The 126087-nt window shown below is 47.2% G+C and overlaps 3 protein-coding genes and 1 long non-coding RNA gene across 4 annotated transcripts; 3 read left to right on the plus strand and 1 right to left on the minus strand.

Annotated features, from left to right (window-relative positions):
* Positions 1-20964: 20964 nt before the first annotated feature.
* Positions 20965-70051, minus strand: LOC119387244 (papilin). The gene is made up of 15 exons (XM_037654577.2): positions 68816-70051; positions 50617-50683; positions 43296-43504; positions 40647-40725; positions 36688-36790; positions 34138-34271; positions 32536-32731; positions 31802-31968; positions 30988-31186; positions 29393-29540; positions 28062-28302; positions 26072-26230; positions 25023-25172; positions 22869-23048; positions 20965-22328 (listed from the first exon to the last, which is right to left on the minus strand). Exons 1-15 carry the CDS (start codon positions 68836-68838, stop codon positions 21834-21836), a joined length of 2550 nt encoding a protein of 849 aa, XP_037510505.1. The 5' UTR covers positions 68839-70051; the 3' UTR covers positions 20965-21833.
* A 10216-nt stretch (positions 70052-80267) lies between these two features.
* LOC119387247 (uncharacterized) lies at positions 80268-85633 on the plus strand. Its single transcript, XR_005182467.1, has 2 exons — positions 80268-80492; positions 85359-85633. It is a non-coding gene; the product is annotated as an uncharacterized LOC119387247 (long non-coding RNA).
* Positions 85634-96886: 11253 nt separating this feature from the next.
* LOC119385893 (acetylcholinesterase-1) lies at positions 96887-101605 on the plus strand. Its single transcript, XM_037653260.2, has 2 exons — positions 96887-98367; positions 101392-101605. Exons 1-2 carry the CDS (start codon positions 96887-96889, stop codon positions 101555-101557), a joined length of 1647 nt encoding a protein of 548 aa, XP_037509188.1. The 3' UTR covers positions 101558-101605.
* A 2432-nt stretch (positions 101606-104037) lies between these two features.
* LOC119387248 (UPF0764 protein C16orf89 homolog) lies at positions 104038-121121 on the plus strand. The gene is made up of 7 exons (XM_037654580.2): positions 104038-104244; positions 111314-111541; positions 115287-115472; positions 116952-117208; positions 118557-118716; positions 119657-119818; positions 120493-121121. Exons 2-7 carry the CDS (start codon positions 111322-111324, stop codon positions 120594-120596), a joined length of 1089 nt encoding a protein of 362 aa, XP_037510508.1. The 5' UTR covers positions 104038-104244; positions 111314-111321; the 3' UTR covers positions 120597-121121.
* Positions 121122-126087: the final 4966 nt, after the last annotated feature.

The raw sequence follows: 126087 nt of genomic DNA on the forward strand, positions 1-126087 counted from the left end.
GTAAGAATCAGATTATTACCAATGCAACCAGATACATGTATGAAGGTATGCATAATAAAGATATCTCTGCTGAAAATGACGTACGACATACTATGGGGGCACTAGCTATGTCTATATTGATTATGGGGACTTGATTGCGTGATAACCAAACAGGAGGAAGTGGACGACCGACATGAAGCTTGTAAAACCGCCAAATTCTCGGCCAAACCCCCCCAGAGTGAGTGCGGGCTACAGAGACTAGGCGAACAGCAACAACAAGTAGGCCACAAGCTGTTCATTTAGTGTGAGTTCATATGCGAGTCGATAAGAGATCGCGTTTCTATGCAAGCGCTCCGCTGAGGAACGTTTGGGGGCACCAATAGACTGCTGATAAGGAGCAGTACATTTGGACGTTTTCGCAACAGAGAACTTGAATGTAGTGTACATGTATACCGTCTTTACATTTTCGCACCACTCCTTGCAGCGTATTCTTAGACGCAATTGAAGTTCTGAATCAGTTTCAAAACATTTCTGTGAGCTGCATTTTTCATCGTGATGTAAGATGCGAGAGAAACGTAAAAAAAAAATGTTGCCACTTGTATCATCTGCGGTATAATTCGTCAAATCGAGAGAGACGTACATGATGGAACAATGATGATATGTCATGCGGCACAGCTGCCGGATGAAAATGAGGCGTGCAGATGGTTTGCATACAGCGGAGCTAGATTTTCGTATGAGGGCATCAGTCACGGGATATGTGGTCGTTTGGCGTGCTCACTCCATCAGTCAGCTACATCAAGCTTTCAAGAGCTATGCGCAACTGGTAAAAAAAAGTAAGAAAACAAGAAATCCGGTTAAACTCCCGAAAGGAAAAGAGTGTCAATCGAGGGACTTGTTTTTGTTAGACGCAATCATACGAAGCTAATAAATAATGAAGCAAGAAATGATGAAAGTATAGTTAGGGCACGCCAATTCAATGTTTAGCTAACGTCCAGTGACCTCTCTCTCCACAATAAGAATTGAAGCAGCTCTATGAAATTCTAGAACAGGCCGTGGGGCCTCTGGAACAGCTTGCTGCAGAACTGGTAATACAATTTCTATAACAAATATAAGTTTGAGCAGTATATGAACATTCCATAGAAGTTATATAAATTAGTTTGGTTCGCTGAAGATTGTCCGACGGTCTCCACTCAAACGCAACACTATTAGACCTTGTTGGGTCATTGACACACACACACACACACACACACACACACACACACACACACACACACACACACACACACACACCACACACACACCACACACACACCACACACACACACACACACACCACACACACACACACACACACACACACACACACACACACACACACACACACACACACACACACACACATACATACATACATACATACATACATACATACATACATCATGAAGAAGAAAGAAAGGACATTTTAGAACACGAGCACATTTGAGTTTTCAGGACAACCGACAGTCAGAACTCCTGTGAGTCAGCAACTACTAAAAGAGACAATTCTATGCCATTTTCGCTCTTTGTGGAATTCGCCACATCAGCCGAATGTCACAAGAGGATTCAGTTGCGCAGAGCCAATACTGTATAGAGTAAGACTGTATAGAGTAAGAACAACTGTATAGAGTAAGAACACGATCGATCGACCTGCACTCCTGCATGGTTATTTAAAGGGCACTCCTTCCCCATTGTGTCACATGAGTGCAATGAAGTTGGGAATACAGACAACTACACCTGGTCCTGTAAGCACTTTTGCTCCGAAAGGGAGAGACTACTTTGGACAGTATGAAGAGAAGAGGATTTCCCCATGGATGCTCTGAAGAGATTGCCTTTCCGGAAGGTGTGCGGATGATTCGCAAGGAAGTGGCTGCACTTATTTTACGCTTTCTACGAGAAACCGGTTGACGTGATATATGGTGCGACATACTGCATGGAAAGGATCAATACCACCACCACCACCACCACCACCACCACCACCACCACCACCACCACCATTAATAATAATAATAATAATAATAATAATAATAATAATAATAATAATAATAATAATAATAATAATAATAATAATAATAATAATAATAATAATAATAATAATAATAATAATTTAATATTGCAGTCTCCATTAATGGTTTAGGTAGATGCGAACAAGCTTTCTACAGAAATACAGCGTTCCTTAAAATTTTTCGTTATTACTAGTGACACAGATCGCGTGGTATCATGAAGCAAGGGCTCTCAACCTGTCCATTCGATGTACAGTCGCGCTCAATATGATTTACAACACGGGAGCGCGTGGCCCCACAAGTTCAAAGACTGCGCATAGCTTTCACTTGCCCTTATTTCTATGACTAAACACTGTTCCCTCACTTCGGGATGAAACTTAACAAGAAAATATCATTTAGTTGTGGAAATTAATACAAGTTGAAGCCACACGTAATCTTTGAACTCATGAGGCCACGCGCTCCCGCGTTGCAAGTCATATTGAGCGTGACTGTATACCTCGTAGCAAAACTTTTTGCACGGTGTACGGTGGGCGTCGTTGCGATGGCCAACCTGCGGTGGTCGATCGGCGACAAGGTTTGAGTGACGGATCGTTTCTTTCTCGCGCGCATCTTTTGGAAACTCGCACCAGCATTCGCTGCGCGGGGCCTGCTCTCGAGTCTCCACCACGCAACGGAGCTTTGATGAAACGTGACATATAAATACACGCCATCGAGAAGTTGTTGTTGTGGGGCGTAGTGTTGGCGCCGTTGTGTATCTGTGCTGCACATGTTGTCGTCGCCGCCGCCGTTGGAGAGTGGCTCACGGCGAAAGCACGGCGGCGGCAGTTTTCCTCTCTTGTTCGAGGCAAGCGTGATAAATGAGGGACAGCCAAGAAATCCAGCTGTGCGCGCAGCGGCATGTTGAAACGACGTGGGTATGCGTGTTGAGACGTGGTTGGTCTTGTTGTGCACAGCTTCTCGTATATTGAGGCTCCGTTCGGCTTTCGCGAAAACATCGACTCGCGTTGGAAGATTACAATAGGCAACGGTCCCCCATTCCTGTTTCGTATTTTTTTGCCACAGGCCTCACTCTGACGTTTACAAGTGCTGGATGCGCACGTTCGAGCCAGGAGTACAGGTGTACAGTGGCAAAACGATATACCAAAAAAAAATAAAAAACGTACTCATGCGTTCAAGTTATGTGCGAATGCAAGGAAGCCTGCATTTTTTTTTCCTTGTTCCTTTTTTTCTTACGATAGAAAGTAGGGGTGTGCGAATATTCGAAAATTTCGAATAACGAATCGAATAGCCTTGTATTCGATTCGATACTCGAATCGAATAGCGCATATTCGAATTACCGAATATTTTTCGAATACATTTCGAATAATCAGCCCCGACTGGAAAACACGTCGGAATAGCAAAGGATCGTTTTCTTTCTTTTTTTAATTAGTGAATTGCCGAGATGCATGCGTTTCAAGCTTTTACGGGTCTATCAAAGCTGTACTCATCACCGGATGAAGGAATTTTCGCTTTAAACTCCAGTTCGCCGAAGTGAATGAGTCTTCAATCCATTTTCATTATTATGATATTGATGCTCATTCATGAAACATTATGTAACCTTTAGGCCTAAGTGTTATTTAAAAGCTGGTGAGAAAGTACCATCTCGAATGCTAAAGTAACTGCTGTATTCATCCTACAGTTTAAAAATGCCACCAAGGCTGTAGTCGCTACTGTATACGATCTTACCTCAGTTTACATAATTGTGGTATCTTTTGACGGTTAAATGTAACGGTAATGTTACTTTGTTAAAGTTTGTGAATATTTGTTTGAAATAAAAAGGTGTAGAATACTAGGCCTGTCATGAAAATGGTTGCCTTGCTATTTCGAAAACTATTTTGAATAGCTATTCATTTCGTATTCGTATTCGATTCGGTATGATAGCTATTTGATTCGTATTCGGTTCTTAAATTTCCCTATTCGCACACTCCTAATAGAAAGCCCTGATGTTGATGCTAATGGTTAACGCATTTTACTAAGCATCTAATTTGGAAGTAGCGTGATTGCACTCCGAGGGCACAACGTGCAGTAGTGTGTATACTGTGTAGGCTCCCCTTCCCCCCACGTATAGGGTAGCAAACAACAAAGAATCTAGGGTTATTAAACTTCCAGCCTTTCCTTCTTTCCCGTCTTCCTCCTCGTTTTTTTTTCTCCTCAGTCGGCGTGGAGTAGCCTGCTGCTCTCTTCTGAAGCCAACAACAACAACAACAAAAACAACAACAACAACAACAACAACAACAACAACAACAACAACAACAACAACAAACAACAACAACAACAACAACAACGATGATGATGATGATGATGACGACGACGAAACGAGGCGGGAGCTACAAATGAACAATGGGCATTATTCAAGCTGGCGCATTCAACGCTCTTACCAGCGAATGCAGCTAATCGATAAAATATTGTTATGTGCCGCTTACCTAGAGGACGAAGAAGAGCAGGACGGGGTTCGTTGCTGTTCCGCCATCTTGGTTGTTACTCCGATCACTGCGGTTGTGTGAATATTGTAAATACAGCCTTCTTCTGTCGTCTCCCCGTAACAATATGGTACGCTTTCGATAAGGTCCTCGGCGTTGAGAAATTGCACACATAAAAGTATACATAAAGATGTATGATTTCGCCGACATGGCAGAATGAAGCGAACAATTTTGCCTCAAAGACAAGACCACTTGCATAATGAACGAATTTCATGCCATTTTTTGTACTTTCGGGACAACGGCGTGTCTTATCTACTACTGGATTTCATTTTGAGACGGCTGTTGGACGCCGTTGATGAAATAATATGCGTCATGCACAAGAGAAAATCGGGATTCTTTGAATGTATATATCTTTATTCGCTCAGTATAGTCAATAATGATTATATATAAGTTCACTATGGCAATATTCGCTATACCAGAACCACCATAATCACAGCTTCGCAGGTTTCCTTCTTCACAGTATAGTGTAAGGGCTCTGATTTTTTTTCTTTTTCTCTTCCTCATGTTCCTTGGGCAACAGCTGGCATCCTAAACCTCGCCCTGTCCTCGGAGAAACCTTCTGGCCGTAGAAGTCCTTCCAGAATTCTCGAAAGACATAAAAGAAGAGTCGCCAGAGATGTGTGCCTTTTTCTCCTTGCTCTTTTTTTTGTACTGTTCTTCATTTTCAGTCTCCCTGTCTTCCTTTTTTTCTTCAGCGAAGATAAAGCGTTCACTGGACGTCCGACGCTGTCACGCGAAGTTGCTTGTTGTGCCGATTCGCCGGCCTGCCTCACGCGTCCGGCGAGCAAATTCTATAGTCTTTCAGCAAAACCTATTCAATCCTCCTTCGAGTTTCGCGCGTCGTATTTCTCGCGCCCGCTTTTTAATGACGGCGTTTAAATTTGGCCTCCCCTTTTGACGAGTGAGCGCCGTCTGCGCCTTAAGCGAGGCTCCCTTTCAATCTCAGTCAATGACAGGCGCAGATGTTACCCTCTCGAAGCGAGCAGCGTATGCGCGTCCGGCACACTCTTCATTCACTGTCAGCCCGTCGCTTTCTCCCGATCCTTCCCGACTGTGAAACAGTGTGTGGCGACGCCACCAACCGCGTGCGCTCGCTCACATCGTTGATGAGAAGCATCTGTAAGCTTTATTCCTCAGAGGCCGGTTTTAGATGCCTCACGACTTCTTTCAGGCGTTGTTTTAGACTCGGGAGACGAGTATAGGCCCTCGTACGGCGCGTAATTGAATTCTATTTCGAACATATCGGTGGCTGCATTGGGGGGTGCGTGCCATTTATAGGCACAATTGAGCATCGTGCACGCTATAATGTAACAGCGAGGAAGAGTGCGCGAATTGTTAATTAAGGAATACGGATGCTGCTGCTAGCACTCGGGTGTGTACAAGGCGCTCGTCTTTCGTTGGATTTATTGATCGCTCGGTGCCACGATCCGAAAGACGTATCCAGCTGAAAGACGTTACATTTGGAACCTCTTCCTCCTTTCCCCCTTTCGTTGTTAATTTCGCGCGAAAGTGTTGCGCCAGAGTGACGCCACTGGCGCCTTTGAAACTTTGTCCAGAATTACGGCGGACGAGAACTTACGCGGGTTTGAATTTTTGCACCTTACATCTCTTACTTGTTTCAGTAACGTAGAACGTATGCGAAACACGCGTTCGTCTCTTTCGGAGGCAATCAGCGTGCGGAAGCTTGATTCTTCGGAAATGTTATCGGAGAATTGAGTGGATGCCGAGCTATTCACGTGCGTTTTCTTCGGAACTAGAACAAAGGGTGGTCTGATTGTTTCAAAGCCAGGTTTGCGTGATACAAATTTATCATTATTTCCCTTTTCATTTCGGTTCTTTGTCACAGCAGCACTCAGCGGAAAGAGAAAAGCGAAGACGAAATTCGCATCATGTGAGACTATACGTTCGCAATAAAGTCTAAGAACGAAGAACAAACAAACAAACAAACAAACAAACAAAAAAGAAAAGCAAGCGAGAAAACGAGGAATTCATGCTTAGAGTTTTCTTTTTACTTTGACCCTTAATTTTTGAGTGGATCTGATATGATTCGCGCTCTTTCAAAGCAACGATGAGATATTTCTCTATGTCAAGAGACAAGCTCACGCAAAGAGGGAGGTTTGAAGCGACGAAAAAGTCGTTTAACAGGGGATGTCGCTGGCGCCAACGTTTCGAGAAGATTACTTGTCTTCGTCAGACGAAACCTGGGCTCCGGTGTCATTACCTGTTCGAGGATTCCCATCAGAGGGTTCTCGTGTAGCTCAACAGTGTTGGCATTTTTCGTTCGCTGTGAACTTGCGAGAGCGAGTGCCATAAAATTGTAAATCCGCCGTTGGTGGCCAAGTGGTCGTGAATAGGTCTGCAGCTCAGGAGTTCGAGTTCACCAAACATTTTTACCTGGGGCGGAGACAGTACCCTCCACCACACAGAAAATCAAGCTGACCACAGGCTCTGACACTGAGGCTACTTCAGGTCGGGGCGTACCCTAACGCCTAACCCCCCGCTATTGCACAAGATTTTTCCAGAAATACAGCCATCTAATGCATGTTCATTATGCGCGGATATAGCTTATCTAGAACACATGCTCTGGCGGTGCCCCGCGTTACGTGGCAGCGCAGTCATCTCGCCGCCAAAATGGGAGGCTACTGTTACCAGCTCCGGGATCGAAGAGCAGCTATGGGCAGTCTAACGGGCCCGCGACGCAGCAGAGAGACTTGGTTTTTCTGTTCCGACGTGGGAGCGGCCCGCAACGTGCTAGGGCACGTTCCGAGGGACCAAAATAAAGTTTATTCATCCATCCACCAGGAGTACGAGGCCACGTGTTTTTCAACCCCCACCGGAATTGATACGCTGCCGCATTCCGTTGGAGGGTGTTTATGCAAAATCACTGTTGTTGCCTGTTCGTTGGGTGTACGCAAAAAAAAAAAAAAAGAAAGCTTAAGCGGTAAGAATCAATCATCTCAAGCACGATATTTGTGTAGCCTACAAGGTACTCAAAGAAAAAACATTAGTCCTTAAACTCATTTGCGAGTCTGACTTGCCACGTATAAGACTCTCTTTAGAGAGACACGTGAACTCTCTTTCGTGACCATTATACTCTCTTCGGAGAGTCGTGGGACCGAAAAGCGAGTTTAAGCTAGCCGTAATTTGTGCGACCTACCAGACAACTATCATCATCATGAACGGGCATGTACCACAGAAATTGGGCAAATCCCACTACTCACCACTGGTTCACTAAGAGAAAGGGAGAGAAATCTACAGAAGAACAGAGAGAGAAAAAAGAAAGACTAAGAGAAATAATGGGAATAAAGACATAGAAAGAGAGAAAGAAAGAGAAACACAGAAAGAGATAGAAAAAAATAGATCAAGAGAGAAATAAAGAGAAAGAAAGAGAAAAAAAACATAGAGAAAGGGTCGTTTATATGAGAGGTGCGAATGCTCGGTTTTTAAGTTCGGACATCCGCAGGGGCGTAGCCAGGGGGGAGGGGGGGCCGGGGGGTTGAAACACCCCCCCCCCCACGACATTTTTCGATTTTGCATGTATATATATACTCGCACACGTACAAACGCACGCACGAACATACAAAAAGGATGGTTGAACCCCCACCCCTCCCCCCGAAAAAAATGTCTGGCTAAGCCTATGGAAATCCGTGTCGTGACTAACCTAGCTAAAGCCTAGAAACAACCTAGAAGCAACCGGATTAGACTTCAGAATCGTCCAGTTTCGCTGTTTCAAACCTCGCGTGACTTAGTACAAGCTTCGCCAATTTTTTTCTTTTTCTTAAAGTGTGGAATATAAACCACGCACTAAGTGGTCACAATTAAATGGTTGGTATTTGTCCGTGTTAATCGACTCCATCGGCGTCACCTCGTGCAATACTTCTGAGAGATCACTGTCGTTGTGCTCAGTCGGCCATAGTTCAACGGAAAGCGCGGGAAAGCGCAGCTGCGCGGTGAATCGCTTCGGCGGCTCGCGCGCTCGGTTCCGGTTGCTCCGCACAATCATGCATGCACGTAGCATGCTGTTCGCGACACCTCGTGCTTCCGCGTCGCGCGAGGGTCTGACTCACGTTCTCGAGGCGCCTCCTGTCGCGTGAGAACAACTCGAGAGAACATCCCGCATGCCGTGCCTTGTGCACGAGAGAGAGAGAAAAAAAAAACGAATTTCAAGCGAATTGAAGATCTGTTCGTGTGTCGTTTGACTGCTACGTCATCGGCCGCGTTTCTGTTTACTGTTACGCGAGAAACATGTCACCGATGCGACGAAGGCCAGGGCAACGTAGTTTATATCCTCGTGCATAATGAGGGGCGAAGCTGAAAATGGTTCTATAGTTTTTTTTTTTTTATTGCAGTGTCCTCGTGGTCCTGCCAACTTTCTGTGTCGATATATATGTCGTGACGTCATGGCAATCAGAGGTTTATCCGGAATATCGTATTGGGGAAAAGGCTGGGGCGGAGGTTATGAGTGCCTCTGAATGTTGGGACGGGTGTCGGTTGGTCTGGAATGATTTTTTGAGGGTGTGTCGGAATCATCCTGAGGTAGGAGGGGGGGGGGGGAGATGCTAAGGGGACATGGGGGTGCGTATAGATAGATCCCTGATGGTGATTTCCAACCGAATTCAATGAGACTCGATATAAAGCCTTCCATCAAAGGCGCTTTGCACAGCCAAGTTGCATATTCACGGTAAAGCGGCTGCAGTTTGTGTAATTCTTATTCTTAGGAACATTCATTCTCTAGATGACTATTCGTGAAGTGGCTGTCAATATGTAAAAAGAAAATGCGCGACGCTGTCTTCAATCCATCTCTATCTAAGGACTGAGTTCTCTACTGCGCTTTTCTTTGTTTTCTTTCTTTTTGTGTGTATTCCGGTGTTTTACGATTCGAGCGGTAGTCTGGGTCCTTGAATTAATTATAACCACCTTGAGTGCATCTATAGATTGAACTGCATGGGTATTTCTACATTTCGCGAACGTCGAGATGCGTTCCTCAGGACCAAGAATCGAACCTACGACCTCAGGCTGAGCAGCGTATAGTGCTAAAGCCGACAAGCCACGAGTGCATTCGTGGTTATGAACGGCAGTACTCCTACGTTTTTTTTTCACCATCTAGAGTTGATTGTGAAATATTATTTGTGCAGTGAAGGTGTCCTTGAAGGTCCATGTTGAAGGAAGGCCCGCAACATCGTTCCAACATTGGGTATAAACCACAGATGAAACGCGAGACAGTGCAGTCGCGAATACTTGGGCCAAATAAAAAAGAGTTCAGCCATAATTCTTCATTGTCATCAGCCGCCGCGTCAACAAAGTGCACAGGTGTGTAGCCTTACAGATGTGTAGCGGATACCTGGCTTCTCCGCAGAATGACGAATAGTGGCGTAGTGGGTGCTTCCCAACTTCACAAAAGTTATGATTTATGATGTAGTGGATTGCAAGTGCACTTGAATTAGTAGCCCAAACAGACGTTACAACGGGATCTAGAAATGCCGCTCTTCCAGCTTTCGCTGCGACTGGGGTGCGGTTTCCGCGCAGGCCTGGTGTTTTCTTTTTCTTTTCGTTAACAACAACAACAACAACAACAACAACAACAACAACAACAACAACAACAACAACAACAACAACAACAACAACAACAACAACAACAACAACAACAACAACAACAACAACAACAGGAAAAGACTTTTGAATACACTCGTGATACGTAGCCCAATTAAGCTCTTAAGATGCATTTCCGTAAAAAGCGAAGATTACCTACATAAGAGGTCGAAATGCATATTGGAGGAATCAATAAAAAGGCGCCGAGTAACTTTTGAAGCAACTGCTTCACGGCGCATATTGAAATGAACAAATTGTAGCTGGTGAGTTCGAAGGTAATACCCACTTCGAATGAATTCTGCCGATGACATCAGTTTAGACTCGCGGTACAGATGTGAATCGGCTGTCTGGTACCGCAAGCGTGCTTTCGTGCACAGCGACACAGTCATGCCGTTAAGGCCCCCCCCCCCCCCCCAAAAAAAATCAATAAAAGAAAGAAAGAAAGAAGAAAGAAAGAAAGAAAGAAAGAAAGAAAGAAAGAAGGAAAGAAAGAAAGAAAAAATTAATTGCATGCCGCATTCTTCGAGATTTTTAAATATATATATACTGGTGTGGGTGGAGGTGTGACCGGTGGGGGCGTGGCTTCCTGCAGGTCAGTCATGATGCTCAAACACATAGGCAAATAAGAAAAAAAGTGATGAGAAGTAACGCTTTTGGCCATACGTAGAGCTCCATTGCGGGCAACCAAGCTTGAATAGCTCTGCGCCGCAAGTCTGGCATCCTCAGCAAGATTACCTTGTCAAGATAGGGCTAATCATTAAAAACAAGGCCATTTGGTTCATTTCAAAACCTTGCCCACTTTATTGAAGTTTATGAACAGCTAAGTATGTCCTTGAGTTTGTGTCCACAAGATATCAGCCCGAAAGCCACACGACTCAACCACGGTTTTGCTACTTACATAGGAAACTTATAACTTGCAATGCACAATGAAAAACATTCCCGAGTTTTGATACCCATATTTATATTTTAACGATTATTTCATGCATTCGTCTCATTCAATTTTCATTTATTCACTGGTAGCGAATAGTAAAATTACAGTCCAAGGCTAGCAATGCGACAGACACCTATGTTTTTTGTTACGCAAACAAATAAAAAGTTTCTTTCGGTTTTGTACAAAAAGAAAATAGGCGCTGATCCATTGAATTCTTTATCAAGCATGCTTAATGACATACCGGGGGATAATACATTGTATCTGAAAATCTGAAATATATATATATATATATATATATATATATATATATATATATATATATATATATATGTTTGTGTGTGTGTGTGTGTGTGTGTAAGTATGTATGTATAAAGGAAAGAGGACTTTTAAGGGCTTGTCTTTCTTTGTTAGACACGCTATTAATGTGAACTAACAGTCAATAATGTCAAGGATAGTATAGGGGAAGCTATTTGTAGTAATCAGGAAGCCGAAGCGTTAATATAAACTATGCCCATCGATTTTCATATATATATATATATATATATATATATATATATATATATATATTATATATATATATATATTATATATACATATATATATATATATATATATATATATATATATATATATATATACGTTAGTGTAACATGATTCTGCTCCATTTATCTACTTAAAAAAGAGAAAAAAGTTATCTAGTTTAATGATAGAGTTTTCAAAAAAAAATTACACGCGTTTTTCACAAGTACTAAAAGCCAATTACAGTTACATAACTTAGAATTAAGACGTCTTCTGTTTAACAGTTCTATTTCTTTTAAATCTTATCTGAAATATATATCATGGGATCCGAGTTTCTAGCACTGCTTGGCACGAAAATAAATGGTATTACTCCGGTTATTTCTCTCATAAAAGCTTTTAAATAGTATTAGCGCTTTATTTTGTTGCTGAACGTTCTTTCTGGCCACTCTTCCTCTGCAAATATAATAATATAAAAACGACGCAATGGCTCTCTGCCCTTGTGTTAAGTATTGTAGCAGCTAAGTATTAGAACATGAACGCTGGAACTGCGATAAAAATGTTCTCTTTCCTGTGGCACTCACCCGGCGACGCTTTCGCATATGCTGTGGGAGTGCCGGCACAGTACACACCCACTAACACCCACGACCCTTTCGTCGAGGCTGCGCGAGGCTCTGCGGAGCTCCGCTCTTGACGAACAAACCTGGGCGACCCAGCACGCCCGTGAGGCGGCGTTGAGGCAAGCCCTTGACGTCCCCTCATGGGAGGCGTAGGCCCGGCCACTTAAACCTGCTGGTTTCCCTTATAAAGTTTATTCCTCCTCCTCCAACACGTGCCCGTACAGTAAAAAAAAAAAGGTATGCCGAAACGTAGCGTTTCCCTGACGCTCAATAAACGAGTGCTGCCACCTGGTACTCTTTAATCTAACCTTTCGCGAGTTTTGTTCATTTCTTACCCGGAGAGATGTCGCTACTTGAAAATAATTTGTTTCCGCCCGCCGTCCAGCATGGCTCCCCCATTCCCACTCCCATGTATTATCAATAAAGTTAATTCCTCCTCCCCCTCCTTGCGTGCAGTTTTGAGGTTTCCACTTCGCGGTGAAATTTATCGAGCGACTGTCAAACCCGTGTGAATAACTGACATTAAACGCCGGTCCCCCTTGGCACTTTGCCCCCGATGACTACGTCGCTGAGGGCACAAACTTGGCCACTAGGGAGCCAGGGTTGCCGTTGGGTGCACTTAAAAAGTAGCCAGAACTCAAGCTAAGAGTAGCCAAAGTAGCCATGTCACTCAGTAAACAGTGGGCTAGTTGGTTCATGACGCTCATCAAAAGGTAAGGACGCAACCCAAGGTGAAGAAAAAGCAGGTCAGGAAAGAGCGTCACTTGCAAGTGGATTTATTTGAAGAAAGGCCCCTTTTAATATACGTGGCAGATAAGTGCGCAGTTACATTTGCGCTAATGTAACTGGCGCGCCTGTCCGTCATGTATATAAAGAGGAGCCTTTCTTCAAATAAATCCACTTGCAAGTGGTGCTCTTTCCTGTCCTGCACTTTCTTCACCTTGGGTTGCGTCCTTACCTTTTAATTAGCCACGTTATTTAATTTTATCGCCAACTTTGTAGATGAATTGAACAGAAGCGGTATTATGAGTAGAGTGTTTATTACTGAACAACAAATAATACCATTTTGAATAGGGAAGACCACAGAAATAAGACCTCAGTTTCTCCCTCTTGCTTAGTCTTCAAGCCAGAAATATGTAACAAATAAAAGAATAAATTATAATAAATTCAGTGCGCCATGCATCTGGTTTGGTTTATGAGGAACGAATGAAAAACTTTATTATTGCAAAGGAATTCTCCCGGCGAAGGTGGAGCCCTCAGTCCAGGGCCCCTGTGGCCTTTGCCATCTTGCGAGCTCTGTCGATCAGCTTGAGCTGCTCTTCAGGCTTCGAGCAGGACAGCGCTGCCTCCCACTGCTCCGGCGTTGGTGTGTTGCAACTTGCTTCTTGGCACGACCTTTGAGTGTTGGCAGGCCCATGTAACATGATAAGGAGTTGAGTGTTCCCCGCATAGCGGGCATTTGTTGTATGTAGCCGGATAGATTTTGTTAGGTAGACTGAGATTTGTGTATGTATTAGTCTGCAGCTGTCTCCAGGCAACCGACTGCTCTCTACTGAGGTCTTTGTGGGGAGGGGGGTAAATCCTCCTCAAGGCTCTTTGGTGTTGTAGACAGATTTCTTTCCAGATACAGAGGAATCTTGGAACATTCCAGCCAGAAAGTCAGTGCGAACATTAAACATTGACGCAGTTTTTCCTTGAAGCCGCGGATCGAATGTGATTAGTAGAGCTTACATATACCAGTCCAGCTTCAGTTAGTCAAATCTGGTTCAGATGAACAGACCAGCTTCATTTTGTCGCGGATCTCTGTTTTTGTCAAGTTCACGCGAGAACATGCGGTAGCGCGTCAGAATTAGAAACTTGCGCCTAGCATCAGCATAGATGGCGGGCAGCGTGCTAGTTACACGTTTGCCAACATGCATGTAGCTTCGCCACTTGGTATTTGCAGGCACGCCGTGCGTGTCGATGGGGTGCCTCAATGCGCACCAGCATCCTGGAGGGGGAGGGGGGGGGGGGGACGAGGGCGCGCATCGGTTAATACGACAGAAGTGTTATATAGTGTTATATATGCAAATTATATAGAAAATGGATACTGAATGCGCCAAAACAGAAGTTAAAAGTAGCCAGAAAGTAGCCATGGCGCCAACGTGAAATTAGCCAATTAGAAAAGTAGGTAATTTGGTGCAAAGTAGCCACCAACGGCAACCATGCAAAAGGGCCGTTGCTTGCAGTAAAAGCTCTGCCGGCTTTGGTTCAAGAGAACGTCATAAAATGTTACCAAAGGCGTTGCTGCTGACATACGCACGTTTCGGCATTTGCGGTATGTGCCTGGCGCAGTACGTTAGCGCTGTGGCTTACTACTGCGGCATAACGCTACTTTGAATCGTTATCTGATTTTTCGAGGTTGCGCTCGGAACAGCTATCTACTCTCCTGCAGAATGGTAACATCTTAAGGTACATGCGACTGGAAGTTTACAGACGCTTATAAATTCTACAGCCGTCGGATTGCGACCTCGGGTCAGGCAGATAAACGCCACGCCAATCAAGTTGCGCCGGTCGTTGCTTACCGCAAAGTATACTTTCATTTTCTCGAATTTTCGTTATATCCTTCGTATTCTCTTCTTCAGCTTTAGTTTCTAGTCTTTCTAGTTTTAATTTTGCTTTCTTCCTCACCATTTAAGTTTTACCTTCCGTCTCCTGGCTGCGATTGCAGAATGCAGTCAACCTTGCTTGGTCTCTGCATGTTTTTTTGCGTATTTTCCCTATATCTTGTTTCATTTTGCGTATTTTCACAGTAAACTACTCTAAGTTATCTCACTTTCCATTTATTATGTTAAATTTGCATAAACGTTTGACGTAGCTATGCTGGAGCGGGTCCCCTTTTTGTTATTAGGTTTAAGGATGTACACGATGTCGTAGATACATAGCGTAATCGACATTAGCACCACTCCTTTAGAAGACCTATATCTGGGAGAGCGAGACATAACTGTTCATGGTTTATTTGCAACGACGCTTACTGTTGTCACCATTGTTACCGTTGTTTAGCCGCACGCATTAGTACCTCACGTGTGCTATGACGTGAAGCGGGCTTCTCCGCGCAGGATGTCGCAGTTGCAGTGAAGCCGGATGTGACGCATGCCATTGCTCTGTTTACGGTAAGTAGTTCTTTATGAATATTAAAAAAAACGTGCACGTGTGTGGCATGACAAAGCGCCGTCGCGTACCGGGTAATTGAACGCGGACGCCTACCTTAAGATGAAGTCAGACAGCACATGCGCTCGATGCGTAATTTGATCGGTTGTCGTTGCCACCGATACAGAACAATGCCCCGTTCACTCGTTCAGTATGCTAGTGTTCATTCACGCTCACTGATATGCGCATGAATTGTGGGTGTAAGCACTATGTTTCGTAAAGTGTAGGCCGACGCGATGTATGAGGTGGTAGTGGTGCATACCACTAATCATTGCGTCGTCACGAAGCGAGGAAACTGCATTACCAGTTTCATTATACATTATACTATTGCCTTAATCCATCGGCCCGATGTTGTGAAAAAAAAAACAAAAACTTCGCAAATAGCCCCGCGGATCCGAATTCTAATGCGGCAGCAATGGCGTGATCAAAGTAATCAACTTTCTCATGAGGTACGTAGTCAGGCAATAATTATCTTGTGCTCCCTCGCTGTTTCATGGCAGGAAGGCCTGACGGAGAAAGCATATTGTGGAGTTACTAAACAGTAGAGCCCGGTATTCTATCCAAGTGCGTGTTCGTGAAAGCGAACGAAACAATAAGGAATTCCAACCATGCTCTAACTAATACTTACCGAGTGAGTCTTCAGTTATTGAGGATGTCGTGCGTAGTCTTGGTGGCTGCTCTTCGAAACAAAGCTGCCCTTCATGAGAGCCTCCACCGCCCTTCTTGTATAAACGGTGTACTTTGACCCTCGAAGGCCGTCTTGAAACCTTAGTATGGCGTCAGCTTCTTTGGAACAAGTAGTACTTTTTACCTTTCCTGGCTTCTTTGTCTGTAGATTTCACTGTGTTGTGTCTATACAGATTTTTAGGCATTGGAGAGACAAGATGCATACACAGACGTACGAATAAGTACGAGAGCTGGGAAGCTCATTTATTCTACGAAGCAACAAAAAAAAAAAGCATTTCACAGAAGTTCATCACCCTTGACTTACGTAGCTTTACGGTGAGCGATGCTGGCGAGGCGAGGCATTTGCCGCGGAACTTCGCAAGGCGCATTCAGAACGCGTGCTTCTCTCTTTGAGTAACGGAAAAGGTACCGGCGAATACATTTCCAAACACGAAGGCACGTGGTATTATACATTATTGCTTTGAGGCTTTGACGACGTCTAAATGCGAGACAGGGGAGTGCTGCAACGACCTGCCGCCGCATTAAGCATTGCTTTCGTTTAGTACAGCGTCTAATAAATATACACTGTGACAAGCAGACAAAGAAACGTCTCAAGTCAGCATTTGACGAGCAGTATGCCACAGTGTTAGACAGGGCGACTGATGAAACTGCACCTTATGACATCTATTACACTTACACATCTGCATAAACTTGCAAAAAAAAAGCTCTTCTGTGCACTTAAAAACTTCTCAGGCTTGCAGAAGATTTAGTGTGGAGCTAAATAACTGTTGCACAAGACTCGCGTTGAGTGGACAAGCAATCTATTTTCTTTGTCGAATCATTTGCACTTAGTAGTCAAGAACAAATTGTATAAAACGCGAGATGGCAAAGTTTGTTCGTGAAGCATAGAACCCCTTCATTAATAATTACTTCAATATAAAAAAAGGCGTGCGTACAGCATGAATGCCTTTTGCTATTCCCGTGCATAAGAGTGCAACGGCATCGGGATATTTGCAGGTTGTTGTGACACTTACAATGGTTAGAGATCTGAGAAATACCTGCTGACATTTGAAAACAAGCAATCACCTGCCTGCTTACCAGTTATCGTCTCGAAAACAAACAAATCTGAACGAACGTTACGTTTAAAAGACATCGAAGCTAAATCTCGTATATTGGTCGACAAACGGAAGTTGAACTTCGACCACCTGTGATGTATAAATACAGACCAGTAATGGAATCACGGCACTGAAGCTGCGTTCTTCGATCCTAAATACCGCCACATCCCTCGCGGGATTCGTTTTCGCTAGCATAGAGTCTCAACAGCAACAAATTTCTTACGCGAATTCTAGATTCCCACTTCGGAAATATTGCTTCTTTCTGTGGACGGGTATATGACGTAAGTTTGCGGCAACGAATCCCAGTGCATACATTAAAACTCCGCGAACCAGCGGCGCGTGGCTTGGTTAGATGCTACCGAATGACGTTACTCTTTTCCATTCACTGAATCACTCTGTCCTGCTAAGCTAGTTTTATGAGCGGCGTTATGGTGCTACCCTTAGCCTGCAGTATTTACGAAAACGCTCTTACGCTAGCACTGTTCGCAAGAGCGAAATGCAACTAATACTGATGCTGTATGCATATTATAGCGAAGGCTACCGGCCAGTGTTAACTGAGCTCATGCGAAATTAAAGCTTGGTATTTCGTTTCGAATGATTTATTGTAAACGAATAAGAGCGTGTGAAATAACAAGCACCGATACCTATGGTGATACTAAGCACCAAGAGCACTTGCCTTGGAAGCCACGTATAACCTAGCTAACCTTGTCGCAGAAGTGAAGGTTTACAATTTAGATCAGATTTCTAGCCACATTCTATCGTTTATTATATAAACGCAGAGCTTCGAGAAGAATGTTAATCAAATGTATTAAATGTGGAAATACGGCGAAAAATCTACGTCGTGCCCACAGTGCTTGCTATACCTAAAGTTAAAACAAAAAACAAAAAAACTTGGCACTCTACAATTGGCGCTTGTGAGTTGTACGCCAGGAAGAAAGGCGCGCACATTGAGTGACATCGCTTCTATGTCAAGGAGATAGCTCGTTACGACCGCTGCATGCATATACACACGCAGTAAGGATAACGGAAAAATGAGAAAACCGCGGTATTTCATGAACACTCCTAGGCCGCATTCTCGTGATCATGTGGAAACGCTTCCCATTTCGCAGGTTGAAGTGAAATTACCACGGTAGAGTTTAGCCATTGCGCGTTTAGATCTTTGGCACACAGACGCAACCCGACACTTTATTGCGATTTAAAGTTTCGTGGCAGTGCATTGAAAATGCGAGAGGTGAAAGCCTTGGCAGTGGCTATGTGCAGACTCGGTGGTGAGACAGCGAAGGTTCCTTCCAACATTGTAAAAAAAAATTGCGCCCTCAGCCAACGTAGTAGACCGAAAGTTTCGAAAACGTGAGAGGGAGGCAAACGAGGCGATACAAACTTGGAGGAATGAACTACGCGCTAGTACGCCCAGTGGCTCAAAAGCTTCCGGGACACGAGATACGAGAAAAAGTTGAATTCTCGCCTAGCATGTGAGCATAGCCTCTGAATAGTAAATTCCGCGACCTACACATTTGTCAAACCAGAAGCGACGTGAATTACAGAGCGCAAACTCGCATTTCATGTGGAGACCACGTACCGTAAACGTTTGTCGCTATAGCTGTACATCGACTACGCTTGTTATACAAAGTACAAAAAAAGGGAGAAAACTGGGTAGATATATATTAGTGTCTCGCAAAACTATATTTTCTCACCGTTAACCACTCGTGGCCAGCCACATTAGTGACGTAACGCTGGCAGAACGCCGTCAGAATGCTAAAAGGAATAGTACTATAGAATAGAAACGTTGTATTTTCTGCGCCCCTGGCATCACTTAAGAAACTTGAGCATCGGTGTTATTACGATAGTTCTGGCAGTTCTGTAGACGCGGACGTCGGGAGGAATACGTAGAGCTGATGCATGGGCCACACTATTATATAAATATACAGTAGAACCCCGTTATAACGAAGCAGCATGGGTATCATAAGTTAATTCGTTGTATGCGATATTCTTTGTAACAGTAGCGATAAAAATCGCCTCTGACAAATCGGCAACCTGGTTCGCGCAAAAAAAAAAGCGCATTATTCAGGTCTTCAAGCTCATTATAACGGAGTAATGCTCATCTGTCTCATTGTGGCATTTCAGACTGAATATACTAGAACACGAGAAGATGATATTACAACAGAACAAAGTTCATTTGACAAAACGATCCTGCGGTTGTGGTTGTGAATCGCCTTTCACGATTTACTTTGCTTCCATTCCTACCTTTTGAGTTTTAAGCCTCGCCAAACGAAACATTTCCTCTTTGCAGCCGATATGGCCGCGACTCTCGCGTTTTCGGTTTCATTATAGTTAGAATAAATGTCAGTGAAATGAAGCGCCGTCAACCAAAGTTCGTATTTACTTCGATATAACAGATATTTACAATATCGGTGTTCGTTATAACGACGTTTACCTGTATACTATATTAAACGCGGGAAAAACCACTAGTGCGACGTGAGGTTACGCACCGTGATATGCAGCGACGATTAGTTGGCAGTGTTCGCTTGTATACGGCTGTGACAAGCTGCTGATAATGTGGCAGTGAATATTAGCTTCGGACACTGCAGTTCCTTAGTCACTCACGAGGCAAACCGTATTGTAGCTCGATTACAAAAGGCATATTCTGAGCGTTGCTTTCTGCGATAATAGGCGAACGCTTTCATGAGTAGAGGTCCATTTAGCGCATGCGCTAAACTAGATCGCATTCTGGTGTCGTCGAAAACACCATCGTGTAAAAAAGAGAAGCGCATGACTCAGCTGAAGGCTGTATTTGATAATCCTGCTTGTGACTCACGGCAATGATTCCGCATTTTGTAAATATCTGCATTCCCGAGTTGTACCGCTCAGTATGGACATTAACATTTTTCGACACGTTTTCCACCTATATCTACGCATATCTTAATTCATTTCACCCGTTCAGTACGAGTTCATAGATACTAATGTGTTTTTTTACCTTACGTTCGCAAACGTCGCCGCTTTTGCTTGTTCGTTTCCCTATGTCATTGTTTTGAGTTTTCTTTTTCTCCGTACGTTGTGTTTTTCTTAGGTTATAGGTACACCAGCATAGGAATAGAACTTTCATCTCCTCCTTCTCCTCCTTCTTATTATTAAAACTGCAGTTAAATCTACAGCTGGGGATCAAGTAAGCAGTGTGAAACCATACTCACGCAACGTCTGCTCGAGGCCTGTATTGAAATGCGAAATAATGTCATTTTCATGAGTACCAAGCAGAGAGAGCCCGACGCACACTGATATATTATAGAAAATCCTCAAAGGACGCCATCTATTTTACGCGATTCGTTATTATACAGCGCAACGGCTCAGGTAGCAGCTTCCGTACGATAACATGAGCCGGACAGTGCTGCGGTGGTGTTAAAATCCCATGGAAAAAAAAAAAGAAAGATAATTGTGTTTACTCCCTCGCAATATTTCCGTACAGCGAAGGTGAACGTGTAAAAAAAAAAGGAACCTTCTCGCTGTGTTTAGAGGTAGCGTGTCTGCTTTCCATTAAACACGACACATTTGCACATCTAACTAACATGAATGACATCTGCGATTACAGAGTGCTTCCGCTAATATCTAGTACTGTAGCTATGTACATAGAACATCACCCAGTCTTGCAACCACCTCACTTCCAGTTCGCGTGCTGCAACATATGTAGTGGATGCAGCAATCAATCGCTTTCAAAAGTTGATTGCGCAGCCTGAACACCAGAGAAGCATGTCGAAAGCAACACTTGCGTGTCTATACCACCAAGTGAGCACAGTTTTTTAGTATACTTTTTACGTCATCTGGATGCATAAATAAAACGCCTTGGTTTCTGCTATAAAGTGGCAAGGCAAAAAAAAAAAAGCAGAAAAAAACATGGCCGGCGAAGCCAGTGATACACGTATCCTATTCTACGTGTGCCTGCCAGTAAGCGCAAATGTGAGTCGATTCTGCTTGCTTACACGCAAGTGCAATTGAAGAATGCCACAGTGTCAACATTCGCAATTGGTAGCCGGTGACTGCTCTTGAGAATGAACATTCATCCATGCTCGGCGAGTGCAGACACGATGCTTGCCACCGCTGAATTGACCGCGTCAAGCTGTTTCCTCTCGTCCGATGAGCTCACTGCTCACAAGGTAGAGCACCAGCAAGGAAGACTTCCGGCGAGGCCAACTTATGGGCGAATAGAACCTCACGAGGATGGCTTAGTGGGCTGATTGGTATTGCATCTTGGAAAAGTTACAGCGCATGCAGACGGGGACAAAAGAAGGGGACAAGACACAGCATTGTGATGACGGGGCGAAATATAAGTGCGCTGTAACCTTTCCAGGACGAACAGAACCTTTAGAACAAATTCATCGCAGGGATCGCGGTGCGCGTGCTATTAGTAATTGGTGGGGTTTAACGACCCAAATCAACGGTATGATCATGAGGGACGCCGTGGTGGAGGGATCCCTGAAATTTCGACCATCTGAGGTTCTTTAACGTGCACCTAACTCTAAGTACACGGGCCTCAAGCACTTTCGCCTCCATCGACAATGCGGCCGCCGTGGCAGGGACTCGATCCCGCGACCAACGGGTCAGCAGCCGAGCACCATAACAACTAGACCACTATGGCGAGTCGGTGCGCGTGCTTATGTACAGTGTGGCCACGGTCGGGGTCAAGTTAAAAGTTCGTGTGCCTGAGTGCCCGTTGCTGCAGGATGCTGCTGGCAAAGCGACCAAGCTCTCTTTTCCTTCCCAGAGAAGGGAGGGCTTGTCCTCTGGACATGTTGTTCGGGAGGCACGCGCTTTACCGTCGCGGGTCTCGTGAAAAAAGTTCCAGGTCGAGGGTTGGAACCCGGACTCAGGCTCTGTTCTCGTCGGTCGGGGCGGCGTGGCTGGAAGCGGCGCGGCGACACTGACGCGCAGCACCCCTGGCGGAAGTACGGGTAACTGCAGAGTCGGGCCTGCACCACCAGGGCGCAGCGATTGCGGGTGTCCCGACAGCCGCGCTCCTCGGCCGTCTCCGCGGGGCACGCTGACAGGCCGCACGGACGCCTGGCCGAAGGTCGCGAAGACTCCAAACACGCCTCGATACTAGACACCTTCCCGTTGACGTCCAAGCACAGCGATTGGCGCGTCTGGCTGCCCCGGCCACCGCACGATGTCGAACACTGCGCCGACAGAGGAAATGCGTTTTGAAACGTTCTTGTTTCCCCATAAGCACCGGGCGTTATACTTTTTTTGTTTCACCGTACAGTGTAACCTGCAGGGACACTTTGTATAGTAATATGTCCTCAGTACTAGCAATTCGACTTGATATAGGTTAGTTCTTTTTTTTCTTGCTCTAACAACTAATGTCTAAGTGACAGACATTTTTTTTTACCCCTGCATAACCCGTCTTGCTATTATTAATTTGCTGTCTGCGCAAAACACGCCGATTCGTGACCTCACTCATTTGGTATTTACAGACATAAGTCATTCTTACTTTCTTTCCCACTATTATTAGTGCCGGTGCTGTCCCGGTAATCTGTGCGCTTGTTTTGCGGTTGCGAACGCTTTCAAGCTGCTCTGTGTCTTTTTGTTGTGAAGGCTCTCCCCATGTGTGTCATGGGAATCTGTTGACTCCTCACTCGATGGCTTTCTTAAGGATTCAAACTCTACGACTTTTTCTACACAACATAAGTAAATATGGTTCGTGAGGGGGCACTTACTGCGCTCCACGTGGACGTGTGCCACTCTGGCGCACATGGCGTGTCGCATGGTTCTGAGGCGAGTGGCCGCTCGGTGTAGCCGCAGTGTCCATCGGGCAGCACCGTCGTCCATCGACCTCCCTGCTGGCCGACGCACAGCACCTGGCGCTCGCGAGTCCCGTTGCCACAACCGGGAAGGCACTGCGAACAGATAATAATAATAATTGTTGGGATTTAACATCCCAAAACCACGATATGGTTATGAGGGACGCCGTATAGTGGATGGCTCCGGAAATTTCGACCACCTTGGTTCCTTAACATGGACCTTAACAACAGACCTAAGTGCACGAGCCTCTAGCATTTCGCCTCCATCCAAATGCGGCCACCAAGCCCGGGATTCGATCTTGTGGCCTTCGAGTTAGCAGACGAGCACTGTAACCACTAGACCACCGTGGCGGGTACTGCAAACGGACATACATGAAAGTCACCTTGCGTAGTGCTAGGCAGTATTGTGAAGACTGGCTGCAAAGGTTCCTTATGCAACGCTAGAACCGCAGTCGTCATGACAAAGATGCCTTGAACCTTGATCGTGGCTCCATTGGGGTAAGTCAAAGAGATGATAGGAAGAGGGTTGCAAAAAAGGAGGTGCGGTCGATTCAACGTATACCGTTCACAACCTTCACAACGAGCACTGTGTTTGCAACCACTACTGTGAAAAGGAATGAATTTCTTATAGGCGGAGATGGGAGAGTAAATTTTGTCCCTTCTTTGAGCCAGACAATGATGTTTGATAAAAGGGAGAATAGGCAGGTAAAAAAGAAAGAAAAATTGCGGGAAGCTCGCACTAAGTCGCGCAAAACCTTGGCTCAGCGGAGCTGGTCGATCCTCAAGTCTTCTGGCTAACGCCGGTTACTTTCTCTCTCTCTCTATTTCTCTTTCTTTGATTCAGAGTCTTTCTCTCTTTCTTTTTCCGTTTTTCTTCCCTTCCTTTCTGTCAATTTCTCTATCTCTTTCTTTCTCTTTCTGTTTTGCTTGCCTTTCTGTCGATTTCTCTCTTTTTCTCTGTCTTTTTAAGTTATATGTTTATTTTCTTTCTTTGATTCTCTCTCTTTCTCTCTTTTTCTCTGTCTTTTTACGTTATATGATTATTTTCTTTCGTTGATTCTCTCTCTTTCTGTCTTTTTCTTTCTATTTATGTCTTAATTTGCCTTCCTCATTTTTAGTGTACCAGCGGTGAGTAGTGGGATTTGCCCAATTTCTGTGGCACATAACCGTTCATGATGATGATAGTTTTTTTTTTTTTTGTGGTCATCCGTTTTACCTCGAACTTTAACAGCTTCGCTTTTAGACGCGACACGCTCACCGTAACTTTAAATACTGCGCAGCGTGTCTTTTTTTATCTATTACTCAGGGGCTCCGACCCTGTAATGTTGGCGTCTAGACAGGAGCGCGCAAGTTGACGTATATAGAGAACAACATTCGAACAGGTGTTGATATCAGCGGCGTCGCTGGTGAAACCCTGCGCATTAGTTAGTGTGCAAGTACATTCAGCTCAATTATATATATATATATATATATATATATATATATATATATATATATATATATATATATATATATATATATATATATATATATATATATATATGTATATACTATATGCTAATGCGCCGGTGTGACATCTTCATTGTAGTTTTTAATAAGCTGATTTAAAGCTAGTTGCAAGCTAATAAGTATGCATGTCTGCAGGAAAAAATGTATTACTGTGTTGTCTGTATTTATATGATTGCTTTTGTTTGTTACCTCAAAGCTGACCTGTACATTTTTTTTTTATGTTGCACATTGTATTGGACCGGCCACTAGCCAATTCAAGTTGATAGCGCCACTGTCTATTTATGCGCTGAAGGCTGGATGAGTGAAGCAATACACGAGACCTTGTAACATCGTCAGAGACTGCTTTGAAAATAGCTGTGTGCAAGCTTTCGTCTAGCTTAATTTATAGCTGTTCTCGCGTCATAGAATAGGTGTCGTAATTTCAAGACAGTTGTGACCGCGTGGTCTACGCACGTAGGTTGTTGTTTGCAGAGCCCATGTCTTTTAAGGGACCTTTTGTGTTGTCTTCTAAAGAGATTGCGCTACTGCAAAGAAAATTTTGCGGTAACCTTTACAACGCACCTTTGACCAGGTACCCACGAACCAGGTTCCCGTGCACAGCTCGAGGCACGGTTGTTGGGACGAAGGCTTGTCATGCATGTCGCACTCATTTTGCCCGGGGACGCAGAAGACTCGTCTCTTCTGAACTCCCGGCACGCACTTGACGGAACACTGTACCAGAGGAGGTAAGACGAACTTGTTCACAAACACAAGGTTGATGCGTTGCTCTTTTAATTTCCCGACAACTACGTACATAATAGAGTATAAGCACCTCCCTCGTCATAAGCTGTAGTATGATGGTATGGAGTCAATTTGCCTTGCAATTGCTTCCACAGATGCATAAAGTCAGTAAGCGTATTGACAAACTCGTCCTTGACATTTTCGCACGTCTTCTAAAGCACTTGTTGATAGCTAGCTGCTTGGTCAAAACGCGATAATTCGAGGCATTATTTCAAGTCAATTGCATTATGGTCATCGGGCGCTTTTTACACATACGTCCACTTCACCACAGAAGGCACAGAGCTGAAGAAATTACAGAAGCGTATACTTTCCTTACAACAGAGAACTGAGATAATTGTTTGTATTCGTATGACATACCGGCACCTATATGAAAAAGAAGACACTGTCCATTTTGTATTACTGCTAATATGTACCCCACCCCTCCCCCTCAAAAATGCTTTGTTTGCAAGACGAAGCAAAAAGAAAGAAGCTAATATACCGAAAGCCGTTCGGACTGCGTAATAATTCTTAACACGCAGTGAAAATAATTCTAGGTTTGACAATGTTTCGTACATTATGTTAAGCAATGTTAAGAAGCAAATTTTCTTGAAGTCGAAATAGTTATTGACCGACCGGCGCTTGTGCAGCTAACCGACTTACTAACCCTAGTGAAACTCGTTCTTGTCATAGTGTGTTCGACATGCTTGAAAATGAAAGGATGCGCAAAAATGAGGCACGTACACAAGCGAGGGGAAAGGGACAAGCGCAACTCCCTTTTCAATCACGACTGACTAACATTGTTTAACTGCATGACACGCAAAAACAATTAATATGCAGCGCAGACAACGTACCTCGGACCAGGCAGAGAAGAACCACGTGCTCGAGCACGGAGGCATCTCGCACACCTGTTCGGCGACGGGTTTCTCGGAGGCCTTGCAGGCAGACTCCTTGAGTCCTGGACCACAGCTGACCTCGCGCTTGCGCATGCCTTTCCCGCACTCACTGCTGCACTGCGGGCACACATAGAAGGATTGTTGTTGCGTAGACAATAATTCAAATTAAATTTAAAAAAACTTTATTCCGGTGTACAGCGAACACTGCAAACCGAAGAAATTGGGCAAAAGGTGTTTCAATGCACCTGACGAGGGCCCAACTTCCCTTCGGTAGTTCAGGTACATGTTGCAGCATGAATTTTACACAAGTGTTACACAGTGATGATACAGTATTATGCATTGTTATACAATGCGTCAGTTGTACAATGTATGAAGTCACTACAACGAATGAAAGCATGTTCCATGTTAGACGCAATAGTAACAAATACACAATAAAGTACATCTCATCAGTCACACATACATAACAGTAGTTCAAGACATCTGCTATTAATAGCTGGTAAATATTCAGTAGACATAAAATATCATAACAACATTACCTAATTAAGAAGACAAGACAATATTATTGACTTATTTTACATTTCTGCTAATAGCAAACTGTGTAGCGTATTTGAAGGACGGTTACAGTTTGAATATTCCCTTATTAGAAAATTTGTCATAGTACCGGGATTAGGAATGCGAACGTCCATTCAGGTGTAAATTTTGCATTGTTTTATGGTTATTTACAACTTCATGATGCAAATTATTATGTAAGAGAAGAAAACTAGCCGGAGCCCATACCTAGTTGCACATAAGTGAATGTCTCGGATAAGCTTTTTTACCTGAAAAATTCTGACAATGTTGTGGCAAAACAAAGCGAAAACACAAAGAAGCGGAAGAAGTCTCAATGTAGCATGAGAAAACCACATATTTTGAACATGATTATTACTTTTACCATGAAAATGGTATCTCGGCAATAGAGAAAATGCACGTCAGAAATCTGCGCAAGAAGGCTATTACTGCCAGCGTCCGTCATTTTTATTAACAGATAGTTTGTGCAGTGTATACCTCTAGTAATGACACGTTGAACGTTAGCTTATGGTGTTTTTGTTTGCTCAAGTGTAGGGCCGGTTGCATGCAACTCTCCCATAGTGATATGCATAGGGCTCTACTATGCACTCTACTATTTTTGCGTTGCCGTTCATTCCTGACTGGCGAATTCCGCGGTCTTTCTCTCATACCGTGCTGTTGAGCTGACGTAGTGGCTTTTCCGTATTTTAAAACGCTGCGCATAAGTACAGCTGCCCCAGAAAATTCTGTACTTTGGTCATACCTCATTCTAGAGAAGAAAGGCGTTACAAATTTGCAACAGACCGAAAATAACCTACAAAACTTATCTTTCGGAAGAATACCTAGTCATTGGCCAGCAGCCTTCGCTAATAGTACGTCTAGCATCAGAATAGGCTGGAACATTTTCTCAAGAACAATCATGCGCAAGAAAAGTCTTCTGAATACGAGATCTGAATACGCTACTGCAGACACGTGCGGGTGCGCGTGCGTTGAACTTTGACTGCACTGCGCATCACATCGATTAACAGCCCTAGAATTTGAATTCTAATGAAAACAAGAGATCGTAATCGGGAATTTCTAAAGAATAAGTAATTCTGATGTTTCACTTGCCCAAACCACGACAGGCGGACTCATTTCGACCACCTGGGGATCTTTAACTGCACCCAAGTGTAAGTACGCGGGTGTTTTAGCATTTCGCCTCCACCACAATGCCATCACCGTGGGCGGGAATCGAACCGGCGTCCTCAAGCTCAGCAGCGCTACAGCTTAGCCGTTGAGCTACCCCGGCCGGTGATATTTTAAAAGGAGAGCTTCACCGGTACAGCTGTGAAGACATTGTGCTCAGAGGCCCACTTGTATGCAGAACACTGGTGATAGGATGCTACTAGTGTGTATGCTGTACCTTTCCCCACGGGCCGGCTTGCCAGACAGCGCAGGGCCTTGATTTGCAGGGTTTCACTGTGGGCGGCTTCTCGCCACTCTGTCTGCAAGCCGAGTCCCGCAGTGCGCCGCCTCTGAGCCCCACGCAGACAACGGTGCGCCGCTGAAGGCCGTCGCCGCACGTGACCGAACAGGCGGACCAATCGGAAGTCACCTGCCACCGAGGACTGCCGTCCATGTCACCTCCGGCGCCACTGCTGCCGCTGATGTAGGAACGTCACGGAGAAACAGAAATTAATAGAGAGCGAATTGGTTTGATTTGGCTTGATTTGCTTTATTCAAGGCAACATTGATACAAGATTGCCTTGTGGGACACGACTAAAGGTTGAGTAAAGGCCTGACTGGGCCGTGCCACCCTGGTAGCTAAGCGGCTATAGAAAACCAATAGTAAGCACTAAAGGCAGAGAACACGTAACAGTACGTATTATTATGCACACGTTCCATGATTAAACATAACTATGAGTGGAGTGTACAAAAAATTTGCACAGAGCTCTCGTAAGCCGTGGCGACACTAATAAATGAGCGCGGACAATATATAAGTATATACGTGACAGAGAAAGTAAACGAAACTGAGTCCCGCAGGTATTCAGTAGAGTGACAACAACAACGGCTTCCATCTAAACGCTCGTTTCTGAATTATTGAGGCACTCAACTTAATGACACGTGGGTTTCCATTGGGTTTCTCTTTATTCGCAGTGCTTCCTGGGCCCGCTGGCGCGCTTCTCCTCAAGGCACCCTCCACCTCTTCAGGTTGGCTTTTTTGCAAATAGCATCAATAAGCAGTGAAGCCAGCTTTCAGTATGTGTGTCCAACGTTGGGGCGCTGGTCTGTCTAAACGGTTACCGGCCGGCTAGTGTGACTAGGTTTTGCTTGACCCAGCGCATTTGTAGAATAACTCATCGGAATTAAGCGGCCACACCGTCTTTCGGCTGAGAAAATAAGAGCAATGGACTAACGCCGTCTGAGCGAGAGTCAAATAATGACAGCAACAGATTTTCCTCCAGGTAGTACTGGAAAATATAAAAATTTCTCAACAGGGGTTAATAACAAGCAAAATGTGCCTGGTTATTTTGTGAAAGGCGGCTTTAATGATGCGCAATGGTGTACTATCAGTTGCGCATACGTTGCGCCGGCGAGAGATGAGATTGGACAGCGGAAAATCCTGTGTCAATGGCAGACGATGCAAATGTAAAGTTGAGTACATCGCATGCAAATGGCAGTCCCTGTTTATCGGTGACAATCCCGGTGCCTCTCGATAAATCAGGGACAGAAGACAGAAAATGTCGCACCCACCGGTCGGCGGGACAGGGCTGCGTATTGCACGGCAGTGGTTGCGGCGGGCTCGGCGGGATCCTGGGTCGCGGAAGCCTCGAGCAGTACTCCTCGGGCACTGGTGCTCCGGTTGCCGAAATCACGCAACTGACCACCGCCTGCTTCAGCCCTGAAGAGAATGACGAAATATTTCGAGTTGCGAAGTCTTCTGTCTATACTGCTTTCAGACGGCCTCATCGCAAGTTACCGCGATTGTTTAGCACTCATGATCCCTGACGTTGAACAGGTTGTCACATCGAACACGCTCGTTTCACTTATGTTGGTTTGGGCTCCTCTTGTCCCCTTTGCTACCGCTTTCGACAGGGTTATCGTCAGTAAAACAGCTGAGACTAGCATAGACTGACAGGCACGTCCGTAATGACGCAATGGTACTAAGGTTTATTCTAAACGTGACGCCCTTTGTTCACATGTAGTAAATTTCATCTTTATGTTCACCCGTCGTCGTAGCGCATTTACTAGGGAGTTGCTCAGCTGAGCACGATGGCGCTGATTCGATTCCTGGCCGCAGCGACCGCACTTATATGGGGGCAAAATAAAAAAAAAATTACAACCATGTATTCTTAAACATATAGGTGCACGTTAAAAGACACAGGGTGATTAAAACTAACCCGGAGTCGCCCCACTACGGCGTACCTCGTAGTCATATCGTATTTCTGGCACACAATACTCGTGACGTTAATCTTTCTAAATATTTACGTCCCGAGAAATAAATACTTGGGTTTACCTTGTATAAACATTTTTTATTTACATTTTTAATTCGGATCAACGTGCAGCTAAGCTTGAGTGCCCCTTTTATTCCTGGCAGATGACCACGAGACTTTCTAGCCTGGCATTGTTGCATGGTCAGGCTGTAAAGAAATATTCAATTCTAAACATATTTTTCTTAGTAGCGAGAAATTTCATTACACTCCAAGAAAAAAAAAAAGAGTCGGGGGACCGTTTCCGTTTTTTCTTAGAGTGTATTTCTAACATGATCGGCTATGACAACATTTTAGTGAACTGCTATGTTTTTTTGCGGACATTTCAATTGCGTGAATGCTTCTGTTTTGACAAATTTTGTGTTGAGTGGACAGAATATTGTATTGAAGAATTTGGACTGAATGCGTGAGTGCTTTACCATGTGCCATTGTATAGCCTTGTGTTTGTTTTTGTACTTCGCGATGACAACCATTGTTCAAGAGAAGAGGAGCAGTCGGCGCCACACATTGGCACCAACCTCTTCTTATCTACATTTAATAAAAAAAAGCTGGTATTTAAAAGTGAATGCTCACTTACGAGATAGTGTTTACGACTAATATCTGGTTAACCTCCCGGCCTCCCTCTCCATCGCTCTCTCTATCTAATTTTTGAAAAAGCCGACATTTTGCTGTTATTTAGTAGATATTGTCTACTTGCGGTATTATTTTCGCCGATATGCCAGGTATTAAGAAGTGTGTCTTGGAATCGGACCATATTCTAGCCGTTCAAACAATTTTTGTATACTTTGTGCAATACATGTCTTAGTGAAACAATTAACTATATAGAGATTGTATTGGTAATCGGCATGCCGGCGTCACCTGTGCCGCAGGACTTGCTGCAAGTGAAGTCCATCTGCCAGCGGAACGGGCCCGTTTCAAGCACGGCGCGTGACCGCAGGAACTGTCCGCCGAGCGAAGGCTCGTCCGCTGGTGCCGACGGGGGCGCGCCCTTGTTGACCACGCGGCTGCTCACGCTGTACTGGAACTTGACACCCAGGTTAGGGCTGCGAAACACCAACTGCACAAAACTGCGGCCGTTAACCACGCAGGCAGTAGAGGAGGTACGGTACACACGTGCAGATGGAAAAACTTGCTATCGATCAGATTGGTTGGGCGCCAACATGCTAGTTTCCGCTTAGTTCGTTTGCCTCGCGTAAGCTATTGGTGGCCTCGCCGAGAGCCATGTTTCGCTTCGAGTTTAATACTGCGGGAAATGAAATATTTCAGATATCCTATGTCAGCATGCTATTGAATGGCTACCATTCCATCGCTATGTAGGACATCAGTCGAGGGGTCATTGTGAGTTTTTTTTCGTTTTGCTATTCTTTGTACACGTGTGTTCGTCATTGTCATCATGTCAGAAACCTTCCACCGGACTCATTTGATGTTTTGGGATCACCATCTGAGGATAAAGATCTAAAGTTAAGCAAAACACATCGGATCCTTAAGGCACTGTCAAATCATCGCAGTTCTCTCTCTCTTTTTTTTTTTTTTCAAGCGCTTCTTTATGCCTGAGGCGGTGTACTTCAGTGCTAGTGTTTGGCCAGCAAGGCAGAACGGAATGTGTCTATCATTGGCGTTTCTGCGCACGTCGTAGTGCGTGGGATAGATGGCATGCACGTAATGTTGGTACCATGAGGTGGACGGGCCTGGCGAGGGGACCTCTGGCTTCCAGGGTTTGTGAGCCGGCGCGGTTCTGGTAGTGGAAACGGGCGCCGGCGCCCATGTACACGCCCGCGGGCTCCCACACGCTGGCGTTGCCGTTGAGTATGAACCGACCGGTCTCGACGTCCTTCACGGCTGCCAATCAATCAATCAATCAATCAATCAATCAATCAATCAATCAATCAATCAATCAATCAATCAATCAATCAATCAATCAATCAATCAATCAATCAATCAATCAATCAATCAATCAATCAATCAATCAATCAATCAATCCTTTTTCTTATATTTGTACAAATAATGTCCACGGGTATAGTCATAAATAGAACACCACTGCATTATGCCACACGCTTGCAGATCGCCCATCTGCAAGACGGCACCATCCCCAGAAGTCGATATAAGTGGATTAGACTACCGCACTTAGCAGCAGTAATCGCAAGTTGCAAATCGTGCGCCAGAAAAATACTGATTTAAGAGCGTGCCAGCAAAATTTCGATAATTACGTGATTATACATTTTGGTATCTCACGTGGATTATGTGCACCGTTCGTAGATAACCTCTTTTATAAATAAATATATCGACAAAAAAAAATAAAGAAAGGGTAATAGAACTCATACGGTACAGTATTATGCTACATTCCACGTGCGATTTTAATAACGAATTTAATCAGCACCGTAAATAAACACATCGTGTGGCCCTCACCGAGCCTGTTTCCCTCTGCCGTGGCAACCAGGCTGGCCGCACCCCTAGGTATGACCGTGATCACCTCGTAGTCCTTGGACAGGTTGCGCAGCGTCAGTAGGCCCGAGAAGGTCCGGCACGTCGAGTTGTCGCCACCGCACACACCGCACAGGTCGGCGATGCGCCGCGAACTCACCACGCCATCGCAGCCCACAGGCTGTGAGAGGAAGGAATTATAAAGGCGGTGATACTTTTTTTTTTTTTTCAATTTGCCTCCATGGCTGCCAGAGATCGCCCAGCACAACGAGCACCACAGTGGCTTGAATCAGTCTAGACGACTTTGTGGAAGACAAGGCAGTGCTCAACTTCTTGAAGGCATCAGACCTACACCGGCGGTTATAGACTAACGACGTTAGCATGTCTGTGAGATGTGTGTGACTTTTTGTGCGTGCGTGCACTCCTTCTCTCTCTCTCTCTATCTTTATATGTCCCCCGTCCCTTCCCCCAGTGTAGGGTAGCATACCGGTCGCTCTAGACTGGTTAACACCCCTGCCTTTCCTTTCTCTCCTGTTCCTTCCTTCAGACAAAAGCAAAAACGGCCGCCTGCATTGCAGAGTGCCTCACAAGTGCTTCACGCAGGTGCTATAACATGACAACGCACCTGGCTTGTGTGACATTCCAGCCCGCAAGAAATGCTTTTGCGTAGAACCCTGGCTCTCGCCTCGATAGCCAATGCGATTGGCTGATTTAAATCGTAGCACACATTCTTGTATTCGCGCCAGCGAATACCGAGGCGAACGAAGTGACCGATAGCCGAGGCAACGTATCAGCTTAAAGTAGTTCGTACGCAAGAAATGCCGTCAGTATTGGTGTACAAGCGTGAAAAATAAAATTATATCAAGGAAAGGGAAGAATATACGCTTTCGTTTGGTAAGCGCTATTTCCGTGTCAATACCGATAAATATGAACGAACGAAAAGCAAACACAGCTATTCATTTGTAATGACTGCTTTTAATGTACGCGAGGCCTGGTAATTTAAGACGCTGACGCACTCGGACCTATTTGACGTAATGCATGCTACTTCTGGTACATTCGTAATTAAAGAATCCGGAAGAAAATTTCGGAATGCTTGGCGTGTGATCTCCGGCCTTGTATAGCACAAATGACGTCTGCCAGCCAAATGAGGCGTACGCGTGAGGCCGTTCCGGAAGAAGGCCTCCCCCTCAAACACTGAACATAAAGCTCCACTTTCTTCGCTAGCAGCGGCACCGTCTCCAGGGTAATCAAGCTATCATCGCTCATAATGAGTGCACGAGATTCGGCGCCGTCCACGTCATGCACCTTTGCTCAACACTCAGCGTCGCGGGCGCCGTTTATTGGCAGCCTCTCGCTTTTCAAATTAACCGCTCGCTGAGCGCGTTCTCGAGTATAGCAGATGGCCCCCGCGCGCAACCCGTCATGCGACGGTCGAGTTGACGCATGGATGTTTTCGAATGCCGAGAAATAACTGAAACCGCATACGCTTCCACGGGATACTCCAAGCGATTGCGCAAGAAGGAGACGAGCTCTTCGTTAAAGAGTTATAAGATGTCCCGCGCCCAGTGGTGCTGACTATACACTTACCAGGCAGCTGCCAGCGATGCAAACACGGTCGTCCAGGCCGCTCGAACAAGGGGTGCCGTCTCTCACCAGCTTGGCCAGCGTTTTGGAGACGTGGTGACCCATCGGCTGACAATGCAACTGGCAGTCGACGGGTTCTGCGGGCAAGCCCAAACACCGCGCGGTGTCACCGACGACGATGACATTGTTGTTTATTGATTGACCCGCAGCGCGTGTATATACCACATTCCTTTGGCACGGTTTCTGCGACAACGATCGACGCTTGTTGAAGCGATTTCCATCTGCGGGTCTATAGTTAAAGGGGGTTCGTTTGTTTTGGCACGCGGGCCACATATTTCGCGACCCGGCGCTGCGCATCGTCTCGTCTCGTTGACCAAAAGCGACGCCACGTTTTCCCTTGCGCGCTCGCGGCGCGTCGTCGTTCGTAGTTGGGTGACGTGTTCGTAAACGACGGATCCAGCGCAGACCACGCGCGTGTCGAGGCGCTTAAGTGGTTAGGCACGCTGGCTGAAAGAGACACGCAAATTGGCTCACCCGCGCGATGGTGGAGATTCGATTTGTTTTATGATGGCGAAAGAACGGGCTAGTATCGGGGCCTGCATATACATGCGTCCTTTCTTTCGAGGCTAGGGAGAGGGAGGGATTGTTGTTCTAACCGCTATAACGCATATACAGTTTAGAAGAACTTGTTGGTGGGCGAGTTGGTGCATCTTAATACAAAAGGGATAACTGCGGTATACCTGACACACACGTAACAACCATAGACACACACAGGCGCAGTGTGTGTCTATGGTTGTGCATATAACGCATATACCCTACAACAATAATTACTTATCACGGTCTACCTAGTCTGCGCATCAAATCAATATTTGCTTGTGGACTTTACGTTCGAACGCAATATGGTCAAGTGCATACACTCTTCTTTTGTTGACTCGATGGTTGCAATTACCCCCTACAGTGGTATTGGATTTCCTTGCGCAGTATAGCGAAACACAGCCATGACCGAAAGAAAAACACTGACTTAATGCGGACCTCACTTGAGCGTTCCTACGTAATCGTCTCATGCTTGATACCGCATATTAAGCTTCCCAGTTCAATAGTTTAATACAAATTCTGCTTGCGGGACGATGGCCATGCAGGCCCGTAGCCAGGAATTTTTTTTTTTTTTTTGGGGGGGGGGGGGGGCACTTGCTGAAAGCCTTGGCTATTTGAGAAAAAACGCCTATTTTCATTATTTATTTTCGGTAAAACACCTTGTGCCATAAAAACATCGGGGGGGGGGGGGGGGCAGGCCCCCCCGTGGCTACGGGCCTGTGGCCATGACACTGCTTGAATGTTGTTCGCTCGCAGGAGGGGGGGTCAGGGTCAGCCACGTCGTACGAAGAAGAGGAATAATCGATCGACACTGTTGGCACCGGTTTGCAACGCGTGTCGCAAGTGGGTGGACTTGAATAGCTCAGATGAATTGCTGGTCCCGTGTGGGCGCGCGTGTACACTCAGCGTCCACATGCGCCGGCGCACATAGTGGATATAACGAAAAAAAAGAAAAAAAAAAAAGGAAAGCGCATGGACCAATTGAGGCGCAATGCCGAAACAAGCGAGTGGCGTGTTGCCAAGATGGCTTCGAGCCCGGCGCGCTCTCATGCTGATAAGAACGAGTCGTCGACCGGAACCAGCGCTCGCACCCTCTCTGACCGATAGAGGACGCCACGGAGCGCATAAATGAACAAAGTAGGGGGGCTCCGAGTCAATTTACGATTCTCCGAACGCTCTGCATGAGGCGGTAGGGTTACGAGACCTCAAGCAAGGCCGCCGCGCATTGCATGCCATGCTTCCCGCTGGCTGCTCCATTGTTCCTTATTCGCGCATCGCGCCATGTGCTTCCCTGCCTCGAACTCGCTGTGAGCGTGGCGAGCGCACTTCCGCGCTGGCAGGAGGGTTGCCTTGTCGACTTGCCGTGGGTGACTCATAACCTATGTGGCACCGTTTAGCGTCGTCCTAGAAAGATGTCATGTTACGTAACACTCAGCACCAGTGCAGAGAGGATAGGTCAGTAACGGAACGTCATCTTCAAGGCGCATTCAGTTTTACGCTTACATGCGCGGAACCGATAAGGGTGAATGCGTGAATGAAGAAACAAATATAACTCCCTGTCCACATTAGTGTCTGTAATTCGCACCGACCGAACTTAATTTGCTCTGCCCGAGATTTCGGTAATGTTATCATCATCTCTGGTAAATACACAGAGCGAACTGTAGTTCGTGCGAGAGCTGTGAAAAAGACTTTACGAAACAGCATTATGAATTCATTGGTTCAGGCTGCTATGCCAAAGTGTCCTTACCATAAGAAATGTTTTCGAGTGTATGCCGTAGTTTTGGCGGACACGTAAAATCCTTTAGTCATTTCTGCACGAAGAAGATAGTTACGACATCTCCGACACAAACCGCGAGAGCAGCCGTTCGCCAGAGAAGCCTATCGAACACAGTCAGCACGCGCGCTTACAGAAACAACGGCGATCACGTTGTCAGAAGACTTGGAGTAAGGCGTACTCACCCTTGAGGAACTTCTTCCACACGTACTTCTTGCCTCCGAAACTCGTGTTGTCGAAGGCAGAGCACTGCTCCTGTCTCGGATCGGCTTCGTTTGTATTACACGGCTACGGTGGTCCGTAAGAAGAGAGGTCAAATGGGACGGGAATGAAATAAGACGAAGAGAATAAATGAAGGAATATGAGACAAATGTACAGGCTGAAAGTGCGAAAAAAAAAGAAGATTACTTGTGCGTGAGCTATGCAACCAAAACAATTATTTACATGATTAATTACAACATACCTATGAATCGAGCACTCAGAATATGTTTTAATGTGGTCATTCTCCTAAAGGTATGGACGTACACAAAGAAAAAGAACTTGGAGGACGCTTGAGCTTCGCTTGCAAGAGTAGAACGCGGTAGCATAATTGGACCGTGTTCGTATTGCCTTCCCAATCACTAGCCTTGCTTCGTTTCTCGGAGGAGACCTAAACCGTGCCGCTATGAAATTCAAAGTGCGGACGCCCTCCGGGTCTAATATCCATGCATGCGGCGCTACGAAACACGGGCACACGGGGGGGGGGGGGGGGAGGTAATGCCGTTTAAAACCGCGGCCGTGGGCCGTTTGCGCCATATCGCTGGTGAGTCCAACCGCTGAAGAACCTCCGTAACGTGCGTACCACCAACCCCACATGGTGTATATAAACAGCGCGCCGTTAATATGTTAGTGGATGTATGCGTGGTGGCCGAGCGGCTGAACGCATCGCGCCACGGAGCGAGGGGTCGCCGGTTCGAATCCCCGGTCTCACTCGAACCGAAGATCTTTTTTAGATGCGAACCAGCTTATGGCGGGGGCCGTCCCTCCCGCGTCCGGTGTCCACCCTCCACAGCGCATGCGCGTCCCCTCCCCCACTCCACTCTTTCCTCTCCTACGCTCCCTACTCTCTCCCCTCCCCTGGCGTCCACACTCCCACAGCGCATGCGCGTCCCCTCCCCCACTTCTTCCTCTCCTACGCTCCCTCCTCTCTCCCCTCCCCTGGCGTCGACACCCCCACAGCGCATGCGCGTCCCCTCCCCCTCTCTCTCCTTTCCTACGCTCCCCCCTCTCTCCCCTCCTCTGGCGTCCACACCCCCACAGCGCATGCGCGTCCCCCTCCCCCTCTCCTCTCCTACGCTCCCCTCTCTCCCCTCCCCTGGCGTCCACACCCCCACAGCGCATGCGCGTCGCCTCCCCTCTCTCTCCTCTCCTACGCTCCCCCTCTTTCTCCTCTAGGAATCCTCTACTCTACGGAGCGGCGCGAACGACAACAGGTGGTGCGACATCTGCATACGCCGCTGGGGGCGCCACGGTAGTTCCGCGGTTGCGCGGAACTACCGTGGCGAAGAAGAGAAAAGGGAAACACTTTTTTTTATCGAGCCTGGTGGCACACTTGTCACCGCCCCGTTATAAAGGGGACGCTCATAGCATTCATCCATTCATCTATGAAAACGACGGAGCGCGTGCGCTTCATTCTCTCCTGCGCAACGCCGCGATGAGCGCCTGTGTCAGAGTTAGCGCCAGCACAAGCTCTCAATAAAATACACCATCTCCCGCTCAAACGAACCATCTCCCCGCTGCTTCGCGTCCACACATGGCTTCCTTTAGCGGGAGATGGTGTAATTTTTAAAGACGATAGTCTTTCCTGGGGAACTTAAACGCAGAAATTTTGGTCTGTCTTTCTGTTTGTCGGCACGTCACCCGATTCAGCCAACCGGCCAAAGTTGAACCACTTGCTTACCGCCCACCCATCTTGAACTGGTACGGCTGTTCATACTTGTGAACGTTGTCGATCAAAAAGTAAATATTACGCATATCTGAGGCGTAACATCATTAGGTAAGTGTTCGGTGGTGTGTTCCTTTAATAGAAAATACATAGATACGCAATTTTAAAGACCTTGATGGTATGCGTTTAACGTTGAGACAGTAACGCGTTTATTAAAAGATTGCCACAGCTGAAGCGATCAGCGGTCCAAGCCGAGCAAGCGCGAGCGCCAACAACCGTCTTCGTCTTCTTTCGCAGGCGTTCTTGTCTGCGCCCTACCATGTTACAAATCACTCCCCGCGGAAAAGGAGCCATCCTGGCGACCTAAGGAACAGGTACAACTGGTGGGTCATAATGCGGCTTCAGTCGATCGACGTGAACAGTCTCGCGGCCGCGACGACGGCGGTCCGTAGATGATTGAACAGGCTCAATCATATAGTTAATGGGGATGCTTGACGTAGGACGCGGTAGGGGCCTTCGTACTTAGGCAGTAGCTTTGTGGAAAGGCCAGGAGCGGAGGAGGGAACGCGAAGCCACACCAACGTTCCAGGCGAATACGACTGAGGAGGCAGGTTTTCGTCGTGACGGTCCTTCTGGCCCTACTCGCCCTACAATGTTACAACGCTAGTTTCTTAAGGTGCGCTGAAAATGCGACTGCGCTGAAACTTGTCTTCCTCCGTGCCCTCTGCACAAGCTCATGTTGTGTTTCGGTTTCGGTTCAGTATTGCATTGTACGAATGACAGGGGGCGCCGCTCTGACATTCCTGTTTTACCCAGGCGACGTGTAAGTAAGAGAGTTTGTGGAGAGTACTCGTTGAGTGCGGACGTTTCTTCTCCTTCGGCGCATCGCGCCAAACAGCGTGTTCGGGCTGGCCGGCGTCCCCACCGGTCGCGTTGGTCACCGCCGGTCTTCGCCTGCCGCTGCGCCGGGACTACCAGCCCGCAACACAGCACTCATGTTTCCCGACGTATTGCGAGATGGCGTCCATATCTCACGCAGCGCCTCTTCTATCGTCTTTATACGACATTTGCAGCGAAGCACGCAGATACGCGGCCAATTTTTTTATTTATTTGCATTTACGTCGGATTTTCGCTCACGGACAACGCTGATTTTTCACTCAGAACCAAAGACGCCGCCGCCGACTCCAACACCGACGCTGGAATTTCTGCGAAACGAGCTCTAGCTCTTTAGCCATCGCGTTAAAAGTACAGATATGCCGCGAATTTTTCGTAAGGGGAACGGCCTTGTGTACGAAGCATTTTATCGGTCACAGCAGTGTCGACGTCTACGATAAGGGATGGAGCGTAGGGAAACGTGTCCTACATTAGCCGACACAAGCCAACAGTTAGCCAACATTACTGCTTCTGATATATTTGAGCGTAATCATTATTCTGCTTGGCCAATGATCAAAGTTTGACCAATAGGAACAAGGGAGGATTCGCTGTTGCGGACGCTGTCGTTTCGCAGCGTTATACAATTACATTAGAATGATTACAACGCGCATGGAATTGGTATTCTCTATTGCCTGGTTACGCAAGGACATCTGGCGACATCAAGAACTGAATGCGCCATAGGAGAAACGGTTGCCGCACTATAAAAAAGTGAGTTCAAAATTGTTATCGTTAATCATATAATATATCAGGGTAACGTGCACAAGCACGTGCTGAATGCGACGCGATAGAGAAAGTTATGACTATTAGCAAATAGTTATTAGAAGTCGGTCATTGTTGTTGTTCAGAACAGAAAACACCTCGATATGTTATGGCGAATTAATTGACACCATATATACGACGAAAAGTTTTCAGTTATTTCTTCCCTTGAGCTAAACCTAAAAAAAAAATATGTTCAATCTCTCCACTCTTCTTTAAATGTTTACACCTCTAGCCCAGTTAAACAGAGGAGTGGAGCAGTTAAGATCTTCATATTCAGCGTGCAAAGAACATCGCGCCCGACCGCACACGACAAGATAAAAAAAAACAGCACACTTTCAAAAGTCGCAGTTCACGAACACTGCAGTGCATAAACCGACGCTACTGAGGATGATCATAAAGGTGTTGCCTTTTAATCCAAAAGCGCCAAAAGTTATAAACGAAAAGAAAAAAAAAAGCTGCTGGATTGCGCTGGAATGCCGCGCTCACGAGCCTGTCACTAAAGTTTCCTCGTAAATTCTTTTGACGTACCTCAACGCCGCAGATTCGGTAGCGCTGGGCAGGACCACGACAGCGGCCAGCCTTCCTGCTGTTGCGCACGCGTCGATGCCTGCGAGTGAAACGCAAGAGACACTGAAAAATACGGTGGAATTTTCTCAACACTATAGGATACCGAAAGGCGTGCAGCACATAATGTGCAGTGCATACGGACTGCGCGAATGCCTGACCATAGCCTCCTCTATAACTTTATAGAGAAGGACAGCTACAGAAGAGGCTATGGCCTGACTCGTAAATAACGATGGAGAAGGTTGCACCATACCAGGGACGTCATTCCGACCTATAACTTAGTTCGCGGGGCGCGATATCTCTTGTCATATACTGCAGCTATGAACGACTGCACATTTCTCGCAAGCCGGTGGTCACGAACTTATCAGTGCTGTGACTGCAGGGGAAGGAAAGGCACGAATATTTCATTTCTTGTGTTCTGTGAGACAAGCAATCCTAGCTATGCATGCTTCTTACAACGTCGTGCACATGCAGTTCATCCTGCCACGTCTAGTGTCGTTTCCTGGCCTCTCTTTAGCAGCGAAACTGTATGAGAAAGGTCGGGCGTCGGCACTTGAAAGATGCGGAAACAGTACAGCCGGCCGTAACTACCACGATTTCCCAATGCAGGAGCAAAAAAAAAAAACATATATTTATGCTATACTTTACTCTCTTCCTTCCTCCTTTCTATCCTCCTCACGTCACTCCTCCTCACCGTCACTTACATTTCCCACCCCCTTACTATACTATACTATACTATACTATACTATACTATACTATACTATACTATACTATACTATACTATACTATACAAGGCCCCAACGTGTTGCTGGGCGACGTGAGTTGCCATATAATCTAGAGGCCGTTCGTGATTATGATAGTTTTGTGCGCACGATCAAGAACTTTTGCCAAGCTTGAACAGCGCCGCCGAACACCGACTAGTTCCTTGTCAAGAACGTGATCCCCTACCCGGCGTTCGCGCGCTCGGGGGTTCCGGCACGTACACCCCGCTCACGGGCCCTAATTGCGTTGGGCTGAGGAATCGAGGCCGTGACTCGCGGCTTTTACCAACCTATGCGGGTCGACGACACTCGAGTTTTCTCCCCGAGTCTCGTTGTGGGCGAGGGTTTTTTCCCGAGGATGGCGAAGGCATGCGGCGCCGCGCCCCTTGATGAAGAAGGATGCCCGTGAACCGCGCTATGTACGAGCAGCGCGCCGAGGGGGCAACCCTTTGGACACACTCGACTCGCTCGCGCCGGGCCGGATCGTGCGGAACCGGCGATGTTCTTTCATTTTCAGCGTTGCTAGACGGGCCATAAACGCCGCTCGTTTTTCTAAACGCTAGAGACGCGGTTAAGGGCTCCATTGCACTCGGGCGGAAGAAAGGGGGGTCGACCTTAATAACTACATGTGTTACTTGGCACGGGCGGAAGTCGGAGACGGCCGTCGTGTTTGCTATTTTACATTCGCAATCACGAACTGGCTTCGTTGCGCGTTATAGCCTTGATTAAATAAGCGTGGCGTCATGATTATTAATGCCGCTGGTAATCGCGAGTATCTTTTTTTTTCTGATGGGGCAGAGCTTTGGCTGCTCCAAGTATGCTACGCGCAGTGCATTCTCGAGAAAGCGGCTGTAAGCAGATGTAAAAACGGTTCTTCACGCGTGCAAGCTTCTCCGTCGCTGGGTCTCCGTTGTAGCCCATCGGATCTTCTCCCTTTATTTCCTTCTTCTGTCGTCCTTGAAGCGCGTACGCTACTATTGGGGGATTCAAGAAAATACCCGGGCTATTGCGTTATAAAAATAATTTTGTCTGCTCGCTTGTCAAGAACAAATGTTTCATTCCCAATTATTGGTAGTTAATATGAGTGGTGCGCAGAGATGGTGGTTCCTAAATTCAAATTTTACATATACAGCAGCTAACTACATTGACCCTTTCACACTTTTTACGCTGTCAGGAACACGACCACGAGAGAGATGAAAGAAGAACGTTATGAGAGGGGTTTCTCCAATCTGTCATCCCAAGCCTGCCAGGACTACCGGAATCGGTGCATTCAGCAGCGTTTATTGGCTGGGCTCAGGCAGGCAGTTTGAGCCGACAAATCAAATGTATCCATGTGAAGAGAAGCCTCCGTAGAACTTTTACACCGAAGCTCTCTTAGCCTACCCTGTGCCGCAGTAGTAGTAGTGGTGGTAGTAGTAGTAGTAATAGCAGTAGGCGTCACGCAGGTCACGTGACCACAGGAGGGCTTTAATAAAGTAAATAAATAAAACGAAATGATGACGACGACTTTCGGTAGAAAACACCGGAAAAGCAATTCGCACTTTCATTAACTACGTTAATTAGACACTTACATTAATAGTAATTAGCCAAGGCAAGGCACCTAAGGCGCGTAAGAGTGTCGTGTAGATAACAGGGAGCGCACACTTGCCACGATTCCGGCTGCGCCGGCGGCAAGTCACGTGACACGCGACGCGTTCGCTCAAACTCTATTGCCTGAGCCCGTAGGTCACGTGATCTCGCTTTGCCCAATCACATAAATATTTGCCGGGTTGGACGATATCGCAGGGTTAGTTCGTATTTCGGCCTGTTTCTTCTGTAAATACGTCTTATTTACTCAGGGCGGATCGCTCACCGTGGAGGCCTTCGTAGGCAGCGTCGTGTCTGGTAGGCCAGCCCGCCACCGCATGTTCTCGAGCACGGTGTCCAGGCGCTCCAGCTCGTCCAGCTCCGGCTTGACGGAACACCTCCCGCGGCATCTGTCTCGGCAACTGCCGAAGCCGAAGAGTATGGACTGCCGTCTGCTCCGGTGCTGCCTCGTCGGAACGGCCCAGACGCCTTCGACTGCACCGACCGTCGTAAAAGCGAACTTGTAAGCGTGACCCGTAGCCCCTGACCATTTACACGGGCAAATCCGCCACCGTAGAAGTCGATAGGTCCTGATCGGAGCCCAAAACGTGAGTTAGTACCGTAGGACCGAAGCAAGGTGAGTCTAACGATAGCTCCGTGTCAGTGTTCAATCTGCAGCGTTAAATAATAATAATAATATATCTCGTTTTACGTGCTAAAACCGCGATATGATCATGAGGTACGTCGTATTAGAGGGCTCCCGAAATTTCCACCATCCGGTGTTATTTAAGGTGCACTGACATCGCACAATACGCGGGCCTCTCGCATTTCGCCTCCATCGAAATGCGACAGCTGCGGCCGGGATCAAACCCGCGACTTTCGGGTCAGCAGTCGAAATATGCAGCGTTATATTCACATAGAGTCGATCTACAACAGTTGAAAGTGTTTGTTGAGCCCCCCCCCCCCCCAAGTGGCGTTTCTAGGGAAAACTTCTCTACCCGACTCCTGCACCCTGTTTCGTTCGCAAAGGACTTTCACTTATCTTTGTCAAAAGTACGGGAGCTTCCCCTACTATCCCTTTTTTTCCTCTTTTTTTTTTCTTACCTCTCTCTCCTACCGCTCTCTTTCATCCCCTCCCCTTCCCTCCGTGCAGGGCCGTTGAGGTGACCTCATATTGAGAGACAATTATAGCCTTGCACTTTTCTCTTCCTTTCTTTGTTTCCATAAGAATCACTTCGTCCGGGAGCTTTGAACACGCAAGTCACTAAGGCAAAGGCTTTCCGTTTGCAAAAGCAAACGAGCACATTCTTCAGTTCTCGTTAACTTTTTCCGTATGTATACGCTTAATTTATGGAACATTTCCGTGTAATGTGCACTCACACTTAGCAAAACAAAAAGAAAAAAAAAAGGAACAACGAAGAAGGCAGCAATGTATCAAGACTGGCGTTCAGCGAGGTCCTTGTATAGATGTGTAGGTCGAGCGCGAATCAATTTTCTGCGACGAACTTCAAACGCACCCACATCCCTTTTCCGCGTTTTCCCGACAAATCTGGGGCCGAATTCACAAAACTTCACTTTCGTAAGTACATTCTTTTTTCCATTGGTGAGCAGGTTTCGCTAATGATATGTCCCGCATCGTGATTGGCCGAACCATTCTCTTACGAAAAATTTTCAGCTTAAGACGTTTTTGTGAATGCGGGTCGTGGGGCTGAATTCCAAAGCGTCTCGTTCGTAAGCGCTTTTTTCCCCCCTTTTCCCCCTCACTGGTTGGGTGGCTTTACTAATGATAATACCGCATGACAGGATCTGCCAAAATTTTGTCTTACGAACATTCCTAGCGTAAGAGTCCTTCGTGGGTACGGGCTCTGGTGACTGTAGTACTACTGTAGGTGCATGCGTCGGACCGGGGGCTCTGGGCGTGACGCTAATGCGAGCGGCTGGCGCGGCTGCTGTACGTATATGCTGCCGCTGTTTGCTGCCGCCGCCGCCGCTGCTGCGACGGATGTCGGCAGTCGAGGCGACGGACGCGTGTTCCGAGTAATGTGGCCCTTCTCTTTCAAGCTGACGGCGCGTGCTGGCTGGGCACGGCCGAGGAAGAACAGCCATCGTGTATGCAAACGGGCATCGCTCTCCGCGAGGCTCCGGCGAAGGCCCTTTGTGCTCGTGTCTCTGTATACATAATGCACGACGTGCGCCGACGCCGCTACGGCGGCTGCTGCTTTGGGGCGCGTGGAAGCTCTTCCTTCCACTGCGGGCGCCCGGCTGCGAATTCGTCTCCGCGATAGGGACCGTCGTCGCACCCAAGGAGGTTTAAAAAAATAATGCTGGAGTGGACATTATGTCGCGAAAGTAAAACCAGACCTCCGCCACCTCACTTCAGCCACAGTACAACGACAGCGTACAATGCAGAAAGAGCAGCGTTTTCCTCACGTGCCCTTCTAGTTTAATGTGGCCCCCGACAGATACTACTCAACGGTCGTCTCGGTGCTGTTGGTCTTATTAAGAAACCTAAAAAATCTTGTGAAATAGAAATCACGTTACTAATACTCACCCGGATAAATTAGTTTCGTCGGAGAGATAAATTAAGAGGTATAAATTAATCTCTAATTTTATATTTAACCTAGCATTTACGTTCGCAGAACAAACACACTTTATCTGTCGTCGGGCATCACACGAGAATGCCATGTTTTTGAGGTCAACTGCAAGCAAATGCTGCCTTCACGTTTGCTGCTGAGGCTATGTGAGGGCTTCCACTCCAGCATTTTTGCTCAAACCTCTTTGGTCGCACCACATTTTGAGAAGTCTGAGAGTAAAACAGAGGCGTCTCATGCTGGCCCGACCTTATTCGGGACGCGAGATCTCGCTGATTTATATTCACCGTTAAATGCCAACATTTGGAGCGCAGTAACGAAATGAGAAGCGATGGCGCCTTCGAAAAGTGGCGGGAAGCAATTTTGATTTGTAATAATGCTTTGGGAGACAAAGTTCCCGTCAATGAAGTGTGCGGGTCAATTAAGCAGTCATTATTCTATAGTGTTCACGAAACTTGATTCTTAAGACAAAGAAGGATAGCGGGGAACTAACACACACACACACACGAAAAAAACTTTTTTTTTTTTTGTGCCAGACACACAATATGATGTTCAGGTACACTGTAGCAGGGGACTCCGGATTAGATATGACCACCTGGGGCTCTCTTTAACGTTAACCTATATCTGACTACATGAGCGTTTTTACATTTCGTCCCCATCGGAATGCGGCCGTCCGTCGTTGCCGGAATCGAGCCTCCAACCTCAAGCTCAGCAGCGTGACGTCATAGCGAGCATATATGGTACTGGCGCAAGTGGGGAGCGACATCTTAGTCCACACTTGAGCGAGCGGTCGGAATGCAATTTACTCTTAAATAAAAGTTGTCGGCGGCGGTGGTGCAGAAGAAACATTAATTAGGCAAATGAAGGTTTCATTGCATTTGCATACTTTATATACGAAGGGCAGTGATATCGTGCAATGTTGAAGTGCAAGTGCCGTCCCACTTTTCGCTTCGCCCTCACATGCCGCTCTACTGCTACTGTACTGAAGTTCCCATACATCACAGATCTCTTAACTTGTCTAAACAACAGTTAAGGACCAACTTGAGTAAGGTTTCCAGGCGTACGCATACCGAAGCAGTTAATCAGCGGTCGTCGACGATATTCATGCGACTTTGAATTCATTTACTGCAACAGCAGCAATCTCCCATACACCCATACATCTGACAACATCACGGCGATGCGCATAAAGTCGTGTTCGCCCGTTGTATACGCTTCCTGTTGCACCCTCGTGCCGTTCAGTACGCGTATATGCCGTTATGCAGTGAGCACACGACGGCTGACACAACCACTGGCGCAACCCGTCGCTTAAACCGGGCTGAAGTGTAGATTTACGCCACTGAAACAACGAGCGCAGCCAGTGGCCTTGTCCGAAATAAAAGCTAGCTCGAACTTGACCATAGCCTAAGCGCCGCACGACCGAACACGCAGAAAGAAGAAAGCCTGCGCGAGAAAAATATGCGAATAAAAGGTGCCCGCTAGCAAGGTTAAAGAGCCTGATCTTGAGAGTGAAAAAAAAAAGGGGGTCGGCCTCACGACTCCCGCTTGAATTACAAGGCGCATCGTTTGACAGAGCGACGTGAAAGCTGAGCTCTTTTTCTTCATCGTCCCGCTCGCTCGCCGCCACAAGCAACGACAGCGTACGGCGCAGAGAGGCAAAGCGCAGCCGCTATTTGCCGCAGGACGTCATCTGTCTTCATCCTGTCTTACTGTTTTCCAGCTCTCCTTTTGCGGGCTCTTTCTTCCCGATGCGTGTGCGTATACTACGTGCGAGTGCGGAGCCGTTTTCGAAGGCGTATAGTGAGAGCTTCGTGCATCCGCATTCCACTCGAGTCGACGGTTACGCAGTATATTACATACGCCAGGCAGTCTCACGGCAATCTCTCCCTACTAGTGTGCCACATAACTTTTGACCTTCTAGCGCCTATGATGCGTGCAAACTACTCCGATGATGCATCGGGCGGTGATTGCAGTCGCAATTAATGGGCCGTGGCTGGAGTCTTTAGAGCGTATGCCACTTCCGTTTAACGGCGGGATCGCAACTGGAAGTTTTCAGAACCCGTCTGCCCTGTGCAAGAGGGCTCGGAACGTGGAGATGACAGTTACAGCATGTGACTTTTCTTTTTTCTTTTCTTTTTTTTAATGTACACATCGCAAGTGCTGCCTGAACCGGACCCATATGTAGCCGAAATTCCAACTCAGCGTTCAACTTACTTCCGCCGATTTGATTAATTTTCCTAGTACGACTTTCTTTATTACAATGCATTCTCGCGAATTCGCGCCATATACAAATTAGAATCAATTGGCAAAAAGTGCACGCGATGGCAAGTTTCGCGTTCCTTGCGAAGACGACAAGGGGTCGTATGGGGGTGGGAGGCGGATGTTGGAAGAGCCGGCTGATTCGGCAAGTCTCAGTGGCTTCCAGAAAGCGACCGGCGCACTTCATTCATTCGATTGAGGACGTCCGGCGAAGAGTCGTACAACTCCTCCGCGGTCGCAATGAGGGGCAGGCGAGAAATGTAACTCTTGTCTTCTCCCCGGCTGACGCCCTCATCTTGCTGTCTTCCGACTCCCCTTTGCCGAGGGCTAGCCCCCTCGATACAGCAAGGAAAGAGACATGTGTTAGCCATTCACACACCGTGCGGAAACAAACAAATATTCACACAGGAACTTCCTATTGGGGAGTTGTCATGCAGTGCGGAAAATTTCGTAGAGGTGTTTATCAGACTTACATGCTAGTTTGGTTGGAAGCGAAGATAGAAACGCTGATACGACAGCTTGTAGTCGCAATGGGAGATGACTCAAATTATACCACATATGCTATGACGACATTCGAGCGAGACAGCTTTACCAGGATGAATCGTGCGTTTTGTGACGTTGGAGACGATACGTAACGGGTTGTTTTAGGTTGTTTCTTCAGGTTGTTTTAGAGTTTAGTTGAGCGGACGATTCGTCCACTAAAGCGCTCGGTTTTCTTTTTTCAGCTGCGCTTCCCGAACACTATCGGTTGTTGCAGTTTCTTCTTCTTCAACTTCTTTTTTTTTTTTAAATAGCGTGCATACTCAAGCGCTTTCCCGCATCACAGGTGTTTCGCTGCTCGACACGACACGAGTGGATCAGAAGAACTAGGTGGACACTTAGGCAAAGGATGCTCCGTATTAAAAAAAAAAATCATTGACACGAGATGTAGCAAACGAAAGATATTGTGTATAGGGATGTAGACAGAGCGAAACGCGAGATACGATAAGAACGACGAGGTATACGGCGACGTGGTGTCCCGTTAATGACCCCGAGTATTTAGGCGAACCAGATGCGCGCGTGACTGTGGTGTATGCGACGGGAGGCCGACATCTGCGGACCCCGGAACGAGACCTCCAACAGTCGAGAACACGAGACCGTGAGTGCCCGAGTCTCTACGGGAATTCGCAGCACTCCGATGTGGGCACATGCGGCGGCTCTCTCTTCTCCTTCTGTGCACTTCGACTGCTGGAAACTCGAGAAGGCGTAACTAAACGCATGACGACGCCAAGCGACGATCATGGTGGCCAGGAAGAGCTTTCGGACGACATTCGACTGCCACCTCTAGCGAAACTGTATAAGAAGCTTTAATTTTCTCTGCAGCTGTCGCGCGGCCCACGAGAAACGCGTATGTATACGTTTACCCCCGTTCTCGTAGGATTGTAGCTCGGCTATCATGTTGAACTCAACTTGCATAACTATAAGTTAACAATTACTGCGAGGACTTTTGTACTTAACTTACCTCAAGTTAGGAATGAAACATAAGTACATGTATATGTTATCATTCCCGTTAGTCTTCATGAAACGAAAAGCTGGGACCCACACAGAAATACTCCCCCCCCCCCCCCAAAAAAAAAAATGTTACGATAAAAAACCCCTCAGCAGTCTCACTGGAATTCAACAAATGTATAGCATCTCCTGCAGTCCTTAAGGGCATATTGCCACGTGCGTTTCTTTATCACTTTTGCTGTATTCGGTTTTCGGCCACAAAGACTGTCAGCAACGCTCAGCGCGAACCGCGCCTCGTTGTTCGAGAACCTTCGCGATCATTGTAGATCGTTTTGTTAAGATTGCGCGCAAGACGCGCACACTCGAGCTTATTCTAGAATTTGCACGACAGCCAGCGATAACGCTGGAATATTCGACGGCACATGTTTAAATGCCGACGCGCTTCACCGCTTGTCAGTTGATCGACGGACGACGCCCTGTTCGCCGCTATCATTGTACAGCGTGCATTGCTGTAGTTCTAGTTCTCATTTTCCGGCCACAAGTTCGGCCAAATAAACAGTTTCGTCCTACAAACGCCGACTGCTGTGTTCGCCGACGTCACCACCACGTGACAATATTTATCCACAAGCCGCACTGCCGCCCCGCACCGGGCGGATAGTCTGTCTCTTGGCCTCTTGTCCATCTCTCATTGGCTGCTCATAGTGAGGCAGGGGCGGAAAGCCATTCGCTATGTGCGGTGCGGCCATGCGGCTTCAGAATAAACAGAACCTAATTTATCTATCCGCAGGTTATGCTTATACCATATTCCTTTCGTAAACATACCTTCTGAGCATTGTTAGCACCAAGACACACAGTACCAGCAAGTCGCTTTGTACTTGAACTCTGCGATCTCAATCGCCTACAACGCGTGAAGAAAACCGACACGCATATGCAGAACGTGCAATTTACTCAGGGCAATTGAAGATGGAATAGAATCCTTCATGAAATTCATGAACTTCATTATGACAACAGAAGAAAAAAGCCAGTGGCGGCCTTTCGTGTGCGCGCCTTTGTTTCTTTACACGAGAATACGCAAAAAAAAGGAAAAACAAAAAAAAGAGAAATAGTGTGTGGGAACAAAAGCGATAGAAAAGTGCAATATGTATGCACACAACGCGGTGCGTTCGATTCGGGCAAGTTTCAGGTCACGTATACGAGTCGGCGCCCGCTTTGAAGGCCAGGAACCCATACGTGTCACTGTTAGCGTGCGTAGGCGAATGCAAATTTGCTTACCGGAGTTTGCCCAACCTCGGGGGACAGCGTCGACGCCTTCCAGCAGAGGCCGAGGAGGATCAACCACCTGCGAGAAGAGGTGGAAAACGTTACGCCTCGTTTACCCTATAGATAACGGCCGTAACGTGCCCGATTAAATGTAAAAGGCATTTGACGTGTGTGTAACCGCAGAGGAGCGGGTCAGGGAACAAACGGGTGTTACGGACATCTTAGCCGAAATCAGGAAGGAATGGGCATGTAGCGCGAAAGGAGGATAACCGCTGGTAATGAAGAGTAAGAGAGTGGATTCCAAGAGAAGACAAGAAAGTTAGGAGGACAGATGAGATCAAGAAGTTTGCGGTGATAACGTGGTCGCAGCAAGCACAGGACCGCGGGTTAATTGGAGAAACATGGGAGAAGCCTTTGCCCTGCAGTGGGCGTAGTCAGGCTGATGATGATCGGTGCATGAAAGCCAACCCGATATAAACATGCGCATGTGTCCCGCTCTTGATGGCAAACTGCGTACTCCGACAGCGTGCCTTGACACCTTCACGATGCTGCCAGGTTGAGCTACCAAATTTGAATGAAGCCACCCAACGCAAGCTAAAATTTAACAGCACGCTTATTGGTCCACTGAAGGTTTTGTCAGCGAAGCGAAGCGTTCAAACATTTATATGCTTAGCGAGAGCGGTGCAGTTATTTTCTTAAAAGGCCAGTACACAGCGGTAAATCAGATAAAGAAAAATAAAGGGCGTTGCGGTGGCATCGGCACTTCCCACAAACGGCGGAAAAAGGAGCACACCGCTGGTCCTTGGCCCACACACACAAAAAAAAAAAACTGAAGTAAAAACAGCGAGCAACTGCTCCATCGCATTCAACCGCGTGCGAAGCTACGATTTTTCACAGCGACCTACGTTTCAGTTCAGAAGGTTAAAACGCTTGCGTGACGTCGAGCCTTGCAGCGAGGAGGAAGGCGTTGAGTCGAAACTTTCGGTTTCTACGCACGACGTGGTGGCCACTGTATTGAGCAGTATTCAAAGGTCAGGTGATAATTAGAAATCTTAATCTCTTCTTGTGGTTCGAACACTGAAACTAGTGGCTGTGATTATTAATTATTCCTTACATACGCGCTGTTCTTTCTTTTTTTTTTTTACAGCACCATTTTTGTACTTACGTATGCTTCCTTATGTTATATGTGAGCCCGCGTTTTGGCTATTGTAACCTGCGCGCCAGTGAAAATTGTATCTGTCCTTATGTCACTTAGTTTACATGGACAGCTTTTGGAAACTATTATTCTAACTACAGCAAACACATGAGCGATGCCCTATATTGTTCCAGTCTCCAAGAGCTAGCAGTTGCAGCTAAGTTCACACAGTCTGGTGCATTTTATAAGTGGACTTAATTCACGCTGCGGACAAGAGTACACGTGCCAGGAGGCGAAGCTACCTCGCAGCGTTTGTCCTAATATAGGGGGAAGGAATGTAAATTGAATTCTTATCGGAGGGTGCTAAGCAGTTATACGATTTGTCGATAGGCCTGCCATCCTTAGGGTACTGTTCTTGATCATGGTCTGGACGTTGCGGGGACAACCCTGAGATGTCGCATGGACGACTTTCGGGTCGGCATGCGGTGCGTGACTGTGCGTTGTCTTGGTTTAGTCCGAGCGTGGCCGGCTTGAACGACCAAGGCCGCCCAACGCGCGCGTTCGGCACGAGCACTCATCGCTGGCAACTCCGGAAGGGGAGGCGCGGTAGCCGCCGCTTGTTTACGGGCAGCGTGAAAGAAGGCGTTTATTTTGAGAACCTTCGCGAGCATTTTTCCTTTCTTTTTCCCCATATTTTTCTTGAAGTCTCGCGTGCGTTCCTCGCAGTGAAAGCCTTTTTAATGAGCGCCGTGAGCACGACCATCCGTCGGCGGAGCCCGCGCGCGAGTTGCTGCGCGTCGGACGTACGTGGTCCCTATCTATAGATGATGGGCCGCTCTATATCGGTGCGCGTCATCGTACAACGCGCTGTATGCTGCGCCGCCGCAGCCCGCTTGGGACTCGCACGTCAAAAACGGGAGCGCCCGTCCGAGCTGACGAAGGAGCGGAAATTCCGAAGGACACGGCAGCGCGTGCGGGCGAGCTCTAGAGACACGACCGACAGGGCAGATGGTATGGGCATATTTTTCTTTCCAAGACACTGGCCCCCGTGTCGCTAAAAATAACGACGAAAGCACACAGCTGACGTTTCCCGCCGCAAAACAAAAGGCGAGGAGCTGCGAGACGCCTGACGAGCAAGTTTTCGTAGTGCATCTCGTTATCCTTAACGACATCGCGATAGGTGTAGAACAGCGGATCACCGCAGTATCACAAGCACGTGGTAGACTTAAGTTTCTCGCTGAAATGGCTCTGGGGTTGCTGTTTTAGCTCCCGTACTCCACAATATCGCCATCTCCTGCATCCAAAACAAAATAGGAGTGGTTGCATATATCTAACTGAAATACCTACGTGTTTACCCTCCACACCTGCCGTTCATGCGAACTTCTGACAAAAGCAGACCGAATACCGCTGCTGTCCTGGAGTCTGCCAAGTGCCTGTGTCTATAGGAACGCTCGTAAGTCTGGCAGAGCTGCTAGTCCGAAATTATTTGACAGATTGATTATCGATTAATTAATTGATGCTTAATTCCCCGTACCAACACTGAGTCTGAGAGGAACGCTGAGGTAAAGGCGCTCCAAACTATAGTGGTCGCCAAGTGTTCTATGAAGCGCGTCCAAATACAGGAACGCGGGTGTTCATGGAACATGGAGTAGTATCCCGTAGGTATGAGAACAATGTGCGGAGTGTCTCTTTCAGTGCGTGGTGACTGAATATGACGATTGGTGGTGATTGACGGTGATGGCTGGTGCCGGTGAGCCAACTCTCGAGCTCGCTCCAATCAGCGCGCTCTGAAAGGGACCGTGTATACTTAGAGGACTGTTACGAAACACTCTCCTATAGCTCTAAAGGAAATGCATGCGGCCTCCTCGTTATGGAACGAGACCCGCGGTTAGAGTTCATTAGCTCAACCACGGAGGCACTGATTCATCTTGGCGTTCACAGTTGTAGAGGTATTCACTAGTTCCGGGAACGATTTTATGTCCTCGGCTACGCCGTCCACACGTCCACACGGATTCTTTTTTGATGACTCAGGCTAAATGCGTTGTGATTGGCAGATTCCAGTATGAGAATTTTATGAGAAGAGCCTTCTTCTTCCGTGTTTTTCTAGGGGGGCCGGATTAGCCTATAGAAACCTGGGCCGGTGATTGATACACTCCAGAAACTGTGCTCGGGTTGCGTATGTCCGCCGCCACGCTTCTATAAGATTTGTTTGATGCAGAAGCATTCTAGGTTCTTCGGAGCAGCAGTTGTTCCGTACACGCACGTGGCAATTCTGTCCCTTTTAAGTTATTAACTGTTCTCTCGGTTTCTCGAAACCAAACGTTGGCAGGGTTTTCAAAAGATGTTCGAAGCCACCCACTTCATTGACTTCTCTATAAAAAAAATTAAATAAAGAGAACATCCTGCTGAGCGTCTAAACTGTATAGTGAATCCGGCCTTGAGGGCTACATTAGCAATAGTAAGAGCTTAAAACATTAATCATGCTGTTTTTTAGCCAGGTAATTAAAAACAAAAAAAGGGGAAAGGAGGCGAGACAGCCTGATGGCGTAGACCTATAGATGCGCGGGCCTGATCGACGCGTTCTATTTCGGGATCCACGCAGGCGCTCCCGCGCACACGGGGTCCGTATCAAACACGGCGTGTTTGTGTGTCTACACACGCCACCGCATAGCTCCGCGCGGGAGGAGGCGAAAGGTGCGCGCTCTCGAAGGCCCCGGTTGAACAGCCGCGTTGCATGCATGCCGACACGACGGCGGCATGTTTTTGCGCCTGTCCGTCCATCCATCAGCTGAACCACTTGGCTGCCTCCTTTAACAAGCCACGCCGGAGCATCGAACCACCGACGCATTTAGGAACCCCTTCTCGTACGCTTTAGCCCGCTCAGCGCCGATGGCGCATCTTTGTGCGTCACGAGCTCGCTAGAAGAGGCAAGCGCGCCTGCATCACACGAAACTTGAGTTCAATACGTATAGTAAGCGGAGCGAATCGTGGGGCTTTAACCCACTTATCGGTCACGAAGAGGGCGCCCTTTAGTACTGACAACACCTTACAGACTTCCTCCTCCGCCACGTTTAAAGCAACAAAAACCGTCCTCCTCTCCTACATGACGCCAGAGTGCCTTCTATACCACGGAGGTCCCACATTAGACAGTTTATAGAATAGGGTACGCAAATCTCTGCGTTAGTGTTTGTCGCCACTGCGCATGCGTCATACTCACCCCCGTTAAGTTGCGAAAATAGCGTGTCGTACTTAACGAACGCTAACGTTGCGAACTCTATTCTAAAACTTTGTATTCTTGATTTGCAACAAAAGCGGTAACACACCGATCCCGCATGCAATCCTTTTACGCATCAAACGCACATGTTCGATACCGCAAAGGAACAAGAGTTGAACAGCCACGCTCAAAGATGTTCGACGCCACGGGACCTAGTAATAAAGGCTGACTCTCTCGAGCAGTGTTAGTAAGCATAAAGTAAATTAGCGGGATAATGTTGTACTTGTAAGCCAAGGGTAGGGCATCCAATGACAAGATAGTAAGCGGTGGCGGAGGGTGTTGTTTAGTTGCGTGAAGAAAATGAAGAGTGGGCTCTTCCGTGTTAATTCTTATCGCTGCGCTGTCGTAATTTCAAAACAGGCGACACGTCCACAAATGCGCCCGTTACCTCGAATGCTCGCATGTGTCCCTCGCATCCATTCATCCTTACGTCCAATGGAACCTCCAGCGTAATACGTTCATTGGCCCACACCCACTCTTTATGATCTTGTTGTCAGGCCGTGCCACTGTATCATGGAAACTTGTCCTTTAAGCCCGGATACATTTTCTTGCAACACAGTTTCTGAAACCTACTTAACAACTCTCGCATGCCACGTGTATATATTACAATGCTGGTCGTCTCTCTCCCTCCCGCCAGTCTCGTCATCATGCAATCGATATTGGTACGTGAGATTACGCCGTCTCGATATGCGCCGTCGTGTCATTGAACACAACGGACAAAGTTAAGAGCCCGGAATTGGACTTATCATTTATTTGTTGAACTAGCACGGACAGCTGGGTCAGTTGGGACAGTTGAACTAGCAGGGACAGTTTTTTTTTTTCGCGCTTTTTTTCAAACATGAAATTATTTCTTCACAGGCGGACTGCACAGCCGCGAGACAACGTTAAAATAATATCTGGAGTTTTACGTGCCAATACCATGATATGGTTATGAGAGACGCCGAGGGCTGCGGAAATTTCGACCATCTGATGTTCTTTAACGTGCACTGGCGTCGCGCAGTACACGGTCCTCTAGTATTTCATCTCTGTCAAAAAACGACCGCCGCGATCGGGATCGAACCCGTAACCTTCGGGTCAGCAGTCCAGCGCCCTAACCACTGTACCGCCGCGGCGACAGACAACGTTAAAAGAAGCAAATGCACGACAGTGCACGGTTCTTTCGTGGACCCGCCCGCGGTTGGCGGCAACGTTTGCTTTATGCGACAGCCATACATCAACAAGGCGTGCAAGAAGAAGAAGAAGAAGAAGAAGAAGAAGAAGAAGAAGTCCAGCAATAAAGGAAGACCTCCTCTAAACCAACGTATTCCGAGGAGGAACTTTCCATTAAGCACTGGCAGTTCCGAAAGGCGTTCCGAACCACCCATAACTTTACCTCTCGCGTCGTTAAGGCACGCGCCGCGTCACACCCGTTCACGCTCGACTGCACACAGACAGCTAGGCGACTCGCGCTGGCTACACTGTCGCCTTGTCCACGACTCCGCATGCATTGCCTTGGCCCTTGGATGAAAGTCAAGCGTAGCGCTTCCCTGCTGCTTCGACCTTCGATGGGTTATGGGACTAGACAGATCCGTTACAAAAACCGGGGAGGCGTCCGGAAAGTGAAGGAATATAGGAAGAGTAGTTACAAGTTTTTCTTCATTTTCTTAAGCGCACATAACGAAGTTGTCAGAGAGAAAACCGGTGTGCAGTAGACCATTTAAACGAGCGCGAACTCACAAGACCTTTGTTCTTAGGGGTAGGAATGTGTGAGGATCGAGATGACCTAATTGATGTTACTGTTTCGTATAAGCAGCACTGAACACAGACCTTTAGACGCAAGATACCTTAAATCAATTACAACCATACATGGCGCTCTAAGGAGAACCGGTAGTGTAACGAGCGGTTAACGAGCGGTCGTTTATTTTTCTTTTAATCCGTCGGAATGGTTGACACCGTGACAAGGGGTTCGACATGTGACCTCCAACTCATAAGACGCAGGAGCATCATCGCAGCGCTTGTCAAAAGTCGCATCTGCAAAACACAGTGGTTGAGTTCCGAAGCGTCACACTCAATAATGTTTGGCGAGGTACGGGGGAAGTGCTTGAAAAACAATTTCCGAGTGGGTTCGTAGTTGACTGCTTAGTGAGACAGATGAAGTTAAGCTCAAGGTCTTCATCGAATGTAATTAGAGTGGCAGACTAAACAGGACGAAACGTACACAAGGGCGAAAGTTATAACATCCGGACGCCATGAAAGTGACCTTGTATAGAATGTTGACAGTTTACTGTGCTGAGTGACCTTGGCAACAATCAGACCTCCCACAACCCCTTCAGGCGCTGTGTCTACATCTGTGGACGCGAACTGTCTTTGCCCGTTGTCTCGACTAGTGGCCAAAGAAGATACATTGAGCTTTGGACGGATTCATCTTCATGCATATTCAATGTCTCTTTTAACTTTAATGTGCTGCCTATTGCTGTAGGCGATCACATTGTTGAAGGCACTACCATGTTCGACGAGTCGTTCGACATGCCACGGGAACAAAGTCGAGAGTATTATTTCTGTTCGCTCAATATGGGAATACTATATAGCCAATAGCAAATTGTGCATGTACTTCGCGCCTGAGATTTGATTCTTTTTATGCAAAAATAAAACATGACTGACTTTAGGATAAGTAGGTATCCAATAATCATTGAGCGATGCCCAAATCAATAAGTTAGTATACTTTTTTTTTTTTGCAGTAGAATATTGAGTGCCCTGGAACAAAGCGTAAATTTGGCAGATTAATAGACAGGCAGTCAAAATTCGCACCTGAAGGGCAAAATATAAAATTTAGTCGACCTGGCGCTGACAGCTTCAGCAACACCATTTTACAGTGACAGGCGCACCCATGAACCACATAGCCAGTCACATAACACCCCAAGTAAGAACAAACCTTGTAGTTTTCATCTCCTTGAGTGAGATTTTGTGGAATGCGTGCAATGCTGTCGAGTCAGTATATTTGAATGCATATGAGTTGTTGTCTACATTACTGAACAGAACGTTTCCAAACCACAGGGGCTGAATTGACGAAGCTGTTTGTTTGTAAGGAAATGTGGGAAGCACTGGGCTTCAACGCAAGACCTCCCTGGCGCACTTCCCGAAGACCGCGGGATCGAATCCCGGCCGCGGCGGCTGCATTTTCGATGGAGGTGAAAATGTTTGAGGCCCGTGTACTTAGATTTAGGTGCACAATAAAGAACCCCAGGTGGTCGAAATTTCCGGAGCCCTCCACTACGGCGTCTCTCATGACCATATCGTGGTTTTGGGACGTTAAACCCCAGATATTATTATTATTATTATTATTATTATTATTATTATTATTATTATTATTATTATTATTATTATTATTATTATTATTATTATTATTATATAGGTTTTTATTGGCGCATGAACGTGATCGCAAGTACTCGTTTCCTTCCACTAGGAAGTCCCAGTAGATTAGGCTGTCGACGCCCTGACGTAATAAATAACAAAACATTTCCTATTCAACGAACACTTCCGTCGACTTGAATTCTACTATTGACGGAATGTTCTTTATTATCGTTTTTTTTTCTAGCCTTGTGCTTATCCGCACATCCTCGAGGTGCACATCAAGCGATCCCACTCACGTGCATGATCCTGGGGCGGACAGTGCAAAGGTCACCCTCCCTTGGAGGCAATAGTTGGTTAATAAGTGACGCAGGGCCGGTGCCGTTCGACAGTTCTCTAAGAACGAAGGAGCCGGTATAAGTATCCCATAGTCTCACAGAGTCGTCAGTCACTGTCTGCCAGAGAAACGCGGCTTCCACGGCCGAGACTAATGCGTCCACTGCAGGATTTGGCAGTTCTGTCAGCGTATCCGAACCTGCAGCCTGGCTTTCTGGCCAATAACCAAAATCCTTCGGGCACACGCATCCGGCGTGCCCCCCGCTGTGTTCGCACAACTAAAGCTATAGAGGCTTTTGGCCAAATACGAGCTACGTCGAAGGTCTTGCGCGCGAAGCGATATTGAAAATGAAGACGCCGAAACTCTACCGGGTAATCTCGAAAAGCCCACAGCGGTGTTTCAGGACAGGTGCGCGCGCGGCTGCCCCCACCGCTGCCGCCGTCTCAATTCCCCAAGCCGGAACAAGGGGGCCAATCCCGTCACGCTCTTTACGTGGGCGTCGTGAGGCAATTACAGAACGACAGGCGCGTGACCCAGCCCCTTTCGGAAGGCTTGATCCACTGTGGTCGGCGCTGCTGCCGGCTCAGTGGCTGCAGCCCACGATACGTGTCCGAGAGGGCCACAAGTCATTCTTTCTTCCTCGCCGCACGCCGAGCAGGCTTGACGCGAGGCTACTGATTGCCAGCCCTTTGTAGCTGAGGCCACACGCCGGACGCATTTTGCACACTTGTCAGCGAGACACTTTTCACCCGCAGCTCCAAAGTAAACACGCGCTATCGTATGTATGTATGTATGTATGTATGTATGTATGTATGTATGTATGTATGTATGTATGTATGTATGTATGTATGTATGTATGTATGTATGTATGTATGTATGTATGTATGTATGTATGTATGTATGTATGTATGTATGTATGTATGTATGTATGTATGTGCGTGTGTGTATATGTACCAGTGAACATTAGAATTTCATTACTAAAATAACACGGACTCGTAATTTCCCGCAAGAACTTTAAACATGTCAATGACAATCTGAAGTATAGTCAGATTTTTGTAGCAAATTTCACTGGCAAATGTGGGCTGTGATTAACGTTACGATATACGCACTGCGCAGCGTTAGGTTGCGTTCCGTGTACTAATCCATTTCTCCCGTTTGACAGATTTCCTGTGGGCAAGCTATAGCTTGGCTGAAAGTTAAATTTTTTTCTTCATAAAAGGGATAAAAAGACGCCTTTTGTACACAAAGCCATTTTTTTTTCGTTAATAATACTGCACCGAGATAAACGGAAGTCAGACTACGGTAACTCGTTGAACGTAGTCGAATTCGTGAATTAGCGACATATTTTCGCGTTGGAAATGAAAACATATTAATAGAGAGTTCCTAAGAAAAGCTCATGCAACAAATTGCACAGCTTCTCTAAGACAACGGCAATATCGCGAGGCAATCGTACAGATGTTTGCGAGGTTGTGTGCAGAAATTGCGCTAAAACCATCGGTGTTGATGATCAGCGCACCTTTACACGCACGGCCTTGCTTACTTTATTTGTACGTCATTAAACGCACTTCGGTTTACTTTTACCCGAACAAAGCAACACTTAATCTTCCCAAAGTCAGCCTTCTTTATCCGAGCACTTACGAAGCATGCAAAAGCCGCTAAGCGACGACCTGTGCGTGCGAATATACCACTCCACGACGACGCGCAACGCCTGCGCCACGCACGCCCCTTGATGATGCTGCGATTTCACGCAACACGCGTTGGGCGCGTCTATATATAGAGGCGAGTATTCAGCGTCCGTTCATAAAAGCCTTTCGGCCATCGCTATCCTTTTTTTTTTCTTCTGACGTATGGCAAGATGTCTCCGGAGCTTCTTTATAATATCTGCACCCACTTTCAAAACTACAAGCGCCCTTTCGCGTGAAATATCGCGTGCGCCCCTGCAGTATACAGTTTAAAACTTTTTAAAGCGGAGGAAGTACTACATTTTACTGCCAGCAGCTTGTTCCGACCAAACAAGTGTTTCTTAACCGAAGAGAGCAAGCTGGTGTACCTTACGGAATAAGGCGAGTAGCACGACTGCCTTGGGATTGAACACGACTTCGGGTAAGGAAGAAAAAAAAAGCAATAAAGAAAACAGATGAAGCCGGAGAAACAGCTCGCGAGAGGTTTTAACATACGAAAAGAATATTTAAGCTCCTCGCCATCTGTTGCACTTTACGCACAAGAGGAAAAAAAGTGACGAAGCAAACACATTTATTTGCGCTGGCGTGGCCGCATCGAATACCCTCCGCATATATATATATATATATATATATATATATATATATATATATATATATATATATATATATATATATATATATATATATATATATATATATATGTGTGTGTGTGTGTGTGTGTGTGTGTGTGTGTGTGTGTGTGTGTGTGTGTGTGTGTGCGCGCGCCACGAGTGTGTATTCGCTGCACCGAACGGCCAGAGATCCGTAAGTGCGGCGCGGTTGTTTCCACGCTCGAACGCGGGGCCATAAACGGGGAAAGTGATCACGTGGTAGCACTTCCACGCGTGCATAAAACGCGCACGCGCTGTTTTCCATGAAAAAGAGACGCCGCGAAAGGCGTCGCCGTGTGCGCGGAAATGTCGTATCTTTTCGCGCATAGCCTGCCACCGCGAAGGACACGAAACAGACATATCGAGCCGGAGCAACAACCGATAATTGATTTCAAGTACATACCACCTTGTCATCTACAGACATAAATCAATTTCCGACAAATAATTTCACCTTGTACGCTACTCTAGTGTTCTGCAACGTACAAAGGAAGTGCCACATAGTGCGTATATAGTACTCTCTAAGGAGTACTACATTTCAATGATGTACATGTATACACCGTAAATAGCATTTAAATGGCTGTATGATTACTCTCTGCCCACCACGGTGGTCTTGCCATTATGGTGCTCGACTGCTCACTCGATAGTCACGGGTTCGAACCCCGGCCGCGGCGGCCGCATATCGATGAAGGCGAAATGCTCGAGGTACGTGTGCTTAGATATAGGTGCACGTTAAAGGACACCAGGTGGTCGAAATTTGCGGACCCCTCCGCTAATGCGTCTCTCATATTCATATCGTGGTTTTGGGAAGTTAAACCCGCAGAATTATTATATTATGTAAGAAGACTTTCTTTTGTACTCTTCTCGCGTTATTTTGTTCGCCCGATGATTTGCGCCCCATAGAGCTTGTATGGGGTCCACTAAAATAAGTCAATCTATTAAGTCGCAGCTATGACAGAGAAAAGTGAAAAAAAAAAAAAATTCACCGACGATTATGATACTCTCTAGCGCGAATTCTGAGCGCAGCTTCGTGTATGGGCAACGCCAACTGTGTTTGTAGTTTCGGCTATCCGCAGTTATAGCAATGTAACATTCGTTACATATTGCCACATAAACTGCCAGCGCTCGAGTGCTACGCACACCACTCTGCGCATTGCAGGCGTCGCGAATCAAGCGAAATGCCGACAGCCCCGTTAGGACAAGTGAAGCCAGCCGCAGTGCACGTGCCAGACCTGCATACGCACAAGCTCCGACCGTGGGGCCAGCGCGTGTGATGGAGGAGGAAAGCCAGGTTCAGCGGTTCGTGGCATCGACAGACACCTCGTTCGCTCTCTTTCGTCCTCTTTCACTCTATCGGTTACACCGACTCCTGCGACGCCAATGGCGACACCGCTCGACGCAGGAGCGGGCGCCTGAGAGCTGCGCTCTAAATATATGAATATACAGCACGGTCGCCGTGCGCGTACCTCCAAGCGTGACCATCCACCGCGGTTGACTATAGTGATTACGGTGCGTGCATGCGGACTCTTAAAGTCGCAAGATTGAATCCCGGCCGCGGCGGCCACATTTCGATGGAGGCGCAAAATGCTAGAGGCCCGTGTGGTTAGATTTAGGTGCACGTCAAACAACCCCATGCGGTCGAAATTTCCGGACCCCTCCGCTAATGCGTCTGCAGTTATTATTTCTCCGATAACTCCGATAATTATTATTTACACAAGATTGATCGGTCATACGTAGCTGATTCTGGTAGTACGAGTGCAAATACGGTATATGGAATGAATATAGATTCACGTGGAAATAAGAAGGCAAGAGACATAGAGGGGGAGTGAGGGAGAATATAGAAATAAAATATTAAAGCGGTGATCACGCTCGTCGTGCACGTATCTCCACGTGTGGTCGGCCGTAAATCTGCGCGCCCGGGGCCGGCGGCGATGACAGATAGGTCCCCCTCCCCCTTCTCCTCGGCCCCCTTCTCACTTGGCCCGACAATCGAGAGCCGTGCGCGCTCTGGAGCGGGCGACCTGCAGCCACGGCCAAGTCCTCGCTGATGAATGCTCGGGCTAATTGAGTGACAGCCGCGAGTGAGTCCGTTCTGCGGAAGCTGCACGTCGCAGCAGAAGCGCGCTTTGCTCACTGCACGCATGCGACGAGCTACAGCGCACGCTCGGCCCTTGGGACACGCTGCTCTCACGGCGTCTACTCGTAGACGACGGGCGAAACAGGGAAGCGCCTCATTATCGACTCCGTGTGGCCCTGGCGAACGGGGAAGCGACGCAGCGCGTGCTGAGCGCGTGCCGCTTGCAGACACGCGGTTAGACAGTCAGCCCGGAAGCTAGGCGCTGCACGTACACAACTCTCTAAGACAGGAGTGCGACACAGCTTCTATCTATCTATCTATCTATCTATCTATCTATCTATCTATCTATCTATCTATCTATCTATCTATCTATCTATCTATCTATCTATCTATCTATCTATCTATCTATCTATCTATCTATCTATCTATCTATCTATCTATCTATCTATCTATCTATCTATCTATCTATCTATCTATCTATCTATCTATCTATCTATCTATCTATCTATCTATCTATCTATCTATCTATCTATCTATCTATCTATCTATCTATCTATCTATCTATCTATCTATCTATCTATCTATCTATCTATCTATCTATCTATCTATCTATCTATACAAGTGCTTGTTCAACGACTTCTCATCACTTCCAGCCTCTGACCCCGCCACGGTGGTCTAGTGGTTATGGCGCTCGACTGCTGACCCGAAGGTCGCGGGATCGAATCCCGGCCGCGGCGGCTGCATTTTCGATGGAGGCGAAAATGTTTGAGGCCCGTGTACTTAGATTTAGGTGCACGTTAAACAACCCCAGGTGGTCGAAATTTCCGGAGCCCTCCACTACGGCGTCTCTCATAATCATATCGTGGTTTTGGGACGTTAAACCCCAGATATTACTTCCAGCCTCTATTGTTTCTTGTACCTCTTTATTGTTTGGATTTAACATGAAGACTATAGTGGTGTACAATGAGCGGGGCGGTACACGCGCAAAACCCAATATACGAGTCTTCTGCAAAGCCCATATTACGCATATTATGAACAAGCTGGGGCTGAATTTAGGTATGCGCTGCACGAATAATGCCGCCACAAATATGAGAGAGAGTAGAACGCACTCGCCGGATAACCCTGTAATTTACGTGACCATAGCGCGGTCATGCATAGCTTCTCTTGCAAGTTTGGACCTTCCGACAGATGTTTCATCTGGCAGTGTTACATTATTCACACTGAACTCTTTGCCGTTGCCGCCACGGTGGCTCACGCGGTTGCAGTGCTCGGCAGCTGACCCGAAAGACGCGGGTTTGATTCCGGCCGCGGTGGTCGCATTTCGATGGAGGCGAAATGCTAAAGGCCCGTGTACTGTGCGAAGTCAGAAAGAACCACACGTGCTCAAAATTACCCGGAGCCCTCCACTGGGGCGTCTCTCGTAGACTTGGGACATTAAGCCCCACAAACTAGCCAACCTCTTTGCTGCTCTTTGCCGTTGCTCTTTGCCGTCATTCATAACTATGGACATACACGGTTTGTTTTGCGGAACACGCATCCCTGCGCTTTTTAAGACCGTTGGTCTATTATACAAACATGTTTGGTCTTTTCATTGGTCTGCGCTTTTGATATTGAATCTTGCTGCGAATACTTCCGTAAATAAGTTTTTACAGCGTCCGCTGTTGAGCGCTCGCCGCTGGTGTACGGCGCGCGGCCCGGCTCCGCCTGCTCGGTATTCTTCAACAGAGCAATCTTTACGGGTACGTAGTAGAAGGCGAGGTGTACAAAATTTAGCAGTTGATGAGCGCAGCTAGAATTATAGCTACCTGTGAGACCCTTAAGAATATCCAGTTAAATCTTGAACCCCACGAGTATAAGAAAGTTACAGAAATTTGAAAGGCGCAAGTTGGAGCACTATAGGATTAACGGAACTTTAGCGCCCCATTTAAATCTTCACTGCAGCTTAACTTTCTCAACGTGGTTGGAATTACACGTCATATGATGAAGAAAATAAATGTATCGAGGTGCCCTATTCTTCCAGTTGTCATTACACATGTAGTGCAGATACCAATGGTCACATCCCATGCATCATGGTTGAGGAATCTTAGCCATGCTGGGAAAGCGGAATTCGTGTATGCGCGCGACAGGTAAGAATCATTATTATTCGGCGCCGTACGTTTTCAGTTCCATCAGCTTTGCGCCGCGAAGACTACTTATTCTCAAGGTTATAGAGCAGTCCTGGTCGCGGGTAACTGGGTCGCCGATGCACAGGGGGTGGTGGTGTCGAGATTAACATGGTGGCTTCTGAGTATCCCGAGAATATCTTTTTTTTTTTTTTACTGCACGGTTCATCTAAGTTAACCATGGCGTACATAGCGGCGCGCCTTTTGCGATGGTCTGCACGACGGGACACTGAGCCAGAAGGAATGATAAAGCTAGGCAGTGGTAATCTCTGGGTGGCTACACAGTAAATTATAGCCGACGGTGCCCTAGTGAGGCTGTACTGCAGAAGCAGAAGCCAGTTGCGTATCCAGGGGGGGGGGGTGCGCACCCTCCCCCCCCCCGAAAAGAATTCCTGCCTTGCCACTGGCACAAGCGTAATACTAAGGGACCAGGATAGGCTCAAACACCTAAGCACATAGGCGTGCGCAAAGGGGGGGGGGGGGCGTTCACCTAAGAGGGGGGGCGCAAAGTCAACCCCACACATTGACATAATAGGAAGGGTGTGCACAGCGACTAGGGGGGGGGGGGCGCAATCTCAACGCCATACATTGACATAATTAGGGGGGGGGGGCGCTGCGACGAACCTTCACCTTCCCTGAAGGGGAACCCTGCGCACGCCTATGCATGAGCACACGTGGCTTGAGTTCGCAAGCAGTTCAGGTAGAATGTATCAAATAAGTCACATGCCCCTGCTTTTCGTCAGATGGCGCTATTTTTTTGTGACTTCCGTGTCTCCAACTGGATGTTACGTATACAAATGAACGTATATACTGCTACTTCTCCTGCGTTAATTTCTTACGGCTTTGGGTCAATGACAGGTTCTTGGAATTACGCCGACTATGTTAGTTGGGCTTTATATCAGGGGTCGACAAAGCTGTTCGTTCGTAACTGACGTTTACCATTGGTCGGCTGGCTCCACTGATTAAGTCGAGCTTCACGATTGGCTGAAATGTGTTGTTTCACAGAATTCCGGCGTAGGTGCCTTGGCGAGAGCGGCGTAACCGCTGTGAATTCACAAAGGTTTTCGTTGGTAGGTGCTTTTCTGTCATTGGCTGGCACTGTTTTCTATAACATATCTAACATTTCGATTCGCTCCTCTACAGTCACATCGCTTGCGCACACTTGGTGCAGCACGTACTATACCGAGGATTATTTTATTCCCTTTTTTCTTTCTTCATTCTGTGTTGTGTCTTAACGCGCGGAGCATGCTTCCACTCAATACCCGTAGCTACACAGCGAACAAGTGAGATACTTAAGAAAGAAAGGAAAAAAAAAGAAAGCAAACTAGAGGAGCAGCGACGACGCTGGTGTAATCTGCATAAATCATCTTGTGTAACGGCGCTCACGAAACGTGCTTGATCGCGTCGTGGACCGGTCTCGCCCACGCCTTCTCGCGCGACGTTTAAGCCCGGATAAATAGCTGTTATTAACCGTAATTCATGACCCTGACTAATTGCTCGCCACCCTACGAATAGGAGGAGGAAGATGAGAAGGAAACAAGAGCAACAGTGTTCTTGAACGGCCACGAGAACCGAAGAAGAGGTGCAACTGGCTCCAGTGCTCACGTACGCTCCCAGTACACCATAGGCCATTGTGCAATCCAAACTGCGGCCGGGAACGAGCACGTGCTAGCCGCTAAAATGAAAATGCTTCTGCTCGTGTGGACGTGTCGAATCGATTCGGCAAGTGTGGCGTGAAACACATTTACTTGAGGGAAATACCACCCCACCCGACGTATGCCATTCGCAGCGAGGTTTACAGATTCAAGAGGCTGCATGCGTAATGCCCTCATAACCATTACATCCAGTGTCCGCGTGGAAAAAAAATTGTAGAACATTTCGCAATTTCTGTTTCGTTCCGCTGAATTCCTGAACGTCACAAAACGATTAACAGAATATGTTAAACGCGCAGTTTGCCCGTTGGGATTAGAAAACCGCGTCCCAGGAGTGTGCGGCATTCTTGTTTCAGTAAATGCGTACAGGGCAATACACGGAGGACTGTACGTGTTATGTATCGCTATATATTTTAGTAGGAGGCATCTGTGCCGAAAAGGAGGCTTCCTGTCAGTGTATGTCGGGGTTTCGATTGCCACTTAGTGAAGAGGTTATAAAAAGCAGAACACAAACAATCACGAATAACAAATTAGAGCCGAAGTCAAGAAAACAACGAGAAAGCGGGTGACCAGAGTGAATAGTTCGCTGCTAACAAAACAATAAAACTACGAACAGTGCAATTAGGGCTTGCGTTGGGCGATTAGGTAGACACTGTTTGAAGAAGTACAGATTGGGGTTAAGTTTAAATAGCTGAGGAAGCGCGAGCCTATTTAAAGACTTCGAAGAAAGCTGTTGGCGAAAATAAATTCAACGTTTCGCATATAACGAAATTGGAGGTGCAGCGTTGAAAACGCATGTACCAACATTACTGCGGTCTTTTGATATTGAGATAGCGACATGACAACAATTACCAAAATTTGCGTTTTTTTTTTTTCGTAATTTGAACGAGACATAAACGAGAGCACCGCTTAGCTTGCAAAGTAACTCTCGCGTTCGCCTTGTCCGTTCCTTCCTTTCTCAGTCCCGTACCTTCAGCTCGTAACCCAAGAGTATACGCATTACTTAGCTCGCGTTACTTTCAACATCACTTTGCGTCATCTGCCCGTCTGAGAAATACAATAAATTAGAGCGCGAACTTGACAGTAACGTAGACACGTACGCAGCCGCACACTTGTATACACAAATGTAAAATATGGGTTGACGAGCGACAAGCGTAAGGAGTTGTAAGTCGGCGCTCATAAATGAGAGGAGCCGAGTTAACTAAGATCTTCGTTCGTATAAGCGCGGCTTTCTACAGGCCGGCTGGTTTCACCATCAGCGCCCGTATTCACAAATGTCTCTTTACTCTACTGTTGTTCGCGAGAGTATAAGTTTTTTTAGCCAATCCTGGTGCTAGACAGTTCGTCGGCGAGGGCAACCGACCAATGTCAACAGAGCATTCGTGAACAAACAATTATTTCATGAACTCGGCCTCAGGATTGGATGATATTGGTTGTTACGAAAAAGAAATTTTAGCGTAAGAACTTTTTTTTATCAATGCGGGTCCCGTTCTGTCGTTTTGTCGCAACTCCTTGCATTGTTAGGCATATTTCAGTGTCTCTGTCAAATTATCAGTACGAACGTAAAGTTGCGCTCACGAACGAAAGGCTTTGCGCCCACTGTAATTTTCATTTCTCTGGGATCAGGGGCCGAATTGACAAAATTTATCTTTCGTAAGCGCGTTTTCCCATCGGTCGGCTGGCTTCACTAATGATACGTCCCGCACCGTGACTGGCTCAAATATTCTCTAACGAAAATTTTTAGCGTAAGACGTTATTGTCAATACGGGCCCTGATCGAAATGGCGAAGTTGCAGTCTAGTTATTAAAAATGAGAAAAGAAAGTCCTCGCGGGCAAAGGGAAAGAAGAAGACGAAAATGACATTCACACTCCTCACGCGCGCTGAAGCGACGAATGAATGAAAAACTCGTGGTTTTACCTGAAACACGTGGCTCCGCCCATGGCTTCCGTTCTTCAAGTTCGCGCCGCTATGATGGGGAGCCCCCAGCGGAGCTTTTCGAGGGTTCGATGACGTCAGCCGGCGAGAAGTCCTTTCGCAATGTGCAGAAGCTCGCAGCAGTCCACCACTTGCGTCGCTTTTACGACGGTCGGGGCGCCGCGCAACCACCGCTTCCTGTTCAGAGCGCGTGCGACACCCGGGCGTCGCGCGAGGCGGCTACCAGATGAAGAAGAAGACGTCGACAACGGACGGACGGGCGGTCGGGCGTTTTTTGTGGTCGACGCTAAATTTGCCGCCGGCCACAACTCACGACGCGGAGCGGTGCCATCTTCTCGCGGGAAGACAAAAGCTGGGACGAAAAATAATGCCCCGCTCGGGCATAAACGTGTAGCACGCAGGCACGCGAGAAAAGGGGATGCGGGAAATGTGTCGTGGGCGGTGGCGCCGGCTGGGCTGTGGTGCTGCAGGAACGCTATACTCCAACGTGACGTTTAGGAGACAGTCGGTGATCGCTTCGTGGGAAAAAAGAAAGAAAGACGACGAGGCAACGCGTCGCGCTCGATGTCGCCGATGGGAATGAACAGGAAAAGAAGAGAAGAGAGAGGGACGCTGCTCGGGTCTCGTGTATCGGTCTTACTGGGCATCCGCTCCCGCGAGTCACCGGTGTCGAACTCCCGGCGCGACCTGCACGCACGCTGACGAGAACACACAACACTCCTCCAAGTCGCTCCGAAATAAAAGCTTCGGAGGAGGGATGCGGATGTAAGCTATAAGAGCGGGCGTCAGTGAAAATGGAAGCGAACAACTAAACAAAACACAATTCACGGGAGGAGCCTGAGGAAGGCGGCGCGCGGAACGATTCGCAAGACGTTTCGATCGCCGCTGTCTTTTCTTGCTAGGGGGCGGCGAGTCGGGGGTGGGGGAGGCGAGACGATGGCGAAAGAAGGGTAAGCGAGCCAAGTTGGACGTCGGAGATGTCTTAACGCAGCAGGCGCAACCAACGCCGTCCGTCACGGACCACCCAGCGGACACCGCCGCACGGGGGCCGAGCCTATTCTCCGTCGGGTCGGTGCGAGCCCTCCCGCGGCGCTAAGCGCTTAGTAGTCGTCGCCGCCGTCGTAGTAGTCGCCGTGGTCCGGCAGGCGCCGCGCCAACCTTTTTCTCCCCTGCGGCCAGCGCCGCTGACGAATCCATCGGCCAAACAGCAGCGGTAGCGGCGGCTGCGCGCGCGCTCTCGGCGCTGCTCACTCACTCGCACCGGGCCACCTGTGGAGGCGCACGACTTCCAAACAGAAGGGGCGGCTGCTCGCTGCCGCAGGAGATGCGTGCACCCTTGGCGGCGATCGCTGGAGGGCGCTTGCGACGTCGTCGACGACGACGTTTGCTTGCCTAGCGAGAACCACCAGCGCGAGGCTCGCCGAGAGAGGAGCGCCGAGGGTCCGCCGCTTCTCCGGCTTGCTCCCGCTGCTCTCGCAAAGAAAACGCCGAGCGCTCCACTGCCGCGTTGGGGACGCCGTGGCTCGCCGCAAGTATCTCGAGTCAAAGGGTGAGGAGTAGCGAGGGGGTGCGACGAACGACCCACGCTCTCTCACCATTTCATCTCGGGGGAACCCCTTCCTCGTCCCATGCTCTTTCCGTGGCAAGTTTCTTATTTTTGTTTTACTATATGTGTATTCACGACGTTACTTACATCGACGTGGGATGCCAGCGCGCGCCTGTCGTCGTTTCTGAGCAGGCCGAGCACATCTTCTTGTCTTCCATTTGTATAGCTTACGTGATGCAGTTTGAGAGTCATGCACTCCGCGTGCTTCCGCGTCACAGAATCGAGGCGATAACGGATGCGTCGTGCCGTAGAGGACGTCAGATGCTATAATACAAGCGTGTCATTGTAAGCGAATTTTTCGTAAACGAAGATATACAGTGTCTATGCCAGGTCTTGCGAAGCTTCTCGGAGAATACAAATGAATAGGCCAACGAAAAAGAGAGAGAGAGAAAGATAGGTGTCCGTTGCAGCTGAGCTTAAAGTATTAGGTTGACGCACGAAACAAGAAATTAATGAAAATAACAAATCCCAGTTAACGGGACTCTAATTACTTCAGACTGGTTTTGCCCGCTTATAGGTACTACGGTTGTTGCCGGAACCGGACTACACTAGCGAGCGACGCTGGCAGATCGCAACCCGAGGGCGAGTTAATCGACAATCGATGGTGACGTGATGGAAATCCAAACAGAGCAACATCAAGCACACATAATAGGAAGAACAAGTGCACAAAGCACAAGCACTAACTCTAAGCTAAATTTTTATTGAAAACGCACACACATATATAGACACGTTATCAAGGGAACACATTCAACATCACGTGACCATCAGCCAATCCTCTACCATTTTAGATATGAGGGACCTATCTGTATAACATAAATTAATGCCTTTGTCACTCACCAAGATACCATATCTCTTTTTTTTTCTGTTGGAGCGATCGTTGGATGGCTGATCAAGTGGTTTTTTTGGTCTTTATGGATGTGGTATGCCTCAGTGATCAAGCAGGTTATACAATCTTTGTCTCGCGACAACGTTGATGTTATTATATTCTGGAATACACTCGATCGTCTGCGCGGCAGTGTAGTCCCAAACGAGTCGTAATTAGTTACTCTTTATTCTATTCTCGAGCTCGTTTAATATTTACGCACCACTACGAGTGCCCCACACAGCATCTTCCACGCGATAATGGGACCCTAAAACACAATTCCCGTATTTCAATCTACGTACTGTGAGCTGTGCTTGACCGCGCAGCCTCCTTTGCCAAGCGAGCCTTCGGCCATGTCACAAACACGAGGGCAAAAACACGATGTTGACGTGATATTTTCTCCACCATGCAGGTTGTCCGATATCTTTTGCCGACCGTTACGAACGGAAGCAACAACTACCACTTATGCCAGCGCCTTCCCCACTATCGCCGTCCTTTCCACCGCCAACATTACGATCGTAATGATAATAACCATCACCGCCACAGTCATTGGGCCACACTCTAAAAAAAGATCGAGTAAAAAGGGTGTCTTTTGTCGCGCAACAATAATCGCCATCTGGCTTGCTTGCGTTTCCTGTCTTGAAAACTGGGCGCTGACCACTTTCCTCTCAAGAATGCTATGTCACGCTGATGACATGCATGTCGTTCGTGACCTGGAAGTACCGTCGCGCGGTGATAATGCAAGGAAATGAAAGCGAGATAGATGACGATTATTGTTGTGGGACAAAAGATACCCTTTTCACAAGCTCTTTTTTTTAGAGTGTAGGCATGTCGACCACATAATAATACTAAGTGTGGAGGTTTTACGTGCCAAAACCACGATATGATTATGAGGGACGCCGTAGTGGAGGGCTCCGGAAGCTTTGACCATCCGGTGTTATTTAACGTGCACCCAAATTTAAGTACGCGGGTCTCTAACATTTCGCCTCCATCGAAATGCGTCGCCGCGGACGGGATTCGATACCGCTACCTTTGGGTCAATAGTCGAGTACGATAAACACCAGACCACCATGGCGGATACATGTCGACTACAGGACGTGACTCTCGCCGGTCAACGCTTACCCCAGACCGTGCGTCGGCCGCATCCATGCATTTTATGCCGAGAATCCTTTCCGTGCACACTATGCCCTCGTCTATGTGTACCGCTCATTTCGTTTCATGGCCGACGAAGGTTGTTTTGAGAAGTCCCAAGCGGATGACCCACCGGTCTGCTAGGAAGGACGTATCGGTTGCGCGCCAAGACAAGATAACCCTCTCTCTTTTACCGCGGTTATACATTCACCTTGCGCAACTTCCCACTTCGTGCCGTGCGCGTCTCTACGATCGTTTTCGCGCATGCCGTCTAACATCCCGAGGTATATGTATGATGACCTGCGGGACGCGCGTGCCTCGGGTTCGTTGCTGGTGCACGGCGTACATCGAAATCGCGACCTTTGGGCACTTATCGACCTTGCCTTCTCGTCGCGCACACGCGTCGTAAAGCCGAAGAAACGACGGCCCCGCCCATCCAGGACGACGCCGTAGCCACCGTGACCGCCGCTATCATCGAAGATTTCGTGGCGCAACGTTCGTTGAATATTTGTTATTGATATTTTTTTGTGCTGTGGCTTTCTTATCTCCTCCTTCGAATGATTAATGCAGCTGAACTACCGTTACACGATGCCTCTAATGCTACACTTTTCTGGCTCGGCCTCCCCGGCAAAATTAAATTCAACGAGCCGCCCGTAATGGCCGCAGGCTCGCCGGACGAAGAATTCAAGGACCTTAGACAAAAGTGCCGTAACGGTGCCAATGGCAATTTTTCTTGTCTGTTTAAATCTCCAGGATGCAGAAAGCGGGATCTTATAAAACCCTCGAAACCATGTATCGTGCTATGATATTCGCGATAAAACTATGGCGGAAGAGATGCCAGCCGTTAATTAACAATGAGACAATGTTTTTATATACCTACAGTCACCGTGATAGGTGCGGTTGCCTACATGCATACAAGAAGTACTAAAGTTGCGGTGATGCATAACTTTACAACGAATGGCGGCCGCATAGCTGTCTCGTGTGGTTACGTTACTGACTTGAAGTAACAACAACAACAACAACAACAACAACAACAACAACAACAACAACAACAACAACAACAACAACAACAACAACAACAACAACAACAACAACAACAACAACAACAGCAGCAGCAGCAGCAGCAACAACAACGACGACGACGACGACGACGACAACAGCAACAGCAACAACAACAACAACGACGACGACGACGACGACGACGACAACAACAACAACAACAAAGTTTCTGAGACTGTTTCACATATGACGGTTTCACGCACAGTTTAACAGGGAATCATCAATGCGTCGTCGACTGAGAAGAAAAAGAAGATGAAGATGGCTTTCGCATTCGAGTCGTCTCAGGCGAATGAGTGAGGTTCCCTGTAAGTTTTATTTTATTTTGTAAGCGCCTTTTGCCACGACTGAGTGCCTTCGGTAATGGCATGCCAATATTAGGGATTTGCCAAAATTTTTCTCTAGCAATTCTACACGAATCCAAACAAGACAAAACAACCCAGGGAACGATAGAGGCTGGAACTGATGGAAAATCGTTGCTGCCTTGACGTAGACAAGTCCACTTATCGGAGCGTTGGCTCCGGCGACATTCCCAGTTAAAACGATTACACAATACTATAGGGCAAGACGTCTTTTTTTTTATGAATGCGAATGCTGGTGACTGGCCTGTACGATGCATCACGGCGCTCCGTTTTCAATGTAAAAATTGTGTCCCTGTGAGTTAAGCGAACACAAACTCTCCTTCGCGCTTTGCTCTCTCCGACGCTTTGCCAACGACTCGTTACGTGTTTGCTCCTTTAAAGCGCTCTATCGTCGACACAAAGTACATAAGCTCGCAACAAGTTGTTTTCTTGCCAGCAGTGGAGAACGAGCAATCAAGGGGGCGTTGTGCTGTCGAACAGAGGAAAACAAAAGAAGGCGCCGTGAAGAAGAAGAAGAAGAAAAAAAGTGTGTGTTGCCCGAGAAGACGCCAAGCATTTCGAAAGAGCACGCTCCGCATAGCTGCGTGCTCCTCCTGCGTTCTTATCAGGCGCGGCCCAAAACAAGAAGCCGCCCCCCGTCCGGCCTCGACAAAGCGCTAGCTGCTCCGGGATGCATTTTCGTGGCTCGTATCTGGAGCTACGAGTGGCGCCCGCTGCAGTGAAGAAAACAAAATACTGCGAGACATAAAAAATAATAATAACGGTTGGCACTAGATGCGAGAAAGAGCGTTCAGGGCTTCGCCCTTTCGGTCCGCAAGTTCTTTTCATTCATAGCTGAATAGGACTGCCGCTAAATGGTTTCACCAAAGCATGCTCAAAGCGGTGTTCAAAGGACCTGTATAGAAGCGTTAATCACCGCCTTAATCGACCATGGCTGCAATTGTTGGCCAGGACAATCGCGGTTTGTATCTTCGAGTTGAGCACCGTTGGGAAGACTAAAACAAAGAAAACTCGGCAGATCCCACGTACCGTGGGAGTCGATGTTACGCGAAGCATGTGGCGAGTAGGTGACTGTGGCGTAACTTTTTTTACTGAGCGACACGTTACAAAATGACGCTAAATATTTGTATATATTTTACACGCACACATATATATGTTGAAGAGCCGCATATGAGTTATATAACCAGTTGTTTACGGTTGGGTAACGCTGCCAATGGCAACGTGGGTATTACCAAAACCAGAAGCGGTAAGCTGATATGTAGTGCTTATACGTGTCCCGAAAACGCACGCACGTTTCACGAACCCGTGTGCGTGTGTGCAAGAAGTTCTTAACAGTTCTTGAACAAGGGCATCATCACCATGATCAGTGAGCACCAGCAGCGGTCATGACTTGTTATAGGATCCGGTCGTGATCGTGGTGACGAGGGGTCCATTTGTACTGAAGTATATAGTATAGTAGAGCTGTTGGAATTCGTGGATGCCTCGGTCATTTCGTCGACAAATTATCTGTCGACAGAGCCGGTGACATGTCCGAACCTGAAGCCACCCTTCGTGTTGGTGAGGTATAGGCCGTCGAGGCTGGTAGGCCTGGATAGTGCTACGTAGACCAACTTCAGTGGATGGTGTTTGTCGTATTCGTAGACTACCTGGGCGTATGCGGCCTACGTAGCCTAGTCTACAAAGCGGCTGTCAATTATTCTGGCATCATCCTCGGTCAGCATGAGGCCATCGCCCAGCCTCGTAAGAAATGAAGAGGACACTGCGTCGTTCTGGTGGATGAAGTGCACTTTACGGTGCTGTGATGTGGATATCATATGTAACATTCGTTAATGTATTCCTCCGGGGTCGAGCAATGCTTCAATATAGCTTCCTAAATCATAGGAACACAAATGTAATGTTTATTAGACTGCTATAAAAGAGTACCCAACACTGGAACTACAGACGTTCATCTGATATGACGCCTGTATCGTAGGAGTACACATCGTAGGAGTATCATGTAGTGTTTATTGCTGTCTTGTAAATTAGATAGCCAGCACCACAACCACAATTGACGTTGCACCGTTGTACGCCTGCGTAGGCTGTTTTTCCAAGCCAGTTTATAGACCTGGCGTGGCTCAGTGGTAGAATACCTGATTGCCACGCAGAATGCTTGGGTTCGATTCCTGCTGGGATCCTAATTTTTATTATTTTCATTCGTTGAGTCAACGCTGCCGATGTTGGTTTTCCTTAACGCTCTAGCATTTAAGTTACCAACGTCTGTTCTCGCCGTTCCTGGGTAGATATAAACTGTCAATCACATGTGGCGCATACCCGTACACCGCGGCCCGTGGTAAACGGGTATGTGCCACACGTGTCTAGTGGAAAGGGTTTGACGACGTACGCGACAGGATATTAACGTTATTCATGTCATGACCCGGCAATCATATTCGTCAAATCCTCTTACCCTCCCATGCAAATTTTGGTCTACACCAAGTTAAGGAGGCGATCATGAGGGCACCCAGACGTAGGCGGCTAGATAGATAGATAGATAGATAGATAGATACGTAGATAGAAACGCTCAAAGTGCCAGAGGTTCGCTAAGAAATGCTTCGCATTTAAAAGAAGAAAAAGCTGCGTTGGTTGAAGAAGATATATGACGGATACAGCAGGCTCTGGATTCAAAATCATTGTGGGTGTGCCACCGACTGAGCCACAGGCTGAGACCGATCGTAAGAAAGTGAGTGAACGAGTGAGGTAGTGAGTGGGATAGAGGTAAAGCGGAACCAGGAGAACAGATTTTTGGTCTGTTGCAATGTCGTCTACTCTGTTCTGCAACGACATTATAGTCGCGGTGTGTCTGGTGGCAAAATTCAATGCGTTAGACTTCAACACACTCACTTGGCCCTTAATTGATTGATTGCATGTAAGGAGCAAAAATATAGAGCTTAAAGGCACCTCGAAGATTTCTTGTTTGTGACGTCACACAGATTCTCTGGCGTACTCCTGCTTCGAAGCATTCAATTCAGAAACTACGAACCTCCGAAGCGTCGCTCGATAAGATTTTTGCTGACACTCTACGGCGTTTGCGTTTTCGACGCTTCGTTGCCCGACGAACTTGCGGCCGTAGCCCCCCTTGACATCACAATTATACGAGGACAGATAGTAATAATAATTGTTGGGGGTTTACTCCCCAAAATCACGATTTGGTTGAGAGACGCCGTAGTGGAGGGCTCCGGAAGTTCTGACCATGTGGGGTTCTTTGACGTGCAACTAAAACTAAGTACACGGCCATCTAGCATTTCACCTCCATTTAAATGCGGCCGCGGCAGCCGAGATTCGGTCCCGCGACCTGCGGGTAAGGATTCCAGCACCATAAACACTACACCACCACCGCGGCGGGTTGAAAAAAGGCAGGGCCCCTACGTTATCTCTGGTGAACCGTTAGTTAATCCGAGCATAAAGAAAACGAGCGCGTTGCGTTTGCCGCTCCTCTCGGCGCGAACAGAGCCGTCACAGCCTCACAAACACCTCCGTTCTCAGCTCAGCACGCATGCAAATATGCGCGGCATACGTCTCCCCTAGACACTGGCGTCGATAATCCTCCTACGGCGACGACGACTCTTCGTCCCACGCGCGCGGTCGCCTTGCCGGCAAGGGACCCCCTCACCCGACGAGCTCGGCGCGTATCGTAACCCGCACGTGTAGCCCGACGAAAGAAGTCCCCCTTTCGGGCGACCTCAACTTCCGCTCGACACCGGCCCTGCCCGAAACAATGGACTCATAAAGAAGGACCCCCCCGGGCGCTGTACGGAATTCCGCGTGCATGCGTGTACGGCACCACGACGAAGAAGCACCACGGGGGTTGACACGTAGTCCGGGTACTCGACGGCCGTGCTCCACGGGCACACTGTGGTTCCGTCAGGACCACATGCTGTCAAGGTTTCTGGAAGTATACAAGCGTCACCTCCCCTTGACGCTTTCAACGCCGGCAGCGGGGTGCCACGAGAGTACTTGCCGAAGAACGAGAAACCTTAAGTGTCGCATTGTGTTGCGTCGTTTTTCAGAAGCCGACTGCAAACGGCACCGACGATTCTGCTAAACAGTGCTCGTACCCCCGTCTCCTCTGAAACACACCATCGGTCGGTATCGCGGCCTTGAAAACGTGATCCGAGTTGTAAATTTCTGTGTCGCCTTTGTGCCTCAGTAATGAGGAGCGACACACAAATTATGTATATAAACTAAGCACAGGGGCGCAGTGCGGAGGAAAAGGAAAGTTAGTGTTGACATTTGTTGATAGGCGTTAGCACGTCGTGGCACACCCACAAAATGAACGTGTTGCAAAGAGTAAAATCATACGTATGAATAGCAGACCCTCAGGCAGGATTTATGGCTTGAACTTAAAAGAGCTGAGAATAATGAAGCGGGCTACAGATGGACCAACAAACATTACTTTCTGCTTATCATGCGAGAGGCTTTCAGGATAACGTGGTAGCCATGACAGCGACCCACTTCAACGAAAAAAGGTAGTGCTATCACCATCACGAGACTGGTTCTTGCGGTTTTTAATCGCCTTAGACATCATCAGTGTCGAGTAAATCCAATCCAAATCCAACAGCGTCGCTAAGAGAGACTTGCATCAGCTCACGGCTATAGCTCTGAGGCCTTGTGAACCAAGATAAGTGATAGTTTCGCTACTCCAGAGATCCATCCCACTCTCCAGTCCTGATTCCTGGCACAAGATGCCACCTACGGAACGAGCAATGGAGCCCTTCATGGGCTACTTCCACCAGCTCATGGTCGAGTGGAACCGACAGAGGCAAGTGGCAATGCGCTGCCGAGCCTGTCGCCACTGCCAAGTAGACTTTCACGCACTGGGCTTGTGCTTCGTGGTGCTCACCATCCTCTGCATCATCCTCGCCTCGCTCATGGTCTACAAGCGGCGAAGGCGGCTCGGACTCAAGCTCAAGCCAGAGTGAGCAAGCAGCCAGGTTGATAGTGTACCTGGGCTCACTGTACGCCTTCAGCAAAGGCCTACTATGACGAGCACGCGCACCTTGCTTGAATGGGAACGCTAAGGGAAAAAGAAGCCGAAACAATGTCGTTTTCTCTCTGCAATGTGAATATTTAATTGTGTACTTTCCACGCATGAATTAAAGATGTTACTATTTTTGGGGGGCTTATAGTTCTCGCACTGAAGTTCCTGTAAGAGGCCCACGTACAAGTCCTTTTCGCGAACGTGAAGTTCCCTACCTGACCATAGACTTATATATGACAAATTTCGCTCTTTTTAACGACTTGCTGGCACACATGCTGCGAAGTCTTTTGTACCTCTTCCTTGTAGCCATGCCACGTGTCACTTATACAAGGATCTAAGCGAGTCATTCGACCATGGCAGATACCTTGGGAAAGATGTTGCGAAAGCAAGCAGTCGTCCTTTTGAGGCACGTGTTGAACGAGTTACTATGAGAATTTCGGAGGAAATAAATGTAATGCTGCTGACGTCGCCACCTTATTTCATTCCGTACCACTCAGTCTACAAAGAGCAACTGTGCTCTTTTTCGTCTAGCATGCATCGTTGGCAACGACCGTAAATGTCTCGCAGTCTTCTACCGTCAGGCACGTACCACTGGGGCAACGCATTTTTTCCAACTCGTCCTAACCATCCCATCGCTTCTTCACGATGTTCGCTGTGTTTGCGTATTTCTCGGTATTGTTTATCTGCATCTTAAGCCTTCCTCGTCTTCATTTGCCACTGGAGCTGAGCACCATTGACTTCTTGCCATTACGGCACTTGTCCTTTTGAGAACAAGTGCGTATCCACGGTTTAGCATAAATACTGAGGTCAGTCATCTTACACCGGAGCTTCATAAGTAAGACAAAAAAAAAAAGAAAGACTTAATACAAAAGCAGGTGTATTGCTGTGGTAGTAGGTAGTTTTCTTATCGTGGTTCGTACGTTATCAAAGGCAGCTTCACAGAAAAAGAGACCGCTGAATAAAGGTATATTTTCATTTCGGCAACAAACTAAGAACTCGGTTGTTGTTCTCTGACTATGGGGGCTCATACCCAATGCAGGGGATCGGCCGAATAGTGGGTGTATTTTTATGTTAACTTCTGTAGGATAACATTCCTAGTGGCTATATATACTCATTTGAATTGCCATTTATGAGTAATGAAATATTTAAAGCCAGGAGAATTTAGCCGTCCTTCTCTCTCTCTCTCTGTTTTTATTTCGAAAGCCCGGCCTTGCGCATATTCTCTTTCTTATTCTTCCTCTTCTTTTCCTGGCCATCTGTTCATTGCACCCTTCGAAGGTTATTTTTGCATTACTATGTTTCTAATCAAGTCGCCGCGTGCACTATATGTCATTTGAGCTTGCGTAAATGATGCAGCAGTTCTAATTTCATCAGTGTAGAAGTCGGTCAGATACCGCTAATACTGCGCGGAACACCGACGTTGTGATATGGTAAAACGCGAGTGCCGCGATCATCATCGTTCTCGCGAGCTCGTGACACGACCCGAACGAAGCTGAGAGAAAGGAAGCTTCCACAGAGCGGTGCCATGTTGTTCATGCTCTTGTTCGCCGTGGTGCTGATGGTGTTTGGAGTCGTGGTCTTCTACAAGGCCCGGGCGGGTGGCCGCGAACTGTGGAACAGGTGCTGCGGTACGTTACACAATTATTGCTCGGGCGTTTCTCAAACGACTGTCGTTTCTGTTCGCCACGTACTGCGTTGCGTCTCCTGCCCATCGTCGAAGAGACAGTGCTCTGCCCTGCTTCGCTTTTCGATTAGTTGCTTAGAGCGGTAATTACACTACTACGCTTTAATTGAAACTTTGAGTTGAATTTCACGTTCAGGAGTTTGCCAATGCGTTCGGCTATTCAGAATAAAGCCTCCTTACATGATAGCCTAAACGAAGTTATGCGTTAGTTGCAGTTGGGCAGGTTAGTTTCATTATCTTGGTTATGAGCAAGGTCACACTTACCGTAGATAGATGTCTTTGACCACTGGTGACTTTCACGGTGCGTGCACGCTTTCATGGAACTTAAGTAAAGGCCCAATTTATAAAGCTTTTCTTTCGTGAATTTCCAGCCAGCTTCGATGATATGTATAGCCTCGGAATTGTCCGAAACCATCTTTTAAGAATCATTCTCGTAAAACATTTTTGTGAATGCGGGTGTAATAGTCTTTCGCTTCCCCGCCACGGTGGTCTAGTGGTTATGGTGCTCCACTGCTGACCCCGAAGGTCGCAGGATCGAATCCCGGCCGCGGCGGCCGCATTTCGATGGAGGCGAAATGTTAGAGGCCCTTGTGCCTGGGCTTAGGTGCACGTTAAAGAGCGGTCATAACTTCCGGAGCCCTCCACTAAGGCATCCCACATAATCATGTCGTGGTTTGGGACGTGAACCCCAACAATTATTTTATTAGAGCCTTCCGTTTAATAATGTGAGTGATTAGTCATGATAATAGATCACGGTAACGCGACTTGATACTGACTCATTACCAACAAACAACTTAGCGAGTTCACCCAATGCTAAGCGCGCAAAGTGTAGAGGGGCGAACACTGGCCTAGCGGCTTATTTAATGTATAAATGGTAATGTTTTGCAAACTTAACGTATAAGGCATCGCTATACGTACGCGGTGGATATACGAGTGGATATATATATATATATATATATATATATATCTTTAGCCAAGGGTTAAAAAATACAATATTAGAGGCAGGCCAGTGAAATCAGTTGCAAATTACTGAGAGTCAGCTTGCGCGCTACAGACAGTTTTTTGTTTGGTAATTAACTAATTTGTAATTAGGATTATTTAACTAAATTGCTAAATATTGACTTTCGGCAAGAAATGCGACTTGCAAAGTTCGAGAGCGTCTTCAGAAACCCCTATTGCATTATTTGTGATAAAGAAAGTCTCACGCATGCCATTTTTTCCCAGCTATCAAGAAAGCCCGTGAAACACAAAAAGAACCACGTGACTCGCGCACCGCGAGAATGCTGCCCTCAGCCGTGGTTTGAGCGAACGAAATCAGCTGCGGCTGCGACTCCCCGTCTCCGTTGCAGCGGTAGGCCGATAAGTGGGCGGTGGTTTCTTACGTGGCGGTGCAAGTTGTAGCGAGCGCGGGCCAAGAAACCATCCTTAACTTGTCGGCCTACCGCTGCAACGGAGCCGGCGAGTCGCGGCCGCAGCTGACTTCTTTCACTCAAACCACGGCTGTGAGCAGCATGTTCGCTGGCACGCGAAGGTGCTAGTCACGTGGTTCTTTTTGTATTTCGCGGGCGTTCTTTGCAGCTTGGAAAAAATTGTATATGTGAGACTTTCTTTATCACAAATAATGCAATGGGGGTTTCTGAAGATGCTCTCGAACTTTGCAAGACACACTTCTTGCCTAAAGTCAATATTTAGCAATTTAGTTAAATGAGCCTAATTAACTAATTAACTAATTACAAAAACAAAAAAAAGTTGCCTGTAGTACGCAAGGTGACTGCCAGCAATTTGCAACTGATTTCATTCGCCTGTCTCTAATATTGTATTTTTTAAAACCTTACTAAAGATAGCTGGGACACCCGGTATATCGTATACTTGTCGGCAAGAGCTTCTTACTCACACGAGCTCTTTCCCGAGCCCTCCACGCATACGCACAACGCAAGTTGCATTTACGCATGACGGAGATCGTCTTACGCGAGACCCAGCGGCAGTCAAAGGCCGGATATTCATTCTCAGGTAGCGTCGCAAAGATGAGAACGCTATTGTTGCCATGATCAACCCATGAGTGGTGATCAGAACCACGTTTTACCGCCGCGTCGACCTCCACGCACATAGAATACAACGAAACACCCGGCGCATCGGCGAGGCGCGAGCAATATTGCTTGGGTCTGTGAGCGCACTCCGCATAAATTAGGACTCTCATGGTTGCTGCCCTGTAGGCTTTAAACGTTGCCATGCGACGCAGTTTTTCTAGTACACGGAATGGCTTTGTAAACAGTTCGTATTATTTTTCTCAATTCCTTAATTTCTTGATTCCTTAATTCCTTGATTCTATAGTTTCTTTACTGAAGAAGTGGCACTTGAACTTCCTATGCTGCAGTGTGTTCCGTTAGGAGCTTTAGCTAAAATAACAATAAAAAACTGAAGGAAAAATTGAGGGTATTTTGTGACAGCAATGTTGCCGACGTTTCGAGACAATGGAATCCGAGTTTCTTTTGAGGCAGCAGTGTTTTTGTGCATCATTAACGTTGATCAGTGCCTTGAGAGTTACGCAACGGTTCTATCACAGAGGCACTGCATGATTCCTACGTTTTGTTGCGTAAAACCCCGAGTTTAGGGTTTCATTTAGCCAGAACCACGATGTGATTATGAGGCATACTGTAAGGTGAGAGGGGCAGACTGCGGATTTGTTCTGATAACTTGTGGTTCTTTAAACTGCACTTAAATCTAAGTGCTCACGGGTGCTTTGTTCATTTCGCACACATTGAAATGTCTTAGCTGGGAATCGAACCGGCGACCTCGTGCTTAACAGCGCTACACCAATGTTGCTAAGCCACCACGGCGGGTGAGAAACGTTTCTGGAAAAATTTGTATTCTTTAGAGGATTTTATTTCTCGGCGTATGTGTAACTGCCAGAGTCGTGATGGTGGCTTGTGGTGCTATATAGCTTAGCATATACACATGATGATTAAAAAGAGCGCGATAAAACGTGGGACAAGACGAAAAAAGCTGCAGAAAAGGCGTATGTCCTGTAGCATTCGTTTTGAACCACGTTTTTTCGCGCTCTTTTTAGTCGTTCATGTACTACCAGCTCGCACAACACTCTTTCTTCGTGTCTAACCGAGCCAGAACGGACATAGTGCCGTACGGCACTATGTCCACTGGATTAGCTGACGTTTCGGATTAAACTGATCCCCTTTGTCTTGGTCAGCGACCGCAATTTTCATTTGCAATATGGTGGCTAAACGGACAAGCTTTCGGTAAATTCTTAACTAGCTGACGTGGCTAAGCGCTGCCTTACGCGCTGCCGTGTTTTTGCGTTAATGGAGCGAAGGAACATGCTGAGAAGAGAGAATAAAGTAATATGGTAATATAGACCAAACGGTCATGAACGGTGGCTGTAATACGTGTAAGAGACGAGATGAGAGAGGTGACGTATATTCACACGTACACGACCCTCTTCTGGCCCGTTCTGCGTGCTCTGCAATGGGCGCATAACGAACGAACGCGCTCGACAGCTACACCTGGCGTTGGCAGCCATGTCACCTCGTTAACCTTGCCTCATGGCAGGCGTGTCTCGCGCTGCGGGCTTTCCGGCCGTGTTTCTGGTGCGTGTAGGCGAGCATCCGATCCCGTACGCTTCTCGTGTGCGTCCCTTGTATCCTCCTGTAACCGATCGTGCTATATTATGCACATCGTATTTATTCATTCGTCGTATAGGACAAAGGTACGTAGACAACAACGCAGGAGTGACCCGCCGTGGTGGTCTAGTGGTTATGGTGCTTGACTGCTGACCCCAAGGTCGCGGGATCGAATCTCGGCCACGGCGGCTTCATTTTCGAGGGAGAGGCCCGTGTACTTAGATATAGGTGCACGTTAAGGAACCTCAGTTGGTCGAAATTTCCGCAGCCCTCCTCTACGGCGTCTCTCATAATCATCTGGTCGTTTCGGGACGTAAAACCCCAGATATTTTATGTTGATGATGCAGGAGTAGAAACACACCAACACAAATGTTGGCGCTTGTGCTGTCAGTTTCTCACTCTGCGCGCCTTATTTTTTTACACAATAAGTACTTATCTAACAAGCTTAACTTATTTTCCTTCCAATGAAAAATTTAGTAATTTTTTAACTTCGGAAATTCAAAAATTTATACCCATATACAGAAAGATACCAGCGAAGCTCTTAGAAACTTATATAGTTATATTCTTGTCCCAATTTTTTTAGCATGTTGGCGCCCATTAGACTTGGCAACTGCGTCTTCAAAGGCGACAAACATAAACCACGAGGGGCCTTCGTAGTACTATGAAATGAGGACGTGAAAAGTGCAGTGCAAGCTGCACCCTGTACTAAAAGACAAAGAAGTGTTGTTACACTTGCTTTGTTTGCTCTGCTATGAATGAATGAATGAATGAATGAATGAATGAATGAATGAATGAATGAATGAATGAATGAATGAATGAATGAATGAATGTTTATTCCAGTGAAATACAGGAAATGGGCCTCGAGCTAAAAGCTACAAGTGTAGCTTGAGAAGTGCACGAGGCCCAGGTGTGTATTAGATGTATGTTAGATTTGTAGTGGATGTGTTGTTTTATATGTGTATTATTCCTTAGTTGTAGAGTCATGGACTATGTTTTAATGTGCCTTTATTACCTCATTCCTTCCTCTCACATAACAATACAAAATTTTTTTCACTTTATTAACATGCTATACGGTAATAAGAACCGACTGAGAGATAGCCATTATGCCCTACCTTCGGGTCTCGTGGAGGAGCATATGCGACCACTCAACTATTCCTCCTCTTCGTTCCGTGCAGGAAAACAGGAAGAGAACGCGTGAGCCCCAAGAGGAGTCGGGATGCCTCGGCGGTCGTTGTCCGGTCTTCTTCGTCGCTGCGACGCGCCGTGGGAGGAGGCGCCCGGTCGCCAACCGCGGCTGGGCCTCGGTTGTTTGTTGATCTCTCCGTCCGCTGGCTGCGCCACGTTTTATCGCCCCTTGATCCTGAAGACCCATCTGAGAGTTTTTTCGCCCATGCATTAAAATAAGTTACACGGCAGCACACTTGCCGGCTGCCGCTTGCTTCCATGCATACCCGCTGCTCTTGGCTCTGCCCTCGCTTGCTTGTCCATCGCGACGCGCGTACGTCTTCGGCGGACGTCCCAAAAATAGTCCTCGAGCGAAACTTTTCGAAACATTGCAGCCGCACTTCGAAGACGGGGCCTTTAGTACAGTCGAGTCAAAAGGGCGTTAGGACAAACATGTCTCTGCCTGGTGTCGTTTGGAGTAAGGTTAGGTTTGTATGTGCAAAGAGGGAAACATGCACTTGTCTGAAAGAGTCGATTATTGTATAGGTACGTTGTCATTAAGCCCGTCTGAACAAAAATAAAAAAGGACATGTCTGGACACACAAGCCCTTAACGGTTGTGCGATTTGCGTACAGGTTACTTCGTTCAGGCAAGCTCGTTCTTCATCTTGTTGCTGGTTGCTCTCAGGTTGATGCCACGTGATCTCTGAGGCTCGGTCGTATAACCTCGTGTTACCATCTTTAAAGCAGAACGCTAGAAGTGGGCATCGGCCGCGTTAAATTTGGAGGTTGTGTGACTCGCTGAGCTAAATTGCTTGGATTGAAAGCCGATCGCGTGAAATTGTATAATGAAAAATCGTAAGCTGTTATCGGGCTTAAAGAACCATCGTTTTCGCGACATCATTGCACCGCATCTCGCAGTGTGCATTCGCGTGAACCATAGTACTATACTGTTCCTATTTCGTCGCAGCGTTTAAATTGTGAGTGCATAAACATGTGCGTTTTGACATTACTGTTGTCACTACAGTACGGTGAATAAACGTAGCGTTGCACACATCATGCACGTATGATACACATTGCACATATGATGGCAGTAGCGTAGCGTCTGTCGACTTGCCGCAAGAAAATGGATTTCCATCGATTCGAACAAGTGCGTTTAATTTGCGTAATTTTTACATCACATGGTTAATTTTGCTATCGCTCTCATTTTGTGACTTTTTGGAACGGCGCTATTGACAGAGATTCCAGGAGAGGGCGTCAGATTGTTACTTTGATATTGTTCTTGCGTCATATATGATGGTTGTGCACTTCTCGAGCGTGGCGTGCTTGCCGTATTGCACACCGTCGACTCAACGTGCGACATCGGCAGAACCAAAGCAGCCGTATACGCGAGACTCGAGGATCGGTCACAGCGTGACCTAGATTCTCAATTAGGCGCGCCTCATTGGGTCATCTGTATACATAGCCGCTCTTTACAAAACACCAAACGACCCCATTAGGCCGCTTAATCTCAATTAGGTCTCTCCTGCCCAAGGGAGAACGCGTCTCTCTTCTTCGAGTCAACGCTGCAATTAGCGTGTTCTGGGCAATTGCCCGTATAAACGCGCAACCTCGTTCTTAGTTAATTTTTTAATGAGTGGGCTGCCCGAGCGCACAACGGGAGAATCGCTCGCCCCCTTATTTGGCCCCTGGGTATGCGGAAAACATCTCTGTAGGGGTGTTACGAAAGATTTCGCTCGTTAACGTCTCTAGCTGTTATTACACAGACTGATTCACGCTGGTTAGCGCCTCACCCGTGTTTAAGCATTTAACTTGGGCTTGCGCTCTCGTGTAGCGGCTGCACACTACCCGTGCTCCCCTGCTGTGGAGGGATCGCACTTTTTTGCAGTTTACTGCTATTGACGATAACCGTCACACGTAAGCTAGTTCTCCGTGGTTAGACCTTGTGGTTGATGCGAACGATGTGAGTCATCATCTACGTCGCCCACGGTTCACGAACTCGTGTTTTAATCTTCATAACCAGTATACAAACAGTGGCAGACTCTTCTTCTTTTTTTGATAGCCGTGCGAGGCTATCACGCGGCCGATTTGAAAACGTGGCGTTATGCAAATGAGCAGCGTGCGAGTTAACACAAACTGGACGTTAGGAACAAACATGTAGGGATATTGCTTTGTATCGTGACCAGCGTGAAAGCACTGCTCTTTTAACGCGATAGCGTTAAAGAGCTCGTATCGCAGAAATTCCGCCGTCGGCGTCGGCACTGTCGGTTGTGAGCGAAAAATACTCATCTTGTCCGTGACCAAAAAATCGAAAAAGCTGCAAATAAAATAAATAATAAAAATATTGGGTCCGAGTGAGAATCGAACCCAGGCCGGTTGCGTGGCAAGCAGGTGTTCTACCACACAGCCACGCCTCTTTTTTTTCTTTATTACCTGGCTTTGGTACACAGCACATAATACACACAACACTGGTGTAAAAACCACCCGATGTACAAAGTACATATGGTGACTGTGTAATCAACCAGCATGAAAGCATTGAGCTGCATTGAAAGTAACTTTCATGCTTCCCAAAAATACGCGTCCTGTATACAGGTGTCACAGTACGAGATGCAATATCGCAGTAATATTGCGTGGTACAAACGTACATTACCATCGGGCGTCACACCATGTCATTATCATAACGACTTTGTGTGTGATTTAAAGACAGCCACCCATTACAGAAGGCACATTACTGCGCGTATTCCTTTAAGACCACGTAGTGGGTGCATCGCAACTTCGAAAAAGTTTCTCGCGCATAATTGCCCCTGGTTTAAAGCATGCTACCCATTACATAAGGCACACACCTTAATGCGCGCATTCTGTTAAACACTCGTAGTGTTCGAAGTGCGCACTAGGGGCAGGGCATCCCTATCGCGTTCAACTCTTAAAGGCGAAGCTTAAGCGTCCCCCCAATTTTTCCATACCACGACATTTTTTCAACGAGCGCATAAGCTCTAACGCGTAATCATTTAGGCATATTTCCTTAAACTAGGAAGCATGCCTAGTTTAAGGAAGTAGTCGTCACAGGCGTGCGCATGAGGGGGGCCGGGGTGTGCCCCCCCCCCCCTGATCACCAAGGAGGGGTCGCAAAGTCTGCTCGATACCTTTACTCAGTTATGGTGCCGCTGGTTTTGAACGATAATGGCGGCAGAAGGCCCCTAATGTTGCATTCCAAGAACTGTTTACTTCTCATCTTTACTGCCGGTTAACTAGGGACCAAAGGCGGGTCATTGTGAGAAGCACGTCACCGTTCCATCTATTTTTAGATGCGAAGCATCTTATGGCGGATTTCAAACCGGTGGTGGTGGTTGTGGTGGTGGTGGTGTGTGGCGTGACCACCCTTACTGCGCATGCGCAAGCCCTCTCCACACACCTCCTCTCCACTCCCCATCTCCCATTTCCACCTCTCCACTTTCCATCTCCCATCCCCCTTTCCCCTCTCCACTCCCCCTCTGAAACGTGGGCTCAACATGCAGAAACGCTGCTTCGCATCGCCTCATGGTCCCCTTTAGTGGGAGATGGTGCGATTTTTTGTTTTTTCTTCATCCGCTGTGAAGCATGTTGTCCTTCGGTCTCCTCCAACGTGGGGGGGGGGGGGGATGCTACTTCGAAACATTGCACCCCTTAATGGGGAATCCTGCGCATGCCTATGGTAGTCGTTTCATGCGCCATCACTGTCACGGCACACATTGTGGGCTTGTTGCATCCCGTCCGTAGTTAGACCAAGGAAGAAGTAGGCTTCACAGAACAACGGTCAATAATTTATTGAAAGCTCACTCGTCAGCCCGACGACTGAAGATGCGCAAGGCAGGAGAGGCAGGAAGCGAGAAGCAGGTGAGCAACAACTCCAGGCAGCATGCGATTTTGTTGGCAGCCAGACGATGATCCTCTCGCTCGGCTGCGCGAAGGCGGCCGAATTGCAAGGGCACAGGATGGGACACGCGCATCATTAATGCGCGTGATGCGGTGCCATCAAGCCAGCCAGGGAGGGCGCGGCTCCTGCAACAAGTATATCGCGCATTTTGTGATGAAATGTTCAACAGAAAGAGAGCGTTCGTGCTGTGTGCATCTGTCCCATCTAGTCCTTTGCTCGCGCTGCAGAATTTCTTTGCTGAGAACCGACTAGACAACTCCGAGATTCTCCTACCTTCAAATTGATTTCTTCAAAATGCGACGAAACTTTCAAAAATCCAGAGACTCAGGACTGCCAAAGTCATTTGGCTTACGCTTTGGGTAAAAAATTCACACAAAATCTATTCCATCAGAATGCGACGCAATTTTCAAAAATGCAGAAATTCAAGATTTCCAGAGGCTATAGCCTTACCTTACTGGTCACAAATAACACCACATTTTGTTTATGAAGCTGTTAATTTTTGTACAAATTAACACGCAATAACAGCGTTTATTTTTCACGTATGCGCTACAATAATGTGCAGAGCAACTTACAAAAACCATTCCCTGTGCCGCGGTTGTAGCCGAGATGGTAAAGCATTCGGCTCACAACCGATAGGGCGCTGGTTCGAATCCAGCTGGCGACATCGCTGAGAAAAACGAAAGCCATGCAGGGATGCGGCTACCATGGCTAAAACACAGTTCGTGCCCAAAAGACTGGTGGTTCGAATCGCACTGCCGGTAATGCTGATTATGCAATGATGCCATCGTGGGTGTATCGAGGCTCGTACTGACACGCCCACCATAGCAGTTGTAACCACTGGTTGCAATAATGTACAGACCAACCCTCAAACGCGATAGAGAGGCCGGCGAAGCCTATAAAGCATTGTAGGGTTTTTCAAGTTGGAATTTAAGGATAACAAAGGAGGACCCCCCCCCCCCCGTTCACTGCACGGGACGAGGCCACAGGCCCATGCAGCAAGTTGAGAATCCTCCAAGCGTTCGGCTCTCTAGCACTACCCCTGAAGCCCGCCTGTACCCGTGGGTGGCCGGCCGGCACTGAGAATCGAACCCGGTGCCTCCCGTATTGGAAGCGGACGCCCAAGCGTTTCGCCACCGCTGCGGTGAAGGTACTAGTAAACAACGCGCAAGATATCGGTTCCATGAATATGCAACGGAACTAAAAAAATTTAATGAATGAAATAAAGGTCAGGGTCGCCCTATCTATAGGTGGGAGGGTCCCTTATTCCAGGAACCCTCTTGCCGCAATCGCATCCATTAAGAAATCCAAGGGTTTTAGCCTTACCTTTCTTTTCTTTTATAGAGATACCCTCCCCAGGATTCGAACCACCGCCCATTCGGTTTCAACCTTAACGCCTTAGCGACTCGGCTGCTGGAACGACGCTGCCCACAGAACTTACAAGTTCGTCGGTACATTAATGCCGCACATGATCTTAAAATTAATGCTAGGGTTGTATGTTCAAGCCTCTCTGCAGGTGCCCTAAAACTAACCACCAGTTAGCTTAAACGATAGCTGAAGGCATTTAGTAGTGCTTCCACTGGGACTATTCGGTATGGCATTACGAAGTGAAAAGACGCACTGCATAGATGAACTGAGACGAAAGACTGAAGAACACGAAACAGACAAGGACCTTGCGCACTAACAACTTTTATTCAGTCGCTTTCGCTCGTCAAATATATACACAGATTATGAAAGGTGACGTGTGCAATGGCACAAGAAAGAGCAAAGAATCAACACGAAAGTGTGACGCAACAGACATCAAGCAATTCATTAAAGTGTGACAAACCAGTGGTTTAAAAACTTAACGGTGTCTGAAGCTAGCGCAACCGATGATGCGCTTACACAATCGCGGCCCGTTATCTCATTCACGAAGAACGCCTCAACCACTTCTCTCTTTTTTTCTGTTATTTCCCGCATGTGCTAGCTTCTGTGTCTTCTTAAAACATAGTGTGCACTTACAGTTAGAACAGTGTGCTGCTAAATTGCCAGAAATCGTCAGCTTACCTACCAAATTTTCATGTTGCCGCAGCCTTTTGTTAAGGCATGGGCCTGTTTGGCCGACGTATGTCTTGCCACATGTAAGAAGTATTTCATAAACTACTCCAGTTGAGCACTCTACATCTGCTCATAATTTTTTTTGCATAGTCCGCGCAGTTTGTACGGAGCTGAAAAAATTACTTTCGCCCCGTTCCTTTCCCCTGTTTTTTGAGCCCATGTGATACCCCATGTATGTACGGAATGACAGCCATCTTTTTGTATTCTTTGTTGTCTTCTTTGTCCAGTTTTGCTTTGCCACAAATCATCCGAAAGCACTTTTTCGCAGACCGAGATGATTAGCGTCTTTGGGTATCCACATATCAGAAGTTTCCTGACCTGCATATCAAGTGCGCTATCTTTCTTGTGCTCACAAGAGTTTTTGATTGCCTGCCTTACACACGAAGTTGCTATCCCTCTCTTGACCACCTTTGAGTGTCCGGATTCGTAGGGCAAAAGTCTCTTCTCTGACCTGGTTTTGTATTCCCAGCACGTGCAGTGTCTCGAAAATAGTAAGTACAAATCTAAGAACTGTAGGTTGTCATTATCCGGCAGTTCAATCATGAATTCCAAACCTTTGTGCGCCTCGTGAAACAGATCCAACACTTCTTCGGCATTTATAGCATTAAATTGGTCGTAACTGAAACAGATAAGGAAATCGTCTACATATCTGAAACATTTTACTGCCCCCGATTGCCCCAATGCGTTCGCAAGCTTCCTATTTCCTTTCCCTAGAAAGATATCCGACAAAACAGGTGCAACATTCGATCCAATACATATTCCTGCTTTTTGCGCGTAAATGTATCCTTGGAAGCAAACAAACAAGGATCTCAAGTACAGTTTTTAAAAGTTCAAGAAAGTCTCTAACACTTATGCCACACTCACTCTGGAACTTGACGTTTCCATAGCAGTCAATACTTTCCTCAACTGCCGACACGACTTCGTCTTGGGGAAAGTTGTAGAAGAGGTCTATAGCGTTTACTGACATTCACTTCACTGGTTTCCTATCACTGAAGTATGCGGCAACTTCAGCAGAATTGCGCACAAGGAATGGATCTCGTACTGATGGTGGCTTCAGATGAACTTGGAGGAAGACCGACACGTTGTGTTGCCAAGACCTCTTGTCTTCCATTATGACCCTGAAAGGGTTGCCCTCTTTATGCATGTTCACACTAAAGAAGGAGTTCAAGCTTAGCCAATCACAGGACTTCATTTCTTTCGCCAAGGCAGGAAGCTGCACGTCTTCCACTCGCTTCACTGCTAATTGTCTCGCTTCTTCCAGAACCTTTTTGTTAAATTCTTCTTTCCTTTCGAAATTCTTGGTCATGGCTTCATCTGCCTTGGTTAGATACGTTTTTTTTATCTATTACTACGAATGCGTCTGGCTTGTCCGAAATTAGAAGGCGCTGGTCATTTTCCCTTAGGAACCTTAGTACGGCATGAGGTTCACTGTTCTTTTTTCCACGGCTTGCTTTCGATACGTGTCGGAGCCTTTTCTGCTATATCGTACACCATAGCCACTAAGACAGCCGCGTCACTTTTTGGATCGACTGCATACTTAGGTCCCTTGTCCAAAGTCGACAAAACACTTCGCGGGATATCTTTTGAGGTCAGGTTAACAACCGTAGCCTCGTGTTCTGTCTTCCTGCTTTCTTTTTTCGGCAGAGTATCAAAAAGCAGATGCCAGGCCTTCCTGCGCAAGGTCCTTGTCTGTTTCGTGTTCTTCTGTCTTTCATCTCAGTTCATCTATGCAGCGCATCTTTTCACTTCGCAAAGCTGAAGGCACTGGCTCCGCCATTCAAGCCAGACTCTTGTTGGCTCATGAATCTTCGAATGTCCGCACAGAGTTTCTCCGGGCAAGCTCACCTTGGCTTGGACTGGCTATTCTATGCCGGGTCACTGACACAGCTCGTACTGTGGTCGGTAGAACTCCGGTGGGCAGCGGACGTCAAAAATAAATCGGGCGTGCTTACGTTTGGGCTTTTCAGCGGTTATTCGTGGCGCCTCCGGAACAGTTCACCGTCGACCAGAGGCCACTTGCCATCACCATGTCTGTCACCTCGTTCTTGCTTGCGCACCTACAATTCGCGAATCGTAAACGTGAACTGGCTTCCGCTGGTCTGGCAGGAGGCCAGCGTTTTACGACCTGCGTCAGTTCACTTTCAATATACACGCCCGCCTTCGTGCGTAAACGCGCGGCTCCAGACCCTGCAGACCAGGGTAATTCATCTCATGTGGAAAACAGGTCCAGTAGGCTGGGTGTTAAAGAGGCGTTGAACGAGTCATCGAGGGAAACGTTGTGCATGTGGAACGCTTATGAACGCATGTTAACGTTCTAACAATTAACTTGAACCCACGATGCCTGTTGCTCTTATAAACCGTAAACTGTAAAAGTAATCTCGGCCACAATTAACCCCGTTTAGGCCGAGTTTCCACGTATATACATTGAAAACTTCACTATAACTTCGGCTTATAAAGCTCACCAACATCATTTTGTACTTTAATGCGCATGCCAGGCGGACATCCGTCTTGTTACTCTCTCTGGCAAATCTTCTATGTCTCTCCGGGGACAGGACTGCCAACCAAAGGTAGCTCTGGCTGGAAATCCTGCACGTGGAAGCATGGATGGAAAGAGAGAGTGTGAGCAGGAGAAAGCGAGGGGGGTGTGAACGCGAAAGGCTTAAACAACGCAAAAAATCATAACGGACAGCTTCCTTAATACTATTAGATGAGTTCGCACACTTTCTGAACTTGAGCACCATTGTAGTCTTCTGAGAGACGATCACTTGGGACAATGTAGTGGAACTTTCTCTTCCGATCGTTTACGAATGCCCAATATATGTCAGTCGCCACGTCGCTACGCCTATCGCTTGCCTTGTAGAGCAGTGTGAGCCAGTATAAAGGATATGTGTGAACGTTTCTTCACATCTGGACATGTTGCGAGCCGGCCTGCCGGTCACATTAAGAAGGAAGGCATTATGTGTTTGTAAATTAGACACGGTATTTATAGAACGTCCCTTCAGATCACACGATCTCCATTTCATTTCACCTTCCCCTTTCTTTCAATCCCTTATACATTTTCCGTGGTAAAGGGTAGCCAAACGGAGGTCCGTCGTGCTAGCCTCCCTGTGTATCCTTACCCACCCTTTCTCTCTCTCTCCTCTCTCTCTCAATACTGTGAACGTAAACTTGGCTGGGCGAAAAATGTTGATTCCCACAGGGCCAACGCACTTTCAGAGGACGTTAAGCTTTGCCCATCTGGGGCGTTGGTTGTTTCCTGAACGTGTTTCCAGAGACTATTCATGGATTACGGAATCTTAAATCCCACTTATCCACAGTATAGCGCGCACAGCAGATCCACAGTAGACTAGTAACACGTTGTTTCTGACGTGGTGCGCTCGCATTTAAGACCACACCATGTAAAGGGGCCCGTAGCCATGAATTTTTTTCGGGGTGGGGGGGGGGGGGGGGCACTTGCTGAAAACCTTGATTATTTGAGAATAACACCTATTTTCATTATTTATTTTTGGTAAAAAACACCTGCTTCACCAAAACTTCGGGGGGGGGGGGGGGGCTAGGGCCCTCCTCCCTGGCTACGGGCCTGGTAGGGGGCATGCACTGACGTCATCGAGGCCACCATTCTGTTGTGCATCCAGAGCGGTGAAAAAGCTGCGCTTGATCTCAATCTGCTAATTTTCAGAAGAGCAGCAAGCTGTGAATGGCGTATGTTGACGTAGCATGAATACTCCCTCTTTGGACCTTGAGAGGCGACACCGGTCGATATTTGTTGCAACGGTCGCATGCAATGGAGCCGCGTATACCCGGTTTGTCTCGGCGGCGAGTCCTTTTGGCCTCCTCCGGCGTCGAAGATAAGCAAGCAGGCGAGGTCTAGAGCGCGGTGTCCGTTACGCAAGGGCCCAGAAGAACGCCCCCTCGTTCAACACTCCTCTAGCGGCGGCTACTCGACAAGGCAGCACGCCGCAGGAAGGTCAGCTGGCGGCACTGCCTTAGCATTGGCGGCTCGCAAGCACTCCGCTCTCGGGGTTCAAGGAAAACAAACAAATCAGAAAGGCTTTCTGTCCTGCTTATATAGCGCCCGACATGCCTGGCACGAACTTCTTTTTGTTTTTTTTTTGTTTTTCCACGATGAATTGCCTTAGGCAGTGGAGGCAGAATTGTGGAAGTTTCGCCTCTGTGTGTTCTTTCCTGTTATTACAAATATCTAAACGTAAATATGAGATTTCCTGAGCCTGTTTTTCGAAAGCTGCAATGATTGCAGTAGGGTTTACGTTAAGAAATGTTTTTGACAGTCAACAACACCAGGTAATAGCTATGACGAATAAAGCATGAACCTTGCTTTTACTCAAGGATAGCTATCGGAATCTGTTTCCGCTTTGTGTTTGCAGCATACATACAAATACACACAACAACATCATGACACGTCACGCAAGTACGCGTGACCGCTCTCTCATAATGCTTCAACGCAGAGCAGTGGGCGAAGGCTTCATATAATTCGGCAGACATTAAAATTTCAACGCCATTCAGAACCAGTAATCTTCGCATTGTTGGCAAAATTGGTGTGTAAACCGAACACGATTCCTCTATTTGCGGCGTTCTTTTCATTAAGATTCATTGCACACTGACTGTTTGACACGCGACAGCCTCCAACTAATGAAGGAGCACAGAATTCGAAATATATGGATAATTATTGCCGGCCGTACAAGCTTTACAGCAGTATCAGGCATTAAAGTTGTGAGAAAAATAAGTTTAAATATAACCTATCATTCTCTTAGTAGCGTTTTAATAGTTAATACGAATTTTGTAAACTGCGAATATGCTTGTACTATATCACGATCACGAGATTATCTGGATTTGTTTAGGCTAAGTAGGGCGGTGCTAGGTAGTGCACCAATACCTTTCGAAGAATATCTCGGCACTGTAATCCTGCTGAGATTGCTACGAAGGGTAAAGGTCTTCTACCAAGCGCACAAGCACAGAACGGGCTCAATCTTGTATTGTCTACTTGAGCGCTAACGTTACTGATGTAAGTAGATTACCTACGAATTATTGCGGGATAAAAAGTCTATTGGTGATTATTGCGTAATTTGTGCTGTACACCTCTATTGAGAACTAAAATTAAAACGGAATGTTATTTTGTTGCCGAACACTCTGTTATCAGATTGATGCAGTCGTCGTAGAGTCGCTTTGCATGAACTTAACTGGTAACCTGTTCTTACCTGTGCTAGGTATAAGGAAAGCGTCGCAGGAACATATCGACATGATTAATTGCGGCTTTTCGAAGTAACCACCAGTGCGCGAAGACGAAATTGTTTTACCTTCATTAATAATGCAAGCTTCAGTGCACTCGTACGCAGTGGCGATTAAAGGCTCTTAAATGCATTTTGTGCGATACGGACCACGAAACCTGAGTCACAGCAAAACCTTCGTAATTAATGAAGAAGGGTGCGCGTGGTATGCCACAAACAACCGCACACTTCTCGAAGGTAGGACACAAGCTCCACGCCGCTCAAGTATTCTCTCAGCCGTGCCAGCAATGCTTCTCGTTCTTCTCATCGCTGCGACCGGCGTAGCAGAGAAGTACATCACGACTGAAACGCTCAACGGCCACGTAAGGGGCGTCATAGAAGACGTGGATGGCGTAGACGTGGAAAGGTATTTGGGCATTCCGTACGCGGAACCACCTGTAGGAGAGCTAAGGTTCAGACGACCAGTGCCAGCAAAATCATGGCGTCCGACGACTCTGGACGCACTGAAGTTCTCAAGCCCTTGCGCCCAAGCCAACGGGTCTTTTCCTCCAGTTCCCTGGCTTGTAAATAGAGACCAGGTCAGAGAGGACTGCCTATACTTGAATGTGTGGAGCCCTCTAAGAAGGAACAATCCGCTGGGAGTTCTCTTCTGGATCCACGGCGGGGGCTACAGAACTGGAACCGCCTCGGAGTCCCTCTACGACGCCAAGACCTTGGCGGCTGTGGGCGATATCGTCGTCGTTTCGATCAACTTCAGAGTCGGTTCTTTCGGTTTTCTCTACACTGGTCCGGGCTCATCCAGCGGTAACTACGCTCTCTGGGACCAGCACCTCGGCCTTCTCTGGGTGCGGGATAACATCGCCCAGTTCGGAGGTGACCCTGGACGAGTGACCGTGTACGGCGAAAGCGCTGGTTCGATAGGTATCGGTGCGCTGCTCGTCGCGCCTTGTAACGCCGGTCTCATTCACCGTGCCATCATGTCCAGCGGAAGTAACTACTGGCTGGTTCCGCCGCAGAATGTCGTGGGCCACGCGTACACCGACCGAATCGCCAAGTACGTAGGATGCCTGGACCAGTCGAAGCCTTCGTCCAAGACTCACCCAAAGGAGGTTGTGGAATGTCTTCGCAGGGCGCCCGTCGCGAAGATAATCGATGCCGAAGATACCCAGTTTTCCGTAGAGCTAGTGACATTCACTCCTTCCCACGGCGACGACTACCTCCCGGTACCGGAGCTGGAGGCTATTGCCCGAGGCTTGTTCATTCCTCTGGAAAGCATTCTTGCAGGAGGCATGGCGGAAGAGGGCAGCATGTTCGTTTACTTCAGGGGGCCATCCTTCGCTAAGATCACGTCCGGGCCCAAACTAACGAAGCAGGAGGCAGCTGACTTCGCAGCGCGCCACTACTTCAGCTTCTTGCCCAAGGCGACGCAGTCGATGATTACCGGCAGCTATCTGCGCCGCGTGCCTGGCGTCAATGACTGGACAGGGAACTTGCGAGCGCTCATGGACACCCTGGGTGACTTTGTCATCTTCTGCCCGACCAGATTCTACGCCGAGGCGTTCGCCAAGACGAACCATCCCGTCTACTTCTACGTGTTCGATTACCAATACAAGCGCGGTCTTTGGCCGCCCTGGATGGGTGCGACACATTACGAAGACCTCCAGTTCACGTTCGGAATGCCTTTCCGCTTTCCCGAACGTTACTCGAATGCTGACCGCGAGCAGAGCAAAGCCTGCATGGAATTAATAGGCTCTTACGTCAACAATGGGTAAGCTCACTCCGCGTTTTCTGTCCTCTGAACTTCTTTCTGTATGTGTTTCGTACTTGGTCGCCTTCATTCTGAACAAGCTAATATTGCTTTCGCCATGACAGCTGTGTTTAGCTGACGACTATGCGGCATCAGGCTTAGCCTACTAATAAGTGCAGATTGCAAGCGATATGCAAAGGTAACGCCTGTGCTTATCTGACATACGCTGTCGTATACAAGGTGCTAAATATATTCTGGAATCCTACATTGCAGCAGAGTCACCGGAATGTTTGCCTACAAGTTAAACCATATTGTTATGGCCGACACAGTCACGTGACACGTTTTTTTTTCTTTAATTATCTCTATTGTAATTTATTCATTGTCTACCTTAGAACAAGCATTGGCACTATGACGCTTTACGTCTGATAACAGCTAAACGCACTGAGCTGTCGCGTTCTCTCTTCTTCCCGACTGGCGCATGTGAGCCCACAGTAAAAAGAGCTGTCGCTATAACGTTGATTGTTAAGTAAAAACACGTTGAGCAGATAGCATTCTGTTCAACAGAGCTGGCTACCAGCTGTTTTATGTCAACTTTCGAGCCTTCTCAGGTGCGGGGTTATGAGTTGTACGTCACAAGGAAAAACACGGAAGCTTTACAGAAGCTCTACCACCTTGCTCGTTTTGCCTCGCTCCCGCCTGCGTGGAGGCGTTTGTTCGACGCCTTGCTTACTTGCGTCGTAAATCAACCGAGATTAACGTTACGTAGGTATGGCTTACCACCCACAGAACAGTAAACCTTGCTCAGTCCGAGCCTTTGAGGCACTAAAAACGTTACGGCCGCCGTGAACTTCACACCTGTCAGGTTCTCTTCGGTTTTCAAAAAATCGGGCGAAGGTCTTGTTTTGGGGTCCAAAAATGCGAAGGCACTGGCTGACGGCGCCAGAAAAGCGAGCAGAGCACAGTTCTCGAAGTTGACCCCAGGAATAGAAACCGCCGAGGTTAGGCGCTCAACAATAATCTCCACGTTCCTTTGTTAGACCGACCGCAGGCCACCGTTTGTTTGGCGCTGACGAAAACGCGCCAAACAGGCCGCGAGTGAACACGAAACTCAACCTTTGCTTCATCGACACGAGGTCGTGGAACCATTCCAGCCCTGACTCTGCGTTTGAGATGTTATCGCTCCAGAGGAACGAACGCTCGCAGAAGTTTCGCAGTATACAGATCCTGCTGGCAGGCCTACTTGGGCGCAACTTCACGACACGAACTTGAGTGTCCCGTGGACAACACGTGTTCCGCTTCATTCTGGCTAATCAGTCGATACGGTGGCGACGTGGAAGCCTGTGTTGCTGCTTTCGGCTCCACTTAAATGCGGTTGCGAGTGCACCCTCTTTCGTGAAAGCAGGACGCTTATGCTGAAGCGGGCCAGATTGCTTATTGCTTGACTTTATCAATACCAGAAAAAAGGGTGCCCCCTGGTCAAAAACGAAGGAGGCGGTCGCCAACGACTGCTCTAATTGACCATAATGGGACTATTAGAGCAAGTGGCCCGTGACCATGTTTATGGCGGCGTGTACAGAAAAGACACAGTTAATTGTGTCCGTATAACCTAATGATAGCTCCGTTGTTACTTACTTCAGCGAACACGCGTCGCTGTGTGTAAACGAACGATTTATGTCTGAGACAAAACCGGAATTTCCTCAAGCTAAATCTCGCAGTTGGAAACACTCTCAGCGCCTTTTCGCCGTAGTCGCATGCGCAAAGGCGTAGCAGTTGGCCGTGTTATCATGACCGGTCCGCAATATATATATATATATATATATATATATATATATATATATATATATATATATATATCTATATACTATATCATATAATATATATATATAATATATATATATATATATATATATATATATATATATACACCGCCGTCGTTTAAAACATACTCAATTTTAATGAAAATCAATCACTCAAGCGTCAGGTACTGTTGTCCTAAGTAAAGTGCACCGTGTAGTTGGAATGATGTGACAAGCTTCCGTAGACGCTGTAAGCGTAAGGTTTTGATTGAACTATAATAAAGCTAGCAGAAAAGCAAGTGCATTTCCCAGCAAACCACATGCATTAACATCTATATGAGATGTATCTTCGTTCAGTCTAAGACACATAAGTTATTTTATATACACACTGCTGAATACTAACGATCTCACAATAGAAAAACGACCTTCCGAATCATGCTGCACCAATGATGTCCATGTGCAGCGAATCAAAGTGACAAGCAGGGCGAGCTGCTAGGTTAACATCTTAGAATTAACGGCGCGAAGCAAACAAGCAACTGGCTGAGTTGTCAGCACTCGTGCTGTCTGAATACTCATTCTTTGTTCGCTTGGTACCATGTAGGGTTTCGCAGTTTACAAACACATGCCCAGGACGGCTTCCGGTTTTTGTGCGCCGAATTGGCGGGGAACAAAAGCCTTGGCGAATAGCCCGCAGATTTTCAGCACTTTTCTCCCTATGTCGAGCCAAATATTTCAAACAAATATTCTTCTAAGCAATACACAACATTACAGGAGTTAGTCCTTAACATTAAGCGCCTTCCATTTATATGAAAACGTAGAAAGAGTCATTCCTTACTCTGACGCAACTTAAAACACGCTTTCCGCTTCGGTGTTAGAGAGTGATAAGTGAATTGGCCGCGAAGTTTCTCAGGGTACAACACATGCTGCTACTATCGCAGTCTTGGCGCAGCTAGGGCAAACATGTCAAATCATCGCCGCGCTGGAGGGAGACGCGATGAAGGCGCGCGTCGGCCCTTTAGCCTAGCCGTGGTCAGATTCACAAGGCGCATGCGTGACTGCTCTTCATATCAAAACGTTTGCAGCAGACGCTGTGCTACAGGTGCTACGCAAACGCAATTTCTTATCGCGCTAGGTTGAGCTAGCAAGTGAGCTCACGAAAGGCTCAAGGACTTCGACCTTGGTCTTTGCGCTTTGAGGCCCTGGACGTGCCATCCGTAAAAATAGCCGTGCGCTGGCCTTTGTCTCGCAGGAGGCCTGCGGTGCCGGGAGGCGGCGAGTGGCCTGCGTTCACCAGGCAGCAACCGCTGCACGTGTTCTTGCGTGCCATCAATGCGAGCATCGGATCGGACTTCCATGGGGAAGGATGCGACGTCTACCGCATGCTGTACAGGCTTCTGGGCGTCCCTGCGCCCTGAGGCGTCCCCCAATACGAAACCACCGTGAATGCAAATAAACCGGTGTAACTTGGCAATCAGATATTTCTATAGCACGCGTAACTGAAACGATGTACTCAAGAACAGCTCAACTGATTTACGGGTTACTGACTTGGCGCTTCATTCGGTCAATTGAAGTTGTCATAAAATTGTGTTGTTGCGCAAAGTACAATGTCAAAACTTGAACAATCAGCGAAGCGAAAAATATATTGTAGGCTAGTTATCATGGATAAACTTAAGATTAAGATATAAATCAGGACATTCACTGACTATTTTTGCTTTCTAGGATTTCTGGACAAGGTTTGCTGAGCTGTGGTCTTTGAAATTTTAGGGCTTAGATGGTAGTGTTTGAAATGAAGCTCCCAAATGCTGACAGATTGAGCGTGCTCATCTTATCCCGAGTACACTGCACGCTAACTGTCACAATGCGAAGAGCAAAATTAAAGCGAACTCAACCTCTCCTCTTGCTCATTGAATTTCGACATTTTCTTTTTCATTTTCGCCTTGCATGCGGTGCTGGAAAGCCATTCCCATTGATGACGTATTGCTTCAGGAGATAACGTAAGACAAGAAGCTAACGAGCGATAAAACATCAACGAACATCATTTTTGAAATCTGAATAGAAAGAATAGAGTGTTATCAACCTACAGCTGCCGGCGGCATTAGAGATATAGGAAGATGCGGTATATAAAACCTGATGCCTGTAGATGTGACGGTGACTGAGCGGACAGGATGTGAGCATTTCTGTGGAAGCCCCATGATGCAACTATAGCGAGATAGATAACTATGGAGAGGTGGTAACGTGAAAGCGAATTCTCATGTGGCAATAACTCGCTTGAACGCTTGAACTGCTTGAACATCCAGCTTCGGACGTGAAGAACGAGTGATTTCTTATCTGGACAGCGCCATAATTTTCTTAACGTCACGACTGAAACTGACGTGCTGCCGGTGGTATCTCAGCGCGTGACCGTTCTAAACCGCAGTGCTGTGGCAAAGATAGAAAGTCTTACAACAAACGTAGCTCTGTTGCCTTTTAGGAAAAGTGCTATGGTGCGTCCGTGCGTCGTCTGAGAGGCGTACGCAGGCGTTCTGTGGCAGAGACAGAGCAGCGGCTCCGCGTCGGCAACAAACCGGAGTGCACGGAAAGATGCTGCCTTTTCTCAAACCCTTCGGTTCTCACTTTTACGGCCCTGTGCAAGGCGGCTGGGTGTCTTTTATTCAGCGGCACGGCAAGCAAGCAACTTCGTTTACAAAGCCGCCGGCCGGAGAATCAAGGGGTACGACAGAGCATTTTACGACTCCGAGGCGCCGGCCAGCTAGCGCGCGAGAATGCGGTGCTGCAACACGAGAGGTCGACTTCGCAGATCGTTAGGGGCCTCAGCCCGCGAAGAGGCGTCTTCCAGCCAGCGCAGGACAGACCAGAAGTAGTACGGCCACGATAAATGATCTCGGGGTGAGGCACTAATGAGGCTCCTCGGAATAGAATCCATGACGGGTGCGGATCTCTTTAAGGTTGTTTCGATCAATCAACGGCGATAGAAATCATCTGCCCAGTTTTTGAGTAGTTAGTCTGTGGGATGCACGTCGGCTACAAGTAAAAATAAAGATGGCCGCGCTATGGAGGACAAGATGAAAATTGCAGGTCTGTTACTTTTTATGCTGTGGTCAGCCGTATGAAGGGCTGTTCGTCCTATTTTCTATCTTTCTTAAATTTCATATCATAATAAGATCTCATGCGTAGTAGTCGTAACAACTGTTTTACAGGGCTGTAGAAATGGCACCAGCTGAATGAAAAGCTTATGCGAATGTAAATCCCCCGTCTCGCCGATTTCAATTAGGGCGGGCATGTACGCTTGTGTGTAAAATCTGGTGTACTTCACGGAAGCTCAGTGCGGCCTGTTGCAGTGACAACAATACCCGCGCGCGAGCGCCCGGAATGGACGCTTGCGGCGAATGAGAGAAAGAAACAGGCGCAATAGCAAATAAAAATGAAGATGCAAGTTTCTAGTGCGCTTTCTGCAATAACGCGACGATAACACATACGTGTTCGGAGGGGCAGACCGAGTTGAAACGTTGTCATCACCATCATCATCATGACTACGTCCACTGTAGGGCAAAGGCGTCTCCCATGTTCCGCCAACTAAACCGGTCCTGTGTTTTCTGCTGCCGCGATATACCCGCAAAGTTCTTTATTTAATCTGCCCACCTAGCTTTCTACCTCCCCTGCAATCTGCCAAAACCCTGCAATCTGCCAAAACCCTGCAATCTGCAAAACCTGCAATCTGTGACATACTGTCACATCCGACATTCCGTACGCTCCCTGCGTATTGCTTGCTGCTTTCGCGCAGGGTGTCAACATGAGTGTCTGTCTTCTTCTATAGGACATTAAACAGGCAGCGGTTGTGCAAAGCTTGTCGCCTTGTTCAGCAACAACAACAACCACACACAAAATAAAGCTGAGTCACCTTTATGGTACATACTATCGGCGTTCTTTGTCTTTCTCGCGGCATTGAGTTACAGGAAGGAAGAGCGAAGGTAGAAAAAGCTTTATAAGAAGAACAATTGACGAGATCACAGCAGTCACTCAGGAAGCAAGGCAGACAGCCGATGCAGCAGTTGAAGTTCAGAACGCTCGGGACGATGCCTGCAAAGGAAAGGAGACCATAGAGGTACTGTCCCTACTGCGCATGTTGTGCCCAAGCGTTCTAAGTAAAGAATTAACGCTCTTTTTTCGAAGCCATCCTTACGCGACGTAGTTTGCAATGTCAAGTAAACTGTGAACCTTCAGAACTGCCATACATGGGTCCACTCTTACAGCTTTCTGGTGATTATTGGTTCTTAAGATTAGGTGCTGCGTTGTGATGTCAACATGCGTCATGTTAACCGCAATATAAGCGTCAAGTGTTTACGAAATTATGCGTCGGACAGACCGACAGACAACGAACTTTATTGGATCCTGAGGAGTTACGACCCCCTAACGGGAGGCCGTTGTAACTGCTGGCCGCGCCCACGTAGAGGACAGAACGCCGTGACGCTCCGCTCTTTCCTGGGCCCTCTGGATAGCCTGGGCTTGCTGTCGGAGTGCCGTGCTTCTGATGGCCTCCTCCCATTCGGCTTCGCTGGAGAGAAGGGTTTGAGGCAACGCGGGACATCGCCAGAGCATGTGAGCCATGGAGCAAAAGGTTTCACTGCAGTCGGGGCAACCGGGGTCAACGTCCGAGTACATCTTACTGAGAATGCCCCGCGACGGGAAAGACCCCGTCTGCAACATTCTCAGAGTAGCTGACTGAGCTCTGCTGAGCTTCGGGTGAGGAAGAGGATAGACTCTCCTGCCAAGTTGGTAATGCTTTGTTACCTCATTAAATGTCAGAAGGGATCATTCTGCTGAGTCCCTTCCTGCCCTCCGGAGCCTCCAGACCGCCGCGGCGCGTGAGTTCTCGCGCACGATCGTGGGCCAGCTCGTTGAGGTTGGGAAGCCCTCGAGAACGTTCTTCCCCATGTGTGCAGGGAACCAAGTGATAAAATGAGAGCCGGGACAAGCCCTCTTCTCTAGAATGGAGGCCGCCTCTCGAGCGACGTTGCCCGATTCGAAAGCTCTGATTGCCTCCCTCGAGTCGGTGTAAATGTAGGAACGCTCTGGGTCAGACAAGGCCAACGCTACTGCAATTTGCTCCGCTATACCCGGGGTGGCCGCCCTCACTGAGGCGGAGGAGCGAAGCTCCCCCCGCCCGTCTATAACCGACAACGCGAACATTCTCCTGTTCCCGTACTGCGCTGCATCGACAAAGACGGCGGAGTCCATGTCATCTTTAACTCTCCTCAAGATGGCTCGTGCACGGGCTTTACGTCTACCCTCGTTATACTGCGGATGTACGTTTCGCGGGAAGGGCCCCACCATGTAGGTCGCCCTCGTTTCCCGACTCAGTGTTGTCCGCCGTTCCTCCATGATCCTAGAAGCCATGCCAACCTCGTCAAGGATTCTCCTGCCAGCCTTTGTTGACGATAGCCTAACCACCTAGGCAGTGACCTGCGCCTCTATTATCTCGTCTATGTTATTGTGCATCCCGAGTTGATCTAGCCTGTCGGAGCTCGTGAAAATAGGCAAGCCTAGGACTTTCTTGATGCTCTTGCGCATGAGCGTATTTAACTTCCTTTTCTCTGTTTTAGTCCATATTAGAGCTGACGCCACATAATTAATATGGCTCATGAGAAACGCGTGGTACATCCTAACGAGGTTGTCTTCACTTAACCCCTTCTTGCGGTTGGACACCCTAGCGATTAACCTTAGCATATTCTCTGTCTTGGCTGTAACGTGGGTAATTGTTTTGGCATTACAGCCCCTCGCGTCTATGAGCAGGCCTAGGATTTTGACTGAGTCGACTCTAGGAATTTTCTGTCCACTCGCATATAATGCCACGGGGAGCTGGCTTAAAGGTGTTACACCTCTAACTCCTTGCCTTGCCGGTCTGTAAAGTAACAGCTCCGACTATCTCGGAGACAGCTTGAGACCCGTGTCCGCGAGGTAGGTCTCCGTCTCGTCCAAGGCCGCTTGTAAAGCTTGCTCGATGTCCGCTAGGGAACCCCCTGGGCACTAAATCGTGATGTCATCTGCGTAAAGTGCGTGACCTATGCCCCGGAGGCCACCCAGCCTGTCTGAAAGACCCTTCATGACTATGTTGAAGAGCAGCGGTGAGATAACTGAACCCTGGGGGGTACCCCGAGGTCCCAATTTGTATTCGCTCGACCGAATCTGCTCCGCTCGAATAGTAGCAGTTCTGTTCATGAGGAACGACCTGACAAAGGCCTGGAATTTGACTCCCAGGCCCATGCCCGCCGTGGCCTGCAGTATATATCGATGGAACACTGTATCAAACGCCTTAGTGAGATCCAGGGCTAGAATCCCCCTCACGTCCCGAGTGCCGCTATCAAAGATTTGCTTCTTCAGCATTAGCATAACATCTTGCGTAGATAGCCCGTGCCGGAAACCCATCATATTACTGTGGAAAGAGGCCCATACGCTCTATATACCCGGAAACCCTGTTCAAAGTCGCGTGTTCTGCTACCTTGCCTATGCACGAAGTTAGCGATATCGGTCTCATGTTGTCCAAATCAAGGGGTTTTCCAGGTTTTGGAATCAGTATCACCGAGGCCGCTTTCCATTCGTCAGGCACATCTCCTTCCTCCCATACTCTGTTGATCTCCTCAGTTAGTAGTTCCACTGCCTTATCGTCCAAGTTCCGTAATAGTCCGTTAGAAACCTTATCCGGCCCCGGAGCCGATCTGCTATTTAAATTGTGCAGCACCACCCTTATCTCCGATTCGGTGAAGGGCGCGTCCAGATCCTCCACCGTCGCGCACTCGATCTGCGGATAATCCTCGTCCTGCGTCGGCCCTATGGGGAGGTATTTATCCGCGACCGCATTCAAAAACGATTGTTCAGTACCTCCCTCCTGCTTGTGCCTGTGGATGACTTTACTGAGTGTTTGCCTTTGATTCCCCTTAGTCTGCGCGTCACCCAGGAGGTGTTTTAAGAGGTTCCACTTCCCTCCTGTGCGCATGGACCCGTCTACTGCCGCCATACCTCGTCCCACTGTAGCCTATTGAGCTCCACGCAATATCTCTCTATCTCTCTATTAAGCTCGGAAATTGAGCATTTTTAAAAGACTTTTTTACGTTTTTAGCATTCTGACGTCTACATGCTCAATACCGGTTTAACAACAAGCGTTCTTATCTAAGCCCATGTCGAATCACTGGCCCTGAACAAACACATTCACGAGGCTCGGAGTGGTTCGTCCGTCGGGATGGTAGTTCGTTTGAGTGAGGAAACTTTATTTCACACTGGTGACCGAACGTTCTTTTATCTACGCAAGTCCGCGTTTTTACGAAGGATAAACAGGCAAACATTTCTTCAATGGGTGTGTCCGTGGTATCGGAAAGATACCACGTACACATCTCATTGAGGAAATGTTAGTCTGTCTGAAGAAATGTTTTTCAGCGACTGCACTAGTGTTCTGTCATTCTGAAGGTGTTATGAAATGGTCTAGCATATTTTCTTCCTTTTTAAGATAGAGCGAATGGGAGTGAACGGTAAAGAGAAAGCGCAAGAATATGGTTTCTCTCTAATGACGTTTATAGTTCATTTCATATAAGATATTATACCAGCACACTGGGGTGCAGATTACATAGCAAAATAAACTCATAACCGTATGCAAGCTATCAGCATTCGGTGTATGAAGATATAGCTTAAAGTTCATTTTTGTTTAGTCTGTTCTCGGTTATAATTTAGAAGACAGAAGACACGACGTGTTTATTGAGTTGTGTTTTGCGAGTTATATCAGCAGAGGCGATAGCCATTTGGTTACCGGCGAAAGATATTTCAGCTGCGTGCGGTAGCCACGTAGTGCTTAGGAGTGGGTACTTAACGCGTAGTGCTATAAGTCCTCATACATATATCTCATATATCTCATACATTTATCATACAGCGTGCTAATTTCTAATCTGTTGGCTGGGTCATTCCTTCAGAAATTGACTTCAATAAACATAAAAATTTGTAGAAATTGAGCCACTGGATTGTGATTGTTGTTGTAACAGCGAATAGCCATTATTTGCCAATCCTAACCAGCTGCAACGATGGTAGTATGCAACTAAATTCGGTAGTTCAACTCAGTCAGAAATCAGACTTACCCCTTTACAGAACTTGTATAGAACAGGCCCCGCAAGGCAGTCTTCCAAGTATAATTGTCGGTACGATTGGAAAAAGAGCAATTTATAACATGAACAAGAAAGGTAGGCAGGCGAGGTTCAGCTTCTCTGCTCGACAAGCATGCACTACAGCAAAACATGCAGATACACTGGAATGGTGCGCATAGAGGCAACGTTACGTTGCATAGAGGTGCCGCCACCGAGCGGAACTTGTGAGCTCTGCTAAGACCGAAAAGGATGGCGAATTTTTTTTGTACTTACAATACAGTTCAGATTTAAAGCGACCGTACCAAAAGAGTACGCGCGATAGCCGTGTAAAGAGTTGTAATGGGCATTTCACTCTGAGTGTGCCTATTTATAGTAGTCCAGAAGTTCAGGCTACGTTCCACTCCTCCTCCTCCACGAATGAAAAAAAAGTTTACAAAAAGGTTGTTCTTTGAACCTATCGGGGTAGGCTTTCTTGCGCAACAAGCAAGCACTGCAGTGAAACATACAAGTGAACACAACGAAAACGCAAAGCAGCCAAGTGCCGCCGTCGCGCGGTTCTTCCGCATACTAGTGGCTCTGCGCCGGTTGGCGCTTTTATTTGAATTCGATCAACATTCGAACTTAACACAAGCGTCCCAAAGATATATTTTACAAATCCGTCAAAACGACAAAACCGCGAGTGGAAAGATTTGCTGATGTACTGAATGCGTGAGTGCTGTATTATGTGCCTTTGTATAGCCTTATGTTTATTTTCTACTTCGCGACAACAACCATTGAGCAAGAGAAGCGGAGTAACCGGCGTCACGCATTTGCATCAACCTCTCCTTATATACATTTAATTGAAAAAAAAAAAGAAAGAGCAATGCAAAGTTAGGGCAGCTTACCAAGTGGTCAAGCGCGAATTACGACCCCGGTAAAAGTATTGCATATTTTTGATCGGCATCATTTAATAACTTCTATTATCTTATGAAAAGTCGCAGTTACCTACTGTGCTACTTCGCGATAGATAGATGCAAGCCTCACGTCACGAAAACACATTGTCGTTCTCAAGGACTTCTTCGACAGCGCTGTGTTAACGATCAGCCTTCATCTTAGCCTCTAATCTTATCATAACCACGTTACAGGTATTTTTTTTTTCATTTACCCGCTTACTAACACGTTCAGTGTTTACGAGCTCAGGGACTGAACCATGAGCCTTTTTTTTAATGAATAAGACCCTATTCCTCTATATTGCAGCCGCAGGCTGGATGCGTAGGAATCGCCAATAACTTATTTTGTTTGTTTAATTGCGCAGTGAAATCATGCCCAAATAACAAAGCCCAGATTTCCTTCAAAGGGGCACCTTGATACAATTTAATAGATAGATAGATAGATAGATAGATAGATAGATAGATAGATAGATAGATAGATAGATAGATAGATAGATAGATAGATAGATAGATAGATAGATAGATAGATAGATAGATAGATAGATTAGATAGATAGATAGATAGATAGATAGATAGATAGATAGATAGATAGATAGATAGATAGATAGATAGATAGATAGATAGATAGATAGATAGATAGATAGATAGATAGATAGATAGATAGATAGATAGATAGATAGATAGATAGATAGATAGATAGATAGATAGATAGATAGATAGATAGATAGATAGATAGATAGATAGATAGATAGATAGATAGATAGATAGATAGATAGATAGATAGATAGATAGATAGATAGAAAACTGAACGTTTGGCAGAGATTTGTCGGCCTTCGCGACAGGAAACTAACAGTGACATCACCCTTTGCTATGTGCCTAACAAAACGTGCGCACGAAGACGCAAGCCGCAGCACTTAATAGGTGTCCTTGCAACCAACACCGCCAGCAGAGAGTTTGTATTGTGCCACCTCGAGGGTCAATCTGGGAAACGCCAAATTTACTCCGCTGTTTCTTCTTGGATATCGCTTCTTCAGTGCCGGGTGGCGGTGCAGGAAGCCATCAAAAGCCGTCCTCCACTCTTGGTTTACATTCGGGCCGTGGTCAGCAGACGCTTTCTGTGCTTACCTCACGCGCTGCTTGTCCACACAACTTTTGGTTATGTAAACAAGGCCAAGTCGGCAGTCTTCTGAAGCCGAATTCCTGGGGTTGCTTCGTCTCCGGCCCTGTCTCTCTTCTTCTCTCGAGGTGTTGTTTAACGGAACCATTGTCTGACGTCATTGCAGCTGCTCGCATGCCAAAACAGACAGCTGTTGCCGCAGACCAAATTCAAAGCTCTCTGAGGAGGCCTGGAATATGGAAACCGAGGCATGGAAAGGGTGGAAGGAAGAGAAGGAGAGAGGGTTATATAATGCGGTAATACCCTTAACAGTTAATGCGCTCGGCTGAGGAGCCAGCTGAATAACATAAAATTGCCCCGAGTACTTTAAAGTGGGTCTGTCAACGCATGTTTCTTCCTAGCATTCGCATTTCTAGTGTATTTATTGCCCAACTTTTCATACCATAGACAGGGTCTGCGGCTGGACAAGGTCTTCCTCATTTTTTGAAAGGTAAGTAGGTTTACGTGTTTTCTACAGTCCGGGTTACTCTCAGACTGGGCTGGCAATTGATCCACCTGTGTGTCTTTTTAGCTGTTGGCTATCTTCTACTAAATGTCCGTAAATTTAGTGTCGCGTAGATATTCAACTATAGAAAACATTCAATATACTTGCGCGCCGTTTTCGGCAATGTGAAGAGCATTATCCGCTGCGAAGACGCGTCCTTAAATCCTCTTTTTTTTTTCTGTGTGGAAGAGTTTACTAGATAATTTGTCTAGTGAACCCTTGGTTTCGGCACAGAAGCGCCGGTAGAACGATATAAGAAAAGCGTCACAATACATTTGAGCATAAACATTCAGAAATAGACGAGGTACCGCTGTATAATGCAGAGTGTGCAGAGAAATTGGTGACGAAGGACACTTTTATTTGGACATGCTGGCGTTGCTAACTTCTGTCAAAAATCGCCGTTTCTATATTTAGTGTCATTCGTACTTTTGTGTCTTTACGTTTTTGCGTCAACGCAGGAATTTAGATGTCGGTGCCGGGAAAAGACTTCGCACTTGTATTTATCGTCGCGCTCCTTCTCGAACATGAGCAGTGCTGTTGCCACGTCGTTGAAGCGGAGCGTGGCCGAGATGTTGTTCCGCTTGACCTGCGCATTTTGCGGGCTCTGGAAGGGCTAGTAGACGCACTGGGATCGAGGCTGCACATGACGTACGTGGACGCCGCCAGTGGACTGTACTTCGCCAGCGGTGCGTATATAGGGATTCTCTTTTAGCAGCGTGTTTGCAATCCGGGGAAGTATATCGCTATCAATTATGGCTACAATACAGTACTACGGCGACCCAAGTATACTGACTGGCATAACCCGGTTTCTATACCGTGTGCGGTTGCACACGCAGCCCATTGTCTTCAACGCGGCGGCGCCTCGGCTTCGCGCTACGTTTGTACGCGCAGTGGCGAGAGGGGTTGCGTGAGAGAGGGCACGGAGCCGCTCCCGCAGCCTTTCGCGCCCTGCTCCCTGGCCGAAGTCGAGATGCCCCGTTTCCCTCCTTGCCCTTTTCTGGAGAGACTCCTCTCCAGACTCCAAGGAACGTGCGCTGTTTTCTTGGGGAGCTCCTGGTCTTTCGACTCGGGGAGCGGTGGCGACCACAGCTCGATCGAGTCGGGAGTCACCCAGCCGCCATCAACCCCTGCAGCGCTCCGGCCATGGAGTGCGAACTACCGCCCCGGACAGGAGTGCAAAAGCCACGCGAGGTGAGATTAGCATTTATCATTCCCTCGACGTGTGCTTGCTATTTGTTAACGGTTGTTTCTCCCCAGTAGTGCGGAACACTCCACCGCTGAGATGTTCTGTTAACTTTATGCGCTACTCTATTCGTTGCAATTGGCATATACGTATCTGCGGTGAATAAACAGCTACAGTTGAAAGACTTGTCTCTGTCCCCACTGGCCTGAAACCCGCCGAGGTCGCCACTCAATGCGAACCGTGGGATAGGGGGTCACAGCTCTGACTGTTAGGGCTGCAACGTAGAACCAGCGAGAGTGACCGACACTGCGATAGCGCGTGGAGCGGTCCAAACGAGGGACAGGTTCGCACGCGCGGATCTGTTTGTTACAAAGTAAACCCTATAACCGTCCGGGGAGATTTCGCATATCTTTGCCACGACAAAATAATTTTGTTGCTCGACTGGTCTGGCGCCTCTTTTCGATTTACACATTTTCCTGGCTCTCGCTTTTTTTCTTTCGCGCATGCGTGTAGAAAATTAAGCATGTGTCTAAGGGCGTAAAAAAACACCTGCGCTAGAAAGTACAGATCTCGTTATAACCAGTAGTAAACATTGGTGCACTGAGTAGCGCTTTGGAGACCACAGCTTCAAGGCAAAGGTTTATCTCGAGCTGAGGGAATGGTTATGCGGACAGTAATAGTACCGAGCTACCGGTACGTAAGGTTGCAGAGTGAAGCTGCACAATACTTCAGCAGTGAACCTTAAGCAATGTATTTATTGAATCAGGCCGTTAAAGAAGCCTTGGTTCACCTTGGTTCCAATACATACACAGACGAAATAAGTACTGTGTAACGCACCAACGGCCGAATGAAATGACCCTCTTCAAAATGTATGTGCCCCCACCAAACATGACAGTAATGGATCTTATGCAGATGTCACAACCTGTTGGCCACTCCATGCTGTTGACATCGTCACAAATACATTTACACGACCACCATATACAATATATTTTGAAAATAACCCTTGCATGAGCTTACTGCGGGCGCCAGCACATACGGTGGTCAAAACAACTAATAATTCCTTATGCGCTTCGTCGATGACAGTATGAAGCATAATTTGATCTGTAACATGGCGTACCCAATCGCGTGGTGTTGAACGTACACAGAAACGTTTATTCCCAAACACACATCGGCAGCTCATCACTCGTACCCACAGTCGATGCCTGGGAAGGTGAGAAGATTTTTACTTTCAACGGGACACGTGCGACAGCAACGTTGATCACTTTTCTTTAAAATATTACGTGGCAGCTTCAGGTTGCATATTTCTTTGCTGTCGCAGAGCGGCGCATGCGCTTTACGCAACGCAGTTTTAGTGAAATAATCACGATTACAACTACCTGTTACCCCTTAGTTCACCACTGACCAGTGCTCATTTGCTTTTGTACTGTGAAATAGAAATAACGACTCCACGCTTAGAATCAGCTAACCCTACAAGCAACGCGAGTCTTCGAATCTTCGTTGCACCGATTAGGCGCATTGACTGAGTTAAACAGCATCCCTCCTTGATAAATGAACTGCTCGACGAGATGCATTGTAACGAAGCCCGAAGAAAGTTTCTATGTGTTCAACGTGGCCTAAAGAATTTGACGAAGGCTGTGCATTTCGGTGTCATAACCTTGAAGTTTCTGGTATTCACCATGACGGTCAGCGTAAACAAGACACGAAACACAAGAAAGTACCAGACGCAGGCACTGTCTATCAACTGAAAGTTTAAAGAAAAAAACGTGGTATATTTGTACAGAAAAGTAGGCACTGACAAAACCTTATCACCCCCGACCTACCTTCTAATCACATATGCTGCAGATACAAAACCTCAGCATCACTGAGAGCTATTGGGCGCAAGTACTTGTCCCCTTACGCTTTTATTATTTTAAATCCTTCTGCAATTTCACGCCTGCGCTGGTCCTTGCGCCTCATCACTACAGCGGTTTTGCTCAGCTCAGCTGCGCTGTAGTGACGTGGCAAATATGCCACGTTTTTTCATTAAACTTTCAGTTGACAGACAGCGCCTGTGTCGTGTACTTTCTTGTGTTTCGTGCGCTGGTTGCCCTGACCGTCATGAGTATGTTCCAACTAGCCCAATATGCTAGATATTACTTCAGTTCTGGTATTTCGCGTCGCATAATCCTGAACCAGTTTTACTCATGCCAACATTTCGGCAAGCTATGTTGAAACAAATGGAGAACTACAGATGTGTTTACTGCGTGCAATAAGGAAACTCCTAGTTAGTGACCTTCTAATACGGTATTACCAGCCGCTTACTACTAACAGATGTTATGTGCTGGGATGTCAGGGGAGCTAAATGTGTAGTTTGTTTCCTTGATCGATCAGCTGGCTACTTGGAGCTTTTGCTGGCTGATGACTACTTGGTATTAGTCGGTTGTTGCATGGGCTTCCTTGCTCTTTCACCCTCCTGTAGTTATCAACAATCAGAACATGTGTACTGGAGCCCCAAGGATCATAACTGCCGTCATGCTAGAAGCAATGAAGCTCACGCAGTCGCTGCATCTTCCCGGCATCGCTCTGTACCGCGTCTTTGCCGCAAGGCGGAACATAATGCAGTGAAGCCTTAGCAAAGACGAAATCATCATCACATACTTTTGCAGTTTACAGCAGCTGTGACCAAGGGTACGGGGGATACCCGCTGTTTCTTTCGTTTAACCTAAGCCGTAATCGCAATGCGTTTTTCGAAACGAGTGTCATGGCGTCAGCTGGTCATCACAGTCATGACAACATAGTTACGCGCAAGCTCACTTCTACAATATGCTCAGTAGTGCGACTTGGCTACAAGATAACGAAGTGAAGACGAGGTAGGTTGCAGAATGCATATTAGTTTTACTGTGATTAAAAATTACTATCGCGGCAATAAAAAAAGGGGAAGGGAAGTATCTCAATATTTCGGTTCTTTTTCTTTTTGTTTCCTTCGTTTTTTTGCGACAATAATCATTTGCACTGTTAATCCGAGGCTAGTGGCGTCAGAAGCGCGTTGATCAGGAGCCATTCCCACAACTGTGTATAGCAAATTTATGAGTGTAGTCGAATTACGAAAATTTTCTGCGGTGTGACTGGTACTGGAAGAGTTTGGACTTCGAGCTCTTGACTGTGCTTATGCAGGCGTCACACTTAATTCAAATTCATAGTTATGCAAGGAGTGAGTGAACCCATGAAATCAATCACTGACTCAAGTTTGCCTCTCACTTCCCTTATAGACCGTCTACAGAACGTTCTCAACATGGTAAATACCGGCACCGGGAACGACTCCTTGGGTACTTCCGGGCAGTTGCCCGCGAGTTTCCACGTGAGCGTTGAGGAAATCAGAGCTCTCCAAAGGAAAACAACACAGTTTGGAAATACTGCTGTTGAGCAGGTTCTTCAGACAACGAATGTCCCAATACGTGAGTATTTCAAGTTGAAGAGTATACATACACCGTTATTAGCACGCACGTACATGTACACTTCTTTATTCGCGTGGATTGTAAAGTTTAGTGATGACGCAAATATACAACTATACACAACTATATTGTTACACGGCGCCATCACACATGAAGTATCGCTAATGTTAACGAAAACACAGAATCAACTCGAACAAACGCTGCTTTTGCTAATGTTTTGTGCGCGTTGACGAGCACCTAGAGCCCAGAATTGCGAAACGAATAAAAAAAAAACGTGTTATTTCCTAAATATGGTTATATTTAGTGTATGTTCGTATTCAAAACTTACAGGCAAGAGAGCTGCAGACCGTTCTAGGCATCAACTCCATTTTTTAATACTTGTAAAGTCTTCGTAGTGTGAAACATTAATTGAAGTTGGCACGGCATTTAAACTGATTTAAAACTGCGCTCAGGACGGAACACAAGTAGACTTAAACAGGACAAGCACAGAGTGACAACTGAGTTGCTCGTCCTGTCTGCTTCTTTCACTTGTGTTCCGTTTTTCGTGCAGCTTTAAAGGGACCCTGCAACACTTTTTCAGCATGGTCAGAAAACGCTGCCGATCGGTAGTCGAGGCTCCCGAGAACACGCGAGCCTAACATTATAGCGCAGCACGCAGCCTGGGAATTTACAATTAATTCCTATGGTCAGCTAGAAATCGCTCCCTCTTCTCTCTACGCCATATACCAAATCACACGGCCGTTGGCTGATTTCATCATGGCGAGCTGCATAGTTACCGTGGCCGCCGCGAGATGTCGCCACGTGTCCGCTCGCGATCACATTGAAAGTATTAGCAGTGTGGTTTTCTGGGCCAGCTGGTACATGATCGAGTAGTGAAGGGTTCCAGCAAGTTTCAAACGCCGAGCACAAGTAGAGAGGAACGCACGGGACAGCCTTGTCCCGTGCGTTCCTCTCTTGTGCTCGCGTTTGAAACTTGCTGGAACCCTTCACATCGAAAGTATGCCACGCGTTCGAAGAAAAAAAGAAAAGAAAATATTCAAGATCATGACACGCGCTGATGAAGGGACGCATCTTCCTGCCCCCTTGTAAATCCCCTCCCTGCGTAGCTTTCAGCGCGCTCGCTGGTACGAAAGGAGAGAGAAAGCGCTTGGAGCATGAGACAAATCTCTGTAACTCCGCTTGTACTTGACCGATTCTAAAAATTTTTGCGCGGCTGTCGATTCGTGACGCAATACGCTATTTTAATGAAGCCATTGGGCGATTACTTGGAAAAGTGTTGCAGGGCCCCTTTAACTCTGTCTAAAAGTCATTTAGACATCCTTGTAGACTACAAAACCGGCTCCTCTCCATCTTTCAATCTCCTCCATCCAATGTGTAGGGTAGCAAACCGGTTTTCCTAAACCGGTTAACCGTGCTTGCATTTCCTTCTCTACTATTTATTCTCTTCTCCTTCGGACGCACGATGTGCTTTTCTTACGTCAGTGTCCCGCGGAGTACTCCGGCACAACTTCTGGACTGACCCACCCATTCCGGCTGGAGTGGAGCCGGTCGAGAACGCATCGGGCAGCGCGCCGCACCGCAGCGTCACTGAGAGCACGTCGGACGCGTGCATGACGCAACTGTTCTCCGGCGCCCGCTGTCGAGACGTGAACAGCACCTGTTGGGAGACCATGACGGGTGGGAAGCACAGGGGCTACAACCTCGCGCATCAGGTGCTCTTCCTCACCATTGCTTTCAAGGTGGGTGTCTCATCGCGGTTCGCAAATTTTTATTTTTCGAGTAATCGGCCGAAAGCAGTCACCAGAAACGGCACGGGCTGCGAAATGTGCAATTCTCTGGCTGCCGCCACAAGGTCTCGCGAGATCTCGTGGTTCTACGGTGTACAGAAGCGTGGGTTTCGGCGCCGCTGCTATATTGGGTGAATCCTTGCCATATTGTATCTTGACTCAACTAAACGAACAGTGCTATACGGCAGACGCATACGCATGAAAACGGTCGGGTTGGTGCATTCGACGTTTCATGACCTTAATAATTCACGTCACGATATACAAAAATAATAAAACATTCGTTTAACAGTCCAAAGTGGCGGCACCCGTGTGTATATGTGTTCGAAGTGGTAGCTGGCGGGTGATATTGCGGAAATGCGAAAACGAGATTCCGCGCATTGCGCGTTGTGGTGTTTTTAACGAGCTTTAAAATTGTTTTAATCGGTGCAACGTAAAAATTTTAAAGATCAAGATATGGTAACTGTCCGCATACCATTCTCGGCCGAACTGCCTGTGCCCGTGCGTCCTAAACTACGCGACGTTACTTTATAGTCATCAAATGATATTTCAAATAAAAGGAAACAACAGAAGAAGCAGGAACAACCGCGGGCCTTCAAAAACGAGCTCTTGTCACCTGGAAGAAGCTTCTCGAATAAACAAATATTCTATGGAAATATTAAAGCATACTTTATCCTAAAAGCAAGATGCTTACCACTAATCCTTGTCATTAATCTTCTGTGTGTGCATGTGCATTTTTTCTCTCCTTTTTTTTTTTTTTCTCTCTCTCTGTCTACACCTTCTTTCTTGCCCCTATTTCCTCACCCTAGTTCTGGGTAGCAAACCGGATGCTAATATCTGGTTAACCTCCCGGCCTTCCTCTTCATCTCTCTGTCTTGTTATGTGTTCAGAATTGTAAATGTTGTGATCGTGTGTTTTATGTTATGCGCAATTATTTGTCTCGTATGTTTTCCTGTGTTTGTCAAGCCATACAGAACATCTGACTTTGTACCTGTACAAGTGAGCTTATTTTACTTACCTGCACTCGTGCTCGAATATTTGTAACTCGTATTTGTGTCATTTTTATTTATTTTTTTAGTATTGCGTATTTCGCTTCCTAGGCGAGAGGGAGTAGTCGGAGCCTGCCATAAAGGCACCAACCTCTCCTATACACCATTTCAATAAGAAAGAAAAATCGTAATCTATAGCATCAACAATGTTCACCGGTGCACCACGTGGCAAGGTCGGGTCTGACGAAGATTATGCATATCACGTGGTGAGTGGACGCCAAAAGGTGAACGCTACGCCCTCGGACGTTTCGCAGATGAACTGCACGGCTGTCATGGAAAGATTCTCGGAGTTATACGGACAGCCACCAGCAGCGCGGAATTTGGCTTCAAAGTGTGCACAGGTGGCCAAAGAGGCACAGTCGGTGGCAGAGGGTGGTTTCCCGGATCGGAAGAGGGACCTTTTTCTCGAGCAAGGTAGGTAGCCCTGCAAATGAATTCCAATATGAATATCAGATCTGCAAGTGAAGTATTAGCATTTTAGCAACTTCGGTTATCTCGAAATGCTTGCTTCATTGCTACTACAACAGAACCTCGTTATAGCGAAGTAACATCATGATCATAAATTAGTTCGTTATATCACACATTCGTTGTAACAGTAGATCGGCAATCGGACTCCCGCAAAAATCCTAGATACCAAAAACACATCGTTCTAGGCCAAAAACATATTTGTTTTATAAGCGAGCTTTCGGAGTTTTAACATTCTATTCATGCCTTTGAGTTTACTCAACCAGTGAAATGCACCTTTTTTTATGCACCGGATGACCAAAATTTCCGCGACTTTTTTAACCACATTTCTGACCAAAATTTTTAAACCACAACTACATTTTAAAAAATTTGTGGTTGTGAATTTTCTTTCAATATTTATTCTTTTTACGCCACCTTTCGAGTTTTGAGCCTCGAACTAACCCAATGTGTCTTTTTTTTCCTAAAGGATCCGAATCCAGAAACCTAAATTTTATGGGAACGTAAAGCACGCCTAAGCGTCTTTCACATTTAAAACGTTTGTGATCAAAACGGGGCAATTCCCGATTTTAACTAGGACTACAAAAATGAGCCAAATCGTGCAGCTGTTCCAATCAAACTAAGTCAGATCCTTAAAACCAGCGCTGCGTCAACAATCGTGACCAAAACAACCAACATGGGAACAACCAACATTTGGTACTTACTGAAGGACATGATATTATAGGGCAAAACTCGAATAAAAATAGTAAGAGGCCGACTTTCCTGCTCCTGCCTATCAGCGTTTCTTTTAGAGTTTTGCGTTACAGTGTCGTGTCCTTTTATTGCTTTCCGTTTGGTCTAATACGTCAATCAATCGGCATCTTACGATACGTGCATATTCGGATGGACGCAGTCACCGTGTGCGGGTTCCTGGATCGAGGCGTGTTCAAGAACACGTCCTTCATGGAAGCCGCTCTGTCCTGGCAGCGGAACGACGGGTGCTTCGAATCGTGGATGCACAGAAAGCACCGGAAGCATCGGCGCAGAGTGAAGCGTGAAGAAAGAGTCGACGACGGTGAGTCGTCGCGCTGGCAGCAATTTATTCGAAGAGGGCCGATATAATGCGATACGTGCAGTAATCAATGCCACTGGCATACATGCTCACCTGTTGCGACCCGTGAAAACCACACACTGCGAGGCGCGTTCATCTGCCTCAAGTTTCAGTACGTAGTTGTCAGCTACAGTGATTTGGTGAAAAACTTACAACTTTAAATAGTCGCAGCCAGTTATGCTTCTGCTACACATAACTAAAGACTGAAAATAGCAGGAATTCTGCTATACCAACACCTTTCTTCGTAACCTTGTTGCGAGTCCTGTATTTGTTCATTTGCATCCGGGAAGAATAAAAATTACTGCGCGACACCGTAAATTTTGTCGCTGCCATGGGAGAGGATAATCTTCGAGGCTTTACAAATGCATCTTCTTGATGGTGACACACAACCAGCCTGCTTCCAAGCTTGTGAAAAGGGCGGTCAATGGAAATGAAGTTACGTTGATTGTACGCAAGATCCCACGGCCAAGTCCTCGCATCAATACCTGTTAAGAACAGAGCGAATTCTTCAAAAGAGCTTCGCATAGACGTTTTGGAAAGTTCATCCGTAACCGCGGTCATCGTGATGCACGGTAGCGGCCATCAGCGAACAGGTTCCAATAATATTTGTGTGTGCTTTTTTTTTTTTCATTTACCAGATGGATGTTCGATGCACATGACAAGCGTGGGAGCTGCAGCACTAGCAACCTGGTTGGGAACGCTCGTACGGGACGAGCTTCAAGGACGACGACTCGTGCCTTAAAGCGTGGGAACGGTCTAGTTGGTGACAAATGTTGTTGCGACAGCCGATGTTTCTAGCGCTCGTCTCCGTAGTTCTATCCGTCCTATCGCCTGCTCATTGCGCTGTTGCAAGAACATTTTTTTTGCCCATCGCATTGCCAACTCAGGGAGGTAAATAGCTGCTTACATCTGTTTCCGGTCGCACCATTTCAATACGACGGGGTCAACGCTATGACTCAGATCCTTGGCATGATGCTAACGGCAGGCGGAAGCAAGAAAAAAAAAATTAAAGCAAGTTCCACGCCTCTATAATATGAGTAAACAGCGGAGCTGACAAGAGTTACCGTATATGCTACCTTTAGGCAGCAGAGTTGCGCATCTGTCTTCCAAACGACGCTAGCAACCATGCGTTGCGGAGAAGCTGACGCTCGGGCCACTTTTTGTATTTCTCGATGGCGCCGCTGCAGCGAATTGGACTGACACCAGACATCAACTGTGAAGTTAATCACCGATCTTCGACACGCCAAACGCCAAACATGTCGATCGGCGACACGGTAGGCATGTCGCCTGCAAAAACGGACAGCGGCTTCACCGCATAGCTATGGTTGCTTGCCATACCTATGCGCAACTCTGCTACATAAAGGTAGCATATACAGTAATTCTAGAACTGGCAAGCACGCGCCGCCACCTGGTGAACGAAGGTTGAGTTCTTTCGTCTTTCTTAATGTATTCCTTTCTTTCATATTTCTTTCTTTCCTTATCTCTTTCTGTATTGCCGTCTCTCACCCCTTCCATCCTGCTAACCCTCACATCCCTCTCCTTCACCCCCACTTCTCTTTCCCATCCCTTACTATGCTGTACTGTAGATGGTTATGAAAGGGAAATCGACTACCACCCGTTTGTAGCACGAAGACACAAGGAACTATGCTGTACATGATGATGCTATAATTTACCCTCTCACCTCCTCCTTTCCCTCCTCCTCACTCTAAGATCAGTTCTCCTCGCCCTCACGCTATGCCATGCTTTACCCTCTCCCCTCTTCGTTTCCTTCCTCCTCAACCTCACCTCAGATCGCTCCTCTTCACCATTACTTCCCTTTTCCACACCCTTGCTATACGATTCTACAGAGCTCCTTGGCACATACCCGCCTTCTGTGGCTGGTCATGCGAACCGGCTCGGCAGAACGAAAAGGTTAAACAGCTCGGCCATTACAAGTGGAGAGCGATGCAAAACACGAAGCTTGGTTCACGGTGGTTCCAGCGTAATTTCGCGATAACAAATGCGTGCAGTCAACCACAAAAGTTTACGGACCACGCGAGCGTGTGGCTAAGAGCCTCTTCGCGCCATTTCCACTACGTAAGCGGCGATCGACAGCAGCGCTACGCCAAGACGCATCCCACCCTTAATCGATGGTCTGGCTATTTTCCCACTGGCCACGAATATTTTCCACCTTTCACTTTGTAACGCGACGCGCTTTTCGGCAGCCGGAGTTATGTGCTTCTCTCTCGCGAAACTGTTATCAGTCGCAATCTTTCTCACAAAGTGACATCTATACCGTACGGCACACAGTTCGAAGCACGCCGTGGTAGCTTTAATTCTGCTATCAAAGTAAACTGTGACGCTCGTAGCGCAGACAAGCGCTTTCCGCGAAAACAACGAACTAACAGTGTTCTGCGCGGCAGTAGAAAACTGATATACCAGCGAGTAAGAAGAAGACCTGTTTCCGGCCCAGAGCTGCAGTCGGCGGTAGACGGCGCACGTCTAGGTGGCGCGGGAACATGTACTGATTGAATGTGGCGATATTCACCCAGGTATACGTGTGGGCACGAGTCTACATGAAGCCTTGGGTTTTAGGGACAACAATGGAAAGCTGAACACGCCCGCGATAGAAATAAGTAAGAGACGGTTAGAGTATTGGTGGCAGAAAAGTAGAGATAAAGTACAAAAATAATAATTGGGGGAAAAAAGGTTATTCTGCCTTAAGAGGCAGAGAGATGGACTGTGAATTTATTTTTTTTGTTATAATAACATAGATTTAATCAATGTAGATAAGGCATTAGGACAACATGAAACAAGGAAGTTTTTTTTTCTTTTTTTATCCTTCGAGCCTGGTGGCAGACATGTCACCGCCCCGTTATAAAGGGGACGCTCATAGCATCCATCCATCCATCCATCCGGGCAGACAGTCTGGCTGGTCTGGCATGCGCAAGCGTGGTTCGCAAAGTTTTGCCGCTGACTGTACCTTCTGTTCACAGTGGTCGATAAGAGGACATAAACCGCTTCGTGGATTTGTCTTAACAATCGCAATGTGGTAATTTGCTAAATATTGGCTATCGCATGACTTCAGCTAAATTTACTGGCGCACATGTTCTGGGAATGTGAGGAAAATGTTAAAGGCATTGTAATCCAGATGTTCTCTCGGCAAGGTGGGCCGATGCCATGCAAAGCTCTTTATTTATTTATTTTTTACTAGAGGAGGCGCTGTCATGAGCTCGCCAAACAAATCTAGGTTAGGTCCAGGAGGCCCGCGAAGCGGCGACTAGGCAAGGACTGCACGTCCCGACGTGGGAGACCTGAGGCCGAGTCATCAAACTGCAGGTCATTCAAGAAATGTTTTTTTAATAGCCAACCAAGCAAGACTTCCGCTTCTAACACAGCAATGATCACAAAACCACTCAACAGAGCTATGAACGAAAGCGGTGGAGATTAATCGAGGGTTCGTTTCGTTTGCACTGATGCTACCGAGGACTTCTGATTTGGAGCAATTTTTGGAGCAGCAAAATTTCCGTTTTGGAGCACTTTGGAGCAGCAAAATTTTCATCTTGGAGCACTTTGGAGCAGATAATTTTGCATCTGGGAGCACTCTGGAGTAGAGAATTTTACATCCTGGAGTGCACTACAGAAGCATATTGCAATAACATTTAAGCACCGGAATATTACTATGGGGCTCTTATGAAGGCTAGCAATATTTCGATTCATTACAAATCTCATGGAAAAAGTCATCTCAAGAGAACTCCATACTTCACTCGCTAATGAAAAAATAAGGGCTCATGCAGTTGAGTGTTCTGAATTAACCTCTTCGGCGATTATTTTCGACACTAGCAAATAAACAGAATACCAGATCAATAAAATTGCACTTTATGAAATAACACGTACTCTAAATACATCTATGTGGTTATCAGCAGACATTGTAGACAAACGCCGTGATGTACAGCAGTGCCTCAATGCCAAAGAGCCACACTGTCCCTAATGCATTCCCCTAAGAAAACTCCATGGCGAAAGCCAGGTTCTTTTTCTTCTCGATCGACGGGTTGATCCTCCCCCTCCTTCTCTGCAAGCTTTCTGCACCTCACCTGCTTTTGCGCTAGCTCCATGATCGGCGCACCGATTACGGAAGCAGTGTAAAGCGACGATGTCGTGATGGCGTCATCTCGTGACATCACAATATATGACGCCATGATGACGTGACAAGTTTTGCCGATCTATGACGTGATGACAACGCCATCGCATGATTATTTTTTGCATCAATTGATTGACACCGCCGACGGTCAATTTTCGTGTTTGATAAAGCATCTGATGCTTTCGCATTAATATTGCGTATTGAACGTTAACAACCTGGCCTTACATACCAAACTGTCCTCCACCATGTCACCTCCTTGCCATGCGCGAAACAGCTTCGCTTATGTAGATGTAGATGTAGATCCTGTACAGCTGGCTCACACCCACTCAGGGGGATTGGCCAAGAATCGGGTAGCTTAGAAAAAATTATTTTAAAAATCATCCACTTCACACAGTGAAATGGCTCCTCAACTTTTTTTAAATGTTTATTGTGATAACAATTATATGGCCGCTCTCCGCGGATTTTTGCCGTCGCCATTGCCGTAATTTTCTGTATAAAGACCAAATTAATAACATCACCACGCGCATTCTAGCCGCGGGTAAAAGCTCGCGAGCGCTGGCGACGAACGTGGCTGAAGCGGAGATTAAGCTAGCCGGCTGTCTGTCTCCGTCGCACGGACAGCGCATGAGGATACATCTTCCCGCGTGCGGGCCTGCCGTCCGATTGCTCATCAAACAGAGAAGAAACGCCCCGCCCGTCTTTCGTAAGGAGCATGAAAGGACGCCAGGGGAGCGGGGGGGGGGGGGGGGGACCGCATCGTTCGAAGGGCGCAGTCGCTTGCGCGCGCGCCATCTCGAGGCATCAGGAGACGGCTCGTAAACTTGCTGTGCTCTCAACGCTTACTTCGTGTTTAGAGAACTCAGAGCAAGAAAACACTTCGTTTCCTGGAGCGGCCATATTCCCTTAAACCAGCGTTTTGTTGAGTTACGCGAGATCGGATCCAAAAGAGTTAGCTGCTAGTCTTACTTCGTTTAACAATACAATTTATTGGTATCGCATTCATTGCTTCGCCCTTAAGCGAAACTGACTTTTTTTACCCGTCAGCTATTGACCCCCGAAAGCGGGGGGCGGACGTGTAAATGGGGTAGCCGCTTCACTGTGGGCCGTCAGCGACGGGCCCGCTACTGACAGCTGCGTATTTGCGGCTGCTCCGACCGGGATATATGCTTTTATTAATGAGATGACATTTTTAAAAAGCAAGCAAAAAATTCGAATTGGAATTCCCTAGCACGTGAGCTCAAAAGGGCAGGGCCTTTTAGAGGGTATTTACCGCAGAGTGATTAAACTCGGACGTGCTGGTATAAGCAATTACGGAAAAGCTCTTCCGAATGAAGATCCATGGCTAAAGTATATCTGAGGAAAAGTGTGAACGCGTTTCCACCGTTCGCAGTGCTCTTCCATAAACGCGAAAGCAAGGAAAATTCGATATTGTTCCATATATATACTGCTAGCGATCCCAGATTTCATTCCGCGATGTCCGGAAACAGAAGTGACAGACATTTTAGCAGCACACATGGAGTTATTACTGAACATTGCTTTCCTTACGTGCCGTGCGACGCTTGAAACGAGCTATCAGCAGCGTTTCTAGAACAGGACGACGTCCCGCCGATGAATCGCCCGTCGCACTTCTCGCTAACCGAGAGGCCTAGACGTCACGAGCCCTCTGCGGAGAGCGCGTTTTGCTGTCGAGCCGACTTGCAGAACAGAAGCTGCGTGGGCACCGCGCATGCATCGTGCTTATTCGGGACGCACGCGCGAGCGCTATTTATTCAGCGGAATAATTCTTGGTCCATGGTTGCGACTTTGGCAGCCCCAAGATCAAGCTGCACATGTTCTGACGCGCCGGCCGTGCGATTGCCGGTGATAGACGCCCCCGAACCCGAGACTTTGGCGCAATTTGGCGCAATTTTCGTCGATATTATCAGGATGGCGCAGTAAATACAATTTGGCGCACTTTGGCGCAGTTGCGCAGGAGTGGAATCACTGCGTTTGTTAGACAGTACCTAATGAAGCCAACAAACAAATAAAGAAGCCACCAGAGAGAAAAACAAGCCAAAGAAACCAACAGACCAACAGCGTTCTGCTGAACAGAGGTATCGGCTTGAACCTTTTT

The sequence above is a fragment of the Rhipicephalus sanguineus genome, chromosome 3 (assembly GCF_013339695.2).
Source record: "Rhipicephalus sanguineus isolate Rsan-2018 chromosome 3, BIME_Rsan_1.4, whole genome shotgun sequence".
Lineage (NCBI taxonomy): Eukaryota > Metazoa > Arthropoda > Arachnida > Ixodida > Ixodidae > Rhipicephalus > Rhipicephalus sanguineus.

Coding starts and splice junctions, on each gene's coding strand:
- LOC119385893 (XM_037653260.2), top strand. CDS start 96,887: ATGCTTCTCGTTCTTCTCATCGCTGCGACCGGCGTAGCAGAGAAGTAC. Junction 98,368..101,391: donor GGCTCTTACGTCAACAATGG/GTAAGCTCACTC, acceptor TTTGTCTCGCAG/GAGGCCTGCGGTGCCGGGAG.
- LOC119387244 (XM_037654577.2), bottom strand. CDS start 68,838: ATGGGCGGAGCCACGTGTTTCAG. Junction 36,791..40,646: donor ACCGAATCTGCGGCGTTGAG/GTACGTCAAAAG, acceptor GGACCACCGTAG/CCGTGTAATACAAACGAAGC. Junction 28,303..29,392: donor CAGCCCTGTCCCGCCGACCG/GTGGGTGCGACA, acceptor TTCCTACATCAG/CGGCAGCAGTGGCGCCGGAG.
- LOC119387248 (XM_037654580.2), top strand. CDS start 111,322: ATGTCGGTGCCGGGAAAAGACTTCGCACTTGTATTTATCGTCGCGCTC. Junction 111,542..115,286: donor TGGACTGTACTTCGCCAGCG/GTGCGTATATAG, acceptor CTTCCCTTATAG/ACCGTCTACAGAACGTTCTC. Junction 117,209..118,556: donor TCCTCACCATTGCTTTCAAG/GTGGGTGTCTCA, acceptor GACGTTTCGCAG/ATGAACTGCACGGCTGTCAT.